The sequence below is a fragment of the Corythoichthys intestinalis genome, chromosome 1 (genome assembly GCF_030265065.1).
Source record: "Corythoichthys intestinalis isolate RoL2023-P3 chromosome 1, ASM3026506v1, whole genome shotgun sequence".
Classification (NCBI taxonomy): domain Eukaryota; kingdom Metazoa; phylum Chordata; class Actinopteri; order Syngnathiformes; family Syngnathidae; genus Corythoichthys; species Corythoichthys intestinalis.
The window spans coordinates 75517044-75623730 of record NC_080395.1 but is presented as its reverse complement, the minus strand read 5'-3'; the positions used below and the strand labels follow the sequence as shown (position 1 = coordinate 75623730).

The 106687-nt window shown below is 39.7% G+C and overlaps 2 protein-coding genes and 1 long non-coding RNA gene across 5 annotated transcripts; 1 reads left to right on the top strand and 2 right to left on the bottom strand.

The window, feature by feature from the left end:
- Positions 1 to 20122: 20122 nt before the first annotated feature.
- On the top strand, positions 20123 to 68471 carry shcbp1 (SHC SH2-domain binding protein 1). The gene is made up of 13 exons (XM_057852730.1): positions 20123 to 20368; positions 20517 to 20729; positions 37660 to 37775; positions 38699 to 38907; positions 47022 to 47117; positions 51689 to 51919; positions 52012 to 52192; positions 53018 to 53138; positions 53699 to 53830; positions 58585 to 58703; positions 58911 to 59012; positions 67290 to 67428; positions 67801 to 68471. The coding sequence occupies exons 1-13, from the start codon at positions 20197 to 20199 to the stop codon at positions 68112 to 68114; spliced, it is 2145 nt and encodes a 714-aa protein (XP_057708713.1). The 5' UTR covers positions 20123 to 20196; the 3' UTR covers positions 68115 to 68471.
- A 7822-nt stretch (positions 68472 to 76293) lies between these two features.
- spg21 (SPG21 abhydrolase domain containing, maspardin) lies at positions 76294 to 92899 on the bottom strand. Of its 3 annotated transcripts, none has more exons than XM_057852794.1 (9): positions 92759 to 92897; positions 92346 to 92411; positions 87412 to 87573; positions 87174 to 87254; positions 80985 to 81130; positions 79356 to 79464; positions 79178 to 79285; positions 78946 to 79086; positions 76294 to 76763 (listed from the first exon to the last, which is right to left on the bottom strand). In XM_057852794.1, the coding sequence occupies exons 1-9, from the start codon at positions 92789 to 92791 to the stop codon at positions 76638 to 76640; spliced, it is 972 nt and encodes a 323-aa protein (XP_057708777.1). In that variant the 5' UTR covers positions 92792 to 92897; the 3' UTR covers positions 76294 to 76637. The 3 variants fall into 3 exon arrangements, with proteins under 3 accessions (XP_057708777.1, XP_057708786.1, XP_057708794.1); XM_057852803.1 differs by having other exon boundaries at positions 92346 to 92408; XM_057852811.1 differs by lacking the exon at positions 79178 to 79285 and having other exon boundaries at positions 92759 to 92899.
- A 5182-nt stretch (positions 92900 to 98081) lies between these two features.
- Positions 98082 to 99911, bottom strand: LOC130923716 (uncharacterized). Its single transcript, XR_009064763.1, has 3 exons — positions 99537 to 99911; positions 99206 to 99341; positions 98082 to 98969 (listed from the first exon to the last, which is right to left on the bottom strand). It is a non-coding gene; the product is annotated as an uncharacterized LOC130923716 (long non-coding RNA).
- Positions 99912 to 106687: the final 6776 nt, after the last annotated feature.

Sequence of the window (106687 nt, the reverse complement as noted above, 5' to 3'; positions counted from 1 at the left end):
TAGAATTTTTACGATGCACTGCACTACAAATCGAAATGCAACTCGTGCGTGCCAAACCACCACAACCGGCACAACGGAGAATCCATCCACCTCTGCATCGGGAATGCGTCCGTTTGTCGGTGGAACGAAAACCCTGCAGGCAGAAGTTTTGTGGATTCTGAACACCAAAACGGACCACCATTCATATACTTAAAATGAGTCCATTGGTGATCTGTTTCGGATATTACGTCATTTTTGGTCGGCATCGGCTGTCACAATGTTGGTCATATTGCGTTTTGTTCCAGAGGGAGCGTTCCCGATGTCTTAACTGTCTTTTGTAACGAGTTTTCAGTTGGCAGAAAAAAAAAAAAACGCACATTTTCTTAATGTTTAAATAGTCTACATATTTTTATGACCATTGTAAATGCATTTAGACAATGAAATAACGCTGGAAAAGTTTGTTAAACATAATGTTGCTCAAATCGTGTTTTTTTTTTTCCGGAGGGAGCATTCCCGACTTCGTAACTGCAGCCAATTTAAGCTCATCAAGACTTTAAGATAGAGGTAAAATCAGGCCTAAAAAGTCCAGCCCGACCCGAACTGGTCCGCGGGTATTAAAGCCCGACCCGCGTTTTGTGTGATAAAATTTGTGACGATGTCTGCATAAAAGCCTGTCTTTTATAACGAATTCAGTTGGCAGAAAAAATAACGCACATTTTCTTAATGTTTAAGTAGACTATATATTTTTAATGATCATTATACATTTATTTACACAACGAAATAACGCTGGAAAAGTTTGTTAAATATAAATAGATGCGGTTTTGCGGACTCGCAGAGGGGAAGATTAAAAGATTAAAAAGGGCGTATAGGCACGCTCTGGCTCTGCAATGACCATACAGTGCCTTCGTTTTTTTTCATCCAAATTATTTATTTTATAACAAGTATTCCTTAGTTTATCATTCATACATCGTTAATATATAGTTATTTCAAAAAGTTAGCGAAAAAGAACACTGGCCCGGCCCGACGTAATAATTGACATTTAAATTTTGGTCATGTTTTCAGTTTAATTTAGCTGTTTCCAGCTTGCTATGTTTATAATTACGATGTTTGTTTACCGCTTTTCCTCTTACTGCGAAGAGGGAGGAAGTTACATCGGCCGCCGCTATGATATTTAAGTCATCAGCCATCTGCTGTGACCCGGGAATTTAACGCCTGCTTTCACGCACACTGCTTCCCATGTCAGTCGACACGGGAAATTGTTTTCACACACAACTGCTGCACGGTTAAGTCCGGCGATATTCCCGTTGTTTTGGAGTATGTGATAGGGGCTCAAGTTACATCCAGATACTTTAGGTTGCAGTTTATGGGCATGCGAAGGCAGTGGACCTGCTTAAACATTTCGGTTTGCCTTTCGAATGAATGTGAATTTCGCCGTTTTAACTCAAGGTTAGCCATGTTCACTGGGGTCTTGGCAGGTTCACTAGTGGCTAGCCTGTTACAGAAGATGGCTGGTCTGAGTCCTGTCCTCCTCCTCTTTTTGTCCATAATTATTGTGTGCATGTGTGTGTTTAAAAAAATTCTGACTGACTTTATAATGTTACTTTAAATGTGTTTTAATTGTATCTTCAATATATGTGCATTCTTTTGTCAAACACACTTAGTAATTGAGGTTAAATTTGATGTTCAGTGCTTTATTTATTTAATATGATTCAATATGATCTATATAGTGGGTGCGAGAAAAGTATTAATTTTCAGTTGAAAAGGCATTAAAAAAGGTCTTAAAAGTCTTGAATTTAGATTTATCAATCCTGGGGGGACCCTGTTGTCGTACTTGCCCTTCGTTGATACTCTCGCCGGCTTGGTCCATTTATGCTTGTAGCAAAATCATGTTTGACAACGGCGGTGATTTCGCGCTAAACCGTAAACAACAGTCTGAGCGGACCAATCACAGTCTATTCCCACCACGTCACACTCATTGACGCGACGCGAAGTCAGAAAATTGAGAAGGAGCAAGAGAGGCTACGGCGGAGGGTCGTAAATCGGGTCTTCCTTGACAGCACAGGTCTGACGCGAAAGCATAACTCGGTTTTTAGGCTGCGTTCAGACTGCAGGCTTAACTGATTCCAATCGGATTCTTCCTCAAATTAGATTTTTAAGGCGCATTGTTCACATTATTTTTAGCAACTGTTTAAACCAGATCAAGTTACTACCTATCCAACAGGTTGTTGTGGCAACAAAGGAATCATCCAGCATAAACTGATGTCACATCTGAGCTGTTCAGACTGAGACATCTTGTCCATATCTGATATGAAACTACCACCGGTATGTGGTTTCACTCTGAATTGCAAAAACTGGATGCCAGCCTTAACGCAGTCTAATTGACAGCCACCTTGACAGTCGCTTGACAGTCGTTTGAAAGTTTGTGGAAGCAGAGCTTTGTAATTGGAATCGAAAATTCCTGGTGACTTTTGAAAACTCTGGAAGGAATTTCAGGAGTTTGATGTCACGTTTGCCTGCTTTGTTCATTTGTTTTGTTTTGTTTTTTTGCTGGGAACTAAAAGTTAGCTGGCGTCACCTAGCAAAACGAGCCCAAGGAAGGCATTGACTCCCGAAGAGGGCGGCGATATCAAGAAATCTCTTGACTTCCTATCAGAGGATATTTCTGTGATTAAGCTGCAGCAGAAATCCATCCTGAACCTGGTAGAGGAGGTGAAGACTCTCCTAATGCAGAATGCCGAGAAGGACCGTCATCTGGAGTAGTTGGAATGGCAAGTAGCGGAGTTGGAGCAGCGCACAAGGATGAACGATTTGATCGCAACTGGGCTCCGGATAAAACTGTGGTCATACACCCGGGCTGTGGCCGAAAGCGTTGGGGAGCCCCGGGAGCAGGATGTCGGCCCTGTTGAGCAACAGGTCTTTTTCCAGTCCAAAGGGATTGAGGTGGACCGGAATAACATCGAAGCCTGCCACCCTCTACCCCGGAGAGATGACAGCGACAAATGATCATCATCAGGTTTGTCAACAGAAAGCACAAAACTGAACTGTTAAAACAAGGAAGGGATCTGAAGGGAACAACGTATTCATGAAAGAGCATCTGACTAAACAAAACGCTGGTATCGCTAGAAAAGCACGTCTAATGAAAAAACTAGGGAAAATTCAGCACACATAGACATCAAACTGTAAAATATTCATCAAACTATATGGGACACCTGAAGAAGCCAAGACATTGGTCGTAAGGCGCATGGAGGAATTGATCAGGTATGAATGAGCAACATAGACTGTGAGGTATGACGACACACACCATCATTACACACCCATCACCATTGAGAGACAAAAGGGATATTCGAAGGATTGCTGATCAGGGAAAACTAGAGCTCAGATCATTTCAACATAGCGAACATAAATCACTGGATCTGGAGTATGATATAGACCAGGGGTCGACAACCCAAAATGTTGAAAGAGCCATATTGGACCAAAAAAATACAAATATGTCTGGAGCTGCAAAAAATTAAAAGCCTTAAATAAGCCTAATAATGAAGGCAACACATGCTGTATGTATCTGTATTAGCTATATTAGCCTACTATCAAAATGACTAAGTCGGCAAAAAATACATAATGAGCCTTCATGATTTAATATTAATTTTCCCTGCAGTGCATCAAAAGCACCACGTGACTGCTCTGTTGTAATGACACCTTTAGTTTAACTTCATTACAATATTAATGACTTGTTTCATTGCTTTTATGAAATTATAGAAATGCAATCAAGAAATTTGATTTTTGATGTCATTTTTATTATGAGGTTTCGATAAACAACAAAATGGAATGTGCATAGCATGCCTCTTATCTGGTTATGTCTTTTTTTTTGTTTTTGTTTTTTTAAATCATCTCAGTTTTGTTTTTGAAGTCTGCAAATAGGTGTTCTGATATGTTAATGAATGTCTCCTGTGAACGATTTTCTACGCTTTATTATCTCCCTGTGTAGGTGCACTATCCACTCACCCTCACTATCCCCTCGGGGGGCCTGTGCTTGACAGTGACCTTTCGTTATTCTCGCTAGATGTTTGGCCGAAGAGTCGAAATGCTCTCCAATAAAATGCCTGTTTAAAAATGGTCCGGTTGTTCGTGAATGCGTTCGCTGAAAAGTGCCTATTTAAAAATGCGTATGTAAATCGATTGATGATATCACACGGAGAGTATTATTAACAAATGTTAAAGTTATATATATAAAAAAAAAAAAAAAAAAAAACGTGTGCGCACACATTTTGGGACATTTTGAGGAGCGAGTCCTGAAGCTGCATTCTCCTGTCTTTAAGTAGTGGAAATTTTCCTTGTATAAATCGTCCATGGTTACAGAAAAAAAAAAAAAACAACAGTTCATGCAAGCTTTGTTGTGACCGACGTTTAATTTTTAAACATGCATTTAATGGGAGAGCATTTCGACTCTTCAGCCAATCATATAGCGAGAATAACGGAACGTCGCTTGCGTCACTGTCAAGCGCAGTCAAGCGTGTATCGCAAGCCATGACGCAAATCTTCGTTGACAGAAATGTTGGAATTGAATATTTATTCTACACATTTTTACAGCATTGGAAAACATTAAGAATGTTTGTTTCATTTTTGTCCTCCTACAGAACCCATATCAAGACAAAAAAATATTTCTCTCAATCGTATTTGTCCATTTTCAAACATTTTTTGAAAATGCTTTCGGGAGCCACTAGGTCTGCGCTAAAGAGCCGCATGCGGCTCTCCAAACACAGGTTACCAACCCCCGGTATAGACCCTACCCACCGACGTCACAAAATCACGTGCTCGCTGTATGGTTACGCCCCCTTGTCCGTCATTTTGTGTCTGTATTATCAATGGTCTCAATTGATCGAGCAATTTATAATGCATTTCATGGATGACCCGGTGCTTTCGGATGCCGTAAACTCACTTGATGCATTGCATAAAAGGCGTTATGTGGAAAAGCTTCAGTTTATCCATTCGCCAGATCCATATTTGATGCCTAAATCGATGTTTTTCGACCCGCTGTCTCCGCCGTATTTGCCTGACATCTGCTAGCTACCCTGATATGTACAACTATCTTGTCCACACAAAATCAGCCTATTCTCACGAAAGTTTGAAAAACTTTAAGAGCTTGTAGGCTTATAAATACTTCGTTGCTGGTTGGGTGAAACAGGTCCTCGTCCACGAAAATTCGGCAGGAATCTATCTTGTGCTTGGAAAGGTGAGTTACGAAATTTTCAATTCAAAATCTTTTGTTATTGCTAACATCCACTGTCAAGTCTAATGTATTTCATGTCGTTTGTCAATGGAGTTAGGGCTTTTAATGTTTATATGGTTTAGCGATAGCACTCTCACTACATACATACGTGTATGTTGTCGGCGATTAGCCTAGCAATGATCCTAATTGTGGTTGTCAGCCCAAAACCCTCTAAATATATATATTAAATGCATCTTACCAGATATAAAATGACTACTACATAATCTGTGGTAATCGTTTGGAGCCCAGTTTTCTCGTCGAATTGCAGCAGCCCATCTCGCTCTCTTCTCTCCGGGTCTCTCGGAATCCAGTAGAACTTCAAGTCTTTCCGTACCCTACCCACGTGACGTCACAACTCCGCTCTCCTGAATGGTACCGCCCAATTGTCCGTCAAAACATAGTGTTAACCTGTTACGGCTACGTACATTCCTCCTATTTACGGCGTGTTTTTCTGCTCCTTAACATTACTAATCAAAATGGTGAAGGCGTGTGTGGCTGTTGGTTGCACTAACAGAGAAGATGGAAGGAGAGACTTGAAGTTTTACCGTATTCCGAGGGATCCAAAGAGGACTCTCTCTCAAAGAGGAGAGCGAAATGGACGGCTGCAATTCGACGTGAAAACTGGGCACCAAAAAAATCACCACAGACTATGTAGTAGTCATTTTATATCCGGTAAGATGCATTTAAGATATACTTAGAGGGTTTTGGGCTGACAAATAACCACAATTAAGATCATTGCTAGGCTAATCGCCGACAACATACACGTATGTATGTAGTGAGAGTGCTATCGCTAAACCATATAAACATTAAAAGCCTTAACTCCATTGACAAACGACATGAAATACATTAGACTTGACAGTGGATGTTAGCAATAACAAAGGATTGTGAATTGAAAATTTCGTAACTCACCTTTCCAAGCACAAGATAGATTCCTGCCGAATTTTCGTGGACGAGGACCTGTTTCACCCAACCAGCAACAAAGTATTTATAAGTATCCAAGCTCTTGAAGTTTTTCAAATTTTCGTGAGAATAGGCTGATTTTGTGTGGACAAGATAATTGTAAATATCAGCGTAGCAGATGTCAGGCAGACAGGGCGAAGACAGTGGGTCGAAAAACATCGATTTGGGCATCAAATATGGATCTGGCGACTGTATAGAACGAAGCTTTTCCACATAACGCCTTTTATGCAACACATCCAGTGAGTTTACGGCATCAAAAAGCACCGGGTCTTCCATGAAATGCATTTTAAATTCCTCGATCAATTGAAACCAATGCTAATACAGAGACAAAATGACGGACAAGTGGGCGGAACCATACAGCGAGCACGTGGTTTTGTGACGTCGGTGGGTAGGGTCTATAGGAAAGTCAATTACATGCAATGACATTTTTCGGCCACCAGGGGGACAGGGGGCACCTGAAAATCTGTTTATGTAAAAAATGACATTCTTATTGTGACAGTGTAATTATTACAGTACATCTCAAATAGTGATGTAGGAATTCAGGCAAATTGATGGGCTATACACTTCTGACCAAAAGTATTGGCACCCCTGCAATTTTGTCAGATAATGTTCAATTTCTCCCAGAAAATGATTGCAATTACAAATGTTTTGCTAGTAATATCTTCATTTGTTTTGCTTGCAATGAAAGAACTCTAAAGAGAATGGAATTTTTTTAAAAATCATTTTCACGGTTCAGCAAAGGACACGCAGGGCCCTATCGCCGTACGTTAACTAAATCTAAGAAAAGTGGTGTGTTAGATTAGGACTGGGCTAACCCCAATTTACAGGAACTTTAGATCATACTTCTTTGGCCAACTGCTAAAGGTCTCTGAGATTTGATGAGTGCCTTCTCCAAACTGCCATTTTCAGATCTCTCCACAGGTGTTCTATGGGATTCAGGTCTGAACTCATTGCTGGCCACTTTAGAAGCCTCCAGGGCTTTCCCTCAAACCATTTTCTAGTGCTTTTTGAAGTGTGTTTTGGGTCATTGTCCTGCTGGAAGACCCATGACCTCTGAGGGAGACTCAGCTTTCTCACACTGGGCCCTACATTATGCTGCAAAATTTGTTGTCAGTCTTCAGACTTCCAAATGCCATGCACACGGTCAAGCAGTCCGGTGCCAGAGGTAGCAAAGCAACCCCAAAACATCAGGGAACCTCCGCCATCTTTGACTGTAGCGACCGTGTTCTTAATAAAGTTATACTTTATAAGTTGATCTATATTACTTTTTTACTTTAATATAAAAAAAAATGACACAATGTCCTGCACACACACGCCTTCACCATTTTGATTATTAATGTTAACGAGCAGAAAAACACGTCGTAAATAGGAGGAATGTACGTAGCCGTAACAGGTAAACATGATGTGTTGACGGACAATTGGGCGGCACCAGTCAGGAGGAAGGAGTTGTGACGTCACGTGGGTAGGGTCTATACAGAACAGGTGTCAAACCGGTCCTCAAAGGGCTGCAGTGGGTACTGGATTTCATTCCAAACAAACAAGATGAGTACTTTCTTACCAATGTGATGTCTTACAAGTGTAATCAGTTGAATGCAGTCAGGTGCTGCCTATTCTAGCGCAGGGCTCGGCAACCTATGACACGCGTGTCAGCACTGACACGTGAAGGGTTAACCAGTGACACGCAAGCGCATGGCAATAAAAAAAAAAAAAAAAAAAAATGCGCCTTTTTACCTGAAATTAAGACATATTCAGTTGCGCGCCCTGTTACTTAGGGGCTTTACGGGAGCGCTCCTCCCATATGGAGGTAGATTTGTGTCTGTGTTATTTAATCAAAAAAAAAGTTGCTTCAATCAAAAAAAAAAAAGTTCCAGCTAGCCATCGGACTCTGGTCGAGGAGACGCTGCTGCTTAATGTGATTCAAAGCGGGGAACTTCACCCGCTGCCCTGACGTGACGGCTGGCAATCGGGTTCTAACCGGAGTATCGCAATGCGCCGGTACTGGAGTGGCCGGCGAGTGGCCCGACACTAGCCTGCCCAGTAAGCGAGTGGACGTTATATGCGAGCAATAATGGATTTTGAGCACACCTCAAACTCTTCCTCAATTTCTCGACTCCTGCGCACGTCACTTTTTTTTCTCTGCGCGGCCGCGCTCAATTCAGCACAGTCACGAAGCCAACCAATCAGAGAGCTGGCGGAAGTACACTGTGTTACCAATCAGCACTTTTGGTAAAGCGGCGCTTTCGTCCCCGCACTAGTGACGGGATCTGTCGTTCACTTGAGTAAACGAATCCATTCCGGATCGTTCAGTAAAAAGATTCGTTCAAACGAATCGTTCAACGAATCATTCGCCCCCTCATCTCCCTCCCCGCCCAAATTAATCGTTCGGTTACTGAACGGTAAGTGACGTTGCCGAATGAATCACCAAAGACCGCTTCGCAGTATAACTGAACGGGAAGTGACATTCTTGGTCCCTCCCTCTCTCTTGCAGACAGGCTCCTCATTGACCGCTCATCGTAGTTTCAGTAATGAGTGACAGGCAATATCGTTCTGCTTTCACAGACAGCCTCGTCTCCCTCCCTCCCGCTGCTGCAAAAGCGAGGGAGAACTTCCGCGTCGTCTGTCCTAGTTCTATGGGCTCAAAGTCATGGCTCGTGCTTGCATTTCGATTTAGGACACGGTTAAACATTTTCCTTTTGTGGGAGGAGTGGGGGTTTGGGGTCGGGGGCGCACGGACTTTCTTTAGCATGTTCTTGATCACATATACAATGCTGCTGCTAGCCTGCTACCAGCCAACGCAGCATGCTTGCTGTCACGAAAATAAAAATAAATCGAAAGTTTAATTTCTAAATATGGAACGACCAACACATCATATTTACCTCTCGCTCTGTTGTATTTTTGTTTTTATGCTCATCACTATTATTTTTAGTCACTATTGTTAAAACTTTAAGTGTAAATAGCTAGTTGTCGAATGTGCTGCTCTGAAATAAAGACAATACTGCATTTTGATATTTGACAGTTTGATTGCAAATCAGTATTAAGATCATCGTATTGAATTTTTGCACTGGTATTAATAAATAAAATAATCCGGTCAGCTCCCCTGTCGTCCCCGCATCTCAGATCGTCAAATGCTGACGAGAAATGATTGTTTGCTCTTTACGATGTCGCCTTTCTACCCTCAAATGTAGAAAAATGTAGACATATTGCGACATCTCCCGTGTCCACGTGCGTTGTTTTGGGGCGCTTGAGGAGCGCATGATGGACAGATTGACGTAATTTGTCAAACCAACCAACACCTGACACGGAAAAAAAAAAAACACTCGGAAAAAATTGACATGTATATACAGTTTCATTGCAAATCAGTATTATGGTGATCGTATTGAATTTTTGCACTGGTATTAATAAATAAAATAATCCGGTCAGCTCCCCTGTCGTCCCCGCATCTCAGATCGTCAAATGCTGAAGAGAAATAATTGTTTGCTCTTTACGATATCGCCTTTCTACTCTCATTAGTCTGTTAAGAAAAATGTAGACATATTGGGACATCATGTGCGTTGTTTTGGGGCGCTTGAGTAGCACATGATGGACGGATTGACATAATTTGTCAAACCAACCAACACCTGACACGGAAAAAAAAAAACACTCGGAAAAAATGGACATGTATATACAGTTTCATTGCAAATCAGTATTATGGTGATCGTATTGAATTTTTGCACTGGTATTAATAGATAAAATAATCCGGTCAGCTCCCCTGTCGTCCCCGCATCTCAGATCGTCAAATGCTGACGAGAAATAATTGTTTGCTCTTTACGATATCGCCTTTCTACTCTCATTAGTCTGTTAAGAAAAATGTAGACATATTGCGACATCATTTGCGTTGTTTTGGGGCGCTTGAGTAGCACATGATGGACGGATTGACATAATTTGTCAAACCAACCAACACCTGACACGGAAAAAAAAATAAAACACTTGGAAAAAATGGACATGTATATACCGTTTCATTGCAAATCAGTATTATGGTGATCATACTAAATATTCTTTTTTTCTGTGCACATATGAGGTAAATATCGCTGCCATGAAGCCTCCATATAGTGCCAGTTCTTTGCCCCCTTCATTGCCGTCATGCGACCGCAGCTCAGCTTTTGCTTGCCTCGTAGCTACCCGTGTTTTAAATTACTGTAAATTTGATAGTATGTCGTAATAGGTAGTCCCGAGTCTGTTGAGAAAAGTAGTACACTAAACCATGGTCGGCTAGATTTGTGTGGTGTTTTTGTCTTTTTGAGCTGCATTTGTTAGGCTCCACGTTAACAAATATGTGACAAAGTCCTTTCCTTTCATTTTTTGATTCGTTCACCGCATAGTCATTACTGGAAAGTCACGTTAGCAGCAAGCTAGGTCAGGAACCGGAGGACCGAGTCACTGAACGGGAAGTGACAAAACTCAGTCTTGCCCCCTTGCCTGCACGATGGCTGCTTATTGGCCACACGTGGAAGTGAGTGACATACGCCCTGATTCTGTAACAGGTGTCATTCGTCAGAACACCGGTCCCTCCCCTGCCCGCGATGAGGCTGGCGTCTGATTGGTCGTGTGCGATGTCAGAAGACGCTGCCGCTTGCTCAACGCCCTCCCACGCAGTGAACAAGCACCAACTTCATAGAACGAATCAGTGCAGATGGTGATTAGTTCGGTCTCGTTCACCCAAACAATTCGTTCAAAAAGAACGAATCGTTCGCGACCGATACAACACTACCCCGCACCGTAGTGTGGAGTGGACGAGCGATTAAAGTGGTTCGTTGTCGTCGATTCGTCCGATGCTTACTTCGGAGAGGTGGCGATGTGTATAAAAACACAGTGACGCGTTGGATGACTTTTTGCTGGAGACTTTTATTAACATAACAAAAACCAGCGGCGGACACAGCCACTTTTCACGGCGCTCTCCGCGCAACTCTCTCTCAACACCGTGCTTCGCTTTCTCTCTTTTCCTCGCCCAGACGCCCACTTCTTCTTCTACACTTAACTAGTAACCAGGTCATATTGTAGGGGACAGTGGCCCCTTGTTTGTGCGTTGTGGTTCTCACAACACGTGAAAGAAAGAAAATTCATGGAAAACAGGGCCAGGGATCGCATTAAGGTCTTTCATATCTGTCATATTAAATCTAAAATCGTGCATAGAATTCACTAGTTTAAGTTGCTAGTGAACAAGAAAAAATGTAACGAAAAATGTAAGAGTCGCCTGTTCTGTTTTGAAAACAGCCCGCTCTGTACTGTGTAAGAGACCTGCACTGAGAATCACACTTGTTCCCCTGTTCCTGCTGGTGTGTGTGTGGGTGTGTGTGTGTGTGTGGGGGGGGGGGGGTTAATATGTTTACAAAAGATGATGCTTCTGTAAACCTGTTATTACTGTTGTACTTATTTTCAAGTTTTGATATTTTATACAATATGCATCTATTTTTTTAGTTAATTGATGAATAAGAATGGTAGTTATTCGATTTCAATGAATGTCCATGTTGTTTATTTTTTTTAGTAAAATTACAGCTCTGTTGGATATAAAATTCGGATGTGCGTCATTAATCTTGGTGTGGCACACTGATTGACAAGAAAAATTTGAAAGTGGGCACTCCACACCGAAAAGGTTGCTGACTCCTGTTCTACCAGAAACCTCACTGGCTGAAACTTTCTGTGCTGGATCTGACAAAGACCAGGACCCACTGCGGCCCTTTGTGGAATTGGTTTGACACCCTTGCTATACAGTATATGACTATAATTAAGAATTTTCTGGTAACATATTGTCTATAAAAGTTGTAAAGCAATAAAACAAAAAACAAAAATGAATTAAATGAACAAAAAAACAACAACCATATTTTCATAATAGATCAAAATTATTTTTCAAACAGATTATGTGACTAGCATAATTATTCTTATAGTAATAATGACATAATGACATAAAAATGTCATATTCATAATTATGGTCGATTGCTTTGCTTAACCAAAACCACCCGAGGACCGAAAAGGCAAGATGGATATACATACATTTTTTTCAAACCTAAATTTCAAAAGCGACAACAACTACTGAGCAAGAACCAAGGATTGAAAATGTGGACCATGAAACGCTAGAGACCACCGTCAAAATGGTGGGTTTCAATTTGCCCCACTAAAGACGTTAATTGTACAACAGAGCCACCACCGGTGTCTGCCAATGTAGTCACCCTGTCAAAAATTGTGTCTCCTGGCCACGGGAGCGTGCACACACACACATTAGTTATGAGGGTTGGGGTGACTTAATTAATTGAAGCCAGGAAAGAACCACATTTATATATTTTGGACATTGACGTTTACTAAACTGGGGAAACTCCATACAGGACTTGAATTACAGTAAGAAGAGTTATAGGTCATCCTACGAGTAAAAACAGTGAAACATTGCCTTTTTTAACGTTCAGTACGTATGTCACGGTATATGACAGAAAACAAAGTTTTTTTTTTGGATGGATGTACCATGTTTTAAAACCTCATAGGTAATTACATCACCAAAATACGGAAATCAAGCAAATCAGTGCAGTGCAGTGGCTCCACTGCACTGCACTGCACTGCACTGGGTAACTACATTGGCACGACACGTGTGGGCGTACCATATTAAATCTATGACGATGTTGGCGAAAAGTATAGCCTAAGCAGCCCGATTTTAGAATTCCCCTCAAGAAGGATGGGAAACAAAAAAACGGTCATTTTCAAATTATTATTATAAATATTCTTGTAAGTTATTTTATCGCTGACACTGCGTTTCAGGGTTTTCAACATATTGTGCCCACCCTGCCCCAAAAGTCAAACTTCGCCTATGATTTTTGAGTACTATTCTACAAGGAAACAGAAAATATGAATTTGGAGTTTGCCAAGGTTGTTTTGTGTTGCTGTGGTATAAGTCTTCCATGTAATGGTGCTTTTACACATTTGTTGAAGTTGACTGTTGATTAGTTTTCATAATAAATGTTATACCTTTTTTGTTTTAAAAGAATTTTGCAATGACTTGTGTACAGGGTAAAGTCTACAGATTGGAGTGAACACACTGGTGAAAACACTGGGTCACTTTACACTTCAAAACAACCAACTTCTTCCCATTCTTATCACAATCTAGCTCGTGCTTCCGTTTCACTGCATAGCATTTACATAGAAGTTAAACAGTAATGAAAAACCAATATCATCAACCAAATGCAGCCTGAGCCATTGGTTTTGAATGCTTAAATTTTGAAGTTACTGTTGATGCTTGTTTCTGGAATCATGCTAAATATATGATTTTGTGGCACACAGTTATATTCAAGACAGTTGTTTTTAACGTTTTGTTGTGTCCACAGGTATTTAACTGAGAGTTGTGGCCCAGCCTTTGTTTTAATTGTGTCATTTATTTTATTTTATTTTTTTTCGTGTTTATGTGGGGAAAATATACACTAGTCTTATGCTGGAACAAATTCGTAATTACTTTAAAGTGCCTATGACAGCAAAAGCATGTTTATTTAATATTTTCCGCTGTATTTTATGCTCCTGGATGAAATGGACCGCTTGGATGTTTGTGGAAGCGATCGATATATTTATTTAGTTTTTTTTAATCCCGTGCAATGAAAATGAGTGACTTCCTGGTTTGACGAGGATTGCCAATGTGACGTCAGCGGGATAGTCATCTTCAGTATACAGCCAATACTACAGTATGCAGAACGACTGCGGATTCAGCTGGTTTTGCGGATTATTTTTCGCATCACGCCAGCCAAACAGCTGCAGAAGAATTTTGCTGCACCAGGGAGAGGCGTGTGAGCCTTTTTTGTTTTTCAAAAGGTTCCCATTCAACGGTGGATATTGGCCAAAACAAGCCCGACTACTGTGGGACCACTGGACTCACGAGGAAGTGAGTAAACATCGTGTTTTGTATTATGTCAAATACTGGGATCAATTCAATATGTAGGTGGCTTGGATTTTATGGCTGACATGGTCCTTGTCCACTTAGCCGACAACTGAATCGCACATCCCCCCGCCGGGAGAGCACTATCTCGGCTTATTGCCCTCTTCATATTCTGTCAAATTTTCCACCCAATCAGAAATTGCAACCTTGTGCTAAAATGGCTGCGAATACAGCGATTTCAAAGTAAAGACTACAAACTTTCTTTAAATAAAGGACTATTTACTTACGTTTGATCATGGATGGGCATGTAGAAAAGGTCTCCTGTCCTCAGACACATTCTGTCATGTTAGCTGCACAACAACCACACGTCGCTCTCCTGACTCTCTCGCTGTTTACGTCTTCGCCGTGTGGTAAAGCATTATTTTGCCATATTCATGTTGACTCCGACGGTTTATCGGGCGGTCATTGTCCAGCTGTTTCCCCACAAACGAGCCCTCTGCCCTCAGCAGAGGAACGATGAGCTGTAACTTGCTCGCCGCCGGGCAGGTTGCCGATCGGCGAAGACAATCGAGAACCACGCCGCCATGTGAAATGATTTGGGCTAGGTATGTGTGATTTTCCGCTTCGAAGACTTTAAAACATTACTCGGTTTGGGTTAGCATGTTGGCTAGCTGTCATGCCTCTTGGTTTGTTTACATTCTCGAATGCTGGGGGGCAGGGAAATGACAAAACCCTGACTAACTACGGTGGCATAAAATATCGTTCATGTGGTGCGACAGTAAAGGCTTTTTTATTGCAGGATTAACGCAACCACGCCGAACAAGCAATCACCAAAACAAGCTGTTTTTCCAACCTCGTTTGTCATCCGCGCGCTTCCTCTCTCTCCTCCAGACACATTTTCGCAGTCGGGCATTAATGACGATAACAGCCACAACAAAGCATCGCCATATTGAAATGGGGACAAAACACGAGTCACAAGCAGTTGCTCTGTCATGCATTGTAGTACAAACGCGTTGAACTTTTGTCTTATTTGCGGTCTTTTTTTCCCGTCGGAATGACGAAAAGTTGCTGTGTTGTGGGTTGTAACACAAGGAAGAGTTCGGAGCCGCATTTGAAGTTCTTCTTTCTTCCTTGTGAGAAGAAAAGGAGAAGCAAATGGTTGAAAGCAATCAGTCGAGGAACAGTAAAAGAAGACGGTTCCATGGACCATTATCGCCAGTGGGAACCTAAATCCAGGCACATTTACGTTTGCAGCCGACATTTTATTACTGGTGAGTAAACTTTAATCAATTTGTTTTTGTTGCCCCAATTAGCTGCAAGGATTCAATAAACTAGGCAGTGGTTATTATTACCGTAACTGACAACTCGCAAAGCGTTATTTTTCTTTTGCCGTGAACTGCTCTGATCGGTCAATCGGTATATTATTGGCCTGGCTGGAATTGGTTATTTTGCCGTGACGTGTTCACGGCTAAATAACGCTTGGAGGCGAATTACCATTTACGGCAGAAATAATCACTCCGTATATCATACCAGTTTTCTTAGTTTCACACAGAACATATTCCACGTAATTGATAAAGGTCGACTTACTAGGTGACTTTATGAGGTAGTTGTCGATGTTTCCGAACTCTACTGCAGGCAATTCCTTTAGATTGTTTATCCAGCTATCAGCTGCGACTTCATGGGCAGATTTGGAGGCCAATACACGCTAACTTTAAGTTGTATCGCCTCCTCGCGTCTGTCGGCAGTGACTCGTGATAATAATAAGTCATGTTTAAGACGTTTTTATGAAAAAAAGATGCAAAACACAGCTGGAATATATGCATTTCAGACAACGTTTGTCTATGGATGTTTACCTGTGCGTGCCCCCATCTCAAAATGGCGACACGTCGCTATGCGAAATGACGTCATCGTGACGTCACGCCGGCTGCGAGAATAAATAGATAGATTCTCAGAGTGGTTTCTTAAGAAGCATTTCAAGGTCCTGGAGTGGCCTAGCCAGTCTCCAGATATCAACCCCATCGAAAATCTGTGGAGGGAGTTGAAAGACCGTGTTGCCCAACGACAGCCCCAAAACATTACTGGTCTAGAGGAGATCTGCATGGAGGAATGGGTCAAAATACCAGCAACAGTGTGTGAAAAGCTTGTGAAGAGTTACAGAAAACGTTTGGCCTCCGTTATTGCCAACAAAGGGTACATAAAAAAGTATTGATATTAACTTTTGGTATTGATCAAATACTTAATTTCCACCATGATTTGCAAATAAATTCTTTAAAAATAAAACAATGTGATTTTCTGTTTTTTTTTTCCACATTCTGTCTCTCATGGTTGAGGTTTACCCATGTTGACAATTACAGGCCTCTCTAATCTTTTCAAGTGGGAGAACTTGCACAATTGGTGACTGACTAAATACTCATTTGCCCCACTGTAATTGTCATTATATTCAAAGCCAATTAGCTCAAAGGTGGCAGTGAATCTGAGCCTTCAATTTGCGACCAGACTAGTTTACCGCAGTTAACTGCCTGATACCTAAAGAGTAAAGTTGAACCTTTTAAATTAACAATTTATGGAAGTAGGCGACCCAACAAACATCAACACAGAGTAAAAACGAACAACAAGGATGGGCAGTTTATCTGACACTAACCTGTAAAGCAGGTGGGAAAATGTCATTTGCACGGTCGACTTTCACTGTATAAATGCCACACACACCGTAATATTGATGCTGCATTCATGTGTTGTTAGAACAATCAAGGAAATTATTCACTACTACATGGTGTCTATACAAAGCGCCAAACAGTCACTCAACTTGTGATGCATCGTTGGAGCATTAAAATAGGTTACTCTTTTTTGTAGCATCCATGTTTTTATCCCACATTACGACTTTGGAACACATCAGAATGATTTTCCAACTTGGGAACTAAGAAGACACGCCCTCGCATACAGTCCATGTCATTTCTGCTTACGTTCTCCAGTAAACTTTAAAAACGAACATGCCGATCAAACACAGCTGCTATGGAACTCGTAGAAACGACTCTAGACATTATGACATATAAAGTATGTTTTCTTCTAATGTTTCCCGAAACCAAAAACTCCCAAAAACCAAAACATTGTGAAAAATGAATCAACTTGCGCAGATGCCAAAATACCAGTTTAACGGCAGCAAGGTGAAGCCATTCACATTTCATATGCAGTAAACATTTTGTTGGGCTCCATGGTCCTACAGAGGACAAAGAGGAAAGCCATTTAGATTTTTTTACTTATTTTTTAGCGTGGTGTTTTGCTGTGCTGCTTCTGTCTGACAATGAATCACCTGAAAAAAAATTAAAATACTATCTGACTGCCACAGTTACCTTTTCTGTTGTAAAAAAAAAAAAAAAAAAAAAAAAACTTTAGTAAGGGAGAAGTGTAAATAAATTATAGAATTGATTTGTTATTAATGAAAAAAATGTAAGTGTTCGTTGGCTGTCACAGTAGCATTTGCGATCGCTACACAAAAATAGCAATGTAAATTGCCCCCAAGACCAGTCAGAGATGTAAGACAACTAGAGGTTATAATATATAAGAAAGTCGACATATGGTGGTAAAGGATAGATTATTAAAACAGGAGAATATCATTGTCAGTGGCGGGAGGCGATGCTCACAAGAAAAAGGTGTAGATAAAAAAGCTAACTCTGAATCAGGTCGGCTCTTTTTCAGCTCTCGACACTCAAGCCATCTCTTTAACTTACAGGTGTCAAACCGATTCCAGAAAGGGCCAAGTGGGTGCAGGTTTGCTTTCCAACCAATGAAGAGGACACCTTTTCACCAATTAGATCTTTTACATGTGTAATCAGTTAAACATTGTCAGGTGCTGCTTGTTTCAGCAGGAAGTTCATTGGTTAAACTCTCTGCGCGTTATCGGTTGGAACAAAATCCAGCACCCACTTGGCCCTTTCTGGAATGGGTTTGACACCTGTGCGAACATTTGTATGTTCTTCCATATCTTTACCAGTACATTTGGCACCAGGCACATCATTTTTGGACAGAATTGGTAGGTTTAGCTCAGCAAACATCTTGTTTGTACACCATTTCCTTTCATTTACTGTTGGGGACAAACGGGAGGTTGACCCGCCTAGCAACAATTGCTACCGTCATGAATTTTATTGAGCAAAAGTGACGTGTTGCTTGCAGTATGCCATTATCAACTCATATGCCTATCACAGTCAAGTTGCGTGCATGAATTAATATATTAGGTAGCCATGTGCATATTGTCTGTATGGAGTGACTAGAATAATATAGTAATATAATAATATACATAGTAAAATATGATATATTTAAAAAAAAAAAAACTATATATATATATATATATATATATATATATATATATATATATATATATATATATATATATATATATATATTAGGGGTGTCAAACAATTCAAATTTTGAATCGAGTTAATTACAGCTTAAAAATTAATTAATCGTAATTAATCGCAATTAATTGCAATTCAAACCATCTATAAAATATGCCATATTTTTCTGTAAATTGTTTTTGGAATGGAAAGATAATACACAAGGCAGATATATACATACAACATACTGTACATAAGTACTGTATTTGTTTATTGTAACAATAAATCCACAAATGGCATTATTAACATTCTTTCTGTTAAAGTTACGAATAGAAAGACTTGTAGTTCTTAAAAGACAAATGTTATAGTTACAAGTTATAGTAATTTCATATTAAAACCCCTCTTCATGTTTTTGTTTTAATAAAATTTGTAAAATTTTCCATCAAAACTAGAGTTAATATAATAATAATAAGAATAAAAATAACAATAATAAGAATAGAGTGACCAAAGTCTGAGTAAGTTTTACGTGTATTTTGCATAGCTATTTTTATATGGAATGCCAGTTCGTTTTCCATTGTTGTTTAACTGTGCGAATAGGGCCTCATTACTATAGACTGAAGTGCTTTTCTTTTTGTGAACATTATTTTTTTTGAGAGGGATAGGAATACTATTTTTGTTGTGCTTTCACTAAACGATACTTATGTTTGTTGTGAAGGAGAAGCTTATGCCAATAAACGGTGCGGTCCAAAGAACGCCTGTGTCCACTCGCCTTTATAAGATATATATCTCTGCACATATCTTACCCAAAATACAACAAGAGACACATAATTGGCACTAAAAGAAAGAAAACTTACCGAAATATGTGTGGAGCACAAATAGCAATTTGCATTGTATTATGCATACAGCATAAACATCTCACAACTACTAATTCTCCCACGTTTAGAAGAAATAACATTAGTATGGAACGGCGCTGCCCCCAAGCGGCCGGTGGCATTCTCTTCAATCTTAATGTCCATAAACGGCCTCATTGTAATCTGTTTGGGGCAATGTGCGAGGTGGTCATTCAGTGCATGTGTTAATTGCGTCAAATATTTTAACGTGATTAATTTAAAAAATTAATTAACGGCTGTTAACGCGATAATTTTGACAGCCCTAACATATATATATATATATATATATGTATGTATGTATGTATGTATATATATATGTATGTATGTATGTATGTGTATATATATATATATATATATATATATATATATATATATATATATATATATATATATATATATATATATATATATATATATCTATATATATATATAGTGAAATATGTCTGGCGATGCCCATGTTTGAATCCTTGACAGATCAATACGGTAATTGATATGCCTATGATTCTGCTAGGTGTTGATATTTAAAAATAATAAAGTAATAATTATTTTAAGCATGCAGTAAATATATTGCATCTGGTATTAATGGAAAAACCGAGCTGTTTAAAAAATCACCAGAAAAAATTCCAAGTACACGCTCCATTGTTTAGCGAATGTCCCCGACGCAAAATGGCCGACAAGAGGCGACGTCTGTCTTCGTATGCTAGCAATGTAGCTGTAGCAAACTGCAACATTGCGAACTCCAGTTCTATAGGGGGCGGTAATGTAATACAATAATAGCTGCTTTTGCGCCCAATTGACTCTTTGACTGCGACCCGGGTAAATTTCGAAAGTTGTTTTGGACGTTGGACGTGTCAAGGAACTTTCATTGATTCATCCGTGTCGTGAAAACTTTCAATGGCGCAAGAAATATGTGCCGAACGATCTCCTGACAAACTATTGGACGAAGATAAGGACAAGAACGCCGTCGTTCTGGAGTTTGATTCGCTTGCAAAAAATGGAATTGGCGACCAAACTATCAACATTGCGAGTTTTGAAGCGGAACACAAAGTGCATGATGTAACGCAAGGTATGTTTAACAAGCCTTAGTTATTCCTTCGTAATATCCCAGGCTATTGTCGCTTGTTTGGGCATTTTTAAAACATTTTTTTTACACAAGCACGCACTCAAACACTTCATAAATTAATAATAAATTTTATTTCACATAAAAATTGCAGTCCTTTTCCAAGAGGAAGGTGAAGAAAACGACGGTCTAGGTGATGACAATGATGATGACGACGACGACAGTGGCACAGACAATTTGAACGCTGATAAGGGAGGAACCCAGCTTCAGCGATATGCGCGTCGTAATGCGAGTTTACCTGATACATTTCAAACAAGCCATCTCCTCTTCTATGAAAGGTTCAAAGCCTACCAGGACTACATACTAGGTAAGCGAAAAAACAAGCTGTCATTTCAATTCCGGACTTGTATACACTTGCATGGAAAAAAATGTGTCCCAGATTTTGACATGGTAATCATAAATTGTCATTTGAACTCATCCAAGTCACAGCTATAGACCCTACCCACGTGACGTCACAGCTCCTTCCTCCTGACTGGTGCCGCCCAATTGTCCGTCAACACATCATGTTTACCTGTTACGGCTACGTACATTCCTCCTATTTACGACGTGTTTTTCTGCTCGTTAACATTAATAATCAAAATGGTGAAGGCGTGTGTGGCGGTCAGTTGCAATAACAGAGAAGATAGACGGAGAAGACGGAGTAACTTGAAGTTCTACCGGATTCCGAGAGACCCGGAGAGAAGAGAGCGAGATGGGCTGCTGCAATTCGACGAGAAAACTGGACTCCAAACGATTACCACAGATTATGTAGTAGTCATTTTATATCTGGTAAGATGCATTTAATATATATTTAGAGGGTTTTGGGCTGACAACCACAATTAAGATCATTGCTAGGCTAATCGCCGACAACATACACGTATGTATGTAGTGAGAGTGCTATCGCTAAACCATATAAACATTAAAAGCCCTAACTCCATTGACAAACGACATGAAATACATTAGACTTGACAGTGGATGTTAGCAACAACAAAAGATTTTGAATTGAAAATTTCGTAACTCACCTTTCCAAGCACAAGATAGATTCCTGCCGAATTTTCGTGGACGAGGACCTGTTTCACCCAACCAGCAACGAAGTATTTATAAGCCTCCAAGCTCTTAAAGTTTTTCAAACTTTCGTGAGAATAGGCTGATTTTGTGTGGACAAGATAGTTGTACATATCAGGGTAGCTAGCAGATGTCAGGCAAATACGGCGGAGACAGCGGGTCGAAAAACATCGATTTAGGCATCAAATATGGATCTGGCGAATGGATAAACTGAAGCTTTTCCACATAACTTTTATGCAACACATCAAGTGAGTTTAAGGCATCCGAAAGCACCGGGTCTTCCATGAAATGCATTATAAATTGCTCGATCAATTGAGACCATTTAGACACAAACACACATACAGACACAAAATGACGGACAAGGGGGCGGAACCATACAGCGAGCACGTGATTTTGTGACATTGGTGGGTAGGGTCTATAGACAAGGCATGTTTACAGACCGTAAAACCAGGCGTGTTGTTTTTGGCAGCTCTTTTAATTTTCGTTTTCATTTTATCCCGGTAATAAACCAGGCACGTCTGTGGCGCGTCAACGTTGCCGCTGCGTCAACCATACCTGTCAAGTTGTACGGTTTCGTCGTAATTTGTACAAGTGAGCACTGATTTTTTAATGTGTATGCCGTACGTTCAAAATTTGTACGTTTTTCGTGCGTTACATTCCTTTTTTTTTTGTTTGTTTGTTTGGATTCTGTCACTGTTTCGGCAACGAGACAATGTGCGTTACTATAGTTGATACGTCTGTTGAATGACGCAAGAAGAGCCAGAGACACGGAGAAAGAAGAGCGGGAGTGAGAAGGAGGGAAGAGTGTTGTGACGCTGTTGCAAACGCGATGCTAGGCTAGGTGGCTCCAATATTTTCTGACTGTAGCCGACAGCCTACAATCTACGCCCACTTGATGCTACACGAGATATCATATGTAGGCCTGTCTCGATAACAAATTTTAATGTGCGATAATTTATCTAATAAATTATTGCGATATGCGATATTATTGCGCCCCCCCAATTTAAAAAAAAAAACAATTTACAATAACACAGTGAGAATACAGTATATATTAATTGATCAAGTACACCCACCATTTAAACGCGATAAATATTTACTCTGAAATTCAAAAATACTTTTTAAGAAATCACAACTAAAAACCATAGACCATGCCTCTTAAGTAAAAGACAACAATATTGATACCGCACAAAAGCATAGAATAAATAAAACGTGTTTTCAAAAAAAAAAAAAAAAAAATACACTTAATAACTTAAAGTGCATGTGACACGAAAAAGCATGTTTATTTCATAATACACGCGGTATTTTATGCTCCTGAATGATATGGACTGCTTGGATGTGTGTGGAAGCGATCGCTATATTTATTTAGTTTTTTGAATCCCGCGCCATGAAAATGACTGACTTCCGCCTTCGGTCTTGCATTGAGGAGGAGGGCTCTGTGACGTGTACGGTTGAAGGCGTCCTCTTCACTTTCCAGCCGTACTGTTGTGTATGAGGACTAAGGATTCAACTGATTTTGCGGATTAATACGTTAATTTTTCGCATGACGCCAGCCAAACGGCTGCAGAAAAATCTTGCTCTATGAGGGAGAGGCGTATGCGCCTTTTTGGAGTTTCAAAAGGTTCCCATTCACCGTGGATATTGGCCAAAACAAGCCCGACTACTCTGGAACCATTGGACTTACGAGGAAGTGAGTAAACATCTTGTTTTGTATTATGTCAAATACGAATACAGCGATTACAAAGTAAACACTACAAACTTTCTTTCAATAAAGGACTACTTACGTTTGATCATTGATAGGCAGGTAAAAAGCTCTCCTCATGCACATTAGCTGCACGTTAGCGCACAACAAGTGCAGTCGCCCTCCTCCGGGGAACGAGCTGTAAATTGCTCTCCGCCGGGCGGTTTGCCGGTCCGCAAAGACAATCGACAACCCAGTCGTCATGCCAAATAATCCGGGCTAGTTATGTGTGATTTTCCGCTTTGAAGACTTTGAAACATCACTCGGTTCGGGTTAGCATGTCGGGTAGCTGTCACGCCTCTTGGTTTGTTTACATTCTCTGAAGCCGGGGTAGGGAAATGACATATGTCCGATTTAGGTGTCATAAAATATCGTTCGGGAGGTGTGACAGTAAAGGTGAAGTCGACAGTTTTGACCATTATGGAGTAATTTTGCCATGTCGTCCTGAATAAGTGCATTTTTATGATTTCATATTCCATTTAGCACATGACTGTTATTTGTCATGACCATGCCATTTATTTAGCAATAGGGGAAAATACTTGGATGAAAAGAATATCCTGTAAACATATTGAAGTAAAGAGACAGAAACAATGACATTTTGCAGCTCTCTTCGTCACGTTTTCATCGTTGTGAATACTTCCCCCATCGACGGGCTGACTGGTCCTTCTCAAGCCATTTGTTTAGCTATTGTGGAAAAATACTTGGATAAAAAGAATATCCTGTAAAAATATTGGAGTAGAGAGACTGAAACAATGTCATTTTGTGGCTCTCTTCGTCGCATTTTCCTCGTTCTGGATAATTCCCCCTCAATGGGCTGAATAGTAAAACCGATTAGCCCAGTCTCCCGCTGACGTCATCCACCTGTTGGGGACGCTCGAGCCCTATAACGGTGGGCGTGGCTAACCGGCAGATTAAAAGACTAATTTCTCGTCATCTGCGCTTTGCTAAATTGTTTTATATAGTCAAATCGTCTCAAAATATGATTCTAATTCACATAATAATGCTATTTAAGACTTTTTTTCTCCTGTCGTATGCTCTTTAAGCATTTAGGCAAATGAAAACTTTTCCCGTCATAGCTTCTGCAATGATGTTCCATAGGGATGCAACGATACAGTTAAGTCACGGTTCGGTACGATTTTGGATACGGGGGACACGATTTTCGATCCGATTCAATGAGCAAAAAATAACGAGCAAAAATTAAATTGCCATCATATAAACATGCATTTTAGTGCATAATATTTATGTGCTTACTTCTTACTGATCTGAAAAAAATTTGTATAAAAGTGCTGAGAACAATCTTTACTGTTTGTAAAGTGAGGCGGGGCACTCTGTTGATTGCTCCAGCTCATTTACAGTGCCTTGCAAAAGTATTCGGCCTCCTTGAACCTTGCAACCTTTCGCCACATTTTAGGGTTCAAACATAAAGATATAAAATTTTAATTTTTTGTCAAGAATCAACAACAAGTGGGACACAATCGTGAAGTGGAACACAATTTATTGGATAATTTAAACTTTTTTAACAAATAAAAAACTGAAAAGTGGGGCGTGCAATATTATTCGGCCCCCTTGCGTTAATACTTTGTAGAGCCACCTTTTGCTCCAATTACAGCTGCAAGTCGCTTGGGGTATGTTTCTATCAGTTTTGCACATCGAGAGACTGACATTCTTGCCCATTCTTCCTTGCAAAACAGCTCGAGCTCAGTGAGGTTGGATGGAGAGTGTTTGTGAACAGCAGTCTTCAGCTCTTTCCACAGATTCTCGATTGGATTCAGGTCTGGACTTTGACTTGGCCATTCTAACACCTGGATACGTTTATTTTTTAACCATTCCATTGTAGATTTGGCTTTATGTTTTGGATCATTGTCCTGTTGGAAGATAAATCTCCGTCCCAGTCTCAGGTCTTGTGCAGATACCAACAGGTTTTCTTCCAGAATGTTCCTGTATTTGGCTGCATCCATCTTCCCGTCAATTTTAACCATCTTCCCTGTCCCTGCTGAAGAAAAGCAGGCCCAAACCACGATACTGCCACCACCATGTTTGACAGTGGGGATGGTGTGTTCAAGGTGATGAGCTGTGTTGCTTTTACGCCAAACATATCGTTTTGCATTGTGGACAAAAAGTTCAATTTTGGTGTCATCTGACCAGAGCACCTTCTTCCACATGTTTGGTGTGTCTCCCAGGTGGCTTGTGGCAAACTTGAAACGAGACTTTTTATGGATATCTTTGAGAAATGGCTTTCTTCTTGCCACTCTTCCATAAAGGCCAGATTTGTGCAGTGTACGACTGATTGTTGTCCTATGGACAGACTCTCCCACCTCAGCTGTAGATCTCTGCAGTTCATCCAGAGTGATCATGGGCCTCTTGGCTGCATCTCTGATCAGTTTTCTCCTTGTTTGAGAAGAAAGTTTGGAAGGACGGCCGGGTCTTGGTAGATTTGCAGTGGTCTGATGCTCCTTCCATTTCAATATGATGGCTTGCACAGTGCTCCTTGAGATGTTTAATGCTTGGGAAATCTTTTCGTATCCAAATCCGGCTTTAAGCTTCTCCACAACAGTATCTCGGACCTGCCTGGTGTGTTCCTTGGTTTTCATAATGGTCTCTGCACTTTAAACAGAACCCTGAGACTATCACAGAGCAGGTGCATTTATACGGAGACTTGATTACACACAGTTGGATTCTATTTATCATCGTTGGTCATTTAGGACAACATTGGATCATTCAGAGATCCTCACTGAACTTCTGGAGTGAGTTTGCTGCACTGAAAGTAAAGGGGCCGAATAATATTGCACGCCCCACTTTTCAATTTTTTATTTGTTAAAAAAGTTTAAATTATCCAATAAATGTTGTTCCACTTCACGATGGTGTCCCACTTGTTGTTGATTCTTGACAAAAAAATTAAATTTCATATCTTTATGTTTGAAGCCTGAAATGTGGCGAAAGGTTGCAAGATTCAAGGAGGCCGAATACTTTTGCAAGGCACTGTAGCAGCTAGGTTTACCACATCAGCAAGATATCCTATTTTTGGTCCGAATCCATCTGTGTCACGTACTGAATTAACAATATTTGCAACATTAGCCTATAGTCACTGGTATGGATTGATTTGGCCTTCTTAACTTCCATTTAGTCATGACAGTTTAGAATTCATCGATGTAGTATATGGACTGGACTACGTGTCCCATAATCACTCTGGGCTCACGTAGCCAATGGCATGGGACGTAGCATATCTAGTTTGCTATTTCATGATATCTAGTGTGCGCGCATTGAAAAAGTTGGCAAATGCCGCTGAAGTCACGTCTGCTCATTACGACACAACACCAGCATATGACAATCGACTTTCATAAACAGGACGAGTTTGAAGCACAGCGCTCTTAATTTGCCACTCAATGTTCATTCAGCTGTTCGTTGTCAAAGCGAGGTTGTTTGTAGCAGCCAAGTCGGTAACAGTGTTTTGGCGGATTTCGTTGTAAATATCCGGCGTTGTGCCGAAAAATAGCCGCCCCGCGTGAAATGTCAGTCCTGGCAGGAGCGCTCACACGTCAACAACACCGGCGCGCCGGAGATGGTCCGCAGTCACTCCGGAGCACTGCGCGGCCGGTATACGTTGAACAATAGGATATAATGGGAACGATTGGCTCCGGCGTGTTTTTGCCGGACCTGGAACGAAGATGCATTCTGCGCAGTTGGTAATAAGGAATCTGAACTCTTAACAGCACGTCTGCCGCACGTGCACACACGTGCACGCGAGGCGATAAATCGCAGCGGAAAAATTACCGCCTTCATTTTTATTTACTGTGCGATAAATGGAATTATTGCATATTGCGACAGGCTTAATCATATGCATATAGAACTAGATGCGAAATGACAGACTCGGCGGCGTTAGTAAACAACCGTCATCTTCAAGCTGTAGACTTCTCAGAAAGCCCCTGTTGTCCAGCCAGACGCAACGCTGCCACCAGAGGGCAGTGTATCCTCCATCATTGAGCAAAATACACTACTTTTGGACTTTTTGGATAGTTATTTTGTAGGGGTACTTAAATTGTTAATTCCGACTTACGCGGATTGGGTTTACGTCGCCACCGTAGGAACGGAACTCGTTCGTAAGCCGGGAACTACCTGTACATTTAAAAATAAACAAAACAAACAACAACAATAAACATTATATGTATACACATGTAAGTATGTACAGTATGTACAGTGCTGCGTGCACTCTGCACACATGCTTGTTGATTGCATATGAGACTCCAGTTCCTTTCCCAGATGTCTATTGTTCATCAACACACCGTAGAATTAAAGCAGTAATGTGAAGTAAGGTTGGCCAACCATGTTTTTGAATAATATCAATGGCTAAACAGTTATAAGCATGTTTTCGTTATTTTTTTTTATGCAACCCTTCCAGATTCTTTGTTTAACCCATAGCAACGCCCTTGACAACGAAAATGCTTTTCTTCGGAAATCTTCGGAAATTACGTCACACCGGGAAGTGCGAGGGAAGTCCGCCATAGAATAGTATTGTTTGTTGCGTTGCTTCTCGGTAATATGCCACGGCGGTGTGTGGCGATGTTTTGTTCTCACTCAAACGAAAAGTTGTATGAGTGGCCAAAGGATAGCAGGGCACGTAAATGGACATCTTTCGTTCGCACGAAGCAAATGAATTTCACGCCATCATCGAGTAGTGTACTCTGCTGCAAACACTTCCAAGATGCCTGCTTCCTTAACCGGTCTGCTTATGATCAAGGATTTGGCAAAAAGTAAGTGTGATTTTTGGATAGATGACTGATGACTTTGTCAAAGCAGAGCTGCCAACTGTTGTGGAATGAACAGTATAAGCTAGCGACGTTAGCCGAAAGTTAACTCGTGGCAATCCCCGATCATAGTTGTTGTTGCGTTCGCTAGGTTAAGCGTGTTTAAATAAATTAAATTGATCTACGATCTTGTCCGAAAGGATTAATCCACTGTCAATCGGGAAAGGGGTGTGGATGTGCATATAAGCGGGTCGGCGTTGCGGTAATTCACGGTCACGTTGCAGTAAGAAACACACACCGCCGGTGAGTTTGTGCACATTTATTTGTATTTGTTTTATGTATTTCCACCTTCATGCTTCAAGCATTGCATTGCATTTGTACGGTTTGGCGTTTCTTTCACGGTGATCCCTTGATAGCCTTCTAGTTTGTGTTTTACTGTACGAGAGCCGCTGACAGATGACAACAACATGCGTGTTGCTTTTAATGTCTGGCAGCAAATCAGCGAGCGCGCAGGTCACGCAGTGAATCATGGGAAATGTAGTCTCGTGACAACACTGAAGTGGTGCTTTGTAATCTGTTCGCTTGTGTGAAAAAACTACATTTCCTCACGCCATTAGACGCCACTTCCTCCCGAGAGCCACGAGCTGTGTTGTACTGTTAGCTCCATGTGTTAATAAAGAAACAAAGTTGTCAGCACGTCGTGTGTTCGATACATTTGTAAACAAAAAGCTCAACAAAAAGCTAGCGACGTTAGCCGAAAGTTAACTCGTGGCAATCCCCGATCATAGTTGTTGTTGCGTTCGCTAGGTTAAGCGTGTTTAAATAAATTAAATTGATCTACGATCTTGTCCGAAAGGATTAATCCACTGTCAATCGGGAAAGGGGTGTGGATGTGCATATAAGCGGGTCGGCGTTGCGGTAATTCACGGTCACGTTGCAGTAAGAAACACACACCGCCGGTGAGTTTGTGCACATTTATTTGTATTTGTTTTATGTATTTCCACCTTCATGCTTCAAGCATTGCATTGCATTTGTACGGTTTGGCGTTTCTTTCACGGTGATCCCTTGATAGCCTTCTAGTTTGTGTTTTACTGTACGAGAGCCGCTGACAGATGACAACAACATGCGTGTTGCTTTTAATGTCTGGCAGCAAATCAGCGAGTGCGCAGGTCACGCAGTGAATCATGGGAAATGTAGTCTCGTGACAACACTGAAGTGGTGCTTTGTAATCTGTTCGCTTGTGTGAAAAAACTACATTTCCTCACGCCATTAGACGCCACTTCCTCCCGAGAGCCACGAGCTGTGTTGTACTGTTAGCTCCATGTGTTAATAAAGAAACAAAGTTGTCAGCACGTCGTGTGTTCGATACATTTGTAAACAAAAAGCTCATAACAAGACACTATGCACGATCCGTTTAAGAGACGCTGGAGTAGTAGGAGGCGAGGAGGAGATCAGCGAGAAGCAAAACTTTGCGGTCGAATGTGGCGGCAGTCCGCTATTATTTTGTTTTCTTATTGTTGCCACAATAAAGTGGAGAAAGCCATCAACGACTCATCTACTTCTTTCCCCCCAACATTTTTATATTATTATTTTATATGCACGAGAGCTGCCGGATCTGCCAAAATGAACATGAAGTCTGATTATTATTTTTTTTAACAATGTCATCAGATAGACAAAAACATAAAATTATGTGCAAATGCCTGCATCTTCAAATCATGAAAATAATAACAGCCTACAGTGCTGCTCGAAAGTTTGTGAACCCCACAGCGATGGTCAGATTTTTTGTAAAAAAAACTAAAATAACCTTATTAAATGTTAAGTTATACCCAAATCCACAATACTGACATTCCAAATAATGGACTGAAACAAAAGAAATAGTTATATTGTCATTCTTTATTTAACAAAAGTGGTTGATTTAAGAAAAACTCAGATATCATGTGTGCAAAAGTATGTGAACCCCTTCAGTTAATAGGATATTGCGCCTCCTTTTGCAGAGATTACCTCAACCAAACGGTTTCTGTAGTGACTAATCAGCCTCTCACATCTACTTTGGGGGATTTTTGCCCATTCTTCCTTGCAGAACGCAGTCAGTTGAGAGAGGTTTGATGGGCGTCTGGCATGAACTGCTCGCTTCAGGTCCCGCCACAGCATTTCAATGGGATTTAGGTCAGGACTTTGACTGGGCCAGTCCAGAACACGAATCTTCTTCTTTTTCAGCCATTCCTTGGTTGTATTGCTGGAATGCTTTGGATCATTATCATGTTGCATGATCCACCTTCTGCCAAGCTTTAACTTCAAAACAGATGGCGTCAGGTTATGTTCTAGGATTTGACAATATTCCTCAGAATTCATGACTCCCTGGACTATGTGGAGTTGTCCAGGTCCTGAGGATGAAAAGCAAGCCCAGATCTTGACATTCCCACCTCCATGCTTCACTGTTGGGAGAAGGTTCTTTTGGTGGTATGCAGTGTTGACTTTTCGCCAGACATGGCGGTTTTGGTTGTGACCAAACAGTTCAATTTTGCACCTACATCAGTTGATGAAAACTCTTTTTAATGTAGTCTCGACAACACAACTGTTAAAAAAACAAAAAAAAAACTACTGAATTTATTGATTAGGAAATCAGGTTGAAATAATAGAAAATTCCAAAATGTTGAGGGGGTTCACAAACTTTTGAGCAGCACTGTATATCTTACCAATCTTGTAACCTCGATGGGTCTTGTATCCATTCCATGTCAGGTAGTCTAGGCACATTGTTTGCATCCTGATTAGCGTCTGGCTAATGGGGGGGGGGAGTCGTAAGTCCATCTAACTGACTAAATACATGTTTTATTAAAATTGCTAAGCCTTTCGGTAATTTTCACCGCTACGTTTTACTCCGTGCGCGCGTGTGTGTGTGTGTGTGTGTGTGTGTGTGTGTGTGTAGATGACATGAGACTCCAGTTCATTACACAGATGTTTATTGGTCATCAACACGCCGTAGAATGGTGTACCGCACGCATGCTATTTTTAGACCGTGACGTCGCATCGTAAAGCGGAAGTAAAGTAGAAGTGGGACGTTATAGACCCGCAGTAAACATTTTGTTGGGTTGGCATGGTCTTTCAGAGGACAAAGAAGTAAGCCATTTTGATATTTTTAAGTTATTTTTTAGCGTAACATTGTGCCAGTGCTGCTTCTGTCTGACAATAAATGACCTAAAAAGAATTAAAATGGTATCTGACTGCCAGTTACCTTTTCTGTTGTAAAAAAAAAAAACAACTATAGAAAGGGGGAAGTGTAAATAAATTATAGAATTGAGATTTGTTATCAATAAAAAATTTTTAAAGTGTTCATTGGCTGTCACTGAGTAGCATTTGCGATCGCTACACAAAACTAACTAAATTACCCCCAAGAAGGTAGGACAACCAGAGGATATAATATATTAGAAAGACAGGGCTGGTTGTAAAGGATAGCTTGTTGAAACAGGAGAATGTCATTGTCAGTCGCGTCGATAAAAAAGCTAAGGCTATGCTTAGGTCGACTCGTTTTTTTTCCCCTTCTTTTTCAGCATTCGACACTCGAGCCATCTCTTTAACTGAACATTTTTATGTTCTTCCACATCTCTGCCAGTGAATTTGGCACCAGGGACATCATTTTCGGAGAGAATTGGTAGGTTTATCTCTGTTAACATCTCCTTCGTACACGATTTCCATTTATTTCCTATTAAGAACAAAACATTGACAGTCTTCTCCAAAACGCTAACTTGCGGTTTAAAGGTGATGGTTCAAACAAGAAAAATCGCTGGTTAACACCATTTGCAAACAAAAAATGAAAAGAAAAAAAAATCTATAAGTGACACCACAAGCAATGACGAAAAGTGCTTTTTTTGCAGAATGTAAAGCTAACGGTTAGTGGTTTAGCAAATGTACTTCCAGTGAACATTTCAGAATAAAAGCACGTCATGTTCGTCATAAAAATAAAGATTTCTGGAGTTAAATCCACATACTTCAGAATAAGTACTATAATATGTAAATACTATAATACTATAGAATTCTGATTCTACACTAAGAATAGCTTTAAAATGGCACCCTTTATGAAAAATATGATTGGCAATGAGTAATTATTACAATACTATTATATATAGTACTATACTATAATAATAATGCTACAGATTTTTTTTAAGAATTGTTTTGAATAATGTTGGAAAGCAAAGTCAGTGTTCTGAATGTTTACATTCCATTATTTTGCACTAGTTAATGCTATCAGCATTTGACCTCATTATTTATGTGTGATTAATTATTGTTATTTACATGTTTATTTGTACTTTAATAAGGAATTTAAGTGTTCAAAAATGTTTTTGTGAATTAATAATCGTCAACAAAAATTTCATTGCTAAATTATTAGTTAAAAAAATATATACTAGTCCTTCTAAAAAAATTAGCATATTGTGCTAAAGTTCATTATTTTCTGTAATGTACTGATAAACATTAGACTTTTATATATTTTAGATTCATTACACACAACTGAAGAAGTTCAAGTCTTTTATTTTTTTAATAGTGATGATTTTGGCAAAAAAGTCAAGAAAAACAAAAATCCATATCTCAAAAATTAGAATATCATGAAAAGGTGCTCTAAAGAAGCTACTAACTTAATCTTCTGAATCAACGAATTAACTCAAAACCCCTGCGAAAGATTCCTGAGGCTGTTAAAAACTCCCAGTCTGGTTCATTACTCAAAACTGCAATCATGGGCAAGACTGCCGACCTGACTGCTGTCCAGAAGGCCATCATTGACACCCTCAAGCAAGAGGCTAAGACACAGAAAGAAATTTCTGAGTAAATAGGCTGTTCCCAGAGTGCTTTATCAAGGCACCTCAGTGGGAAGTCTGTGGGAAGGAAAAAGTGTGGCAGGAAACGCTGCACAACCAGAAGAGGTGACCGCACCCTGAGAAAGATTGTGGAGAAGGGTCGATTCCAGACCTTGGGGGACTTGCAGAAACTGTGGACTGAGTTTAGAGTAGAAACATCCAGAGCCACCGTGCACAGGCGTGTGTGAAACAGCGGCAGAAGCGCCTGACCTGGGCTACAGAGAAGCAGCACTGGACTGTTGCTCAGTGGTCCAAAGTACTTTTTTCAGATGAAAGCAAAATGTGCATGTCATTCAGGAATAAAGGTACCAAAGTTTAGAGGAAGACTGGGGAGAAGGAAATGCCGAATGCTGTTTTTGTTAACTTTTATTTTACAAATCATTGAAAAAATACAATCTTGAATGAAAATCAGTTTTTGTAGGTGTCATAGAAATAACTGTGCCAAAACAGTTTTCTTTGCATTTCAGTAGTTTTATGAGGTTTGCCCCCCCCCCCCCCACCCCAAAAAAAAAAAAAGAAAGACAAATAAATAAATACAATTTCTGACTCCGTGGCGACCTTCACGCCGGGGAGTTCCGGCAAGAAATTCTATCCAGTTTCACCCCTGAATATAACCCATACTTAACTTTCAAGGCTGTGAGTCGATCGGGTTAGTTTCTTTGTGTAGATTATATTTACTCTGTCTTCTCTACTATAATGAGGACCAACACGGTAGACAGTCAAGAAACGTCAATGGCACGACAACATGGCAGCCGCGAGAACGCACTGAAACGCGGGCGTAGGTCAACCAGCCAATGCACGCCAGTCGCAGTGCGTCCGCGTAGATGCGTCCCAGAAGCGGCTCAATGCGACGCACGCGAAAAGAACGGCAGAGTTTATTATTTGACGCGAGACGCGGCCCTCCTGCATCAATACTACTAGCTAGGATCGGGCCGGAAGTCACTCGTGTAATAATACGGTGGATCCGGTCGATTTTCAAACTATTATGCAATCGTAACCTACTTTTTGGGTCCATCAGATCTCTTGAGTGGTAGATCGGGGCACAGTTGACTTGTCTTTGTTGATTTACTGCTGTCTTCTCTGCTATGATAATAACCAACACGGCCCCGTGTTCAATACAAACTACCACAACAAAACAAGTAGGAACTAATATTTACATAGGAACTAAAGTTATACAACATAAAATATACAATATAAATGAATACTACATCACATTTGTAAAATATAAACACATAATAAAATAAATGATAGCCCATTTAAAGAAAATAAATTGAAATGAGCTAAAACACCTGTAATTAAATAATAAGAATAATACACACATCCTGTGCTTACACAATTAAATTTATTAATTTCTGTGTGGCGCTTTAACTTGAGAAAATCCACCGATAAACCTTTTGAAAACCGTTCATAAGAAAAAAAATTGTTTCATTGGGGCATTTCATTTGTAAAATACATGTTAAAATATTTGTCATTGGGATTGCTTTTCTCTTTAGCAAAGGACTTCTTTTTTCTTCTTTCTTTCAGAAAGAAAGCTGACCAATACGCGGGGTCTGAAAGGCAAATTGTTGTTGGATTATCTTTAAATACCCGCTACTTTTTGAGCAGAATTCTAGTTTTGTATAGACTAATGTTCCTATTGTTGGAAGCACAAAAGTGTGTAATAAAGAACTAGCACATTTATATTTTGCATTTTGTTTTTTTTTACTGGACCGAAAATGAACCGAACCGTGACCTCAAAACCGAGGAACCGAGATTTTTGTGTACCGTTACACCCCTAGTCAATACATTACTTTTTACCCTTTGGCCTCAATGTAGCAATGCTAAAGTTTTACAAGATTTGATGTAGATGTATATCCTTATTTTGTATTTTGAACTTTTAACATCTGTGAAAGGAACTGGAGTCTCCTAGGCAATTAGCGCACACGTGTGCCGAGTGCATGAAGTACACACAAATACACCTGCGCACAAATGTTTGCACATATACACGCGGCGATCAATCGCAGCCGTTAAAATTACCGCCCTAATTTTTGTTTACCGTGCGATAATTTGAGTTATATCATATGTATATGTAAAGCGTATAAGTGTTCAAGTACTACACTTTGATAAGTACTTGTGTATAAATAAGATTGTTTTTATACTTTTAATATTCCTTTACAAATGATTTAACCTTTAAAATTATTATTTGAATTATTGCTTCGGGGGAAACATGGAGAGTCACGCATTGCAAGCATTAACTGGAATTTAATCATTTGTGGAGAAAATCATTCACGTTCACATTACGAGCTTGGTCGTGGAACTGGTTGTGCTTGTTTGATGAGGGTCTACTGCATGTATGCTCATACATATGTACATGGCGGAAAACAGAGAAGGCTGAAAAAAAAGTTTCTGCTCTTGCACCCCTCTTGAAAATATACTGCTGTATTTTAAGCCAAAAGAACTGTTGTGTTTGATAGAACAATGTACCGTATCTACAGTGCTGGTGGCCAAAAGTATTGGCACCACTGCAATTCTGTCAGATAATGCTCAATTTCTCCCAGAAAAAGATTGCAATTACAAATGCTTTGGTAGTGATATCTTCATTTATTTTGCTTGCACAGAAAAAACACAAAAGAGAATGGGAAAACAAAATAAATCATTATCATTTTACACAAAACTCAAAAAAATAGGCCAGACAAAAGTATTGGCACCCTTTGAAAAATCATGTGATGCTTCTCTAATTTGTGAAATTAATAGCACCTGTTATTTACCTGTGGCACATAACAGGTGGTGGCAATAACTAAATCACACTTGCAGCCGCTTAGAATGGAAAAATGGATAAAAGTTGACTCAACCTCTCAATCTCAAGGCTACAGTCCATCTCCAAAGACCTGATGTTCCTGTGTCTACCAAGCACAGTGTCATCAATAAGTGTAAAGCCCATTGCACTGTGGCTCACCTCCCTAGATGTGGACGGAAAAGTCAAATTGACGAGACATTTCAACGAAAGATTGTGCGGATGGTAGGTAAAGAACCTTGACTAACATCCAGACAAGTTCAAGCTGTCCTGCAGTCCGAGGGTACAACAGTGTCAACCCATACTATCTTTTGGCGTCTGCATGAAAAGGGACTCAATGGTAGGATACCCAGGAAGACCCCACATTTGACCCAGAAAGATAAAAAAACAGGCTGGAGTTTGCCAAAACTTAACCTGAGAAAGCCAAAAATGTTTTGGAAGAATGTTCTCTGGTCAGATGAGACAAAAGTAGAGCTTTTTGGGAAAATGCATCAACATTGAAGGAAATAGGTACCGTTCTCGCACACACCATATGATTGTTTGCATTAGTCTAACACATTCATCTAACTATAGTTTAGGCAGACTTCACTCCATGCCCTTGACACAGTAAAGTGAATCACCTTATCGGAGCTCATGAGGGGGAAATGAAAAAATGGTACCGTTCCTCGTAGACACCGTCTAACTGTTTGCATTACTCGAACACACGTAATATAATTAATCAGGGAATGGTATCATTTCTCATACTGTATTTACTGTAGGACTGCACTACTCTAACACACCTAATGTAAAATAAATAGCACACCATAGTTTAAAGAAGCAGAATAGATACACAACGCCATCTTATCACAGAAGCGCAACGTGTGCTTCAGGAGCAAGATTGACGCACCAACTCTGGCAATCAGTTCTCCCGACAACGAACAAGGACAAAGACCAGCGCGCTTTGTCCTAAAAACAAGTGCGCCAGCCCGGATAACAAAGTTGATAGCGGGCGCTTGGGACGTCAAGACCAGCGTCGGTCGCTGAGGCGACCACGTCCCATCCACGCACGTACCTAAACAGCCCAAAGCCGGAGGGAAAGTCCCAAAAGCAATGCCCGGACAAACGTTCGGCCCGGCCTCCTACATCACGGACTTAAAAAAACACTGGACACTGAGATAACACAGATTTTGCTGCTCGGAAACATCTAATATGTAGCCTTGTTTTGGATCCAGAATTGTCCCTCCGTCGTCTGTATTTGCCTTGTTTTTGACCATTGTCGACGAATAAATTGTCAACCTGCTTTCAGTGAGTCTTCTTCAAACTTTTCGAACATGGAGTCAGTACAAAGGGTTAACATCAGAGATGATCGCGCGGAATTTCCGCCTTCCTGGTTGGCACGCTCCCGCGTGCGGGTTGGCCGGGGGGCGAATTCGAGAGTGTACAGGAAAAAAAAAAAACTTCAAAGAAAAGAACACGGTCTCCTCAGTCAAACATGGCGGAGCATCAAATTGATGTTCTGTGCTAATTATTTCTTCAGTTAGTGTTCCAGTTGTTTCATTATTACTAATTATTGTATTTGGTAACACTTTATTTGGCATTGGTGCCATAAGACTGTCATAAGACAATCATAATTATGACATGACACTGTCATGAGCATTAATGAATGCTTATGACAGATGTCATTTAGTGTCATCAGGCAAATGATCTCACTTTTGAATGGATGTAAAAGATCTGAGCTGGACATAAATAGAGTTGGTGACATAATTTGCTGGGTGACATTTAATGAGATCTTATAGGCATTCAGTAATGCCCATAGTAGTGTCATAATTATGATGGTCTTATGATGGCACTGTCAAATAAAATGCTATCTATTAACCCAAATAAATCAACAAATAAGCCGCACTGGACAATAAGACGCTGGATTCAAAATAAGGGGGGAGTAGCGGCTTGTTGTCCGAAAATTACTGTATCGGCTATTCTGCTTTTTTAATACAGTATTTGTATCTTTTCTCATATTTTCCCACTGTATCTATCTGGTTAATTTTCATGCTTGCTCTTATATTCGAAACTTTTACATATTTATTTATTCTTCTATTTTTCTTTTAAATTATTAGGTGACTGTAAACCTTCAGAAGTCAAGTCCTTTACAGCCGACTACTTGAAAAATGTGGTACCATCATTTGGTTGGCAAGCTTTATGGTCTGCTGAGTTGTTTGATGTTCTGGTGGAGGTGAGTCATTGCACATCTTTTTCTTATTATTTTCAAGGGGAAAAATATGACATGGAGCAATATTGACATTTTAAAACACATGACAACTAAGCCTGTAGCAATATGCAATAAGTCAATTAATCGCACGGTAAATAAAAATGAGGTCGATCATTTTCCCGGCTGCGATTTATCACCGTGTGCATGCGTGTTTTTGTGTGTGCTGCGTTCACTCGGCACTCCAGTAGCTTTCACAGATGTTTATTGGCCATCTACATGACATACAAAATAAGGAACCACATCTATATTAAACACTGTAAAACGTTAGCATTGCTACATTGAGGCTAATGGAAAAAAGACAATGTACTAACCACTTTAGCCTGCTATAAAACTTTGGCAGTCTACCCCACAGTGCAAAATTGTGAGTAAAAGGTGACAGTTCAGACTTGAAAACTCGCTGGATTACAGTATTTCCAAGCTATGTGAACAAAAAAAAAAAAAAAAAAATCTGTTACTGACACATAGACTTCATAATGATCATTATGAAGTCTGTGACTGACAGTACATGCATGACTAAAAGCGAGCTGCACTTTGCTTTTGTTTTTCTACTGAATGTAAAGCTTACGGTTAGATGCTAAGCAAACGTACACTACACATCCACATCCAAGTCCTCTATTTAGGGAAAGAGTGTGTATATCAATGCCGTTGGTATTGTTGTGTAACTGGAAGAAAACTAAAGAAAGTCAACAAGAGTCCCCTAAAACTGTACAAACACAACGCCTCACCCCTCTAGTGGCTTGGCAGTGAACTACAGAGCAACATGTTCCCTTGCCGCAGAACAATCGAATGCTCATTGACGCCGTAGTCGTTACGCCGTCACCGCAACGCAGAAGCAAAACTCAGGCTTTAATCTGCGAATGATCTGATGATGTGGACTTGTATTTTAGGTTTGTGATGTGGACTTCAGCGAACTAAAGGCCCGTGTGAAGCTCGTGCTTCCTCTGCAGTATGAGGTCAGGGGATGTGACTTTAATGAGGAAGCCATTGTAGCGTTGTTGGAGGCAACTCAGCACAAGGTTCCGCTGATGGAACTTCAGATTGTCTACGATGAGTCAGGAGAATACGACCAGACGGCCTTGGGCATTGAACATCTCAGGTATGTTTTTTTTACTGTGTTCATCTATCCATCCTCACGACAATCTCACGATATAACTGTACCACAATTAATCATACGTGGGTGAGGAAATCAATCTACGATTTTCTACGATACAACTATTAAAGATACAAAGAAGCCATTTCTAATTGTAAGACTAAACAGCACTTTCACTGACAATCTCTCAAAAACAAATGTCGTCCTTACAGAGTATGAGAATGTTTCAGCGCAAAATGTCTGTAAATAAATACAGCAACGCTACTATTGCAACATTCTTGGTAACAAATGAGTGTCTTTCTTAACCCTTTAACACCTGAGCCTATTTTGTCTGAATTTGCATGCCTTTGATGTTGCTTTTATATTTCAAAGAAAAAAATGTTCACAATGGCCTAGTTGGGTCCCTTTTTTCAGGACACCATAACCTACACGTCCAAACTGTTGTTTTATTCAATGACCGATTATAATCACCATTTTGGACCCAAAAAGACAGAAAAAAAATGCCAAAATCTTTTGTCAAAATTTGTAATGTTGATGTCCCATTGACAACCAAATATGCTCCACGAACTGTTTTGAAGCTTGATAATATTTATTCACCTTGTTAGGATAAACACTGAACAGAAAAATAATAAGACCGAATAGTTTTATATTTGACAATTCAACACAAACAGCAGGTACAGTCATAGGGCGTTTTTGGTTGGGTATTGCACCCATCACCTCATCAAAAGTATATACACGTAGTCCCCAGGTTACAAAGGAGTTCCGTTCCTGCGCTGGCGACATTACCCGAATTTCCACACAAGTCGAAATTAACCCCATAGACTTCATAATGGTATTGACGGGTCAGATCGGTCATGCACTGCGCCTTGCCTTAAAGTAGGTGGCCGCCCACATCAAGAGGAGCTATTCACAAACACACGCACGAAGCAATCTAACGCCGGATTTCTGTTGAAAAAGTACGAAAGCTTTACCGCATATAAACAGGACGGATTATCTGAGGAGGGCTTTGTTCGAGGATTCAAGGTAATGATTATATTTTTCCTACCATGCATGCATTTTGAAACGCCACTACTGCATTGGCATCATAGTTCGCAATATTTACGTAAAATAAATGCTAACTGCACATTTTTTTGTTGCTTTTAACCAAGAATCGAAACTGTTTTACGTCCATATCTATAAAGAATTCGGGGATTTAAGCATTTATTTACAAGAATTTTCACCGGAAACGCTCTATTTACAATAGGTGGCCACTAGCTACAGTACATTCACTAATTAAGCATTGGACTTCGACATATTTACATTAAATAAATGTTAACTGCACGTTTTTTTTCCTTTTAACCAAGAATCGAGACTGTTTTACGTCCATATCTAGAAAGAATTCAGAAATGTAAGCATTTATTCATAAGAATTTTCAACGAAAAAAGCTCTTTGTGATTCCACTCGGTCAGCTCTGGCAGCCTCACCAACAATGCAGCCCCCCCATTTATCGGCCCCGCGCCCTGTGTCCCGTCAATACATTATGACAGGGGTCGGCAACCTATGACACGCGTGTCAGCATTGGCACGCGAAGGGTTAACCAGTGACACGCGAGCGCATGGCAAAAAAAAAAAAAAAAACCAAGAAAAAAACGCCTTTTTACCTGAATTTCAGACATTTTCTGTTGCGCGCCCTGTTATTTAAGCCACACACACATCCAAGGGAATTCATGTGTAAAGAGACATGGGATTTACTCACGTCATTGCTTTCACGTATAAAAAGATGTCCCGAGAATGGAGCGGGTTGGACGCTTTCACAGACTTGTCCCGTTTTGCCCACTGGCGCTCTCTGTGCGGGAAGGGCCGCTGGCGCGATTTTATAACCTCTGACATTACGTCATTTTTGGTAGGCATCGGCTGTCACAATGTTGGTCAAATCGTGTTTTATTCCAGAGGCAGCGTTCCCAACGTCGTAACTGCAGCCAATTCAATCTCATCAAGACTGTATTTAAGAGTGTTATTCCCCCACCAAGATCTGCACCCGCGGCTCCACCCGGGCTGGTATGGGGCTAGATCAGTCTTCTAGCCCCACACGCCCGCGCCTTCCTTGGGCACCACGAGAGCTCCACCCGGGCCCGCGCCCGAGGCTTCCATGCGCACCATGAGAGCCAGCCTCCTCGGGGAGAGGCGGCTCCACTCGGGTTCTCGCCCGAGGCTTGCGTGCGCACCGCGATAGGGAAGCTTTCTCTCCCCGGGGAAAGGCTCGCTCCTCGCGGCTCCACCCGGGCCCGCGCCCGAGGCTTCCATGCGCACCACGAGAGGGGGCTCCACTCGGGTTCTCGCCCGAGGCTTCCGTGCGCACCGCGATAGGGAAGCTTTCTCTCCCCGGGGAAAGGCTCGCTCCTCGCGGCTCCACCTGGGGGCCGCGGCGGCTCCACCCGGGCCCGTGCCTCTCCCCGGGGAGAACAAGTGTCAAACGTCATTACGAGACAAAACATGAAAATTCATTCAAGGAGGAGTCTGACAAGGCAGAGACATTAAAACGTGCTGTGTCCAGCTAGTGTAAACAAAAACACCCTGAAAACCTTTTGTCACTGCTAAAAACACCGCCACCGAAGCAAGCTATCACTTTGCTCACTGCATTGCAAAGCAAGGAAAACCTGATGAAAAAAAGAAAAACTGATGGTGAATATATCAAAGAGGCGATCTTGTCAAGCTCAGAGGTTTTGGTTGATGGCTTGACTAACAAAGAGACACTCAAAAAAAAGGGATAAGCAGCTAAAAGTCACAAAGTAAAACCCCGAAATCAGAGCTGAGCCAAGGAAAACAGGGCCAGGGATCACATTAAGGTAGGCATCTTTTATCTTTGTAATATAAAAGAATATCTAAAATGCTGCATATAATTTACTGTTTAAGTTGATAGTGAACAACTAGCTAGTGAACTGTTGCACTTATTTTCAAGTTTTGACATTTTCTACAATATGCATTTATTTTTTAGTTAATTGAAAAAGAATGGTAGTTATACGATTTCAATATATGTTCATGTTGTTTTCTTTGGGGTAAAATTACAGCTCTGTTGGATATAAAAAATTGGATGTGCGTCATTAATCTCGGTGTGGCACACTGATTGACAAGAAAATTTGAAAGTGGCACTCCACACCAAAAAGGTTGCTGACCCCTGCATTATGAAGTCTATGTTAACCCTTTCAGTATCCCGAAAAAGACCAAAAAAAGTAGGGTACCCCGAAATCTCAAAATAACTATCCAAAACATGTATTATACAGTGGGGCAAATAACTATTTAGTCAACCACTAATTGTGCAAGTTCTCCCACTTGAAAATATTAGAGAGGCCTGTAATTGTCAATATGGGTAAACCTCAACCATGAGAGACAGAATGTGGGGGAAAAAAAACAGAAAATCACATTGTTTGATTTTTAAAGAATTTATTTGCTAATCATGGTGGAAAGTAAGTATTTGGTCTATACCAAAAGTTCATCGCAATACTTTGTAATGTACCCTTTGTTGGCAATAACAGAGGCCAAACGTTTTCTGTAACTCTTCACAAGCTTTCACACACTGTTGCTTGTATTTTGGCCCATTCCTCCATGCAGATCTCCTCTAGAGCAGTGATGTTTTGGGGCTGTCGTTGGGCAACACGGACTTCCAACTCCCTCCTCACCCCGTGGAGTCAACATGATAACAAGAACGGGGAGCAAAAATCCCAGAACCACACGGGGGACCTAGTGAATGTCCTACATAGAGCTGGGACAGCAGTAATAAAGGCTAATATCAGTTACACAATGGGCCGCCAGGGACGGAAATCCTGCACTGCCAGACGTGTCCTCCCTGCTGAAGAAAGTACACGTCCAGCCCCGTCTACGGTTTGCGAGAGAGCATTTGGATGATCCATAAGAGGACTGGGAGAATGTGTTAAGGTCAGATGAAACTAAAATAAAACTTTTTGGTCGAAACACAGGTTCTCGTGTTTGGTGGAAAAAGAATACTGAATTGCACCATTGCCACTGTGAAGCATGGGGGTGGAAACCTCATGCTTTGGGGCTGTTTTTCTGCAAAGGGACCAGGACGACTGATCTGTGTAAAAGAAAAAGAATGAATGGGGCCGTGTATCAAGAGATTTTGAGTGAAAATCTCCTTCCATCAGCAAGGGCATTGAAGATGAGATGTGGCTGGGTCTTTCAGCATGACAATAATCCCAAACACACAGCCAGGGCAACAAATGCTTCGTAAGAAGCATTTCAAGGTCCTGGAGTGGCCTAGCCAGTCTCCAGGTCTCAACCTCATAGAAAATCTGCGTAGGGAGTTGAAAGTCCATGTTGCCCAACAACAGCCCCAAAACATCACTGCTTTAGAGGAGATCTGCATGAAGGAATGGGCCAAAATTCCAGCAACAGTGTGTGAAAAGCTTGTGAAGAGTTACAGAAAACGTTTGGCTTCTTTTATTTCCAACAAAGGGTACATTACAAAGTATTACGATGAACTTTTGGTATTGACCAAATATTTATTTTCCACCATGATTTGCAAATAAATTATTCAAAAATCAAACAATGTGATTTTCTGTTTTTTTTTTCTTCCACATTCTGTCTCTCATGGTTGAGGTTTAACCATGTTGACAATTACAGGCCTCTCTAATATTTTCAAGTGGGAGAACTTGCACAATTAGTGGTTGACTAAATACTTATTTGCCCCACTGTATGTCATATTTATAAAATAAAGTAAAAAAATAAGATACTGTGAGGTACATTGTGTTAAAACCAGTTATATTCAATGACTTTTCGGGGTTTACCCACGAGTGAGTCGCCGTGCAGATAGAAAAGGGCGCTGCAGGAAGAAGGGGATGCGTGGGAGAAGGGATATCATGGCTGCTCAGGTCACCAGCGTCACCTCTCAACGCCAGCCCGCTGTCCGAACTAAAAAAAAAAAAAATGGATCGGGACTCTCAAGAGGAGTCAGCGCCAGGGGGAAAGCAGCAGTAGTCTCAGGAGAAAAAGGAAATGGGATCTGAAGGCGGATCTCCCGGTCGGAGGACTACGACGACGACGCTGCTTGGGGGAGGGGGGATCCTGACATGAAGAACGGTAACGGGAACTAGGTACTGTTTGCTAGTCTGGAAAACTGGACTCTCAGGCGTCGTAAAGTCGAAATCATGTAGGTCGGGTTCGTCGCAACCCGGGAACTACCTGTACATACAATCAAGCTTCTCGAACACACACATCTAGGTATATACAAATTGAAAAGATTGATAGTGAAAAAAAAAATGAAATATAACATTGAAAAAAAGTATTTTCAAAAATATTGACTATAAACTACTTCAGTTCAATTTTTCATGCATGCCACTCAGTTTCCCGTTGAACAATACACTGGGCTATGTCAGACACTACGTCACACAGCCGAGTCTTCTGAAGGAAAAAAATCTGGCCCATCCTCTTCCTCGAGTTGATGAAGCATTAGCTTGTGCTAAATTTAGTTTTCGATCCATTCCGCACGTTTTAAAGTCACTCGCTCAATCCAACCGGCCGTCGCTCGCTACCTCACCTCCCTCACCTCGCTCGGTAATGTATTAAAAATATTCACATTACGTCCGTCTGTCGTGACCGCGCCATGGCTCCTGGGATATGTAGCCTTCTGTGGTACTTGAAAAAGACAAGATAGAAATATGGACATAAACACATGGTCCATGCAGCATTTTAATCCTTACTTATAAGGGCTATAAAACTCTGACATTATCTCTTGTTTTACTTGGTCGATTGACTTTATGTGAAAACGGGCGTGGACTTCAACTTCCGCACTTTCAAATGAGACCACCAGTGGCACTTGGGTGGAGTAATTCCAGCGCAATGAGGCTTCGAAGATCATATGCGTAAACGTTTTGCCGCCGACACGTCAGGTGTAAAGGGTTACCAGACACTTTTGTAATGAAAAATGACGACTGGTTCCTTAATTTAACAGTGACTTTTGAAAAACTGCGGGTGTAACCCTTTACGGGGATTCATTAAAGGGTTTCGGTTTTGCATTTTCTCTTCAGTTTGCTTTCGGGTTTTTTTCATGCAATGCATACAAGGCTGAAAAAGCCGTTTTTTTTTCTTGCAACCACCTTTTAAATAAACTACTGTATTTAATGCCAGAATAATTGTTTTTTTATGATAGAACAATATGTCTAGATGCTGCCATAGCAGTGCCATCGCGCACTGTATATATGCCCCCGTACAGTTTTTTAATTTGTCCGTTTAACCCCTGAGACCCCAGTTTACGGACACATCGCAACTGCTTTTGTTTCAACCCAACCATAAAAAAGGCTAAGTAATTACTATAATATTCAAATCATCCATCATTTTTAGCTTAGATTCATTATTTTATATATATTATATATAGTTTTAAAAAGAAAACGACTTTAAAACGTTATTCACTTGCTTTTTCAACTTTTAAACAAATTACGTCACAATGAAAAAATTGGCGTCTGTAAAAAAGTCACTGATATCTAATAACTATCGCGTTTTTTTTTTGTTTTTTTTTTTTTGTTACTGTCAAATTTTCCCGATGTTTTAGATGATAAATAATCCATCCAAACAATGAGAAATGCTTAAAAAAGAAAATATTTGAAAAAGAAATCACTCGTTCTGTCTGCGACGCGCGTCTTGCTCTACATGCGAAATGACCGTACCGTACTTAAGCTATAAAAGCCAAACAAATCCCGGTTGTCACCATTCACAGCTGCGCCTTTACTCTCGGTGATACATACTAAAGGGATTTTTGGACCGAAACAAGGTAGGCATGCAAAAGTAACAAGTTATTGGAAAAGTAGCGCATGCGATAAAAAAAGATGTACGTTACAGTCGAACACTAGCGGGAGAAGAATTACGGACAGAGCAAGCAAACTGACTAGCATGCTATCCATTATCTTTTCGACCAGTGTTGCCGTTTGTATTGCTTATTGTGGGATGATATCGGTGTATTAGATACATTAGATGCTTAATTTATTTATTTTCGTACAAAAATAAGGCAAATTTTTACTCACCTGATTTGACCTTCTTTGAAGGTGTCAAAAAATTTTCCCCCCAGAAAATTGAGATTTTAAGCTTTCCAATGATGATGAACACATGCATATAGGACAATTTTGAAATTTGACCAAATTCGGGGAAGTGACCTGTATATACCCACAAGACTGGCTGTGAATGTTTTGGTTTCGGTGCCCTTGATGGTGCCAGGCATCCAATCCAGTCAAAATGGGTTTGATGTCTAGCACCGTCAATGTGAACCAGTGACGTAGACACTATTCTAATGGAAGATTTGGGTAGCCACCTGTTTTTTTTTTTTTCCTTAAAACAGTGACATCTTTTGAATTAAAATGACATATTCCCATCACATGTGTTATGGAATTCACGCTTGACAAGGTGCAATTAGACACACTCAAGTAGAAAAACTCAGGATTGGCGATCAGGCAGCATAGAATAGGATGCCAACATACTCATACTCACAAAGGAGTCACACAAATACTGGGTTCTACACTTCACATGGCTGATTTGTGTACACTTCATCCTCCTAATCACTTATCTTTCCGACCCCCCCCCCCCACCCACCCACCCTTGCTCCTTGGCCATCAGGCCCCCCACATGGTGTCAACGGAAATACAACTACCTAACGATAGCACCAACATATTCTTAGTTAGAGTAGGCGTTCAAAGTATTGTTCAATGTAGCTTTTCTACTGTTCCCTCATAACCCCTTCCTGTTCGCTGCTTCTTCCTAATAGATGAGGCACGTTGAATGATCACAATGGGAGTATGTAATACTCCCATGTGATACATTAAAGCAGTTCAGACCAATCGGACACTCAGAATTCCATTCTCTGTGTCAAGCAGCTGAACGGGACAGGTTAAAAAAAAAAAAGACCTGAAATTCCTCAAAATTTACTTATTGACGTCCAATACGTTTGAAGTGGAAGAGATGGCAGCGAATGGTAAGAACTCACACTTTATAGGATAGCGTGGAAGGATTTCCTGACCCATTTCAACAATACTTGTATCGCCATATCGTGAGATCATCGTTATCGTGGGATTTGTATCACATCACATCGTATCGTGATCTACCCAGATATTCCCAATTCTGTCTGAATTGCCCTATTTTTAGATTCTTTTACAAGCATGTCTGGAGACTGTGGGATGAAGAAGATGAAGATGATGACTTTGATTACTTTGTCCGTTGCGTGGAACCTCGTCTTAGACTGTAAGTACATCTTCCTATGATAGTGATTTAAAACGTATCAATACTTGTGATAGTGCTACAACGATTAAACGATTGAATTGAATTCTTCGATTGAAAAAAAATGCTTCGAATTCAATTATGCTGCTTCGCTTGATCGTTTAATTACAGTGGCGTTGCAATGGTTTGTTGGTTTGTCTGTGCCCTCTGGTGCCGACTGTGAATATGACATAACAGCTGCTCCCTGTTAAGGCCAACATAAGGCTGTTAGTTTTTCTTTGAGCTTATATGTTTGTTTATGCATTCTTAATTTAGTTAAGAGGTATATTTAGCAGTTTTTGGTGGAAATATGTGTCTGAACAATTTGTTGAATTGTTTAAAAAAAATAGCATTTTATTGCATTTACGGAAGCGGTCTTTTTTTATTCATCTGAGGTTAATTTGCGCTACTAAATCTCAATTCAGCTAATTATACATTTAAACTCCAACTATTTTGTGTCTTTTATTGTCGAAATGTGTGTCTTTTTGTTCATTGACTACATGTTTGTGTTACAGTTTACAAAAAAACAGGTGTATTTTTTATTCTAAATGGCTGATCTGGTAAGCATAAGACGTAGCAAATCAATGCATGGTTGTTTTTAATACGTTGCCAGCGTTTTCATTCAAATCTTTTTTGTACTCATTATTTTATGATATTTGAAAGTGCAATCCTGCTGCCAAAATAAGTCATAATTAATGTTATTGCAAGCATAAATAAAGTTTTTTCTGCAAGGCATTTAATATTTGTTATTTGATTACTGGATTAATTAAACTAATTAATCAATTACTTTAAAAAATCCATAGCCGCAGCTAGGAATGGGAATTGATAGGATTTTTACGATTCCGATTCCATTATCGATATTGCTTAACGATTCGATTCTTTATCGATTCTCTTATCGATTCTAATTTGGGGGAAAAGAAGAACAAACGTTTTGATTGGCATCGAGTTTGTTTAGTCAGAAGTCACAACCTTACAAACTCACAACGAGATCAAAAGAGGCCCAAAGCCTCAATGTTAACTGTGGCAATAAGTGGCAAATACACAAGAATGAGTAACATTTTACTGAAACATTTATCTAATAGAAATAAAAAATATTGGTATATATTGGCAGATAGGTTTTTGTTCTGCCTTTGGCAATATGTGTTAAAGCAGGGGTCCCCAAACGTTTTCCTGTGAGGGCCACATAACTTTTCCCTTCTCTGATGAGGGGCCGGGGTCAGTTTGTAACAGAAAAAGTGTGACGATTGCAGAAGTGCATAAATGTAAAAAATTATTGTTTTTCAGAAAGCCACAATCAAATAACTAGTGATGCACGATAATACATTTTTCAACCGATACCGATAACCGATAATTTCCTCCTCATTCCAACCGATAACCGATAATGTCAAGCCGATAATTCTATTAAAAGATTTATGTAAAATTTTAAAGTATACACAAAAGAAAATATTACTGTGCAAAAATATAATTTATTGCTCTTTTTTTCAACATAAAGTATGAACAAGTCGTCAATTCAAACATCTAAATAATGACAGATTGTCTGACATTGTGTAATGGTAAACCTTTGGCAACAATTACAGAGTAAATACCTAAGTTACACAAAAATGCGTTTAAAAGTAAGCCATTCCTAACATATATAACATTAATCCGGTGCAAAACACACCTCCTTAAAAGTAGTCAGTTTTAAGTGTAAATCTATCGGCAATAAGTGAAATTATCTGCGATCGCTTCAAGTGTATTTCTCTCAGATTTCTTGGAAGAAAAATAGCTAGCTGAAAATAATCTTAACAGCCTTGTTTTAAGCAATACATTATTATACTTAATCCTAAGGAGAAAAAAAACTTGAAGAAGGAAAGATTTTGAATAATATTTGTGGCTACAGAATATTGATTTAAGAATTTGATTATCTACTGTGACTGTAATTGAGCAGACAAATAAGTTAAATAATTTGAAAAGTGATTGCTAATGTTATATGCTTTGTTGCACACTGTGAAAATGATTACCTCAAAAGAGCGAAATGTCATGTACCCATTCTGCAGCGCTTTGTTTACATTTGCGGCTTTCACGACATTTGCGTTACAGCAGCTAAACTGCTACACGGCAGTACTATTTGGACGGAGTTGGATATCTACTGTGACTGTAATTGAGCAGACAAATAAGTTAAATAATTTGAAAAGTGATTGCTAATGTTATATGCTTTGTTGCACACTGTGAAAATGATTACCTCAAAAGAGCGAGATGTCATGTACCCATTCTGCAGCGCTTTGTTTACATTTGCGGCTTTCACGACATTTGCGTTACAGCAGCTAAACTGCTACACGGCAGTACTATTTGGACGGAGTTGGAGCTCGCATCCGCGTGCGTGTTGTTTTGTGCCTGAGTTTTATTAAGCCGAAAATAAAGGCAGCGTTACAAAGTCATCTGACCGCTCGTCATTTCACATTCTGAATGCATTATTGACTGTCTGACTTCGTTTTCTCCATGTTTAAATGATCTTATAACCACTGTGCCGTCATGATAAGCTTGCTTACCGGACATAACTTTTTCATGAAGAATGGTGGTCGTATAAACTGCATTATTTGTTTTATCCAGGGCTTTGGTTCTCGGGTCATTAAGGTAAAAAAAAAAAAAAACACGTGTCTCGTCTCGGCGGCGGCGGCAGCTACATTCGTACCGGATAATCCGCCCGCCCTGGCCCGTTCACCGCGGCGTATTCCGGTCCTGGCTCTGCTCGCACGCTGTGGGGGAACGCTCGAGAAACCGGGGTGTTCGCCGGAGGTCCAGAGGCCGGGGAACCGGGCTCGGCCCGCCCCGCCTATGGCGAGGCGGCGGTGGCCTGCCGGACTGGCCAGAGCGGCGGGCTCCGTCGGAAGACGGCTACTTGCCGACTATCGGTCTCCAGTAGTGCCGGTGTTTAGCCTTAGATGCGAATTTACCACCCGCCTTGGGCTGCATTCCCAAACAGCCCGACTCTGTATCGTCACAAGCCCTGTAGTTTAACTTAGTGTTTACAATAGCTTTAGCATTCCTGCTAGCAGCAGCCTCGTATTTGTTCCCAAATTCTTTATGATGCATTTTTAAATGGCTGCTGGGTTAGTGGTTTTGAATGAGGACGCGTTCTTTCTGCCTCGTGGAACTTATACGGTACATGTTTCGCCGATGGCGAGAGCGTCGTTTTTTTAGTAACAGCCGCCATAATATTCAACTACTTCTTGTCTTGTAACTCCGCCTCCTCAACCCCTCCTCCCTCAGGGGCTCCAGAGAGGGGAGGGGTTGAGGAGGGGGTGTGCTGAATTCTTTGGTTGCGCACATTTGGAGGCAAAATCAAGTATATAATTATCAGATTGCATTATCGGTTGAATTTTTTTATTATCTGGATTATCTGTGTGACGTCATAATTGCCATTATCGGCCGATAATTATCGGTGACCGATATTATCGTGTATCTTTACAAATAACCCTTTCTGGACTCTTTATAATAATAATAATAATAATTAATAATAAAAACACTATTACTTAAATAGATAATAACCAAATAACCCTCTCTGAATTCTTCAAGGAAAAATAACACGATTGAGAAAAAAAAAAAATTCAAAATGGCCGGACCAAATGTGGAGGCGGGCCGTATTTGGGCCGCGGGCCGGAGTTTGGGGACTCCTGGGTTAACGTGTATTATTTTACCATTACATTGAATTGCATGCCTTTTAGTTTTTGTGGCGCTTACACGCTCAAGTGGGGGCGCCCTTGCGCTTCCTCACTTGAAGAAGAACGCGCTCACGTGAAGAAGAGCGCGCTTACACCCAAAGAAGAAATGCCGCATCCAAGTGAGTGGGCGAGTTAGTGAGAGAGGGAAACGCTTCTACGAGCCAACGTTCTTTGTTAATGTTAATATCTACAGAGGCAACGCCTGTATGTATCATCTTTTGTGTTGTTGTTGTTGTGTTTCCACTCGCGATCGGACACTTAAATCCAGTTGTGTAGTGGTTTCGCTAATGCTAGCGAACGAATGCTAACCATACTGTTATTAGCAGCTCATCATCGCTGATTTACGTTGATGCAAACCTGTTTGTTATTGGGGACAAAATTGATTTGTTTCATTTCTATTCTTAGTTTCACTCTTCAAGTGATGGTTGAATAAATTCAGCAAATCTCCACCTTGCAATGACTGCAAGTCGCTTTGTTGTAATTTTTCCTCGTGAAGTGAAGACACACTTTCGAGCGTTTGAACCTACGTGCTGTCATTGTTATGTTTATGGCTGCAATGCTCGTGCTTACCCGTCATAACCTTTCATTTTCACACTCTTTCCTGGTGAAGTGTAGTCAAACTTTGGAGCGAGTGGTTCTTGGCGCCATGCTAGTTTGATGCGTCTGGACAACAAGACACGTCACGACGCAATACGCGTCTTTAGGAATCGTTAAAGGGATCGTTAAGGCTTTTTCATTGTGATGTCGAGGCCTCGAAACACTCGGAACCGGTTCCGAATTGGAATCGGATTTCGATTCCCATCCCTAGCCGCAGCCCTAATTTATGAATCCCAACAAATGTTTCTCTGACATCAGACACTATGACGTCTTGGAGGAGAGAGTCCCAACGGGTCTCGTATCAGAATACAAGATCGTCTTGGAAGAATGTACACAGTGCTTTCAGCAGTTTTCACTGCTACGCAACAGCCTCAGCGGTGATTCTGACTCGGAGCTTGACAATGTCTCCATGGTGGAGGGCCTGAAGCTCTGTGAAAAGCTGGAAACATTCAAACGCAAGTTGTACTTCATTGAGAACCCGCTGTTGCGGCAAGTGGCATTTTTCTGAACTACTGTTGACCATCCATCCATCACTTGACTCTATTCTTTTTTTAATCTACATCCTTTATTATTCACTCTAGATATTTGCTGGGCTACAAAGGTGGTAATGCCCGACATCAGCTCATCCAAAGTCGTGGGCTGAGAGAATCTGGTCTGAAGGTTGCCCATGTGGTCACTTGCTCCTGCACCACAAATCAACTCCTTTCTCTGCTGAATGACAGACTTCTCCATCAGTTTTCTTCCGAGGACACTGAAGTCCAGGTATCAACCTTCCAGTGTCACTTATTATTAAAATTTTTAATGTTTCTGCTTTTTATTATTGCTTTTGGAACTAATTTTACTAATTACCAATTATTCATTGGCGCATTGATAATCTGTACCGTTCATCCTCACAAGGGTCACCTTGGGTACTAGGCATTGTTGTTTTCGTCAACGATGACAATAACAAAAATATTTTGTCAACAAACAATTTTTTCACGACGATGAGCTAAAAACGTGTCTTAGTAAACAAACATAACAAGATGAATGCCAGTTTTCATCTCCCGACATGAGAACGAGATGAAAATTCGCTATAGTTTCCGTCGTAAGTTCACAATGTGTGACATTTTTTCAGGTAATTCATTGTCAGACAGAAGTGGCACGGCAAAACGCCACGCTAAAAAATAAGTAAAAATATCAAAATGGCTTACCTCTTCGTCCTCTGTAGGACCATGGGCCCTAACAAAATGTTTACTGCATATGAAGGTGAATGGCTTCATCTTGCTGGTCTTTTGGACGTGCGCTCAAGATGATCCATTGTTCACATTTTTTTCCTCTGAGTTTTTGGCAACGTATAGAGAAAACATCCTTCATATGTCGTAATGTCCAGAGTCGTTTCTACGTTTTTTTTTTTTTTAATGTAAAAAAACTCCGCCTGTACTTTGCAGATTTTTGCTGGGGGGGTCTTGAAACGTCCCTTCCCTATTAACCGCAAAAAACAATCGATCACTGTATTTTCATTTTTGTCATCGTTGACAAAAACGACAACAGTTGTCACATTGCTTTTTGTAGTAATTTTGTGTTTGTGTTCATGTGAATGTACTGTAGTTCCATCGAGACCCTGTTTCTGCGGTGGATTCATGCCATCAGGGGGACATGGTCTTTATTCTCCCGGGAGTGTACAGTGTTACCAGCTCTATCATACTTCCAGACTCCATAACTATTGAGGGTATAAAGTATTTTATATTTGGATCAGGGCAATAATGTACAGTACCTTGGAAACAATTCACAGCACTTTGCTCACTTTTTATGTTACAGCCCCATTCAGGAAAAAAAAAATCCTCAATTTTACACACTTATGACAAAGTCAAAGAATCGTTTCTAAGATTTTTGAAAATTTATTAACATCAATCGACATAAACGTATTGGACTGCTCAGTTGCGTCATACTTCATCTCACTGTTCAGTGGGGCATCACACTGCAATTAGCCATAATATGCTCAAAGTCGACGATCGCATTTATCGGTATCAGATTTTTGGGTTCGATGACATTGAGATACTGGTTAATGGCAAAAAAAAAATCATTATACAACTCTAATTTTAGTTGTTTGAAAGAAAAAATTCAATAGGATGTTATTATAGAGTGTAGCAATTTGAGGGGGGGAATTAATTAAGGCTGTAACATAAAATGTAGAAAGTTATTTTCACTGCTTTATACTTTATACACAAAGTTTGTTCTTTGAGACGGCATTTTAAAAGTTGCTATAACCCAAATTTATACCCTTCTTAGGATTTGGACTCCCTGATGAGGTGGTGATCGAGAAGAAATACACCGGAGACTCATTTATTGTGTCTACAGGAGCTGATGTCAAAATGTTCAACATTAAGTTAATTCAGTATGATGCCATTGAGGGGATTTTATGTGAGTATTTAAAAACAGAAAGCCTGAGATCACCCAAGTCTTTCAAAATTAAATAAAATGTCAAAAGCCCTAAGTAGTATTATTGGTGTGCATCAATGTGCACCTGCTTGAGGGATATTGCTTGTTTAGTGTCACTCATGAATTTTAAACATTGAAGATGCGTTCAGAACAAAGTTAAACAGTCCCACCAAAATTCCTTGTTTGCACTACGCTAACCCGTTGCCAAAAGCGGTTTTGTTTTCACGTAAACAGTACTTCGCCATGTGTCAAAATCCGTGAAAACAAACAGTTCACGTAATTAACTTCCGGTTCACAAAACATAAAAACAAGCAATCAAACGATTTAAATCTCGTAATATTACAATTTATGACTTGATTCTCAAAATAGTAACTTCATTACAAATGCATACACAACCATATATTAGCTGAAACAACTTACATCCTTATGTAGGCCAAACCAGAGAGCAGCAACAACCCCTAGCAAAAAGTATGGAATCACCAGTCTCGGACAAGCACTCACTTAGACATTTTATCATGTAGAACAAACTCAGATAAAAAGCTTGAAAAAATAATTAAGTGGTTCAAAAGTGCAACTCTTGAGCATTCAGGAACACTAAAAGGAAATGAATAAAAAACATTGTGGTGGTCAGTAAATGTTACGTTTATAGAGCAAGTGCAGGGAAATATATATGGAATCACTCCATTCTGAGGGGAAAAATGGAATCATGAGAAACAAACAAAGAAATAACAATCAAAACACATCTCTAGTATTTAGTAGCACCACATCTGGCTTTTATGACAATTTGCAGTCTCTGAGGCATGGACTTGTTGAGTATTCTTCATCAATTTGGTGCACCTTGTCAAGAGTCAAGAATCTGCATTGGACAGGCTGTCAAGAGTCAACAATCTGCATTTGACAAGTTGATGATGCTGGAACTTTGGTTTTGTTGCTGTTCCATTTGTTCCAGTGAGATTTACAAAGATGACTGCCTGAAGAAGACATCAAAATTCCCTCAGTCCTTGATGATATGGGGCTGCATGTCAGGCAAAGGCACTGGGGAGATGGCCGTAGTTTATATTGAAATTTTAGACAGCTTTCTTATCCGTTCAATTGAAAATATGTTTGTCATTTTCCAAGATGACAATTCATCATGCTGCAGAGCTAAAACTGTTAAAGCACTCCTTGGAGAAAGACTCATCCAGTCAATGTCATGGCCTGCAAATAGCCCAGATCTCAACCCTATTGAAAACCAGTGGTGGAAATTGGTCCCCAGTAAGGCTCCGACCCACAAGGATGATCTGGCAACTGCAATCAAAGAGAGTTGGCACCAAATTGATGAAGAATACTCATCGGGTCCATGCCTCAGAGACTGCAAGCTGTCATAAAAGCCAGAGGTGGTGCTACTAAATACTAGAAATGTGTTTTGATAGTTATTTCTTTGTTTGTTTCTCATGATTCCATATTTTGTTCCTCAGAATGGAGTGATTCCATATATATGTATTTCCCTACACTTGCTCTATCAAAGTAACATTTACTGACCAACACAATGTTTTTTATTCATTGCTTTTAGTGTTTCTGAATGCTAAGGAGTTGCACTTTTGAACTAATTCATTTTTTTTTTTTCAAGCTTTTTAACGGAGTTTGTTCTACATTCTAATATGTCTGAGTGAGTGCTCGTCCGAGACTGGTGATTTCATACTTTTTGCTAGGGGTTGTATCCTTTATCCATGTCAAACGTCTGAGTTTGCGTCTCAATCATACCAGCCAGACCCAATGCTGTCTCCAGAGGGCAGTGTATCCCCCATCATTAAACAAAATACTTTTGGACTATTTGGATAATTATTTTGAAATTTACTTAAAGCGTTAATTCCGATTTACGCGGTAATTCGGTGTACATCTCCAGTGTAGGAGCAGAACTCGTTCGTAACCTGGGGACCACCTGTATTATTCAGTTTTTATTTCATTAAAAAAAAAAAAAAAATACTATAATTTTATGTCATTATTTTCCAATTAATACCTTTTGCCTTGGCATTGGTTCTACAATCCCAGAGGCTCTAGTTTGAAAGTGCCGAAACCCCATGTGATGGGGTGTTTGTGGCCAACTCTGAACGGTGCTGGCGTTGTCATAGCAACACATGTCACGGCCAATGAAACCTTGATAAATGCGCTTTCTTGGAAATTTGGGACACTAGAAAAATGTCTCATGCCTCCAATTGCTAAGCTAAATGAGATCTCAACGTACATTTGTGTGGAACTGTAATTCACAACAACAACAGCAAAAAACTTATCTTGCTGAAACAAGTAAAGCTCTTTATAAGACTATTACAATCTCTCCTACTCCATAAAATTAGACTCTATGTTTCCTTGTGCAACAACTGGATCGATAACCAGGCGAGTGGGCATAGTCTTCTTAGCGGTGACAAAGTCGCTCCCGGCCGGATTAAACGGCGACTGGCAGAGGGTGTGTGGAAGTAGCGGGAAAAAAATGTGACAAAAAGAGGAAGTGGTCGTGCTATTAACGCATTGCACTTAACCACAGCAAATGCACATGTATGCATTTAAATACGACTTTATTTGTATTTTGTTCGCTTGAATAAACTCCAAACTACTCGCGTACGGGTTCAGATGCACTGCACTCGATGTGACGAGGGACATCAATGGAATGCAACTTCAGGACTTGCATGTAGCATCAATGAAGCAAATGTATTATATTTTCCTTCATTTAATAATTTATTTATTTATTTGATACAGTTGTAGGAAAAATATCTGAACCTTTTGGAATTTCTCATATTTTTGCAAAAAAAAAATCGTCATCAAATGTAATCTGATCTTTGTCAAAATCACACAGATGAAAAAAAGTCTACTTAACCTACAAATGTTTGGGTGGTTTTAGTTTTTCATATTTTATTGAGGATAGTATGCAAAAAATGAAAGAAGGAAAAAAATATGTAAGTGAACCATTCCATTTAATATTTTGCGCCCCCCCTTTTGGCAGCAATAACTTCAACCAGACTGTAGCTGCAGATCAGTCTGGCACATCGATCCTGATTAATCTTAGCCCATGCTTCTCTACAAAACTGCTGTAGTTCAGTCAGATTCCTGGGGTGTCTGGAATGAATCGCTGTCTTTAGGTCATGTCACAGCATCTCAATGGGGTTAAGTCTGGACTTTGACTTGGCCACTCCGGAACGTGTATTTTGTTTTTCTGAAACCATTTTGAAGTTGATTTACTTCTGTGTTTTGGATCATTGTCTTGTTGCAGCATCCATCCTCTTTTTGGCTTCAACTTTCCGACAGACTGCCTCAGGTTTTCGTGCAAAACATCACGATGAACTTTTGAATTCATTCTTCCATTAATGATTGCAAGTTGTCGTGGCCCTGAGGCAGCAAAACAGCCCCAAGTCATGATGCTCCCTCCATCATGCTTCACGATGCGGATAAAGTGTTGATGTTGGTAAGCTGTTCTATATTTCGTCCACACATGGCATTGTGTGCTACTCCCAAACAATTCCACTTTGGTTTCATCAGTCCACAACATATTTTGCCAATGCTTCTGTGGCTTATCCAAGTGCCTTTTTGCGAACCTTAAACGAGCAACAATGTTTTTTTAGACAGCAGTGGCTTCCTCAGTGAAGTCCTCCCATGAACACCTTTCTTGGCCATAATTTTACACATAGTTGATGTGTGCACATAGATATTGGAATGTGACAGTGATTTCTGTAAGTCTTTAGCAGACACTCTAAGGTTCTTTTTTTTTTTTACCTCTCTGAGGATTCTGCGCTGAACTCTTGGCGTCATCTTTGGTGGACTGCCACTACTTGGAGAGAAGCAACAGTGCCAAACTCTCCCCATTTGTAGACAACTTCTCTGACTGTCAATTGATGAACATCCAGACTTTAAGAGATGGTTTTGTATCTTTTTCCCAGCTTTATACAAATCAACAATCCTTGATCGCAGGTCTTCAGACAGCTCTTTTGACAGAGCCATGATGCACATCAGACAATGCTTCTTATCAAGACAATTCTTACCAGGTGTGTGTTTTATATAGGGCAGGGCAGCTGTAAACTACTCATCAGTGATTGGGAACACACCTGACTTAAATTGTTTGGTAAAAAAATGGTTTCAATTGCTCTTTAAGTCTCTTAAGGCGGAGGGTTCACTTACCCTTTATCCCCCTTCTGTCATTGTTTGCATACTATCCTCATTAAAATATGAAAACCTATACATGTTTGGTTGGTTTTATTTAAAGCAGTTTTTATTTCATCTGTGTGATTTTGACAAAGATCAGATCATATTTGATGGTGATGTTAAGCAGAAATAGAGAAATTCCAAAAGGTTAAGATACTTTTTCATACCACTGTACCTCAAAATACTTTCAAAGCATAAACATGTTGGCGGTGAGACTAGTGTTGTTTATCGCCGTGTTTTGATTACATCATCAAAAGAGGACTACAGTTCTTAACACTATTTGGTGATAAATTTTCGGCCTTTTAACCAACCATCCATTTTCTCCCGTTTTTCCAAGGCCGAATGTTTTCGGCGTCGAATATTCGGTCACATCTCTAATTACAATAATATGCACTCTCGTTGTAGAGTAGGATTGAATTGAAGAACCTATACTTTTGGTAAAATGTTCCTAGTCAGCCACTGTTTGTATTAATTTGGAGAAATAACTCACACTCAAGCTAATATTCAGATTCTCATTATCTTATCCTTTTTATATTACTATGGTTAACTATGTGTTCGGTGTCCAGGTGTGAGAAATGGCAACATTTCCATGGAGAATTGTGTGCTCCAATGTGAGACCACTGGAGTTGTAGTCCAAACATCTGCCCATCTCACAATGAATAAATGTGATCTTTATGGATCCAAGGTAATTATTTTCACAAAGCTCAATATGAATTTGTTTGTCCTTGTAGAAGCTCTGACATTCCCACACATGAATAATTGAGTTATTATAAAATAATTTTGGGCAACTATTTTAAAGCCCATTATAGTTTTTTTTTTTTTTTTTAAATAATTAATAATAACAAATAGTTGATGCTATAATAACACATGACACACTTTGTGTCCTATGCAGGGGGCTGGTATTGAGATCTATCCTGGAAGTGGATGTACCTTGATTGGCAACGGCATCCACCACTGTAAAGATGGGATTCTCATCAAGATGAATCAACCAATGGTGGGTGAACAAGAGTTAAACCTTTTAATTGTGGCCACAGGCGGTACATTATAGAGGAGTTACTAACATTAAAATAAAGACTACTGTAGCGTTGCTAGGACTGCCTCATGCCCCCCAGCATGCATTGTGGCGCTAGGGATGTCAATAGCATTCATGTTCTGTACTAATTATTTCTTCAATTACTGGTCAGTTGTTTCATTACTTGCCTGTCATGTTTAGTTTGTTTTGTGATCCAGTGATTCGTTTTTCGTAGTTAATGGGGAGGAGGAGTTCATTTACATTACACACATTTTTTGGGGGGGGTGGGTGTTTGTTGCATTCAGATTTAACAGCATTGGAAAGAGATACGACATGTTGCCCCCCCAAAGTATACTTTTAAAAAAAATCTAAGATGTTTTTAAGCTCTGCAAATGTAATTATGATCTAAATGAGATAGACTGCTGAAAGTATGCCAAAAGTATTGGCACCCCTGCAATTCTGTCAGATAATGCTCAATTTCTCCCAGAAAATGGTTGCGATTACAAATTCTTTGGTAGTAATATCTTAATTAATTTTGCTTGCAATGAAAAAAAAAAATCATTATCATTTTCCATAAAACTCCCAAAATGGGGTGGACAAAAGTATTGGCACCCTCTGAAAAAACATGTGATACTTCTCTAATTTGTGTAATTAACAGCACCTGTTAGTTACCTGTAGCACATAACAGGATGTGGCAATAACTTAATCACACCTGCAGCCAGTTAAAATGGATTAAAGTTGACTCAACCTCTGTCCTGTGTCCTTGTGTGTATGGCATTGAGCATGGAGAAAAGAAAGAGACCAAAGAACTGTTTGACGATTTGAGAAGCAAAATTGTGAGGAAGCATGGGCAAACTCAAGGCTACAAGTTCATCTCCAAAGATCTGAATGTTCCTGTGTCTACTGTGCGCATTGTCATCAATAAGTATAAAACCCAGGGCAGTGTGGCTAACCTCCCTAGATATGGACGGAAAAGAAAAATTGACGAGAGATTTCAAAGAAAGATTGTGCAGATGGTGGATAAACAACCTCGACTAACATCCAAACAAATTCAAGCTGTCCTGCAGTCCGAGGGTACGACAGTGTCAACCCGTACTATTCGTTGGCGTCTGAATGAAAAGGGACTCTATGGTAGGATACCCAGGAAGACCCCATTTCTGACCCAGAGACATAAAAAAAGCAAGGCTGGAGTTCGCCAAAACTTACCTGAGAAAGGCAAAAACGTTTTGGAAGAATGTTCTCTGGTCAGATGAGACAAAAGTAGAGCTTTTTGGGAAAAGGCATCAACATAGATGGGAGAAATTGAGCATTATCTGACAGAATTGCAGGGGTGCCAATGCTTTTGGTCAGCAGAGTATATATAAAAGAAAACAATGATTTCTACATGTGTGCATGCCTGTATCTAAACATTTTTAAATAAATACTGTATATACTGTATATTTATATTAGGGCTGTGAAAATTATTGCGTTAAATGGTGGTAATTAATTTTCTAAATTAATCATGTTATAATATTTGACGCATTTAACGCACATGCCCCGCTCAAACAGATTAAAATGACACCACAGTGTAATGTCCACTTGTTACTTTTTTGTTTTTTTTGTGTTTTGTTGCCCTCTGCAGCCGCTTGGGTGCAACTGATTTTATGGGTTTCAGCAGCATGAGCATTGTGTAATTATTGACATCAACAATGGCGAGCTATTAGTTTGTTTTTTGATTGAACATTTTACAAATTTTATTAAAACGAAAACATTAAGAGGGGTTTTAATATAAAATTTCTATAACTTGGACTAAACTTTTAAGAACTACAAGTCTTTCTATCCATGGATCGCTTTAAGAGAATGTTAATAATGTTAATGCCATCTTGTTGATTTATTGTTATAGTAAACAAATACAGTACTTATGTGCCGTATGTTGAATGTATATATCCGTCTTGTCTTATCTTTCCATTCCAACAATAATTTACAGAAAAATATGGCATATTTTATAGAAAGTTTAAATTTGGGCTTAATTTTTAAGCTGTAATTAACTCTATTAAAAATTTTAACCATTTGACAGCCCTAATTTATATATATATATATATATATATATATATATATATATATATATATATATATATATAGATAGATAGATAGATAGATATACATATTGGGCCTGAACGATATTGGAAAAAACTATTGCTGCGATTTTTTTGGGGTTTGCGATATATTGCAATATTATATTGCGATATTAAAAAAATGTATATATATTTTTTTCAAGAAATTTTCACAAGATGACTTAAATAGCTGTTTGGAAAGACTTTAGATGACTCACCATCACCACAGTGTACAGTCATCCCTTGTTTTTCGCTGTTAATGGGGACCAGAACCCGCCGCGATAAGTGAAAAACCGCGAAGTAGCGCACCCCCCCTTTTTTTTTTTTTTATTGTGTGTTTTTTGTGCCCAATGTATTTATTCAGATTTAGCATTGCAAAGAGATACATATAAGACATGTTTTTTCTCACTTTTCCCCCCAAAGTGATTTAAAAAATGTATATAAATAAATGGTTTTTAAGCACTTCAAATGTCATAATTATGATAAGTTTTAAACATAACTCTCCAACCAAATCATTTTTGAACAAGAATAAAGTACTGTAGCAGATAAATGCTTGGCTTTATTAAATGCTTCTGTTTATCTACTTTAGCTGTGACCGTTGAAGTGACATGTAGAAATTTCAAACTCCTCATGATCACTTCTGGCATTTAAATGTCTCCAACGTCCCCACAGTACACACATTCATTCCAGCGCGGCTTCCTTGCAACTGTTTAACAAGTTAAACGATGATTGACAGATGCCCGTGTGAAGTCTGCTTCTTTGGCCAGATCAAAGCCATCATTGTGCCGCAGTGACTGAGAGGATCAAAAGGCTGGGAGAGGGAGGGTAGGAGGCTGTGCGCAGACCAGAAAGTGAGGCGTATGTGGATCAAAAAAAAAGAAAAACTATCGCACGTGCTTGCGATGTGACTATTGCGCACACGCACATCGCGATGGCGATGTTTAAACGATATATCGTTCAGGCTTAATACGTAAATATATATACACACATATATATATATATATACACACACACACACATATATATATATTTATATATATACACACACACATATATATATATATTTTATCTGCGATGGACTGAGGGTGCGAAGTTTAAACCACGATAGACTGAGGGATCACGGTAATTTCCGTTTTTTTATGACACTGTGACTGCACATGACATTTGAGTCAATGACCAGCCATTATTTGTCATTGGCTGTAGAAATAGATTAAGCTGAAGCGGATGAATGTTTTGAGTCTAGATGGCCCGTTGAGTAAACGTGTTGCTGTGTTCGGCCGCTCGTCACTCTGCTAACTCTCTAACTCACCCGGAACGCACACAGCTCTTAAGTCTCTGTGCCGGAAACGCGCACGGCAAAATATAGTTTCCCCCCGGACACAACATGCCCCACTTAAGCTCCATGGGTGAATTCTGTCACAAGGTAGTGGTCACCACAAAGCCCATTTTTCTGCTTACAATACTAAATTGCAAATTGCTCCAGAATATAGTAGCAATATGTCGTATAATTTGAGTTGTCCCTTTTAATAATTTCGCAAGTCGCGCCGGAATGTGTCGCATCACCGGCCAAACTATGAAGAAAAAAATTCTGTGATTTATAGTCCCAAAAATAATGTATATTAAGGTATATACATACTGTGTACATATATGTGTATATATACAGTATATGTATATATACACTGTGTATATGTATAATATATACACGGTGGAAAACACTCAGGTGACTTGAGGTTCCACTCTGAGACCACCAATTTGGCCAACTTTCAAAAATTTCTGATATGCATGTGTGATAAATCATTGGAAAGCTTAAAATCAAAATTTTCTGGGGGGACGAAAAATTTTGAACAGGAGGGCATTTTTAAAACAAAAAAAAAAACATTTTTAAACAGCGAAACCCTATCTGGAGGTGAGAGCATGAAAGACCAGAATTAAAGACGCCATGACTTTAACGACATATTATAGCGTACTTGCCTTGTTTCAATCCAAAAAACTCCATGTAGCATGTATCACTGAGTGTCAAGACACAGCTGTGAATGGCTGAAGCTGGATTTTTTTGGGAATTTTATGGGTGAAACATGGTAATATAACAAGGGTCGCGATGCAGAAATCGCAGACATCAAGGATTGATCGAGATTTTCATTTACTTACCCTTTTAAAAAAAAAAATCTTCAATTTTTATTTGAGAAAATGCTACAGTAACAACAAAAAATACAATTAAGCAATAGTTATGAGGTAGATATCCGTAGATACCACTTTTTTACAGACACCTTTTTTTTTATTGTGACGTAATTTGAATAAAAGTTTAAAATATGCGAGTGAATAATATTTAAAGTAATTTCTTTTTATACGAAATATTAGACATAATGATTCTAAGCCAGGGGTGGGCAAACTATTCCACAAAGGGCCGCAGGTGCAGGTTTTTGTTCATACCCATCATGAGGACAGCCTTTCACCAATCTGGTTTATTACAAGTGCAATCAGTTGATTGCAGTCAGGTGCTTCTTGTTTCCACTGAAACCTCATTGGTTAAACTGTCTGTGCTGAATCAGTTGGAACAAAGACCAGGACCCACTGCGGCCCTCGAGGACCGGTTTGCCCACCCCTGTTCTAAGCAAAAAATGACATTTTGAATAATAAATGTAATTAATCACCTTCGTTTTATAGCTGGGTTGAAACAAAAGCTGTTACGCGACGTCTGAAAACGGGGGTTTCCAGGGTAAAATGGACAAATTAAGAATGGTTCAGGGGCTTACTGCACCATGAATCTGCTACGGCAGCATATGGACATGTTGTTCTATCAAACACAAGTTATTTTGGCTTTAAATACTGCAGTTTCTTTGAAAGAGGAGTGCAAGAGCAGAAACTGCTTTTTCAGTCTTGTCTGTGTTTTCCACCATATATACTGTATATTATAGATAGTCCGATTATCGTCTCGATTCTTGGTTAAAAGCAAAACAAACTGGCAGTTTGAATTCAATCTGTCGAAGAATTAAGCTAGTCTGTTAGGTTTGTTATGATAAGGGGGCTGCCACATTTGCATTTTTCGTTCAAAATTTTAGTGAATAAATGCTTAAATCACTAAATTCCTTATAGATATGGACGTAAAACAGTCTCGATTCTTGGTTAAAAGCAAAAACAGGGCATCTATTTTACATAAATTTGTCGAAGAATGACGCCAATGATTCCCATTGATTTTTTTTTTCACGTTTCAAAATGCATGCATTGTACAAAAAAATATAATAATTGCCTTGAATCCTCGAACAAATCACTCCTGAGACAATCCTTGTCGTTAGTATGCGTTCCAGATGTCGTACTTTTTTAAGGTAATTCCAAACACCGCATATGTGATAGTCATTTCCACCTAGTTCTAATAAATGAAGCGGACTCACATGGCCCCCTACAGGCGGGCGGTGCGCGAAGAATACCTTAGGGTGACTCGTCAAGTAAATTATGATGTCTATGGAAAAGCATAATATCTACTTAACCGTTCCAGCACAAACGATCACCAAAATTTTTTAATCGAAACTGGGGGGCTATCTGACCTCAGGTTTACGTTTAACAGAATTGTAAATATCTCTAAAACGACAGTAGCACGAACAAAACTTAAAGCACAAACGATTGACATCATTTTTATATAAATTTGCCTTCCTGAAAGTCCGTAGAGATGGTCACCAAGCACATGAGCCTTGAAGTCCTCAAAGAAGAAGACTGAGTCCCCAAAAGGGCACTCTCCAGCACCCCTTCCAGGGACTCCAAATAGGGTGTATAATCTGAACTGCTATTTGCTGCTTGAGCACAAACAACAGTCAGGACCTTTCCTCGTACCTGAAGGTGGAGGAAGGCTACCTTCTTGGCCATTGGGGTGAACCTCAAAGTGCAGGCACCGAGTCGGGGAGCAATAAGTATGCCCACACCTGCCCGCGCCGGGCACTTTGACACTTTGACAGGTGTATGTAGGTGCCAGGGTGAAAAATATCTTACCATTGGTACCCCCACAGTGGCTCCATCCCTCATTCATTTTGTTGTTTTATTGCTTTACAACTTTTATAGACAACATTTTAGCGGCTAGGTTTTTATTTTAAAGGGGAAGTTCAGAATTTTTGACATTCGGCTTAATCTTCCACTTAGCTGAGATATAATTAGTCGGTGGAGTTGTTTCATTTAAAAAAAAAAAAATTTTTTTAAACCTGTCCTGTTCAGCTGTTTTACACAGAGAATGGAAGTCTAAGTGTCCGGTTAGTCTGAACAGTTTTAATGTTTCACATGGAGAGTATGACCTACTCCCATTGTGATCGTTCAACAGACCTCGTTTATTATGACAAAGCAGCGAACAGGAAGGGGTTATGGGGGAACAGAAGAAAAGAAACACAAGAAAAGAATGAAAAGAAACAACAACAAGAAATACATTGAACGCCTACACTAACTATGAATATGTAGGTGATATCGTCAGCTAGATGTATTTCCGGTTGACACCATGTGGGGGGGCCTGTTGACCAGGGAAAGAAGGGGAGGGGGGTGGGGAAGTCTATAAGCTAAGTGATTGGGAGGTGTAGAGTGTACACAAATCAACTCTGTGATCTGGAACCCAGTAATCGTGTGAGTTCCTTGTGAATGTAAGCCTGTTGGCGTCCGACCCTACGCTGCCCCATTGCCAATCCCGGCACCGGGACCCCCCACCCGAGCGCGCCCAATCACATCCAGCCGCACGCGAGCCCCACCAAACACGCGACAGCCACACAGACGAGCAGAGACGCCGCGCCCCCACCCAGCCAGCCCGGGGAGGGAGGGCAGACAGGGGGATGGAGGGGCAGTGCAGCCCATCCCTCCTCCTGCAGCCCAGCAAAGGAGCCATCGTCACCCCCTCGGGATCCAGGGTGGTCCCATGGGCCACCCGCGCTCCCATCAACCAGCCCTCAGGGATGGGAAGAAAGGATGCACCACAAACCCCCCCCAACAGGTCCCATCATTCATCCCACAACCTTGGTGTGTGATGCATTAAAATCAGGGGGGAGCCGGGACTGTATGGCCCCATCCCAACTTTCCCCGAAGGAATGAATAAGTATGTAGGTGCCAGGGTGAAAAATATTTACATTGCAACGGTGGAGTTGATTTCAACAAATTCCGTGCAGTTTGTAAGTTATTTGTTAGCTTAAGGGCTCCGGTGTGGCTAAGCTAGCTCGAGTTAATGGCGCCCGCTTAGCATGCAAATAAAAAAGATATTTAATGGATTTAATATAGCCAAATAAATTCAAAATGCAGATCATTGTTCGAAATACCCATGCGGCCTAAACAATGTCACACCAACAGTTGTTAATTCATTTCATTCAGCGGGATTATTTTTATAGATGTGTAATGCGACCACAATCGAGAGGAGTGCTTCGACCACTTGTTCTCAGTCTTCTGGGGATTCCCTTTCGTTCCCATAAAAAAAGAGCGTTGAAAAAAACGATGTGATAGCACTCCGCCCTGCTTGCCCAGACAGCCTGTTCACTGCAGAGCTGCTAGATTACAAAAGTGTTGCTGTTCATACTACAATTGTTGACATGTAGTGGTAAGTTTTACTAACTTTATCCTGAAAACACAGCCAACACAGTGATTCCAATGCGTGCATATGTTGTTGTTTTTTTGGTATGCTAAGTAAGCACCATTAACTCGAGCTAGTTTAGCCAATCTGGAGCCCTGAAACTAACCAACTGCACGGAATTTGTTGAAATCAACTCCACAGACTCATTATACCCCCGCCAACTCGAAGATAAAGCCTTATGACCTACTTTAAATTCATAGGAAAGTCGGTTACATACAATTACATTTTTCGGCCACTGGGGAGGCGCTGCCCTCCCTGCCGCCTCCCAATCTCCGCCTATGGCCGTCTCGTTATGTTGTAATCTCCCAAAAGACATTTTTAGCTTGTTACCGTCGCGTCATCGTCATGAAAAAAAGTTGGTTGGCGAAATATTTTTGTTAACGTCATCGTTGACGCAAACAACACTACCGCCAACAAGCCCTCATCCAGGTCACTACAAACTATTCCACCACAACATACAATCATACACGATAGAATATTTTCTTCAAGTCCTTAGGATTGTCCCTTAAAAATGTTGACCCGATACTGTATGTTAAGATTCTATTATTGTGTTTGATATACGTACTCTTTTCCTAATTACAGGACTTGGATGTGAATGTGAAACCTTCAATCACCATGGATAACAATGTGATTCATAATAATGAAGGTTATGGGGTGATTCTTGTGAAACCCACTCAAAGTCAAGACGGAGACATTCCTTTTGACAAATGTGATGACAAAGGTAAAGGGTTCTAAACACCTGAAATATGTTCATCTTTTTAATTTAGTTTTATTAGCTACAGTACAGGTAGAAGCTTTTTTTGGACAGCCAGCCTGTCCACCTTAAAAAGATCAACAAGGTTTATAACTTGCACCTTAGCTGCACTTTAAAAATGAGCCATGGATTTTTTTTTTTCACATTATGTGTGAATAAGATGAAATTTACCTACCTGTTACATCCCTTGAACACAATTTGCAGCATTGTTAGCTATGCACATCTTTTTTTGCTTTGTTGAATTTCTACTATTTAGGAATAATAAATTATTCCTAAACAAAAGTAAATATCCGCAACATGGAAGCATTATATTTTTAATCAAGTTCATTCTTCTTTTAGATGACCTTGTAAAGGCCGTTGAACGAATGTTTGAAGGTGGATCGCAGGAAAATGTTGCCCAGCAACCCATCACCACATCGAGCACAATTACAAGCAATTTGGAAGACGGTCAATCGAAGTCGATTGATACTAAGAATCAAGACAATGTGAGTTCGGCAAGGAATTGGCTGTTTTCTCATCCACCTAGCATCAAAAAGCATGCATCCTGTAGCCTGGCTTTGCAAGAAACATTTGCCCACAAGATATTTATCTCTTTTGAGGGAAACCAATTCAAACGTAATGGCGTTGGTGACTTTGGCACTTTTTTATACTAAATCCAGATAAATGATTATTAAGTGTAACACACTGACCTACATATTCACTTGAATGCACTTTTGATTTTTATATCTGGTCATTGATTTGCAGTTACGGCCCATGTCACACTTCTTGAAAAAGATGTAGGAATGTTTTCTTTACACCTTTTACCGCTGTTAAGGGTAAAATACTGTTGCAGCAATGTATTTGTTTGGTTTTTTTTTGACCAAAATGTCAATTGCCACCAAATTAAAGCTTTTTCATCCCTCAATAAATGGCAATCTTTTAAATGTTTTAATGCAGTGATTCAATTATTTTCTGTTACGCCCCCCCCAGGAAGACGTAAACGTTTCACGCCCACCCAACTCTGCCGCCACTGTAAATAGCATCATTTGTGGATAAAAGTATTATTATTATTATAAGTACACCTCTGCATAACATTGTGTCATTTTTAATTTTAAAGAAATGTGATACAGATCAGCTTACAATAAAGAATAACTTTATTAACATTGCTTTGTTTGCACATAGACTTCATGATGTATTGACAGGGCGCGGGGCCGATAAATAGGGGGCCTGCATTGTTGGTGAGGCCGTCAAAGCTGACCAAGTGGAATCACAGACAAAGAGCTTTTTTCATTGAAAATTGTTGTGAATAAATGCTTAAATCCCTGAATTCTTTATAGATATGGACGTAAAACAGTCTCGATTCTTGGTTTAAAAAAAACAAACAAAAAAACTGCAGTTAGCATTTATTTTGCGTAAATATTGTGAAGTACGATGCTAGTCTGTTACTGAATTTAGCTAGCGGCCAACTTACGAAAACAGAGCTTTTCCGGTGAAAATTCTTGTGAATAAATGCTTAAATCCCCGAATTCTTCATAGATATGGACGTAAAACAGTCTCGATTCTTGGTTAAAAGCAACAAAAAATGTGCAGTTAGCATTTATTTTACGTAAATATTGCGAACTATGATGCCAGTGCAGTAACGGCTAATTTATTCCATTGATTTTTTTCACAACGTTTCAAAATGCATGCATGGTACGAAAAATATAATAATTAGCTTGAACCCTCCAACAAATCACTTCCTGTTTGTATGCGGTACAGCTTTCCTACTTTTTCATCAGGAATCCGGCGTTAGATTGCTGCGTACGTGTGTTTGTGAATAGTTCCTCTTGATGTGGGTGACCCCCTAATTGAAGGCGAGGCGCTGCACATGACCGATCTGACCCGTCATTACCATTATGAAGTCTATGGTTTATAACAAAAAAGACTGAAAGCGCATCAATTTGCCTCAATTATAATAAAAAGTCACATTCACACTGGAAAAATACTCAAGGTACATTTTTTACCTTTTGAAACTGAAAAATTAATAAAATCAATGAATAATAAATTCAAAATGATTAGCAACATTAACTCATGAGGATAATATGCCAAACAATTTTACCGAAAAAACAAAAATTAATGTAACAAAAACAAGTGTCATTGCACAGAGGGACAGTTTTGATTTTTGCTGCAGGCAGTATCCGCTCCTATGCTACGGTGTGGGGTTATTTGGCAGTGGGCAACTTGGTATGCCACTTTTTAGGATGCTAACTAGGGGTGTGACAAAATATTGTAGTGGTGATATATCGTGATACTTTACATTCCAAAAGGTTATCGACATGCTCATGCCAAGAATCGAGATACCGTTTTAAAAAGATGTCAATGTCTAAATTATAAAATAAGGAACCAACAAGTTAATACAGAAATATTCTACCATAATAATGTTTCTCTTAACCATGGCTGCCACCAGTGTTGTTAATAACGGCGTTACAATATAACGGCATTACTAACGGCGTTATTTTTTTCAGTAGTGGGTAATCTAATTAATTACTTTTCTCATCTTGGCAACGCCGTTACCGTTACTGAGGACGGAAAGGCATGCGTTACTATGCGTTATTATATTGGTCGAAAAGTCTGAGGGAGACTGACTCACCGAGACAACAGAGCAGAGCAGGAGTGGGGAGGAGGCAAGAAAGTTTTGACGCCGAGCAAACGCGATGCTAGGTAGCTCCAATAATACCTGTTGTAGCCGATAGCGTACAAACTACGCCCGCATGTTATGGTAGATATGGTAGACATGGTAGATATCACATGTACTGTATATAGATATAACTAGATGCAAATGACAGACACGTTAGTAGTTACGTTAGTAAACAGCCGCTACTTAAAGCAGTAGACCTTTTATTACGGCTCTGTTGTAGAGAACCTTCCTAGCGAACCTAAGTAACTTTTTATCTAAAATACTTCTAAATCGGCAAAATCTTGACTTGAATCTATCTTTAAATGATGACACAATTTTAAAACTTTCATATGTCGAAAGTAGAGACAAGGGAACTAATGCAATAATGGGAGCAATTTTAACAACTTTTAACAGTTGATTCAGGGTAAAGGATAAATTAGGGTAAAGAATTGGGCTCGGGCCAATTGTACCAAAAACCTTCACAAAAAACTTAACATAGTGTGGCCAATGTTTTTTTTTTTTTTTTTTTTTGTGAGGGAAAAAAAAAGAAGTAATTATCACCAATTACTTTGCCAAGTAATTAATTACTCTTACATTCAGGTAATTGAGTTACTAATGCAATTACTTTTTGGGAGAAGTAATTCGTAACTATAATTAATTACTTTTTTTCAGTAAGATTAACAACACTGGCTGCCACTGATGGCGCTTGACGCCCAATCCATTAAGACTGGGAAGGGCGAATGAACATTCGTTAATTGGAAACTAGAGCATTCACAGTCACTCTTTCTGATTTTTGGGACAGTTACAGTTCACTTTCTGTTCATTTTACGGCATTTACAGGTCACTTCCTTTTGAGTTTGAGTCACTGCCTATTTATTCTCAGGTCGCTTCCTGTTTTGTAAGGCAAGACAAGGCAAATTCATTTGTATATCACAATTCAACAAAAGGCAATTCAAAGTGCTTTACATCACATGATATCCACGAGCAGAGATAAAATGATTCATAAAAATCACATAAAATCAGAAGAAAGGTCAAACAAAGACGATTGAGACAGGAAAGAAAATTATACATATAATGAATGGAAAGCAAATAGCTTGAAATTTGAAATACTGTATATAGACAGTTATGGATATGCTGTGATAAACAAAAGCATTTTTAGCCTTGATTTAAAGGAGCTAATAGTTTGAGCACACTTCAGACCTTCAGGTAACTTGTTCCAGAGGTGAGGAGCATAATAATTAAATGCTGCCTCACCCTGCTTGGCTCTTGTTCTTGGAACATACAGGGGACCGGTTCCAGATGACCCTAAGGGTCTAGCTGCTTCATAGGGAGCCAACAAATCAAACATGTATTTTTGTCCAAGGCCATTAAGTGTTTTGTAGACAAGCAGTAGTGTTTTATAATCTATCCTTTGACTCACTGGAAGCCAGTGTAACAATTTCAAAACCGGTGTAATGTAGTCCAGTTTCCTTGTATTTGTAAGGACTCTGGAAGCAATATTCTGTACTAGCTGCAGCTTCCTGACAGATTTTTTTGCAATAGACCAATCTACTGAAAATGAATGCATACATAAGTTTTTCCATGTCTTGTTTAGTCAGAAGCCCCTTAACTGACTGCCACTGACAGCCATAGACGTTCAATCTGTTTGAAGTGGGAGGGATGGCAGCGAATGAACGAATGTTCATTGACTGCCACCCTTACAGTTGAAATGGATTGGACGTTTACTAGTGATAAACTCATTCCAATTCACATTAGAAGATTTTCTGTTAATTAGTTGTTTGTAGAATATCCTAGACGGATTTCCTGATCAATGTATCGATAATCGTTGCATCGCCATATCATCGTTATTGTGAGCTTTGTATCGCAAATCATATTGTATCGTGAGGTACCAAGAGGTTCCCACTCCTACTGCTAAGCGTTGCTGTAAATCAGTGGTCTCCGAACTATTCCACATAGAGCCGCAGTGGGTGCAGGATTTCACTCCAACAAAACAAGACCACGCCTTTTCACCAGTCTGGTGTTTTATAAGTGTAATCAGTTGATTGCAGTCAGGTGCTGCTTGATTTAGTAGAAACCACATTGGTTAAAAGGTCTGTGCTTGATCGGTATGAACAAAAACCAGGACCCACAGCGGCCCTCGAGGACCGGTTTAGAGACCCCTGCTGTAAATGAATGGAATATCGCAAAAAAATGTTTCTGTCGTTACGGACAACGCAGCTATTATGGTTGTCGCTGCCCAGCTGAGTAATTTAAGCCATCTGACATGCTACGCCCACACGCTGAACTGTGATTTTTCATCTGCAGGAGTCAATGCACAGTGCAGCACATGTTAATCTGAGCACATGGATAAACTCTTGTTCTTATACAAGAACATTGAATTTTCTCAGTAGCTAAACACATTTGACCTGTGGCCTATACTACGAACTGAGTTCAACCTCCCCAGAAGTAATCCAGTTTACCAGCGGGTAACCGGAGTTGACAAAACCTGGTTGTCTAGTTTGTGGTCAGTCGGTGCTACGACGCTGATTATGAGGTTGATTAGTCGAACCTGTGTCAACTCAGTCAGAGTTACTGCGCGTTCACATAAAAGGGGGAGGAGACCAGAGTCAAACACTACTACGATGGCACCGGCACCTTACTTCACGGAGGAGGAATGCGCGATGATCATGCGGAGTTATGAGGAATTAAAATCCACCCTCACCGCGAAATCGAACACCGTTTCAGCGAGTAGAGCGCGACGGGTCTGTTGACAGCGAATTTACAGATCGTGTGATTTGTGAATGCGTCAATATGCCAGTTTACTTATGCCCATGCAAAGAAATAAAGCCTGCTGTCAGGACAATAAAATAAGATTTGGTACGTTAACAGTAAAAAAATAATTTATCACGCATCACCACATGAAGCAGGATAATTGTATGTTTAGTCCCATTGACTGTATGAATACGTATGTCCTTTTTTTTTTTTTCCTTAGTTTGGGCCTAAAAAATCAAGCCCGACCCGAGCCCGATCAATTAACTTGATTTGCAGGCCCGAGCCCGACCCGACCCCCCCTCCATAAGTTTATGTTATCTTTGTGAGGACTCAGGAGAAGGAAATGCGGGGATGCCATGCGTTGTTGCGTGAATTAAAGCCCGTCTTTTGTAACCAATTTTCACAGTTAAACAAGACTGTAAGATGAGTATTCAATAAACATTTATATCTTTTATATTTGTGCGTCTGTCCTATCAGTGGATTTGACATTTAATTTAATCTCTTCGAGTTGTCAGAAAAAAACGCAGGTTTTCTCAATGTTTACATAGTCTACATATTTCTATGATTATTATTAACTCATTTACACAACGAAATAACCCCGGAAAAGTCAGTTAAATATATTTCTTGTATATGAGAGCAAAGCTCCGCATTCGTTTACATTCAGCAATTTCAACGATCAATTTGAAGCGTTTCCATACCCCACTTCAAATCGCACGGCATACAGTGTTCTTACGCAGATATTCAGCATCACCATTGGAATGCATATATTGTCCCTGGCGAAAGAGCGCACGGAGAGGCACACAATCTGCCCGTTTGTGAGGGCCTGACTTCGGCGGGTTACATTATAGTGACGTCCGCCTCGATCAGTTGGCACAGGTAAAGAATTCCCTCAGCTGAAAATCTATATCTTTCATGGAGAACATCTCCCGGGTACGCCAGCGGATTCTGGCGGTCTCCAAAAACCCGTGCCCTCCGAAGAGAGCCCCTCACAATCCGCGCGCCAATGTCGTATGGGTCGTCCAGGTACGCTGTCATTGTCAGGAGGACACGTCTGCGGAGGAGTGCTGTTTAAATATAGCGTGGTTAATTAGAATTCTGGGGTTAAGCAAGATCTAACTCTGAGACGACCAGGTTTCTCGTGTGGCGTGTGTTGCCATGGCAACACTTCTCGGTTCCAACATATCCACCTTTCGTAGTCTCGCTTAGCTGCGAACTTAGGTCGCACGTGATAAAGTTACTCTCGAAGTTACCCTGCTAAGCCAGAAAACTGGCTTCGTAGTATAGGCCACTGTCCTGCATATTTTTTTATTTTTTTAATTATTTGTACCTTAGGGAAACCCGTTAATGTTTACATGTTACACAACTTAAAGCAGAAAAGCACTTTTTTGAGCCATTTTTATTGAAGTAGTAGTACACTTTGTCTTTCATATATACCTAGTTGGAGAAATATATATGGCGGAAACTCTCAGGTGACTTAAGTTTCGCTCTGTAACCCTCAATTTGGCCAAATTTCAAAATTGTCCTATAAGCAAGTGTGATATATCATTGGAAAGCTTAAAATCTAAATTTTCTGGGGGAAGACAAATTTTGAACAGGACGGCATTTAAAAAAAAAAAAAAAAAAACCCTACCTGGAGGTGACAGCACGCGAGAGCAGAAATACAGACGCCATGATTTTAACGAGATATTACAAAAACTCCATGTAGCATGTATCACCGAGTGTCAAGACACAGCTGTGAATGGCCACAGCTGGATTTATGGGGGATTTTATGGGTGAAACATAGTAATATAACAAGGGTCGCGATGCAGAAATAGCAGACCTTGTAAAGGTTTTTTTTATTTTCAGATTTTCTTTGGATCAATTATTTATCATCTAAAATATTGGGGAAAATGCGACAGTAACGAAAAAAATACAATTAAGCGATGGTTATGAGGTAGATATCTGTGACTTTTATACAGACGCTAATTTTTTCATTGTGACGTAATTTGTTTTAAAAAATTATTCACTCGCATATTTTAAATCTTTTTTGTTGTTGTTAAATATTAAGACATCAATTAATGATTCTAAGCTAAAAATGACAGACAATTCGAATAATACGATTACTTGGCTTCTTTTTATGGCTATGTTGAAACAAAAACGGTTTTTGATACACTGCCACAATGGGTTTTCCCATTGGCAGTGTATCAAATACTTGTTCTCCCCACTGTAACTAAATTCGTTTGTTTTCAGTGTCAATCTACTAGAAAGTGAAATGATCTGCCAGTGCTTCAAGTAAATTTTAGTCATTTAAATTTCTTGAAATAAGATGGTTTTCACACAGCTATTCTTAACTCATTTATTTTAAGCAAAAAAGATTTTTATTTATTCTAAAAAACGGAAGCTTGTTTGTCTGAAATGTTCCTAAATCAAGGATAGATATTGTTCAAAACATTTTAGGTAAAAAGTATCCAACTTTTAGATGTATGGGCTTAATAAGAACAACTAGTAATATTTACTTAAGTGGAATAATCTGATGCATTAATCTGTCAACTAGTCTTTAACACTCAAGATGGAGAAAATTATTCGACTATTTAAGAAAAAATATGTTAAGATGTTATAAATTTGCAGTGTGAAAGTTAGTATACGTCAATACAAATTTATTTTGCATAGTTAATTTAGCCTATCAATTAGATTCATATTTGTGAGAAATGTAGCAAAGAGTGTACATGCAGGTTATGCTGTTATATTGTCCCTACCGATTTAGAGACCCAAACTACGCCCTTGATGTTTATACTTGAGGTGCTCTGACCAATCTGCACCGACCGAGTCCATTTTGAGGGTTTTTTTTTCTATGCATTTGTTTTGAACACAATGAAGCTTCAAAATAAAACTATCACAACACAGTATTCAACAACAAGTATAACACTGATGCTTGTGAAAGTAATCATAAGGCTCCTCCAGACCAGGATAATAGCAACTCAGCCCCGTTTTTCCTGCGTCAATCTTGCCATTGACCTCTAGCGCCCCCTGCTGATGGATTTCCATCATGACAACGCAGGACTTTTAACCTTTGTATATTTTATTTACCGAAAGCTTCAAAACAAGCAGGTTTTGAAGACATCTGCCAGAGGCTGGGTAGACCACCTACATTATGGGAAAAGAGTGTCAATGTTTTACCGACTTTATTCTATCATTACCTGCAAACGATTTGAAACCATGTACTGTATACTATTGTCTGGGTATGCCCAATGACAATAGTCAATAATAGTGGGACCTTTGATTAAACACAACAAAACTGTTGAATCACAACTAATAATCTTTAAAAAGCAGGCAATTCATTTGTGACTTTTTCTTCATACGGTAACTTGGAACAGTCTGAATTCTCCACCTATTAAAATAAACCTTAATGAATGCAGTGTTTTTTTTGTTTTGTTTTTTTGAAGAGAAAAAAAAATATATCCCAGTGATCCAAAAATAATGACCTTTATTTTTTTATTTTTTTAAAAAAAAAGGTGATTAGGAAGGGTGCAATTTTTCAAACCAATGTATTACAGTAAACAAATTAATTTACTGAAGAAGTGATGGGAGCCTTTTTTTATGAGAAACATGAAACTGAACATTAGATTTTTTTACATATATGTTTACTAAAAATTAAAATCATTTTTGTAAAATGAAAAAAAAAAGACTTGGGCAATAACTAACTTTAAGTGAATGATTATGACTGAGAATCTACACGGACAAAAAACAAAAACATGACAAATTTTTAATCAAAAAGGTTCCGTGAAATTTTGGCAGCTTGACAAAAGGCTTGTTATTGCTCCTCATCTGAATCTTGGCATGTATTCAAGTGGCACTTCTGGACCTCCAGCTCCTCAGCACTCACCATCGCTGGGTCGATGGCAGCGTGTCTTGTCCCGTGGAACTGACGCAGATGTATCTATAGATCAAGGAATAAGTGTGAATAGGATTACTGTCAAATTTATAATATACAGTACAGAACAAAAATGATACAGAACTATGATTTTTTTTTTGTTTTTGTCTTTTTTAGGAGTTTGACAAGTGACATAATTTTGCTTTTTCTTTGTTTAATTTTTCTTTGTACATGGAGGGGAAAACAATTACAGTGCTGGCCAAAAATATTGGCACCCCTGCAATTCTGTCAGATAATGCTTAATTTCTCCTAGAAAATGATTGCAATTACAAATGCTTTGACAGTAATATCTTCATGTATTTTGCTTGCAATGAAAAAACACATAAGAGAATGGGGGAAAATACCGTAAAAATGTAATCATTATCATTTACACAAAATTCCAAAAATGAGCCAGACAAAAGTATTGTCAACAATCTGCATTTGACAGGGTATCAAAAGTCAAGAATCTGCATTGGACAAGGTGATGATGCTAGAACTTTTGTTTGGTGCTGTTCCAGTGAGATTTACAAAGATGACAGCCTGAAGAAAACATCAAAATTCCCTCAGTCCTTGATGACATGGGGCTGCATGTCAGTCAGAGGCACTGGGGAGATGGCTGTGGTTAAATCTTCAATTAATGCACAAGTTTACATTGAAATTTTAGACAGCTTTCTTATCCCTTCAATTGAAAATATGTTTGTCATTTTCCAAGATGACAATGCATCATGCCACAGAGCTAAAACTGTTAAAGCATTCCTTGGAGAAAGACTCATCCAGTCAAGTCATGGCCTGCAAATAGCCCAGATCTCAACCCTATTGAAAACCTTTGGTGGAAATGGTCCACAGCAAGGCTCCAACCTGCAAGGATGATATGGCAACCGCAATCAAAGAGAGTTGGCACAAAATTGATGAAAAACAGTCATCAACTCCATGCCTCAGAGACTGCAAGCGGTCATAAAAGTCAGAAGTGGTGCTAAAAATACTAGAGATGTTTTGATTGTTATTTCTTTGTTTCTCATAATTCCATATTTTTTTCCTCAGAATGGAGTGATTCCATATATTTCCCTGCACTTGCTCTATAAAAGTAACATTTACTGACCACCACAGTTTTTTTTTGTTTTTGTTTTTTAAATTCATTTCTTTTAGTGTTTCTGTATGCTAAAGACTTGCACTTTTGAACTAATTCATTATTTTTTCAAGCTTTTTATCTGAGCTTGTTCTACATAATAAAATGTCTGAGGGAGTGCTCGTCCAAGACTGGTGATTCCATACTTTTTTGCTAGGGGTTGTAGTACAGGGGCGGGGTGAGTGCCGGTGGGTTCAGTTAACTGACCCGTGGGAAATCCTATTTCTAAGTGCAACAACATCCATCACACTTGGGACCAAGTTGATCTCCTTTTTAGAAGATGCACAGTGAATAGCAAATTAGGGTACTTTTATTTAATCCCCATTTTAATTACCGTATTGGCCCGAATATAAGATGGTGTTTTTTGCATTGAAATAAGACTGAAAAAGTGGGGGTCGTCTTATATTCGCGGTCTAGACGTTATACACATTCACAATGCTAGATGGCGCCAGATTATCACTGAAGTGATGTTCTGTCATGATAGTCAGCTGTCAGCTACTCTCAAGTATTACCACTTTGCATTATTTTATTGCACTGTTTTTCCTTATTCAGATTTGTTTCAAGACTACAGTTACAGTTAGACTTCACTTTGATGGTTAATGCAGTTATTGCAATGTTGTTGTTTTATCACAATAGAATGGTTTATTGACATTTCAAAAACCAGGAGCCATTCATTTACAAATGTGATTGCACTTTAGTTTACATATTTAAATGTTCAGATATTAAGATTTGAATAGGCAAAATAACATGCTTTTATCTCAAATATATTGTTATTATCATGTTTCAGATGTACTGTAATTATTTTCTGTATAAAAATTAATTTGGTGTTTTAAAAGTCTTTTTTTTAAACTAGAGTCTTGAAAAAGAGAGGGTCGTCTTATAATCAGGGCCGTCTTATATTCGGGCCAATACGGTAAATAACACATTTAACCGTTTTTTTAAAAAGATGTTATTTAGTACTCAAGTGCAAAAATGTAGGCGGCCATTTTCATACAAAGTGTATACCTTACATTGAAATACTGGTCCTAAAATTATGGGGAATGGCAACAAAATGACATGCTACCTCATTTACTTCTGTCATACCTGAATGTAGAGGTTTACGTCAGCACTTCGGCAAAGGTAAGGGAAGTTCCCACCGGTTTTCAGATGAGCTCTTTTGGCATTTGGAAACAATTTATACATCTCTTCCTTTGCTTCTAAAGAGAGTGCACTCTGATCAAAAACCTGAGTAGTATAGAAACAAACACATTGTGGCTCATTAGAACAGAACTCTTAGGTATTCATGAATTTAACCCATGCAAGCATTTCCACTTACATCTATAATAGTCATAGCGACATCCATTATTTTGTGTGGCTCCACATAGGAGTTCTGACAGTTAAGTGTTAACCTGGATGCCAGTTCTCTCTGGTTCAGGCTCTCCAGCTGTATCATGTCAAATCCACATTAGGATATTTCATTTCATCCAGGAACAAATGCACACAAATATCCTTACCCTATCAACCATGAAGTCAATTGCACCGGCCATTTCTGGGTCTACAGGTCCTTTAGCAAAGTTGGCGAGGACAATCTTTTTCAACATGAAAGCTGGCATCAACCAAAAACTAAGCAAAGACAATCAAATTAATTTTCTTGAAGGGCATACCCACACCAGGCCAATTGATCCGTACTCTATGACTTGCAGTGCTCTTTAAGCATTTCCACTTTTTCCTCTTTAGAAGCACCGTTGCTTTATTATATACTGCACTAAGTTTCTATTTTTAATGGCTGGTCGCAGTCAGGTGGATTAATTGACCTTTCACAATCTCCGCCTCTTCACCTGCATTCGACCAATAATACGTTCTATAGATTGTTGTTTTAAAGGGATCCATGACTATATAGACTTGTAGGCCCTAATAAGCCACAATTGTTCTTTTGTACTCAAATGTGTTATTGAAAACATAAAATGATGACATTGATTTCAAAATCTTTATTATTTATTAAGTTTTACGCGCGCAATGCACACTAGGAGTGATGATGCAGTTAGGGGGGTACTGGGAGAATAGCTGTGTTCGATACAAGCGAAGCTAGTATGAAAACTTGCAGGATTTTGTCACATTCTACTGTTGGTAAGATTGTTTTACTACAGAGCTGTGGGATGAGTTCCCGACGTACCTACACCCAGTTCCAACTCATCAGCATTGTCTTTAAACCGATCCTAGGAGGGTTGCCGAGATATTGACTTGCTGCCATTTGACAATTTGTATTCCCGATCCCTTTGTTGCTAATTGCATCCTGCCTTGGTTTTATCGTTCGTCTGCCTTATCGTTCGTCTGCCACCCTCGTTTTTTGAATCCTCTGCCTTGTGCAGGTAGTTGAGTGCATTGTTTGTTTTCACCCTGCTTTGCAGCATTTTGCCTCTCACCACGGTTTTCCCTCTGGGTTTTGAATTGATCCCGACCTGCTGTCAAAGACCCTTTTTTGACTCCTTTTTCGAGATCGCATGTTTTCTCTGTGTGTGCGCTCAATAAACCCTTGTCCGCAATCCCTCTGTTATCGTTGTCTGCTTTGGGGTCAAACCTTGCTTCCGCATTCGCGGACCGTAACAGATTTATTGGTTTTCATCTGAGGACTTGATTTACTGATTGCAGCTAATAGATCAATGAATAATACACATACTGTCGATGTAGAAAAAAATAACATGGTCCTTGTGGTGTTAATGTTACTAAAAAGTGTGGTCTTGAACACTACCTGCATGCACCGAATGTGCTTTAAGTACAAATAAAGTACATGACAGCTAGTCCTCGAGACTTCTTTTAACAAGTGAGTTGTTCTATTGTAATTTCTATTGTGCCAATGTGCACTGCGTGCAAGATTAACACAGCATACCAGTTGATACATTATACACTGAGGGTGTTACAATTGAAAATTTGCATTACAGCAATTCGGCGTAACGTGTTTAAGTCCATTAGCAATTGTGACTCACCTTTCATATGAGCCTGAGCAAGAATAGTGTAGCTGATCTTGCGAAGAAAAATTGATCAAACTTAGTCTCGAGTGGGATCAATGATTGCATGGATTGCCGGGTGTGAGTACGCTCTTGAACCATGTGACATTATCATACAGGAGAAATATAAAAGAAAACCTGTTCGCTGTCCATGTCTGGTTAAAGATTGAGGTATCACTGAATGAATTACACAGTATCAAAGAGTGCACTCTGAGGGACTTGCATGTAAATTCTGCAAACTTCTGGGCCAGGAAGCCACCCAAGGATGCGCCAAAAATATGGACCTTGGGCAAATCAGAAAAAAAAATCATAATGAGAAATACAAAAAAATAAAAATAAAAGGTGAGTTAAAATTTTTTTAAAAAACATCAAAGTAGCATGATACTGTATGGCCTAAATTTGACAACATGATCTTCAACATGACTCGATATTTCTGAAAATAAAGAGGAAATGTATAAAGGTGAAGCAGACTAGCTTACACAATCACTTGTTCATCTCATATTTCTATTTTCCTCTCAACAATACAATAACATCATATTGCCGGGCGGTATACAGAACATTTACTGTTACCGAAATTCTTCACGACGACCGACGTATTTTTGACCACGTCGGTAAATTTGGTAAATTAATAAAACAAGAAAATATCGTACTTTCATCCCGCTTTAACTCTTTGCTTGTACGTCTATGTTCATTCCCCTTTAAGAAAGCAGTCAGTGTTCTTATGTATGAAGTCACGGGGTTATCAGAAACCCAAACAAACACAAACCCGGTAGGCTAATGCTAGCAGCTATCGCTACTAGCAAACGTGTTGGAGTCGGGCATAAGGGAGCTTCGGCCAACTCACCCGACATTAAGTAGATTCTTGGTGGCCTCCAAACGGGCTTTCACCCACTATCCTCCCTGGTTTTCACGATTTTAGGAGAGGGTGCCTTCTACTGGTAGCCAGGCCACAGGCTAACGCTAGCGGCTAACACTATAAAATTAACGTGATGGGGTTGGATAGCGGCTATAACCTTGTCAAAACGGCCGAACTTAATGAGTGGATTGGGCACGGACTGCATCTAGCAATTAGTATGTCTCGTTATTTTGTATCTGTGTGTGTGTGTGATTTCTTTCATATATTTTATAAGGGTAAAGCATTCAGTGTAAAGTATAATGCAACGGTGAAGCCTATAATATGCCCGTTTAATGGCCACAGCTTTTTTTCTGTATGTGCTTGCTTCATTCTGTGTCATTACTGCTATGATAAAATCTTAAATGTTTAATTGGCAAAAGAGCAATATAACTTTAATGTGTGTGGGGGGGGGGTGCATGTATTAAAAAATGCTCTGGGGAAAAAAAAACTGAAACCTTGATGTAAACACTTGTGTTGGGTAATTATGTCACAGCAGCCATTAACAACTGCACAGTTGTCGTATTGATTCTTATGTTGTACATTGTTCAAGTCATACAAGCTCTTATAAATGTTCATACTTGAATTCTTATGGTTTACAGGAAAATTTTATATACTTAGCATTCAGATTGCATGTACAATTATTTAAATATGTTAAATTGAAATCTGGTAAATAAATCAACGAGAAACAATTAATTTGTATTTCACGCATTGATTCCGATTTTCAAAATATATAACTGTCCGCTTGGGCGAATGTATCATCATTTATCGTTATCGAGGTATATCTGCTCAATTTACCATGATACGTACTTTAGGCCATATCGCCCAGCCCTAATTCAACACCGAGTTAATGGCATTTCAAACTTACCTTCAACTTCAACGTTTGAGAAATATATATATATATATGTGTGTGTGTGTGTGTGTGTGTGTGTGTGTGTATATATATACAGTATATAAATATATTTTAAAGTAGGCAAGAAAACAACTGACTCCATATCTTGATCATACATGTCAAGTTTTGGAATTGAAAATAATAACTTTTCAACATCTTACAAATTAGTTTAGGTGAATAGAATACATTATAATACAGCCTAAATAAACACAAACGCGTATATGAGGGTGATTCTCATAAAGCCAGCCTAACCATGTATGTAAAGATTTTAGTGATACAGTCATTGAAAACGTGAAATAGTTTATTTGAAAGATGGTTATGTCTAGTATGTGGCCCAGTCAACGATTTCTTATCAAAATAGTATTTTGTATGTTTTTTACTAATTAGTAGTGATTAATACGGCATAATTGTTTCTTACTTTGTATATATTAATATTTAAGTACAAACTAGTGTTCAAGCATGCAGCTTTCATTACTTTGCAATGTGTTCATGGTTCCGTCATAAACAGCGTTGTTTAAAATAAAGTAATTCTGACCCATAATGCACCGCAAAGAAGTCAAGACAAAATATGGCTCCAGGATAAGATTGTTTGGCCTTTTTTGATATTGTCAAAATTATATGTATTTGTATCTGCCAATTTCCCCACCATAGATGATCATTACCAATGATGTGCAATATTACATTTTTAGATATTAATCAATTAGGGGGGAAAATGGCAGGCCAAATTGTTGATGAAAAAAATGAGTCATCAGAGCATTCTGCTATTTTAAGCTGGCTTTGGTAAAAGTCCATCATTGCCCTAATGCAGGGGTCGGGAACCATTTTGAACGAGAGCCAAAATAGCCAACAGGTTTTAAAATGTGACTCCATGGGAGCCATACAGAGTGTGTGTATACATAGAATATACAGTACATACAGTGCTTTGCAAAAGTATTCGGCCTCCTTGAATCTTGCAACCTTTCGCCACATTTCAGGCTTCAAACATAAAGATATGAAATTTAATTTTTTTGTCAAGAATCAACAACAAGTGGGACACAATCGTGAAGTGGAACAACATTTATTGGATAATTTAAACTTTTTTAACAAATAAAAAACTGAAAAGTGGGGCGTGCAATATTATTCGGCCCCTTTACTTTCAGTGCAGCAAACTCACTCCAGAAGTTCAGTGAGGATCTCTGAATGATCCAATGTTGTCCTAAATGACCGATGATGATAAATAGAATCCACCTGTGTGTAATCAAGTCTCCGTATAAATGCACCTGCTCTGTGATAGTCTCAGGGTTCTGTTTAAAGTGCAGAGAGCATTATGAAAACCAAGGAACACACCAGGCAGGTCCGAGATACTGTTGTGGAGAAGTTTAAAGCTGGATTTGGATACAAAAAGATTTACCAAGCTTTAAACATCTCAAGGAGCACTGTGCAAGCCATCATATTGAAATGGAAGGAGCATCAGACCACTGCATATCTACCAAGACCCGGCCGTCCTTCCAAACTTTCTTCTCAAACAAGGAGAAAACTGATCAGAGATGCAGCCAAGAGGCCCATGATCACTCTGGATGAACTGCAGAGATCTACAGCTGAGGTGGGAGAGTCTGTCCATAGGACAACAATCAGTCGTACACTGCACAAATCTGGCCTTTATGGAAGAGTGGCAAGAAGAAAGCCATTTCTCAAAGATATCCATAAAAAGTCTCGTTTAAATTTTGCCACAAGCCACCTGAGAGACACACCAAACATGTGGAAGAAGGTGCTCTGGTCAGATGAAACCAAAATTGAACTTTTTGGCCACAATGCAAAACGATATGTTTGGCGTAAAAGCAACACAGCTCATCACCCTGAACACACCATCCCCACTGTCAAACATGGTGGTGGCAGCATCATGGTTTGGGCCTGCTTTTCTTCAGCAGGGACAGAGAAGATGGTTAAAATTGACGGGAAGATGGATGCAGCCAAATACAGGAACATTCTGGAAGAAAACCTGTTGGTATCTGCACAAGACCTGAGACTGGGACGGAGATTTATCTTCCAACAGGACAATGATCCAAAACATAAAGCCAAATCTACAATGGAATGGTTCAAAAATAAACGTATCCAGGTGTTAGAATGGCCAAGTCAAAGTCCAGACCTGAATCCAATTGAGAATCTGTGGAAAGAGCTGAAGACTGCTGTTCACAAACACTCTCCATCCAACCTCACTGAGCTCGAGCTGTTTTGCAAGGAAGAATGGGCAAGAATGTCAGTCTCTCGATGTGCAAAACTGATAGAAACATACCCCAAGCGACTTGCAGCTGTAATTGGAGCAAAAGGTGGCGCTACAAAGTATTAACGCAAGGGGGCCGAATAATATTGCACGCCCCACTTTTCAGTTTTTTATTTGTTAAAAAAGTTGAAATTATCCAATAAATTTTGTTCCACATCACGATTGTGTCCCACTTGTTATTGATTCTTGACAAAAAATTAAAATTTTATATCTTTATGTTTGAAGCCTGAAATGTGGCGAAAGGTTGCAAGATTCAAGGGGGCCGAATACTTTTGCAAGGCACTGTATATTAAGGGAGTTCCAAAAAAATTGATTATTACATGCATTGTGATTCGATACATGACGATTTGATTACGATTCATAAATGTTCAAAATCGAAGATTTTTCCCTAATAACTTTGACAGCCGCTCGTAGCGGAACGAAATTCAAGACACATCCGCCGCCCGGACACCATTAACGGACGCACGTACAACGTTATGATGGATGCTGCCGGTTACTGAGTGACAGATTTACTCCTTTTCAAAAGACTGGAAAATAAATTAGTGTATGAGACAGGCAGACCCGACGGTTGCGCTTCTGTGCGCAAGTTATTTTTTAGAGCGAGAGGGGAAGAGAGATAGTTCGTTGCTCCTTGTCTTTCAGATGTCCAGCAGTAGTTTATAGTCATGTCAATTGAAAAATGCCCTGAGTGTGTTGCTAAGACCGGAGGAAGCTGACCAGAAAACACAGCAATAGTCCAATATTCATTTGCATGCATATTCTATGTTCAATACTTTCTCACCTACAATAGTCAAAGCATTAACTTTCAAACTGCTGCTCATTCACATCAATTATTTGCACTGCCTAAACATACGACTATCTCATACGCATTTTATATTTGTTTATTTAGATTTTATACTTGCAAGTCACTTTTGAGATTTTCATTTACAATGCACAGTAAAGGGAAATGCTTCACAATTTCATTGTATACAATAAAGGGCAATTCTATTCTATTCTATTGTATAATAAGTTGTGTATACAATTTATTAATAATCTATTCATATATTATTTATAGTTTATTCTGCATGTTTTTCTCAAGTATTAAGTTTCTGATGTGAAAAATGAGTGATTTATTATCTGTTAAAAAACTTTAAAAAAAAAAAAATTAAGTTGCTATTTTGGGCAAAAACTTATATGATATGTTTAATATTGATCCTGAAAATATAGGTGATTATCTCTGCATTTGGTGATTTTTATGCATCTAGTGTAAAATCAGAGAATTTTATAGCCATTTTAAGTTTTGTTATACTTATATATAAAAAAAAAAAATCAATCAGGATTTTATAAGGGAACGACTTTGAATTTTTTGATGCCGCTACTCATGGAGACTCATATATGGCTAAGGTAGGTGCCTGTTTTGGTTTTAGGTCGGTAGCAGCTTTGGTTTTGAAAATATTTGAAGTTTTTGAAAATAGGCCCCCTAGGGATCGGCCCCGTATCCCCTGTCAAGTATTATGAAGTCGATGCCCCTATACTATACTTTATAGCCACGCTGCTGGCTGAGTGGAGACTTAACGCGCGAGGTGAGCTCCGCAACGCCCATCTCCGTGCAATCAGCGAAGGAGGGCCACCAATGGGCACCGAATTGAATCATATCATTGCGACATACGTTTACAGAGTCCAAGATCAATGTGTGAATGCGTCAACAGCTAATCACAGCTTGTTCATGTCAAGCGAGCCGGACAGTTCCACATGTAAGATTATGGGTTGACGGCGAGCCAGATGCATTCATCAAAAGAGCCAGATAGGTTCCCGACCCCTGCCCTAATGCATAGCTTTCATGAGAATCACCCAAGAACCCTTTTTACATCCATCCATCTCCCTCCTCTGTTGTTTCGGGTTTGTTACAGTTGCCGACACTAACTTCAAGGCAACTGCCACCCAAGCTATTGCAGGTGGCATTTCTCGCGAGGCTAGTGACAGTGTTCCGTTTTGGAGCCAAGGCAGAGGAATGTGTGATCCCCCTCCAATACGGGAGAATGACTGCAAAATAGTAATATGGAAGAATGGCGGGAAAGAGGAGTAAAATACAGTATTTTCCCAGCCAAAACGTGACAGCTATGATCTTTAATATCCTTATCTACGTATACTTACACCTGATGGGTGAGTGGGCAGTCCAGACACCCAAGTTAGTACCATACAAGCAATTAAAAAGTGACATTTGCTGTATGTACTCAAAGTATAAAATGACCATAAAGATGAAAAATGTTCAACAGGCAGAAGCATCAGAAGAAAAAAACTCACCTTATCTAACTGTAGATGATCGAGAAGCTTCCTAAATCCATCACAGAACTCCGTGAGATCCCAGTATACTGGATACTGAAGCTGAAACAACAGTATAATTAAATAAACATGTCGCAACAAACAACAGTGAGAGAGACAATCTGAACTAAGCAATCATATGCACAGTACTGCTTGGCATCTATACTTGTATCTGTTAGCATTACAAGTCTATTCCGTATCAAATGCTGTTTGAACTCACTGATATGACTCTGTAGCCCCAGCCTGTCAAAGCCAACATCTGTTGGAAGAACACTTCTGCAGTCCCACTGACGGGCGGAATGAACACAATGGGGCACCTAATGCTCTTTGGGCCCGCGTCGTACAAGGACCACACTTTGCTGTCATCATCGTCAACAATAATCTAGAGGGGGGAGTGAAAATTAAATGTGTTCCTCAGACTTTAAAAACTGCAGTAATAAAACCTCTCCTAAAAAAACCTAATCTGGATGCCTCAACCATTAGTAATTACAGGCCAATATCAAATCTGACATTCCTGGGGAAAATTATCGAAAGGGTTGTGTTTGAACAGATCCAGACTTTTATGATCCAAAACAATCTTTTTGACTCATTTCAGTCTGGATTTCGGCCACAACACAGCACCGAGACCGTGCTTATCAAAGTCCTAAATGATATTCGTCGGAATACCGATGCAGGCAAATCATCTGTTCTGCTACTATTGGATCTCAGCGCCGCATTTGACACGATTGATCACAACATACTACTCAGCAGATTGGAACAGTGGGTAGGGCTTACTGACACTATTCTTCAGTGGTTCACATCCTATTTACATGATAGGGATTTCTTTGTGTCAATCGGAAATTATCAGTCAGAACGAACCAAATTCACGTGTGGAGTCCCTCAAGGGTCAATTCTTGGACCACTCTTATTTAACATCTATATGCTTCCGTTAGCTCAGATAATGGAACAGTATGACATCTCCTATCACGCCTATGCAGATGACACAGAACTGTACATTTCTGTGTCCCCACATGATTATAGTCCCTTAGTCTCCCTGAGTAAATGCATTCATCAAATCAATGAATGGATGTGCCAGAATTTTCTCCAGTTAAATGTGGAGAAAACAGAGGTGATCATTTTTGGGCCAAAAAAGGAAAGGTCAAAGATAAGCAGCCAACTTAGCACAATGTCACTTACAGCTACAAATCAAGTCAGAAACCTTGGCGTAATTATTGACTCAGACCTAAAATTTGATAGCCATCTAAAGTCCGTCACTAAATCCGCTTATTACCACCTAAAAAATATAACCAGAATTAAGGGGCTTCTGACTCAACAAGACATGGAAAAACTTATGCATGCATTCGTTTTCAGCAGATTGGACTACTGCAACGGTATATTTACAGGTCTTGATAAAAAATCAGTCAGGAAGCTGCAGCTAGTACAGAATGCTGCAGCCAGAGTCCTCACAAATACAAGGAAGCTGGACCACATTACACCGGTTTTGAAATCGCTACACTGGCTTCCAGTGAGTCAAAGGATAGACTATAAAATACTACTGCTCGTCTACAAAACACTTAATGGCCTTGGACCAAAATACATGCTTGACTTGTTAGATTCCTATGAGACATCTAGACCCTTAAGGTCGTCTGGAACGGGTCTTCTGCATGTTCCAAGAACAAGAACCAAGCAGGGTGAGGCAGCATTTAGTTATTATGCTCCTCACCTCTGGAACAAGTTACCCGAAGGTCTGAAGTATGCTCAAACCGTTAGCTCATTTAAATCAGGGCTAAAAACGCTTTTGTTTAGCACTGCATATCCATAACTGTCTATATATTTCAATCTACCTGCCTTCTATTCCTCTTGTGCTTATCTCCATTGCTGATTTCAATGATTATTATTAGTAGTAGTTTTTGCTTTATTTCTATTTTTGTTTTATTTTTATTTATTTATTTTTATTCTGTGATTAAATGCGATCTTCTGTCTTGGTTTTTACGTTGTGTTGATTTAAATGTGATTTTTATGGTTTTCATGTGATGTAAAGCACTTTGAATTGCCTTGTGTTGAATTGTGCTATATAAATAAATTTGCCTTGCCTTGCCTTGCCTTCAACAAGGACACTACATTAAAACAAATGGACTGTAAACTTTTTGACACCATGGGCGTCGCCAGACAAATTTCGCTAGGGCGCATACCCCACGATAAATTTCACCGGTAAAAAAAAAAAAAATTGGAGTTTTGAATCAACATAGCATAATCGACAGAATGTGCCATGGTCATATTACTCTATTCACTCCGTATATACAATCTGCATATGACTCCTTAATATGATAATTTATGCATGTCACCTTGGCTGTGATAGGCATATAAATTGATACTTCCGCAAAGCACCTAGGGGAGTTATGCTGCGTTCAGGTGTGTCGGGAGATCTGAGCTCATAAGTTGGAAAATCATCCTCTCATCCACTTTCTTTTGTGTTCAATTTGCTTTTGCTGCTCGTTTTGGGAAATATCGACATGTCTGTCCTTCTCATTAATATTCCGCTCGGGTTCAGATTGGAAGGGCAGAACCAAACCAACGACTTGTTTATGTAGTTAATGAGTGACACTGTGGAAATCCCGCAATGTGTCCATGTGACGTCACTGCCCTGCGACGTCAACAACAATGGAGACCTACTAGTTAATTTTTAGGTTTAAAATTTTACAAATTTTCTTCAAACCAAAACATTAAGAGGGGTTTTATTATCAAATTATTGTAACTCATACTAACATTTTTCTTTTAAGAATTATGTATTTCTATCCCTGGTACCCTTTAATAGTTCCCACTCTGCACATTCACCATAACTCTCCTAGTCGTGATCAATGATGACTTTTTTTCTTTGTCCGTCTTGGTTTGTCTTCTTTTTCCCATAATGTTGGTTGTTGGTTTAGGCGCATTAGCTCTACCGCCGCCTGGAACGAAGGAGGACTAACGCCGACATGGGATTTTCCATGGCAAAGAGTAAGCCTGTCACAATATGCAATAATTCCATTTATCGCACGATAAATAAAAATGAAGGCGGTAATTTTTCCGCTGCAATTTATCGCCTCGCGTGCACTGTTAAAAGATCGGATTTTACAAAGTTACAAACTATGCAAAATTCATCTTCGTTCCAGGTCCGGCAAAAAAAAATTACGCCAGAGCCAATCCGTTCCTATTGTATCCTATTGTTCAACCCATAGGGGTGCCCGGTGCTGGAGTTCACCGAATGGTTAGGCGATTTTCTATTTTTGCTGGAGACGCATCCGTCAAAATGGGCGGATCCCAGGCCTGGAGTCAAGAGCCCAGAGTCTTATTAACGGTTTAAAAACCAACGAACATGGACGAAGAAAGTTTCATCATGGAGGTGGAGTGTCACTAAGTGATTTATGATGCAGCAGATAATTATTATAAGTACAGCATTAAAAAGGAAGCTGCAAGGTGTCCTATTAAGTGTGTTTTTCTGGCAATGATATCAAACACACGACGTGCTGACAACTTTTGCTTTTATTAACACACGGCGCTGAATACACTTCCTCAACCTGTGGCTCTTGGTAAACCGTCTTTTTCTCACTTCCGCATCACATGAACAAAACAACATCACTGTTGCATGCGCTTCCAGATATTTACAACGAAGTCCGCCAAAACACTGTTACCGACTTGGCTGCTACAAACAGCCTCGCTTTGACAACGGACAACTGAATGGACAGAATGAACATTGAGTGGCAAATTAAGAGCGCTGTGCTTCAAACTACTCCTGTTTATGAAAGTCGATTGTCATATGCTGGTGTTGTGCAGTAATGAGCAGACGTGACTTCTGTGGCGTTTGCTAACTTTTTTAATGCGCGCACACAGTAGATATTATGAAATAGCAAACTAGATGTGCTACGTCCCATGCCATTGGCTACGTGAGCCCAGAGTGATTAATGGACACGTCACGTTGTCCATATACTACATCGGTGAATTATAAACCGCCATGACTGAATGGAAGTTAAGCAGGCCAAATCAATCCATACCAGTGACTATAGATAATGCTGCAAATATTGCTAATTCAGTACGTGACACAGATGGATTCGGACCACAAATAGGATGTTTTTCTCATGTAGTAAACCTAGCTGCTAAGAGAGCTGTAGCAATCAACAGTGCCCCGTCTCACTTTACAAACAGTAAAGATTGTTCTCAGCACTTTTATACAAATTTCTTCAGATCAGTAAGAAGTAAGCACATAAATATTAAGCACTAAAATGCATGTTTACATGATGGCAATTTAATTTTTGCTCGTTAGCAAAAATACAAAACAAAAAAATACAATTGTTTTTTTTTTTTTCAGAGCATTAAACGTATTGAATCGAATCGAAAATCATGTCCCCCGTATCGAAAATCGTACCGAACCGTGACTTAACTGTATCTATGGAACACCAGAGCAGAAGCTATGCGGGGAAAATTTTTTATTTCCCTAAATGCTTAAGTTAATAAGTGCAATTTCATTTTTTTTTCTTAAAAAACACATTACATTTATTCTGTGTTTCTGTGCGGTATTAATATTGTTGTCTTTTACTTAAGAGGCATGGTCTATTGTTTTTATTTGTGATTTCTTAAAATGTATTTTTGAATTTAAGAGTAAACATTTATCGTTTTAAATGGGTGTACTTTATCTACTAAAAAATATTGTATTCTCACTGTGTTATTGTAATTTTTTTTTTTAATGGGGGGGGGGGGGGCGTAATAATATCGCAATAATTTATGAGATAAATTATTGCACACTAAAATTTGTTATCGCGACAGGCCTAGCAAAGAGCCTATCTGGCAACCTGCCCTTTCAGTCACACATTTTTTTTTTTTTTTTTTTTTACAATAGCTTACAATGGCTTTCTTTAAGTCAAACTATTGTGCAAAGCATTGCAATAATACATGCTTGATCCCCCTCACCCCCTAAAAAATGTGACTTAATAATGCGGTTTATATTGCTTGAATCGTTTTTTTTTTTTTTTTTTTTTTTTTTTTTTTTTTTTTTTTTAAACTTTAATTTAGCGCAGCTGGGAAATGAACAATCAAACGCACATGAGATTTAAATATGCATAAGAAAAATAAAACTACTGTACTACTCGAATGTGTATTAATTTATAGAATACTACATGCATAAAAATGAGTAATACTTACTCTTTTCAGTGGTACTGTGCTTCTGAACCAGTTGTAGTCTGGAGAATCTTTGATTTCCTCCATCTGCTGAACACCAATACAAAATTTAAAAACTACCTTTGCACCAATACAGAACGTCAAGGCGATTATCCCAACGGCATACTTATTAAATGCCCCATAATTGAACCTCCACATATGCAAACAATACCACCGATATTTACTTGAGTGCCCAATCGTTAAAAAGACGTAAAGCAATGTAGAAAGTCAATTATGTTGTTGCCAATCGGTGATACGACGTTAAATTATTATTGGCTAATTTGCGTTCCAGACAAGACGTAAAATAATCAAGCCTATATCTGAGGCAGCCATTAGAAAACAAACGCAACATGTTACACAACAGAAGAGATTAGCAAACATGACGTTTTCGAGATTACCGTTTGATTGCGGATCTTTACTGATGCGTGCATTTCAAACAGACGTTTTGTCGCTCGCTCCGTCACATGATTTTGTTAGCTTCCGCAAACAAAAATATCTGGCGTGAAGTTTCTTGTTCGTGTTGAAAAACGCGGGTTCGAATACATTACCGCCACATACTGGGCTGTTGTGTAAGTGCACATTTTAATAGATATTATATATATTAGGATAGATCTGAAGATGCAGTCGGTGGCTCAAGCCACCGGCGGCCATCTTGCGTCGGTGAACATTCCTGGCGAGCTCTTCCCTATGGAACCTCAACAGGGTCAAAATTAAATAAACAAATACGACATTTTGAAAGAAATACCTTGATAACTAACAGACAAATTGGGTAATATAGCCCTTAAATCTTAAAACAATGTAATATTATGAAAAATCATTTACAAGATAAAAGGCTTTTTTCAGTTTATTTTTATTTTTATTTCATAATTCCTTTTTTCACAATAGCCTTTTTGTTTTATAATGTCGTTTTTCAGCACAATGACATTTTACAAGAAAAAAAAAGTGTTTTTCACAAAGTCATTTTTTTCATTGTGTCTTTTTCCACAATAGCATTTATATTTAATAATGTCGTTTTCCAGCACAATGAAGCGTGTGCTGTCAATCAAATACATAAGGCGGAGTCAGTTAAGTGATTGCCCGGATCAGGGGTCGGCAACCCAAAATTGTAACATATTCATGTCACACTGCTGTTGCCATAGTGTGCACTTCCTGTGGGTGTGGTATTACAATATAAAAGGAATCTCTGTGATGTGTCGATGGCGCATATGCTGAGAAGCACGCTGAATAAAGAAGTATTGTTACATTCAAGTCCCGGCCTGACATGTACTCAGATTAAGGAAGTACAAGAGCCATATTGCCATATTGGACCAAAAAAAAAAAAAAAAAATGTCTGGAACTGCAAAAAATTAAAAATCTTAAATATACCAAATAATGAAGGCAAAACATGCTGTACGTATCCGTATTAGCTAAATTAGCCTACTGTCAAAATGACTTTCGGCTAAAAATACATAATGAGCCTTCATTTTTTAATGTTTAGTTTCCCTGCAGTGACCCCAACGAACCACGTGACTACTTGTTGTATGATGCCACCTCAAGTTTAACTTCATTCCAATATTAATGAATTGTTTCATTGCTTTTATGAAATTATAGAACGCCATAGCATCCCACCCAGCTGATAAAAACGTGTGTCGCAGGCTATGACGCAAATGTTCATTGACAGAAATGTTGAAATTTAATATTTATTCTACACATTTTTACAGAATTGAAAAACGTTAAGAATGTTTGTGTAATTTTTGTTCTCCTATAGAAACCGTATCAAAACCAAAAATATTGTAGCGTCTTCGGGGCTGACATTGGCACGGTAATTTATGCGCCAACGCAGGGCTCTTATTGGTGTACTGGTGCGCCAGAGCGATGCTCCGATTGGTGGCCGCCAGTGTATATGGTTGTTGAAAGAGAAATAAAAAAGGAGGTAAATAGCGTTGAGGCTCCTGTGTTATTTTTGCTGCCAACCTTTCACTGAGCAAGTGTTACATTATACAGTGGTACCTCTACATACGAAGTAATTCATTCCAGGACCTTGTTTGTAAGTCGAAATGATTGTATGTCGAGCAGGATTTCCCATAAGAATACATTATAATTACATCAATCCGTTTCACCGCCCGAACACCTACATTAAATTCTTAATAGATACTGATGTTACTATTGCTAATATCAATTACAAAGACCAAAACAAATTCATTATGAATAAAAATCTGAATAAGAATATAATAATAGTAATAATAATACCTGTAATGATGTAAAATCACGTGTTCTAATGTGGCGGATGTGTTTGCGTAGTGTACCTGAACGCATCGCGTGGCTGACATGATAGAGTGAGCCTTACATTCACTTTGCTTACTTACTGCAGGGGACACTAGGCGCGTTTTGTTGCACAAGTTGATGGAATAAATGATTAGAAACCTGCCGAAGCTGGCGATTTCTTTGGCGATGTTACCATAATAATAATTGCCATCTTAATGAACAAAAGACTGGCGAACGGAGAAGGACCGCCGAGATCATGCCGTCTACGGTGAAGGGAAAAGGTACCGTCATCGCACACACTATATAATTGTTTGCATTAGTCTAACACATTCATCTAACTATTGCAGGGGTGGGCAAACCGGTCCTCGAGGGCCGCAGTGGGTCCTGGTCTTTGTTCCAACTGACCCAGCACAGATAGTATAACCAATGAGGTTTCAGCAGAAATGACAAGCACCTGACTGCAATCAACTGATTGCACTTCTAAAACAGCTGATTGGTGAAAATGTGTCGTCTTAATGGGTTGCAACAAAAACCCGCACCCACTGCGGCCCTTTGTGGAATAGTTTGCCCACCCCTGAACTATTGTTTAAGCAGACTCCACTACATGCCCTTTGACACAGTAAAGTGAATCACCTTATCCGGGCTAATGAGGGGGAGATGAGAAAAATGGTACAGTTTCTCGTAGGCACCGTCTAACTGTTTGCATTACTCTAACACGCGTAATATAATTAATCAGGAAAGAGTATCATTTTCATATTTATGGTAGGACTGCACTACGAATATAAAATAAATAGCACACCATAGTTTAATGAGAAGAAATAGAAGAGATACACAATGCCGTCTTATCACAGAAGCCCAACGCGTGCGTCACGAACAAGATTGACGCACCAACTCTTGCAATCAGCTCTCCCAGCAAACTCCAAGGACAAAGCGCTTTGTCCTAAAACAAGTAGGGACAGCCCGGACAACAAAGTTGATAGCGGTCATCCCATCCGCGCACGAACCTAAAACGCCCAAAACCGGCCACAGAGGGGAAGACCCAAAAGCAACGCCCAGACACACCTTCGGACACACCTTCGCCACGGCCCGCTTCACCACGGACTTTAAAAAGACTGGACACTGAGATAACACAGATTTTTGCTGCTCAGAAACATGTTTTGGATCCAGAATATTCCCTCCGTCGTCTGTTTTTGCCTTGTTTTTGACCATTGTCGACGAATAAATTGTCAACCTGCTTTCGGCGAGTCTTTTTCAAACTTTTGGAACATGGAGTCAGTACAAAGGGTTAATATCAGAGGTGAACGCGTGAAGTTCTGCCTTCCTGGTTGGCGCACGCGAGGCAGCATCGGCCGAGCGGCACTTGTTTTGGCTGTCGCTGTTTCCGTGCGTCTTGGCCGGGGGGGCGAATTTCAACAATGGCTATATCGTTGAGCCATATCACGGATGTGCAACCCATGCTCATATTTTTCTATCATCTACAGGGGTGCACATAATTTTTTTTGCCCAGGTTCTCAGAGGAGGACCTGGAGATGTGACTTGGTCCTCATTGAGCTTGAGATCCGACCCGCCTGATGCAATAAATTTACAGGACTGTCTCAAAAAATTAGAATATTGTGTATTCTAATTTTCTGAGACAGTCCAGTATGTGATGGTCCACATGGTCATCCCCCCCATGTCGATGTCAGTCCCAGAAGTGCAGCTGCGACAGGCCTCGACTCCTGAAGAAATTCAGCAGATGTCAGAATTTTCTAATGTATTGAATGTCTACAACGAGACTATCTATCCTGCGTCAAATATTTGGACTTGTTTTAAATGACAGCATAGAATGTTGGTTGTCGTTGATGTGACAGTACCTCAATAATGTGAAGAAATAATAAAGGCAATGATTGTTTTTCTGCAAAGTAATATTTTATTGATGACCAGTGTAATAAAATACAAATGATAAACAGGCAATTGATGTACAAAAAAGGACTTCCAGCACAACTAACTCGTTCATCAAAAAAATTGTCCACTGGACACCAACATGAGCCACTTAAGGTCAGTAACTTTTTCCCCTAATACTGGCCAACTGCTCACCATCAGCATTCCCTGAAATGTAAATTTATTGCGTCTTCGGGGAGCTTTAGGGTAAAAAAAAAAAAAAAAAAAAGCACGTAGATAAGTGAGGACGAGAGATGTCTTATTGTTGAGGAACGACACCCCAACCTTCCTCAGAAGTATCTAGAAGAAAATAGATGACAACGGCAAAATGGTATAATAGATTAGCTACGAAAGCATTAAACGAGACACCAGCCGGTGCAAACAGTCTTCCGGAGCACCACACGAACCTGAATGTGTGAATTTTGCTTCACTAAATTGCGCTAACGCTAAACTACTCCTTGTGAGTTTAATGTTGTTAGCAGCTTTATCCATGTCCCGCCTTGCCTCGCAGTCTTCCGAGACCCAATGCAAGGTATTAGCTTATGGAAGATTATATAGATTCAACATACCTCAACTGGACTTAAGTAAAAAGTTTTTAAAAAAACACACACCAAATTACCAATTTAATACGTACCCTGTCCTCATCCAACCGATTGCCCGCATATCGTAGCCGCTTAGATTCCGACCTTCTCGTCTCGTCCCATTATTTTACGAAGCAAGCAAGCAGCAGGAAGGCAGACATTACTTCGTCGATCGAGAGGATCACTGAAGTTCAACACATGTAGTACCGCCCCCTCATTTGAATAACATTTCCACTTGAACGTTGGCACTGACAATGAAATAAGTAAATATATGGCAAAGCGTTTTTATTTATTGATTGAAATTTATTTCAATCAATATATTTATTTTTGTATTTATTTCCACATTTATTTTTGTATTTATTCTTACATTTTTTATGTAATTTCTTATTTTTGTATATATATTCATTTTTATTTCTACTTTTATTTAATTAGCTACTTATTTCCAAATTTATTTTTGTATTTATATTTAATTTGTGTATCATATTTCTTATTTTTGTATTTATTTTCGTTTTTATTTAGCTTTTTATTGATTGATTTATTTTTATTTTTATTTTGAATTTTGGCAGCTTTGGTCCTCCATAAAACAGGACCCCACTCGCCCTATGGACAAGTGGCGGAATAAAGGTAATGAACAGCGACATGCACTGACAAACGTGTTTTTGCTCGCATTTTACAAAGCTAAACATGCACGTTCAATGAGGTCTTATGAGGAGGACATCCCACTTTTAAAAAGGCTTGGAGTTAATGTGGGAGCCGCATAATGCCCTTTATTTTAAATTGGTGCTTTTTATTTCTTTACATTTCACTTCAAAGTAATGGCAATTTTGTAGTGCCAGATGATGTTAATCAAGCATTAATTGTTAATATAATTAATTAAAGTTAATTGGCTCTAAGTAAAGCTTGTCATACAGGACTGTCTCAAAAAATTAGAATATTGTGTATTCTAATTTTCTGAGACAGTCCAGTAAAACTGCAAATATGTAATTTAAAGTTGAACCAACTAGTCCTAAAATATAACTAAACATGCACACATCGTATATGGCAAATTTAGTTATTGATTAGCCTCATCTGTATGTGCCTAGCCCTAGACTGTGAAAGTGTTCGCATTTATATAATTTTATTTAACTTTTTTGGTCAGGGATATTTCATGCTTTTATTGTTTTTTTTTTTAATGTTATGTTTTTGATTAGAAATGTGCACTTTACATTATCCCTTTTGAAGTTGAACTTGTTAAGCCATTTTCAAAGAGCCAACAAGCAAAGCGGGCGTGCCACACCTCATAATTAGATTTTGATGGGTAAAATTTCATCCAATCATCTCCCAGAAGTGGCAACTAAAACTATACCAACATTTCTGCAATAACAGACAATGTGTTGCAGGGCCCAGAATTTTTTTTTCGTAATTCTGAGACATAAAATTTTAGGGTTTCTTATTTTTGCAAGCCATAAACATCAACATTTAACTCATTGGCTGCCATTGACAGCGCTTGACATCCAATCAATTTTTGACTGGGAGAGGCTGGCAGCGAAAGCACTCCAAATCTAAATGAATTAAGATTCCTAGCGCGTAATAAATAATAAAAGCATGAAATATTTAAACTTACTTTAAAATGGTCTATATTATACTGTATATGGGTTTATCGTTCCAAAATGGGTGAAAAAAATATGGTCTTAATTTATTTTTGTACTTCCTTCCGAGTCTCCTAATATAGAGCTTTAATTTATGACTTTATGGTTGCCATAGCTATGCCTTTGACTGTTGGGGGCTGGCACAGAATATCATCTACGCCGAACAGTTTGTAGTTGTGGTGTGCGGACAATTCCCGGTGGATCCAGACGTGGCATGGATTCTTGCACACGAAGTCCTCCATGAAAAAACAGGAAAACAAGTTGCAATTTAAAAAGTTGCATTGCATAAAAGCTGAAGAAGTAATTTCTAGTGTTTTACAGGACTTGAAATAACAAAATGGTTTAACCCTGATGGCAAAGTCATGATTCGGCTTGTTTTTTTTTTTTTTTTAACACAAATATTTCCTCTTGACACTTCATTTGAATGAATGAAACTATAGTCCAAGTCAAATTATTAATGACATTCACTTACTCTGAACCTTTGTACGTCGGAACCTGAGACGTCCTTGCATCAGTCTGAACCCAGAATTTGGATGAGATCCTGGGATCCCTGTAATCACCGAGCATCCAACGTTGCGATGTCAGTGGAATTATTCAAGTCAGAGACTCTAAAAACAATGTTATGGTGAGCAGGAATATCGTTTACTTTCATGAGAACTTAGTTGTAACTTCTGCTAAGCTACACTGGAGCAGTTACAAGTAGCTTTGATACCAGTAGCAGTCAGATATCTATAGAGAGTGCAGCATGCCATACGAATAACCAAGTTTTCATTTTAAAATATGGCACTGTCATACAAACTCACCTTATACCATGCTTTGACATTCGACGGTGGATAATGCATATTCTCTCACTTCTCACCAAGTAGGACTACTAAACTAGGTCGGCTGTTTCCCTGACTTTCAGACCCACGTTCTGTCATCTGTGGCAGGCATGGCTAGTAGATTTCAGAAATCGAATGTCGATCAACCAATAAGCGAATAGTTCAACCCATGGCACCCTTAGGAACGCCCCCTCATTTGAATTACATTTCCACTTGCAAGTTGGCGCTGACAATGAAATAAGTAAATATAAGGCAAAGCGCTTTTATTTATTGATTGACATTTATTTCAATCAATATATTTATTTTTGTATTTATTTCCACATTTATTTTTGTATTTATTCTTACATTTTTAATGTAATTTCTTATTTTTGTATATATATTTATTTTTACTTTTATTTAATTAGCTATTTATTTCCATATTTATTTTTGGATTTATTTTTAGTTTTTGTATCTTAATTCTTATTTTGTATTTATAGTCGTTTATATTTTGCCTTTTATTGATTTATTTTTAATTACTTTTATTTTTAATTTTGGCAGCTTTGGTCCTCCATACTGTTTGACATCGATAGTTTGCTTAATTGCCACATGCTCTCTGTTTTTTTTTTGTGCTTTTCAAAGTTTGGATGGCTGAAATTCTTTGACCCTACATAAAATGTGCTGCTCTTATCGGCGACATTGGGATTCTCACGGCACATTTTGTACCGCATTTCCGTGCGAGCATCATTTGCTTCTAGCCATGGTACCTCCGGTAGCCACTTTTCAGCAAACGTCCTTTTTTTCGGTAGCTCCGGTGACGTCTCTGTCGTCTGTCTGTCTTTTGACGGGGGTGGGGGAACACGGAAGTAATTACTCAGTGTGGCCTGCGTCTTCGACATTTTGAGAAGTTATTTTCTCGTGTCCGCCGCAAATACAGTGGTCAGCCATCGGTACGCAAAAGCGTATGGAAACAGTTGAGGGCCAGCGCGTTTGTCTACGTCCAGTACACATGCGCGCATGCGGACCACTTATGTGCACCCCTGATCATCTATCAATCTTCATGACAAAGGTAAGCTTCACCTTTCTCCTTTTTTTTTCACCACCTGCACTAACATTGTTGGAACCCATGTTGATTTCTCTCACAAGAAAATCTGCCGTGTGTCCGTCTTGCGGGAAAAAAAAGAAACTGTGGTACTGTCTTAGATTGTCGTATTTCTAGCATGTCGTCGGATGTAGAAACAAATGGAGAGTCCAATTGTACGCCGAAAAGTGATCGTATGTCGAGGTATCAACATAGGTATTATAGGAGGTATTTGTCCATTTTCAAATTACACTTTCACACTCCACCATCCATCCAGCTAATCACTTAACTGACTCTGCCTTATGCATTTGATAGAAAAACACTTTTTAACTTGAAAAATATTATTGTGCTGAAAAACGACATTATGTAATTAACTGATACCTGTTCTTCTTTCCTTTGTCTTGCTGTCTCTCCATTTCTCTCCCTCTCGCTCTCTGTTTTTCATTCTTTACGAGCTCTACTTATAATTATATATGACTATGTGTGTACGTATGGTATTATTGTAAGTTTAATTCCCCTCTTGTTTTCCTAATTGTGAATGTAATAAAACACTTGGTAGAAATGTTTTTTTTTTGACAGCCCAATTTATGTACCAAATTTTCCGCACTATAAGGCGCAACTAAAAGCCTTCAATTTTCTCAAACACAGACTGTGCGCCTTATAATCCGATGTTGCTCAATTTTGGTTCATCATGGCATGACATTGCCGTGGTGATAGAATAGTGCCAAAAGAACTGAAGTTGTAAAATGAAAAACTTTCCTGTAAAATGACAAATTTTTACTTGTAAAACAAAACAGCCTGTATTCACAAACTTTACATTGCAAAATAAACATGAAAAATACACACAATGTAATAAATTGTTCTACAAGTTGTTTTTTGTTTGCAAGTTATTTTTTTTCTAGTTTTTTTCTACTATTTCTTTGTATTTAAAATTAATTTCTGATAGTTATTGATAATCATGCTCTTAAATCACTCAAACGCAATGAGGAGGAGAAGTACTTGCACCTCTTGTGATTTTGCAAGTTCACTCACTTAGAAAATAGGTAGAAGTCTGAAATCTCAATCATAGATGCATTTCCACTCATAGAGACATCATCTAAAAAATCAAGAAGTCATATTGTGTGTGTTTTTATAATAATTTATTTGTAATTTACTGGGGTTCATAAGTATTTGTACCCCTGAGAATCAGCAATTATTATGACACTCAAAGAGTTGTTAGTCTACCTTAAAAAAAAAGTCCACCTTTACACTTCAATATTGTCACCTGTGCACCCAACAGTCAATCATAATCCAACTCCTACCATGGGCAAGACCAGCAAGCTTTTGAAAGACGGCAGAGAAAAAATTGTTGAGCTCCACAAAACTGGAAAAGGCTATGGGACAATTGGAAAGCAGCAGGGTGAGAATAAATCAACAGTTGCGGCAATTGTTAGAAAATGGAAAAGGCTAAACTGACTGATAATCTACCACGGACTGGGGCTCCATGTAAAATCTCTCCTCGTAGGGCATCACTCATGATGAGAAAAGGACCTACAACTACACGGCACGAGCTGGTCAATGACCTGAAGAGAGCTGAAAGCACAGTTTCAAAGGCTACTATAGTTCTAGTAGGCTAGTAGAACACTATCGTGCAATGTTTTAAAATCATGCATTGCTCAGAAGGTTCCCCTGTTGAAGCCAGTTCATATTAAGGCCCGTCTAAAGTTTGCCAGGAACCATCTAAATGATGCAAGGGGTCATGAGATTAAGTCACGTGGTCATATGAGACCAAAGTAGCCAAACTTTTTGGTGAAAACTTTACTTGTCGTGTGTGGAGGAAAAAGAAGGATGAGTACAATCCCAAGAACACCATCCCCACTGTGAATAATGGGGGTGGGAACCTTATGCTTTGGGGCTTGGTGCTTCTCAATGACTATGGAGGTGGATTTGTGTCTTTATTATTCAATTATATTGATTAATATGAATTAATTTTTTTTTTTTTTTAAAAAGTTGCCAAAAAGTTGCTTCAATCAAAATATTTATTTTAAATCAAAGAAAACATCACTTCAATCAAAAAAACATGTGCTTGAATGCAAAAGTAAATTTGAAACTCCAAAAAGTTATTTGGAACCTATTTTTCTTTGAATTTTTTTTTTTTTTTTTTAAATTATTTAAGTCAAGTTTTTTCTGATTGAAACAACTTTTTTGATTGACGTTATGTAGTTTTGAGTTTGGACCACATTTTGGCTATGACATTTGTGTCTTTATTATTCAATCAAAAAATAAGTTGCTTCAAACAAAAGAAAAATATATTTTCAAAAGAAAAATCACTTCAATCAAAAATAAAAAAGATTCAATCGTAGAAAAGATTTTTTGATATGAAAAATTATTTGAGACTTAGAAATTCACATTTGAACACTTAATTTTTCATTGAAACTGTTTTCTTTGATTGGCTCAAACACAAAAACGATTGCTTCTGTTACGTCCCACGGACGGCTCACCAAGGATGTAGCATAAAACAAGCCACACAAATTTACAAGTGGACACAAATTTATTCACAATAAGCAAACTCGCAATGAATATATACAGAACGCCGAAAAAGCGTGACTTCAGGGTAAGCCCAGGCCAAAACAACTAACAAAAGGAACTACACTTAAACCCCACTTGCTAACTAAACCCTGATCATGTAAAAGGAACAAAGAAAAGACAGCCACTAACCTAACTTCTTAAGCTATTAAAAAAAAAGGAGAAAACGGGTTGAACAGAAATGGCGACTTACCGCTACTTGCTTCAGTGCTCTTATTTACAGTGGTGAACAAAAACGATCCAATAACGAATAAACACAAAACACCTCACCGAAAAAGCGGCAGTGTATTAAACTAGCGATCGGGCGGAGAAATGCAAACTAGAGTGAATGGCGAGCAAACAGCTGGCGAGGAGGATCGCGGCAGAATGCTGTCAAATGCGACCTCCCAGAGTGTTGACAGCGACAGGTTTTTGAAGCTTGGCGCCTTTTTTCGTGGCCATTCAGCAGCTTCGACGTCCTTGGTCTGTCCAGCGTCGATCAGCTTTCATCAAAGTGGGAGGGGAAGCAACCAGCTGGCGGGGGTGACGATCAGCTGACTGGAAGAGTCTCAAAAAATAACAATTAAACGGCCAGGGCCGTCACAGCTTCAATCAAAGAAAACAGTTTCAATGAAAATTTAAGTGTTCAAATGCAAATTTTTGAGTCTCAAATAATTTTTCACATTCAAAATTTTTATTCTACGATTGAATCTTTTTTATTTTTGATTGAAGTGATTTTTCTTTTGAAAATATACTGGACTGTCTCAGGAAATTAGAATACACAATATTCTAATTTTTTGAGACAGTCCTGTGTATATATACAGGACTGTCTCAGGAAATTAGAATACACAATATTCTAATTTCCTGAGACAGTCAGGAAATTAGAATATTGTGTATTCTAATTTCCTGAGACAGTCCTGTATATATACACAGTATATTTTTTTGTTTAAAGCATCTTATTATTTGATTGAATAATAATGACACAAATGCCCAAGCCAAAATGTGGTCCAAATGCAAAACTACATTACGTCAATAAAAAAAGTTGTTTCAATAAAAAAAAAAAACTTGACTTAAATCAAAAAAATAAAAAATTTCAATCAAAGAAAAATAGGTTCAAAATAACCTTTTATGAGTTTCAAATGTATTTTTGCATTCAAACACATGTTTTCTGATTGAAGTGACTTTTTATTTGATTGAAAATAAATCTTTTGATTGACGCAACTTTTTTTTTGATTGAAGCAACTTTTTTTTGGATTGAATAATAAAGACACAAATCTACCTCCATAAACGACAGCCCCGAAATCTTTTTTTTTTTTTTTTTTTTTTTTTTTTTAAACCTGTACTGTTCAGCTGTTTGACACAGAGAATGGAAGTCTAAGTGCCCGGATTCTGAACAGTTTTAATGTTTCACATGGAGAGTCTGACATACTCCCATTGTGATCCTTCAAAATACCTTTCTATTATGACAAAGCAGCGAACAGGAAGGGATTATGGGGGGACAGAAGAAAAGAAATACAAGAGAAGAAAGAAAAGAAACACATAAACAACAACAAGAAATACATTGAACATCTAAACTAGTTACTAATATGCTGGTGCTATCATCAGCGAGATGTATTTCCGGTTTACACCATGTGGGGGCCAATTGGCCAGTGAAAGAGGAGAATGGGGGTGGGGGTGTCTATAAGACTATAAGCTAAGTGATTGAAAGGGGTAGAGTGTACAAAAATCAGTTCTGTGATCTAGAACCCAGTAATCGTGTGAATCTCTTATGAGTGTAAGCCCGTTGGCGACCAACCCTACGCCGCCGCATCGCCAATCCCGGCACCGGAACCCCCAACCCGAGCATGCCCTACCACATCCAGCAGCACGCAAGCCCCACCGGGCGCGCGACAGCCACGCAGACGGGCGGAGAAACCGCGCGGGCGCCAACCCAGGGCCACGGCCCCCACCCAGCCAGCCCGGGGAGGGAGGGCGGGCGGGGGGGCCATGTGCAGCCCATCCCCCCTCCCGCCGCCCAGCAAAGGAGCCACCGTCCCCCCCCCGGGACCCAGGGTGGTCCCCCGGGCCACATTCACGCCCATCAACCGGCCTTCAGGGATGGCAGGAGGGGACGCATCACCAACCCCACGCCTACACCCACCCCCGCCCGCCCACCCGGGCCACGAGCCACAGCCACAGCCCCCCAACCGGCACGGCACGCCACGGGACCCCCAGCGGCCCACCAAGCCCCAGGCAAGGCAGGGTCCCCCGCCGGTGCAGGCGACACCCCGCTGATACACCGGCGCCCAGCCAGCGACCCGCGACGGAGCGCAGGGCGGATGCCCAGCCAGAGAAGAGAGGGGAAGGCGGAGGCAGGAGAACGCCCAGGAACTGCCACGGGGCGATGCAAGATCGGAGACCCGACCCCCCAACCCACTCCCGCGGCCGGCAGCCGAGGCAGAGGGGAGGCCACACCCCGGGAGCCACGCCATATAGAAAAAGTGTGGGACCCACCTACCACCCTATTACTGTGGCTGCCAGGTTCCCGACTGGCAGCCATCACCCAGCACCGTGATGGGGGTGTGAGGGGAGGGTAGTGCAATGTATGCATTAAAATAGGAGAGCTTGGCTTGGGGCAGTGGGACCGCAGCATGGAGTTTCTGTCCAGCCGCCCGTCCCACCGCCCTTTGCCGGAGCTCTCCTGTGGAGTATGATGTGTGTGGTGCATTTAAAAAAGGTGCAGGGATGGCGGGGCCTGTGGTGAGGAGGCAGCCGTGAGCCCCCCCCCCCCAACAGGTCCCAACCATCCTACAACCTTGGTGTGTGGTGCATTAAAAACAGGGGGGAGTCGGGCTGGGATTGTAAAGCCCCGTCCCAACTCTCCCCGGAGAAATGTATGAGCATGTAAGTGCCAGGGTGAAAAATATTTACAGTGCCGAAGTGAGAAGTGCGTGAGTTAAGAGGCAGGCTCCCGCGGGCGTGGCCCCGTCCACCAGAACCACCGGCCCCAGGGCGGAAGAAGCGTCAGGGCCCCGATCAATCCCCGCCCCAGACCACCCACGGCGCCTCCGCGACCGCCCACCCCCCTCCCACCCACCAAGCACCCACCCCGCACCCCGAGCAGGCGCCACATCAAGCGCCGGCGACCAGGGGGCGTCCACCCCACCGGCAAGGGACAGCAAGCCTCACCCTAGGCCCCGCGGGCCCCAAGAGGCCCCGCCAACGACCCCGCCGGCCGGGGGGCGGCCGGGGGGCAGCCGCGGCCACCGCGGCCTAGGGAGGCAGACAGGGCCGGAAACAGACCAAGGGGAGGGAAGCGCACCCCCCACAACCCACCCCCGGGCCAAGAGGGGTGCGCGGTATGGCACCAGAGGGCACCTCCCCGGCACCCGGTACAGGGAGACGCGGCTCCGGCCGGGCGGACCTGGGAGGGAACCATGGCTGCTGCATACACCCCCCGGCCCCCACCCCAACTCCACCCCACCCCGGCCGGCCGGGGAAGGGCCGCGGCCCCGGACCGGCAACCGCGCGCCCGACGGGACCCCCCGCACAG

What these genes read in the sequence shown, in the direction of transcription:
- shcbp1 (XM_057852730.1), top strand. Translation starts at nt 20,197, where the DNA reads ATGGCGCAAGAAATATGTGCCGAACGATCTCCTGACAAACTATTGGAC. An exon ending in AGACTCCATAACTATTGAGG is followed by an intron (nt 53,139 to 53,698) that starts GTATAAAGTATT and finishes TACCCTTCTTAG; the next exon opens with GATTTGGACTCCCTGATGAG. An exon ending in TCAAGATGAATCAACCAATG is followed by an intron (nt 59,013 to 67,289) that starts GTGGGTGAACAA and finishes TCCTAATTACAG; the next exon opens with GACTTGGATGTGAATGTGAA.
- spg21 (XM_057852794.1), bottom strand. Translation starts at nt 92,791, where the DNA reads ATGCACGCATCAGTAAAGATCCGCAATCAAACG. An exon ending in GGGGCTACAGAGTCATATCA is followed by an intron (nt 87,255 to 87,411) that starts GTGAGTTCAAAC and finishes CTGTTGTTTCAG; the next exon opens with CTTCAGTATCCAGTATACTG. An exon ending in TCGCTATGACTATTATAGAT is followed by an intron (nt 79,087 to 79,177) that starts GTAAGTGGAAAT and finishes TATACTACTCAG; the next exon opens with GTTTTTGATCAGAGTGCACT.